The following is a 144,179-nucleotide window of genomic DNA, read 5'->3' on the forward strand; positions in this document are numbered from 1 at the left end:
CAGTCAGAGGGTTTTGTCTGCTCTGTCCTTTATTACTGTTTGCTGAATTTTCAGTCTTTGTCCCTGGAATTGCAATTTCCTCCTTCATCACTTTTGAAAACAAAATGTGTGTAGTGAAACTTTTTTACTGATGCTCTTCTATTGGCAACAATATTTCCCGGAATTTACTTTCTACCTTATTGCATTTATGTTATACAGTGCAAATTTTTATATTAGTGTAATGTTGTATTAATTTAACAGATCTCTAGAAGTCAAAGATATTTGTGGAGCTTTGACCTAATCAAAGTTGTAACATAATTTTAAATTGAGTGTTTGACAAGAGCTATTTTCCTAAAACCATGTTGACAAGAGTTTCCTACATTCCTGTCCTTTAAATCTTTTCAAGGTTGAATGATGAAAAATGGTATTTACTGATTTCAGAAGGAAGTAAAGAGAGAGAAGTTCACAGAAGGAGTTAAGTGGATGCTCTTCGTAGAGGAAGGAGTTCAAATGGCACTGATGGTTTAGAGTAGAGAAATATAACAATACTTATTTAGCAAACTCTATTTGGTCTTTTTGCTAACTGCAAGAAGGATTTATAAAGGGCAAAGGCACAGTGATGAGAGTTTTTTCTTTCAAGACTCTAAAGTAGATCAAAAAATCAGACCCAAGGCATTATCCAAAATTTTTCATACAAGTAAAGAAAGTGCTAAAGAAAAAAAAAGAAATTAGCAAACCCCAAGATTCTCATTACTATCCTCAAAGGCTGTGTTTGATAAATAATACAAATGTGCAACTGGGAAATAATGAACAAAATTTTATGTTCTGTGTGCTGGGTCTAATAATGAAAGCATGGGAGGCTGGGCCTATACATATTTGTGGGACTGTAAATATCAGTGACAGGAAAGCAGACGGACTGAAAGGAGCAAGCTTTACTGTGGTGATTGCCACATTCCCACCTTTAGGGCTGCGGAACCCACAGTGACAACCCTGAGCCCTCAGAAGCCCAGAGGTGTCACTTGCCCGGGCATCCAGAATCTGGCTAGACCACATCCCACTGTGCTATTCATGAATATCCCTTTCTTCAACTTCCTTGTCGTCTTTTTTTCTTTTCTTATCTGGTTGTTTATATCTTTAATGGAAGTCTGGTTCAGATGACTAAGCTTGAATCCTTTCCAATGTTATTCTAACTCTTTGGCCATAAAGGCAAGCTAAAGAAGAACTTTAAACAACCTGATGCTTGTATACATGTGTGTCTGATAAGGCTATGCATTCATCTGTCATTCTTCAGCAGCGTTTCACCAGAAACAGAGGCAGCATTTGTTATCTCCTGCTTTTATATGACTCTCTCTAGTTGGTGTTCAGGAAAGCCAGATCAGACTCCCAACAGAATAAAAAAGCAAGATGCCTCCCAGCTCACCTCTAAGTTTTTATCACCTTTCCAGCTCCTCTTGCCTCCATACACAGACAGGTACATGTAGTACATTTATACTCTGGACCAGTTAATACTCAGGAAGTGAACATGGATTATTTTTATTGAGAGCTCTCTGGCATGTTACCTGGGAGGTTGAAATACTTTTTCATAAATCTCAGACTCATGGAATGGTTTGGGTTTCAAGGGACCATTGAAGATTGTCCAGTCCAACCTCCCCTGCTGTGGGCAGTGATATCTTTTCCTGGACCAGATTACTTTAGGCACAATCCAACCTGGCCTTGAACACTCGTGATGGGGCATCCTCAGTCTCTCTAGGTAGCCTGTTGCAGTGTACACACTGTTCCACTTACTGTAAAAAATCAATTTCACTTAGAAGTCTATCAAGTTCTATTTTCCTTCACAACAGACCTGTGTCATACAGGACTTTTTGGCCTCTAAAATATTCCAGGAGGTAACCCTTCAGCTAAGTACTGTAGAATGAAGCTCTCTCAGATCCAGATATTTTCTGTCTCACGTGCACTAAGCTGGAGAATTTGGCAGGAGAAGTAGACTTCTATACAAAACGAAGTAAAAATCCATGGAAATGTGAGGAAGTTCCTTTCTGAGTGGGATTTTTCTGATGGGCCTCTGGTTCTGTAACATGACAGTCAAGGAAAAGGTACCTGTCTAAAGGCTTCACACTCCTCCTCTGATCAATCAGCTAGGCTTAAAATGATCTGCTAGGAAGGGCTTTCCTTCTCCACTCCAGTTCGGTCGCATCCTTCTCTAAAAAAGAACAGCAGACACCACCACTGTAAGAACCACCTATTGGAATCAATAAGGTTCATCACACAGCTCCCTCATGGGTATCATTATGGTTCACTGCTGTCATTCACTTGAAAATACAGCAAAAATCTCATTCTCAGTCCTCTTGTACTGCCAGGCAATTTTCTTTCTCTTTGTTCTCTAATGCAAAGTATTCAAACCACAATTGTCTGCCAGCCTTGAAAGTACCTGAGTCTGGAGGCAAGCAGTGAAAATGCTTCTGGGCATATCCACCTTGTACTGTAGTACATGTATCTTAGGATACCCTTTTTTTCACAGTCTATTGCCACAGCAAGCCCAGTAGTGCCAAGGAGGACAGGATGGCTCAGGCATGGTGCAGGTTCAAACTAATGTCCCCTAATAATTTGCCTCTGTAGAGATATCTGGCTGTACTCAGATGAGTAACCTTCCTTCAGATTCTACATCACACAGGTGCTCTCATCCTAGAGAGCCTTTGTAACGATTCAGAATAATAGACAATTGAAGAACTATATAACCAGACCTCAGAGAAACATGTTCAAAAGAGTTGCAGTGTAACTTAAAACAATATCAGTTTGTTGAAGAAGACCCAGCATATATTACATGTTTTCAAATTTCTGCTGGAGAGATTTAGAATCTCTTTAAAGGATATCAGAAATCCACTAGGGGCACATAACTTCATATCTGCTCTGTGCAGGGCGCGAAAATAGGCAGTATATGGAAGCTAACTCCCAAGTTCAGGTTCTTGGTAAAGCTCATCCTTTAAATTTAATTGGTGCTCTAGGGGAACATGAAGGCCAGAGTCAACTCTGAGGACTGAAGTAAGCAGCTTTTAGAGTTGACCTCCCTAACAATATGTGAAACCACTACTGTGATTTCAAAGTCTCATTAAGTATTAAATATAGGGCAAGCCAGAAGTGATTTTGCAGTAAATAAAAATGTTCATCCATTTAAATAATCAGACTGTAGTCTCATTACAGCTGTATTGCATGAAGCATTATTTGTAGAGAAGACTTCTTAATCATCCACTTCAGTCAAATTTATAGGGAAGCCAGCTTTAGTGAGTTAATTTCAAAGAATAACATGTTTGGTTTTGGATTATTCTTTCACAGCTGAAAAGAAAATCAAAGTGTTTTGAAAATTACTCTGAAAGAACAGAAAATTATAAACGACAGAGAGTGAATGACTAGTAACTGCCCATTTGCAAAACAGAGGAAAACAAGATTTGCAAAACATAGCCTGCCTCCAAATAAGAGAAACGGATGTACACATACAGCCCTCTGCCCCTCCTATCCCATAGGAATCAGACACGGAAAACTTTAGGCAACAAAACCTCAGACTTTCAGAACTTCCAGATGGAGTATTTTACCCAAAGAGTCTCTTGCCAGAGACAGTGTTGACATTGCTAATGAGAGATGGCAAACATCCTTTTAACTCTCTCTGTGATCTTCTGTGTTGCTGTAAACTATATACCTAATAATAGAGAAAATTAAGTCTTTGATGCTCTTACTGACTGGGGGGGGGGGGGTTGGGTGACTGATGTAGTATGTTAGATATTTTGACATTAATATGTGTAGATCTGTGGTCTTAAAAAGACATATTTTCATTTTCTAAACAGTGCAGGCCAGGGAGTGCCATCTGAACAAATTGGTATTGTTCTTCTGGCCACGGGCTCATCTGGGAGTTCATGAAATGGGTGTTGGCCTATGCCTAATGCCTGGTGCCTTTCTGTCATGCCACACCATGAAGAGCCTGGCTCTGTGCTTCAAAAGATTTCTTGTTAGGAAGTGGGAGCTGTCTGAAGGCTGGGCAAGCCTATGTTCCTCTGGCTCCCCTCTCAGGGTGAGGGCTCCAGCACGCAGCCGGCACCATGGGCCTGTGCTGAACGTGTTCTAGTTGATAGATATTTCCTTGTATTTATTGGAACAAACCGACCAGGCACAGTACTTGTGGTGAGGTTCAACAGCTTCTAAGCAGAGAGGGGTAATGCCTTCCTGAAGTCCTTTCCAATATGAATTTTTACATGATCTAATGAAATGATTGGCTAGTAGGTCCTAAAGGTATAATCTAATAAGGCTGCAGGAGGTAAATAGACTTCATGTGAATGTAGGTGGGCTGTGTAGGGTGATTGGGTGGGTGAAGATGAAAAGATGAGGAGTGTTAAAAGAGAGAAGCTGTTGTTGAGGCAGCAAGGGAGAAGTGAAAATAAAAGATGGGAGAACAACTTACCTCCAGAAGTTCAGTTAAAGGGTCCATGGTTTTACTAGAAACCATGGAAATCTACAAATGGAGCTGATGAAGTGATTAACTTTGGAAGAAAATTCCTGAAACAGAACCTGGTGGTTTTAGGATATAAGACAGTGTAAGAACTTGGGATGTCTTTTCTGCCATTGCTTAATTACTCATTAAAACATTAAGAAGAAGAAATGGATACAAGAATGGCTGTAGGTTTCTTTGTTTCTGGACATTCTATAATGTGGCAGTACATGGCAAAAGCTTTTCTTTTTCTCTTGGCTGAGAAGGGAACACGAGATTGCAAAGGGGAGAGCAACAAATTAAGCCATTCTGCTTCTCTGAGCTGGAGATCAAGCTTGTCACATCAGACTGCATTCTAAGACTCAGGATATTTTGTGTTTTCCTAAAGCTCCAGTTTCTAGAATTGAGAAGTGAGCCCTTACAATTTTAGTGAGCACCTAGAAAAAATAGAGGACATTTCAAGGTTTAGGGCCTAGAGAGCAAATTCTGCCAAACCCTCTGTTTCATAGTTTTTTCCTTTTTATTCCTTGCTCCTGGAGTAGTTGGTCAAACTGACCATCATAACTGCATTTTTACCTCCTGTGACACTAATGATGGAGTACACAGTTTGGACAAACTTGTGGTAAACATGGGACACCTTGTCTCCTGGTTTTAAGCTCTCTTTTTACCTGGTGACAGTGAGGAGCTGTGGGCACACATCTGTGCATTACTCTTCTAGGAATTTATCTCTGAGGAGAGAAGATGAGGAACATGACATGTCCCAGGTCTGAAGGGTCGATAGTGCAGCAACCTTCATGTACTGATTTCAGTGATGAATGTGTTTGACTTGAGTCATACAAAATCTGCTTTAAAAATTCATATTTCCTTTTTCCTCTTGCTCCCGGTGGCTCAGTGTACTTTTTGAAAAATGACTCACTTCTCTCCAGGACCACTTGATATTCAAACAGCTAAACTACTTCTTTTAACCAATGGTTTATTGAAAGATTTCCCCCTGGCCTTGCTAGCTCTTTTGGGCAAGCACCTTTTCTGCCTTGCCTTGCAGATGTATTTATGTCTCACATCAAAGAGCCCAAGCAAAAAAGTTTTGAGATAATTCTTGTCAAGAAGCAGAGGTGAACTTTAGGTTGACATCAAAGTTAGGCCAGGAAACAAAAGCCCTGGTGTGCAGAGGGTGACATGTCCTGGGCCAGCCCAAGCATGGTGTGGCTGTCTTTTCGTGCCAGTGTGCAGCAAAACCACCCAGATGAAGGATAGGCATGCTGATACAGTACAGCTGATGGCACTGGAGGGGGTGGGTATTTTGGCTTCTTTGGGTTATATTGTTGTCTTAAATAGATGCTTAGGCAATTTTTATATTTTAAACAATGACAGCTGGAGACAAAAAGCTGCTGTGATATGTCTGAGAGCTAGAGTGAAAAAGCTGTGATCACACAAAGAAAATTTTATACCTTGTTACTCCCCAGAACAGTTAGGAGTGGACAAGGTTTATGTTGATCACAAATATTCATAGATTTTGCTGTCTTTCCTGTAATACCACTATCTACATTTGCTTCTGGAAGATACTCTAGATGTGTGGCAGGGAAGTTAAATTTTAACTAAGCTCTTTCATGATATAGCTGTTCTCTTTCTCATTTATATCTTGAGTAAGTGTTGATAAATGTTCACATTTGCAGTAAAATTCAGAGGCAAAGACAGTTTCATCTTGGTTTTGCAGTGACCACATCTGAGCAGAGGCTATTAATATTGATCATCACAATCTAATTCAAAGCAGAAAGCCAAATGCAGGGATGTTAAGGCCTTGGGCAATTGTCATAATTTATTGTTAAGGAGAAAACTTTATGGTTAGCTGACTGGATTAAAAATCCCTAAGAGTTTTCCACAGGAAAGTTTCATTAAAGGCATGCAGTATAGTTAAATGTAGTTATACAACACTGCCTTCTCACATATATAGTTACGTGTATATTTATGTATCTGTAAAATCAAATTTCCTTGCTCCTGTTAAATGACATTTTACAAAATTTGAAAAAGAAAAAAATCTTTAAAATACCATCTAAATCTTCGTATCTCTTATGTTGTTTTTTTATATTATCTTCTGTTTCCTTCAGTTCAACCAAATTTTTTCTCCTCCCAAAAAATCCCCCAAACCAAATCCAGAAGGATGGGTTGACTTCACTCATTCCTGTCATCATGTCTTCATGGAAACATTTATCCAATCATAATCAGTTTTGCACCATGGCAATGTTTAACTCAGCTTGAGAAAGCCAGTTTATGCTCTCAAGCACCAGTCTGGTGCTGTGGGCTGGGGTGAGGCTTGCCTTGCTGCCTGGGTATATCTATTTGGTGCACTCAGCTGGCCTGAGAGACATGGGATGTCCCGGGAGAGGGAGCACAGGTTTCCCTCACACCACGTCCTGGAGCATGGCAGTGCTCAGCCTGGACTGTGGTGTGTGGAGGTGAGTTTTGTCAGGGCAATGCAAGCTGGAGCTGCCACCAGCCCAGTGAGCCCCAACCCTGTAAATGGTCTGTAAGAGGGGCACAGTGCTGCTCTTTGCTCCCTTCCTGAGGTGGCAAGGCATGTCTTGAAGGGCTTTGCTCATAGCTGGGGCATGCACAGGACCCCTCTTTGCGAGGATCAAGGATCTGTTTACGCATCATTGTGTGCTTGCTGAGGTAGAATGAGAGGTGTGACTTCTGCAGTTCAAGCAGGGGTGCCCAGGTTAAACATCAGCTTAGTGAGGAGCACAGCCAGAGCACTGGAGGCTGCAGTGGGGCTGTGGATGTGGCCAGAGAAGAGCTACATTAGTCCCTAGGCAGCAGCACTTGCCAGGTGGTCGTGTCCAGCTGTTCTTTGGGAAAGACACTTCACCTACAGGTGTATGTCCACAACAATTTAGGCAAGTGTTGATGGTGGCAAAATTAGACTCTTTGACTTGTTACAGGCTGGCAGAGCTACATTGCACACACATTTACAGGATGGGTCAGCCTACATGCTTAGAAATACTAAAAACCAGGCCTCACATGTCCTTTTCATAGATGCTAAGTCTCCATGGTTTGCAGACTGCAACTTGGACAAACTTCTTTTCAACATAAAGTTTTGTATATTTAAGCACAGACAGGAGTTTTTCTTGAAATGATAAATTTTGAACACATATCACCCTTGCCAGGCTGGTTTTTCCTATCTCTACCTTGTGTCTGAATTTTTTTCTCTACAAAGCCATGGAAAATTGTGGCATGGAGATAGCAATTTACCTGGATAAATTTTAATTTTTCTGTATGTAGCACTGCCAGCAGGTTAGATATAGGGTCCAAGGATCTGGCATCTTAAGTTTTATTCCCAGCCATGCAATGGAATTGTATTGGAATGTATTGTAATGGAATTAAGGCAAGTTGGTTTTGCCTTCATTTTGAATTTTTTCATTTTTTGTTGCATCGACAAGAACAGGATACAATCTCATAGAGTTTAATTAGTGTTTATAAAACATTTCTAGAAGTCATTCCATATGATAATCCTGTCTAATAGCCAGGCTCAGGGACTGCCAACCTTCTGTGTGCACAGCAGACACTCAGACAATGGTAGCAACCTGATAAATGGTCTGCTTGGTTTCCTTCTCTCCCTACCTCAGCCACCTGCATCAGCCTCCAGTTTCCTCTCTTGTGCTGATCATGTTAAAGCACTAGCCATATTGATTTTAAAGCAAATATAATTGATTTTAGAGTAAATCTCCTAGAGATTGCAGGAGAGATTCAGAGTCCATTCAAATGACTAGGGACCCCTGATATGCTTCGTTAGATCCACGGTGAGCAGGGGCAACATCTGCAACATAGTAATAACCAGATCAAGGCTCCTGCTATGTTAATAAAAAAGACCATGTTGAAAAGGGAATGCAGATGGACCTGATCCCACCCATTCACCAGCTTCTTTATTGCTTAGTAATTTGGGTGTATTTATTTTCTCATTACAGGCATGGGCGATATGGCTGATAGCTGTGTTGTGTGATATGATAGCTGTGTTTGTGTCACATTCTTGAATCTTAGATCCAAGTAAAATACCCAGTAGTTCTAATGAGGACAGAATTCAACTCCATTTGGAGAAATAAAATACTCTGGATAGCAAGGCTAGAATGTTCTTAGTAAAGGAATTTCCTGTAGTAAAAGCAAAACAAAACAAAAAAGACTCGAACAAAAACAATCATGGAGAAATGGCACAAAAAATTAAAGTATCTGGGTTTGTTATCAAAGAATGCAGATGTCTGGGTTTGTTTTCTTTGCATGCAGATAGCCCATAACAAAGCCCAACTACACATTGCTGGAATAACAGTGTCTACATCAGCCTCTGTGGAGAAACTTATAAACAGAGGAGAGTCATTGGGAAGTTTGGAAAAAACAACTATAACATTCAGCTCTTGTGGAGCATAGTGTGACTATGAATATGATCACATCTGTGGTGCAGCCATTCTTCACTGAAGCTAAAAAGTTCTCATAGTTTTAGGAAAAAAATAGAAAAGGGGCAGGAAACATATTTCCTTAAAATTTTAACATGTTCCTGTTCAATATTTCTGCAGGAGCACCACAATGGTAGGAACTTTAAAAGTGCAGGTACTTCACAGATTGTCTATTTATGCACCACAGACTCTCTAATATGGCTCTTCACATACAAACTAGTGTTTCCCAGAGCTGTTGGTAGCTGCAAAGTGTGGGTGTGAACTGGGTTGTTTCTAACAGGTTTTTAAAATTAGATTCTCTTTATACCTCTGGAGTTCAGAGCTAATTCTGACCTTTTAGGTTTCTTTATTCCTCTTAGCATTTTTCTGCATTGTTTTGACTTTATGTACTCCAAATTAATATTTCAACAAACTATGTTTCATCTAGGTGCTCCTAACCACTGGCCCTGTAAGCCACTCATGCCTCTAGACCCATACCTGGGAGCTGAGAGCATTGGTAGGGGTGTCTGGGCATGGCAGTGGCTCTTGGTGCCAGCTGTACTGCTCAGCACTGGACAATAGAGAGCAGGACCACACTTGGCCAAGGTCTCCCTGTTGTGCCATGTGCATGACCAGCCACACAGATGCAGTTTCACTGTGTCAGTGCTGCAGCAACCTCAGTGGAACAATGTTGCCTGCACCAGGCTGTGGTACAGTTCATATCAACCTCAGATCCTTGGCAATCAAAAAAAGATGGAGATCTTGGAGGCATCTAATGACTGTCCCACCCAGGAGTCAGTCTGCCTTATGGTTTCCTTGCATGGCAGCAATGCAGAAAATGGTGCATTCACAGTGATCCCAACTGAAGGGAGTGTCCTGCAGGTTGCTCTTGCAGCAGCCAGTGTTCAAAGCAACTCCTGGTCTTGAGGGCTACATGCCTTTCAAGGCAACTCAAAGGTTGGCAAGGCTCAGAGGTCTGATCCACTCCCTGACCTTATGACTCAGGCTTCACAGTTAACTTACTTGTCTTTGGGCTTGCCACTTGCTGTCAGGAGGCTAAAATTAGCATCCTTTCCCAGCAGATAGTTTACAGAATTTTTTTTGGCTGCAGACATGCTAATTAGGTCATCACTAGTGGAGCAAATCTTCTGATGAGGCTCTTAAATCACCTGTCAGCGAGCAGTTTGACATAAACAGGAGCTAACCAAAACCCAGACTGTAATTCTTTAGACTCAATTAGCTCCTAGAAAACTACAGGAGTCATTAGCAGGAAGAGCTCCCAGCTCTTAGCTAGCCCAGCAGGTGAGGAAATGGCCTTGGCTGGCAGACCAGCACAAGGGCACTGTGTGCAGGGCACAGCCTCCCGCTGGAATCCCCATCTTACCCCAAGCAGCACATGGATGCAGGCCCATAAAGAGGAATTGCTTAAAAGTTCAAAATGAATAATTCAGCTCTCCTTTGATTTGTTTTAACTACTGCGGAATGTGTGTCCTGCCACATTACTTCAACCTTGGAGTGAAGTACAAATAGATGTGATTCAGACTCTAAATATTTAAAGCCAGAATCTAATCTTAGATACATTGTGTGTGGTGTCATCTCAAAAATCTGCTAAAGAGAGACAATGATGGACAGCACGGATTGAAATTAAATTCAAGCTCTGTATTAAAAAACTTGCCCAGCTAGTTCACATGAATGATTAACCACAAAGAAACTTATGTCTGTCAGTGACAGCAGTGCTCAAATGTTCTTTGTTGTCACTGTTTTCATTAACTTTAGAATAGTCCAAAACGACCTCACAGGGAAAGGAACACCTCCCCTTTCTCCCTATTTTCTTAAAGACATGCAGCTAAACTATTAACTTTTCCCAGTTAAATGGCAAACAAAACCTTTCTAATCTTCATTTCACTGAAAAGAAAGACAAAATCATGACCTTAACTTAAATCAAAAGCTATAATAGCACTTGGACAGTTACAGGCTCTTACTATAGATAGGCAAGTCAAAGCAATCAGCATATGAATCTTCACATACAAGCAGCAAAGCCATAACTTGACACAGCTCTCTATCGAATATTATTGTGAGAGGAATAAGCACACCAAGGCATGACCCTATTAAATACCAAACCTGTAGTTCCAAAATAACACAAAACCTAGATGGATGATCTCATCTCCAGCAGTAATGTGCCAGAATACAAATAGAGGATTGTCACTGCTTCAAGTGCACAAGGAAACAAAATAAGGCCATGTTAAAATAAAGGGTGGAATATACATTGACAGCTGAGCAGAAGAACCTGCTGCTGCTGAAAATGATGGCAGTCTTTCTGTTCCCTCTGCTGGACATTAAGGCTTCATGATGGGATTATTGTCTATCATAACCATATAGCAGCCCCACAAGACAAACTTCAGTCCATTAAAAGAAGCAATGAGGCTAAACACCCACACCAAGCAAGTGAGCTGAGGGAATCTAGCTTCGTCTAAAGGTGAAATGATGTTAATATTGATGTCACTTTCTCATTTAGGGTTAGCATAGTGCAGCCACCAGTCCAGGATGGAGTGCTGAAGTCTTTAGGTGGAGTTCAGACCAACTGAGAAGGGCCATCAGATGAAAATGCACATCAGATGTGAATAGTAATGTATGTGTAGGGTACATTATTAATAAAACAAATGTGTTTTACCTTAGACAGATGGAAATGTTTTATGTTTCAGTAAGGTTGTCTGCTCTAGCACAAAAAAATCCACTTCTATAATTTTCCTCCCAGCTGAGCCTGGGAGGGTCTGAGTGCCCATGGGGCCCTTTGAGGATGAAAAGTGCACAATTAATCCAGGCAGTGATTGTTTCCTTCCTTGGGCTTTCAGAGGAATGTAGCATTGTAGTTCAGAAAGCACCACTGAAACACAAGGTGAAAACCCACACGAAGAAGGATCACATGAAGGAAGATGAGGAAAGCAGCCAGACTCATGATAATAGTATTCCAAATAACATCCTGGAGGCAGTTTTACAATTGTGAGCATTGCCATGGACCTTGATGTAGCTGCAGGAAACATGGATTTGGGTTTGTTTTAAATCCCATGGATTGGCGTCCAGGCTCTGAAACTAGCAAGTATGATCTCTTGCTGAATAGAAGCATAGCCACAGGAGAGAAAAGATTAAGGGTATCAAAGGAATACATTTTTTTCATTTCACTCCTTTCTTATTACAGTAGATTAAAAGAAAAAAGTGAGTTTTGTTCAACATTCAATTTTGAGGACAATTAAATAAGGCAAAAAAATGTTCCGAATTAGAGCACTGAATAAAGGATTTCAAAAACACAGTGTGGGGTTCATGGTGGGATTTTTATTTCCTTTTAAGATGAGCCATATACAGCTGTATGAGATCTATTGTCCTCTGTCCCACTGAAGAAATAGTTTCTTTCTGAAGCGTCCAATCTGTTAAGACACATAGGTTCTATAAAAGCTTAAAAAAGAAGGAAAGCACTCAAACTCTCTTCTGGTTCAAATGGCAATTATCTGAGAAGCAGCAAAGAAACAGGAATACATGGGTAAATGAAATAGCTTTTGATGGCCTGGCTATGAATGACAGTAGGATTTGTCCTTTTTGGTAATGACATACAGCAGCAAGCAGTATGCACTGGCAAGACAGAAGTCAGCCCTGACTGTCTGGTACAACACCAGTGATCTTTCACAGCATAGATGGTTATTACAAGCCTGCACAGGGGAAACCACTTTCTTCTCTAATGGATGGAGAAATTTTCCTTGATACTGAAGCAAAAGGAGACACCATTTAAAGAAAACAAAACCTTTGAAAACTTCCTTGTAACTGTGAGTCTGGAAAGTATCTTTTCCTTCTATTTTGCAGGAACTGTCAAACACCAAGAATTCCACCATCACTTTTGAGCCCCATCAAGACAAAGGCTAACAAAAGAGGGAGGCTAAAAGACCAACTATAGTTTACAAATCCACCTTTCAAACTCATCCTTCATCAGCTGAAGGAAGGTTTCTCAAAATTAAAAAACACAAATTAGGTATGTAGAGTCTGAGCAAAAAAAGAGACTGATCATTATAGCTTGTGTGCTGCTTTCATTCATTCTCCAGGGAATCCTGTGCTGCAGGCAGATCTGGCAAAACAGACAACTAAGAGAGGAGCTGTGTGTGATGGAGAACCTGGAATGCTTCAGGCACAGAGTTTGACTGTATTGAGCTTGGAGTGAGGGAGGAAAGAAAGTCACAAGGTGCTTACATTTCCAGTGCTTCAACTCTAGCGACTCCAAGTGCCAAATTTCAACTCCTCTGAGTGTAAAGTGGAATAACAGAGGACTCAAGTCAATGGTTGTTAGAAGAATGGCAGGTAGACATCCTCCTTCAAACCTCTGAAGCTGACTGTTTCACTGCTCTGAGCAGTATCTCTAGACAGAGATAAAAAGGAAAAAAAAAAAAAAAACCCAAACAATTTTCCCTGTAAGTTTTTTCTAAGAGAAGACTAGGGAAAAATCCTAAGCAATCTTTGCTCAAGATAAAATTCTTTAGAAAGGAACTCCTCAGAGAACTGTTACACCACATGCTTAAGTGCATATGGGAAACCTGTCTAGAAACATTATCAGCATAAACAGAGGTGTTGGAACTCTAGGAAGAATATAGAAGAGGGGTTTCCCAATCAGATTCAGAGATTGGGTTTTTTTAGGCCATGTAGGTACATATCATCAAGGGCACATTATGGCTGAAAATAGTTGTGTTACTAATGAGGCTGGAAAACTTGGAGTGATAAAGTACTGGCCACAGAAACTCATCAGTGCTGGCAAGTCCAGGACAGCTGAATTTCAAGCTCACAGCCATTTTATGTCTTTATGCAGCTGGCTAAAAATCCTCCCATGTTACAACAGTTTGTGAATTTGTGAATTCCAGTTCGAATTTCTGAATTCCCTGTATGGTTTTGTTTATAGTGATGGCTCTGTTTATTTTCAAAAGGTTACCAGAAAGGCCAGCTTTAGAGAGTGCATGTAAATACAGCTCAGACTCAGCAGGCTGAGAAATGTGTCCAACACAGCAGGGTGCAGAAGGGGGAGTATCAAGTAGGATGCAACAGACTGATCAGAGAAGTCATCTTCAGGAGACTTTATGAATGCCTCACATATGTGAGATAGCCAAGGTCCTCTCCACCCATAAGCACTTGCTTATAAATCTAGAGCATACAGAGAACAGCAAAAATATGGAGGAAGGTGTCAGAGGGAAACCTGGCAAAGGAATAGAGATTGAATTCTGGCAAGAGACAAAAAAACCCCCACTCATGTTCATTTGGGTGAGTTACTGCATATCAAACAAGCATGTGCAGGGACCTTGTCCCATCATAAGAGATCTCTACTTGCATGTTTGCTGATGAGGAGGCAAGCAAAACCTTAGAGAGACTGCTGTCAGCAATGGGATTCAGACCTGCTGGCAGTGGTCAAATGCCTCTACCAACTTCTGATCTAGATCTGCAAGATGTCCAAGCAAAGGAACTTTGCTCTCAGCTGCTGCTATGGAGTAAAGTGACTCCTGTTTGGCAGTGAGAGGGTTCTTACACTTTTAAGAAGTGCCCCTTAGAGGAGCTGCAGAAAGGGTGAAAAGGAGGGACACCCCTAGTGAGCTTGTGAGCTTTTTATCTTGTAGATGAACCACATGTCAGGAGCAGCAGAAACCAAACGAGGAGCATGAAGGTTTTAAGAATCAGATTGTTAAAATTTAATGGAAAATGAAGCAAAAAAACTAGGCCTGAACAAAACAGAGCACTAGAGTAGAAAAACAAGCACTGGAGGAGCTTAGCCAAAAGTGGAAATAATAAAATAAACAAGCTCAGTTCTTCAATCAAATTCCAACTTGTGCTTTCAGAGGACTTGAAGAAATTGAAGAACTGGCATTAAGTTTCTTTGTAGCTGCAGCTGCTCACAGTTATCTGCCTCTGTGTTCCCTGGCAGACAGCACTGCAGCACTGATAGCCTGCACATTTCCCAGGATGTCAGCAAAGGGTACCAAGAATGGCTAATGGATCCATCATGAACTCGCAAATGCCAGCAGACACATGCCAGTTGCCTCACAGGTAGGATCCAGCTAGAGCACCACTGCACCCCACAGCCACAGGCTGCAACTGCTCTGTGTCAAGTCACTGGTGATGGGGGACAACATATTATGTTCCCCCTGAAAGCCCTGCTTGCTCAAGCAGGGCTTTCTTATCTCTCTGGAGAGGTGCTGCTGAGCCTGTATTTTAATTGGCTTTCAGTTCCCAAGATTCATCAGGCAAGAACACCTCACTCTGGTATGTTGCACTATATCCTTGCTTCTCCAGAGTACTGTCATTTTTCAGAGCAAATGCCAATAAAAAGGGCATGATGTCAGGCATTCCATCTGCAGGATGTGCCGCGCTCCTCCGTTCCCAACCACAGACTGATGGACGCTGCTGCTCCATCACTCCCAGAGGGAGAATTACAAATCCTTTCAATACCCATCCCCCCAGTTTCAGTAAAGATCCACTGACACTTGGTGGAAAAAACAACATTGTATTTGATTTACAATTAACAGGATTTACAAATAATGAAAAAGAAACAGATTAGCCATGAAATTAGGATGCTTTTGTTGATGAAAGAATAACTGGCAAAGCACCTTCCTGTAGAAGTCATATAGCTCAATCCTAAACAATATAAAATAACTTACAGCCTAGGCAGGTTCAGGAATGATTATAGACAAATGCAAGAAGTCGAATACAAAACAAACAAAAAAACTGCTCACAGCCTACTGGGCAAGAAACCAGTTCTGGCGAGGCTTGTGATTTTCAGAAAAGGAAGGCAAGGCCTACTGACAAATGCTAGGAAATTTTCAACATGGGAGGAAAAAAAAATATCAACAGACAGTAAAAGTCAGTGTGTGCCAACCTACCAGGCAGGGAGAGCAGGCAGCAGACACTGCATTAGCTTGCTGAGAGTCAGCAGAGTCTGGGTGCTTGGCAGGACAATGAATGAAGGAGTACAGATGGCAGCAGTTCATTAAAATGCTACTTTACTGCCAAAAACTTGCAAGACAAAGAGAAGTAAAGTTCTCTGATGTGCAATACAGCAATTTAAGAAGACGTACCTAACTTTCTGATTTGCACGGAGCTTACCTATATTGTAAACACACACCTTCTGACAAGTTATTTCAATTTTCTTTGCTATGGATTATAGTGTGTATTCAATCAAATGCAGCATTCCAAGGCTCAAAACTGACCAAGTGGTTTTCAATAGACAGGTATAGGATTTTTCCAATATCATACTAGTATTTTACATCACAGATACAATAAAAACAAGTGATGGTATTTCTAGGACAGTTCCAAGATTCAAATAAAAAATCATCAGAACCATTCTAAAATAGGATATTATACATAATCAAATCATGTTAAACAGCACACTCTCGGCAAGCAGCTAATTACAAGCATTCTGCTGGTCATGTTTTTCACACAAAAGTCATTCAATAACACATAAATACTTATTTTTCTGATCTGCTTCTTTTTACAAAACCATTCATCAGATTCACAGAATTAGTACAAGTAAGGCACATTAGCATATATCATAAAACTCACAATAATAACAAAGAGTTTTAAAGTTTTAAGGACTAATTCCTTCTTCGCAGTGATTTCTGAACCGAACAAGACTTCATCAGTAGAACTCTCCTACACTGACATTACTCTTATTTCTCTCACAGCCAACTCTGGTGGGTGCAATACTGTGCATCACCATTGAGATAAATAATTAAATTTAAACCACATGTAGTAGCAAATCCCATTTTTAGATCTTGCAGAGAAATTGGACACTTTGTTCACTATGTTCATTATGAGCACAGATCAAGTTTTAGAGCTCTATGGAAGTCAATTTCCAGTTATCAAAATAAAAAGGGATATTGCATGTGTCTCTGAGTATGTTATTGTTTTCCTAGTACAAATATTGCTTAAGGTAGAAAGGATGCCATAGTATTGAATTTACTTGCATAATGAATCCTAAATGCTGATGTCTTAGATTCTACTAAATCAAATGAACTATAGGTTTTTCTTCTTCCACCCCCCACCCTGCTCCCAACCAAAGGACTCTCTTTCCCACAGAAGATTCATTTACACACAACACAGCTTTTAATTAGAAGCATAATTTACAGTAAAAATTCTTTACATTACACCTCTGCTATCAAAAAACCATGAAATCTTTCATTTAAAGTTGTAATTATACATTAAAAAATAGAACACTATTTCCTTAACAGGAAGAATGAATTTGAACATCTTTAGATCAGATTTCTTTATTGCGGCTTTTGAGTCAAAGGTCAGTCACTTTATTCTCTAGCGCAGCTGCTATTTGCTGTAAACGGAAGGCAAGCTGCATTTTTTGTGCAGCTGGATCCTCTTCAAGTGCATTTATAATCTGGAAGATATAAACACAGAAAGTTTAGAATAATTTAGCTTAAAATGTATGCCACAGATCCGAGACCAAGTGTTTGATACTACTTTGGTTGTAAAGAGTCTTTTGCATTCACTTGGTACCCAAGTCCATCTATTAGGCCCCATGTTCTATTTTTTCACAAAGACAGTAAAAATGATTGTCTCTGTTACTTAATCTAAGTTGCTGTAATGTTTCCCATTATGCTGGGATACAAGCAAATAATTAGGTAGTGCTTTATCTTGTAAAATATTACATTCCAACATGGAGCAGGCAGGGGAAGAATTTCCTTAGAGCTATTTAAGAAACAGTGCTTTTACTTACAGTGCACCCTACAAAGCTTAAGGGTCATTTACCATCAGTAATTATATCCCATCCCCATGAACTTTAGTTATAAGAAGCTCCTGGGTGGTCCATGCACAGGCATGTGGTAGGACAAGGCAAGGTCTCCTGTGTCTGTAGGCAATATGAGAAATAAAGCCAGCAGCTCCCTTTTGGCTCTTTCCATCAAGTGCCACGACTCTGGCCCAGCACAACATAGTTCAGGAAAGCAAAGAGCTCCTCAGAGGAGCCCCCAGTGTCCTACAGCCTCTGCTGTACAGAATATATATAAGAGGATATGACTATTAAGACACAAGGGATTTGAAAACAAGAGCCAGTAAAGGTCAGCTGTTATGAGAAGGCTTTTCTTCAAATAGAGTTTTTTAGGGCTTTCCAGATCAAATTCAAAAGGTTTTGAAAGGTTTTAATTCCACCATCCTTTAGGAAAACTCTCCCATCAGCTATTAGATTTGTCCATTAGAAAAATGTGTTACCTGACAAAACCATTCCTTTTCTAGAACCGGCTTTATTAATATAAGCCTGACAGTGTAATCAAGCAGAAACCTTTAGCAGTGTTTAAATACTATATAAACTTGCAACTACAAGGACTGGGAAAATGGACTTTGCCTGTCACTACCTGTGGTTCTTATTACTTCTTGACTATCACTGACAATGAAGATTAATGCAGTCAGAATCAATCTAGGCAATAATTTCACTTCAAAGCACGGGTATAATATTTGCATTTCTAACACTGGAGTAAATTTGTTTAGAAATAATTATTTTAATGAATTTGTTTTTAAAGTGTGAAAATATTTTTACAAGACAGACTTAATAAACACTTATTGCATTATTTAAACTGGGCCTAATTTAATTTTATATTGTTTCCTTAATTTAAACAATTATATCTAGCTGTAACTCCTCAAATATAGACTAAATAACTCATTATTATCTCTACTGGTGAATATATCCTTCATATAAATGTGGACAATTAGAATGTACCCACTCAGTCATTGTCAAGCCCTGCAGAGATGCAGAAGGTACAGCACATGCTGGGAACCACTGTGTCAGTAATAAAGATGAGGGCAGCTGCAAAATGTTCCAATTTATGCAAATTAAAACATTTTCATGGAAAATAAATAAGCTTGATTAATTTTACTGAATGGTTCTTGACAGATTATCTCCACAATTCTGAATTAGCAGCCTTTTCATCAGATGCACCTCATTGTCACACAGTGATGTACATGGAAGGGAAGAGCTGCAGCTACGTACTGGGGTGTGCTGGCTTGCCACTGGTGAATTCCCACAGGCTGGTGACTCTGCCTGAGGCGTGGATGAATCAGAGATTTACAGTTCATCTGTCACTCAGGGTCCCCGAGTGTTTTTGTAAGAGGTCAAACTACAGACACATTTGGGAAGGTGCTGAAAGCCAGCTTAGCACTGGGGATGAGGGGTGAGGGAATGCCATGGGGTTGGCTGGTTTACATTCCTCTGTCTGCTTCCCCCACTGACCATCATTGTAAGACTCAGGGTGATTTGATTTTCCCTGCGTGCATCTGTTTAAAAGCCGGGACAGGCTGGCTGCTCCTGTATAAAGCAGCTGCAGTGAAGGATGCGACTCACTGTCTTTAGTGCTAAATGTAAGTGAAAACATGAACTGTGCTGAGGTGCAAGACTCACCAAATAGAGCTCACATGTGCTGAGCTTCTTTTTGATTCTGCGTCTGTTCTTACTTGCTTTAATTTACAGAGTTTTCTGGAGGCATTCATTTCCATGGAAACCCTTGAATAAAAGTTTCCTTCTCTCTTTTTGTTTTCAGATTAAGTTTGGAGAACCATAGCCAAGCCCAGCCACTCTGGGATATTCTTTGTCCCCCTCTCCACAGGGTGTGAAAAACCGCAGAAACTTTTTACACTGAAGCTGTGAGCCTGCTTTTGAATCAGGCTACATTCAACACTTACTCTACTTTGGTTTACCTTAGGCAGGCACTTGGCATGGCAAAACGGGGATGGTACCGTCCATAGAAGTTTAAAGAGCATTTTAACTAATAAAAAGGACATGCCTCCAATTCCTACAAGCAAAACAAGTTTAATGGATTGTTCCTAATAAAAAAGCACACTGTCTTGAAACCTGATATAACTCTGATGACTTTTTGCTTGGTGACACTCTTGTATACTTATTAGGGTGATAGAAGCAAAGAGAAATGATTTAAATATCTATTTCTCTTTCAGATCTTGTTAAACTACCCATTAAACTATCCCTACCAAAACCAGATAGCTGTAATGTTCATTTACAAGGACATTCTTTTGACCAGTATTATTGCCAAGCAGGGTATATAACTGCAACTGAACTCTTTTCAGCATTGGTTTTACCTGATTATTCAGAGAAATCCAGAAGTCACTCCTTTAGACTAATGCTAGCCTTCATAACCTTTTACCATTGATATTAAAGCATTAAAAAAAAGCCATAACTTACCTCATCATAGTATTTGTTAGTGTACTGGTAGAGTTGGTGCAGAGCCACAAGCGTGTTTAAGGAATCGGTATGTGCCTGTTAACACAAGCAGGCAGCAAACATGTCAAAATAGGATCATACACAGCTGAAAGTTATGCACATGCACAATTATTGGGTACAATTGACAATATTTCCAAATGAAAGCTCTGTGTTTAACTTTTGTTAAATGACACTTGGGGCAGAGAAAAGAAGTGAGAAAACATTTGTTTGGTGATTTTTAGATAAAGACTTTCCCTCTGGTATTTTTCCAGCCTGCCCACAACTCTTAACATTGGAGGTGGAAGATATTTTGAACTCTGAATATCAAACCACAGACTACAACTCAAACATCTGTTAACAGCATGGGTGTGAAAAGCTAAAGCATTTACTCAGTACAATCTACATATTGTTGAGATATTAAGCATTGGTTCTGACACAGTCATCATGGGTGTTGGAAATCCTTTCTCCAGCTCTTTTTTCATCCTGGTAATTATTCACACCCCACTGCAGCAAAGGTGTAACTCATCAATATCATCAGCACATGTACATTTGGAAAAGCCACCAATATAGATTCACGGGGGGGGGGGGGGGGGAGGGGTGGGTGTGTGATGAGAAGAGAGAGAGTGAAAATACTTCAAATAAAGCAGGAAATAACCCTTCCATTACCTCATCTTCCCCCTGCCCCCACACATATGACTTAGTGAATGTGTTCTACCTGTCTGAACAGATGTTCTTCATTCAAATGTGTAGGATTCAAGTCTCTAGCTACGCCTTTAGTCTTTTAAGTTAGTTAAGAAAATGAAGAATTGCAAAATATTGCTACAGGCATAAATGATTACCCAAAGGATAAAGCAGCAGAGAAACATCCATCTTCCCTTGCTCTATAAAAGTCACTTTTAGAGCTGGTCAAAATTTGCAGTGTTCAATCACTCCTTCCATAATAATTTTTATCATAATTTATAATGAAAATAGGAAGGAAGACCACATCCTGCTGATGTTAAAACATTACATTGAATTTACTTTTAATCACCAAGTGCTCTAATTTTATATACATCTCAATTTATGCAATAAATATAGTGAACTGTAAAATGAAATGTCACTGCAGATGAGTTTTGTAGTGAATGACTGAAAATAGAAATGCTCTCATGAGGATGTTGATCTGCAAAATGTTAGGTCCTAAGGGCACTGAAGTAAACAAACCGCAAAAAATTCCCCAAACATCCTCCTTACGCTAGAACTCTTCAACTAAATTAAGCAAATGAGCAAACCAGGCAGTAACTACACTGCCTTCTTGCTCAGGCTAAACAATATCTTTAAGACTGGTGAGGGACTCTCCTGATTCCCCCAGTTAAACAGAATGCTTCAAAGGCAAGAGCCTGCTCGAGCTGAGCTGAGCTGCAAAGCAGACAGGCTCTTTCAAGACTGAAACAGGTTTTGTAATGACTTTGCTCCACCCATCTCCAACCTAAGTCCCAGACAGCAACCACCCCGCTCTGCTCTTCTCCACGTGAGGTAACCCAAATAACCTACAATGCAAAAACTGTCACTGAGCAAGCACATGATGACCTTCTCACATGTAGCATAAAGCAGAAGTATTGCCCCTGTATAGACAGTTCTAAAATATGCTATACTTAATGTTCCTGCCTCTTCTTTAATTTCTGGAATCTAATTTTTGCTGTGGTAGCACTGTGAATTCAGTCACTACTCATTATCAGTATGATCAATGTTAAAAATCCTCCATATGCTGTGGAGAGAAAGCAGAGTTCAAGAGTGCTATAATTTTTCCACAATGGATGTAAAAAATCCAAACACCGTGCTCTATTCCCTGCACAACTCAGATAAATTAGTGACAATAAGGATTCTTGATTCCATTCAATAATCAACATTTCAAAGGTCTAACAGGCATGACTACAATGAACCAGAGTATTTCAGAGATTCATGAAATAACTAATCTGATATTTGCACATATAAAAAACCCGATTTGTTGAGACAGAAAGAGAAGACAACAAAAACTACTGCTACACTTGGCTCCAATTTCACAACAAGAAAATGGATTATATTTTTACCCTAGAAATCTCTGCTAGATGGGTATTCATGTCTTGGTCACTCACTGGCACCATCTGACGAATACCTTTGTAGTAACTGCAAGAGATTATAAAAGATTTTCAGTTAGGTAAAAAAAAAAGCTGTGTCTATCTGGTAATTCTGCCTTTGTTTTAAACATGCTTCCTTACTAACACAGTAGATACTCTACCACAACAGCCCAATGATTCCTTCAGTAATCCTGTCTTCCAACATTAGTACTTTTTCAGTAGAGGCAAATCACATCTGATTGTACAGGAACATATCACAGGAAAAAAAAATCTATAATTGCAGATAATTATTATTTTAGGTCTTAAAAATGGCAAGAGTTTTGTTCTGCAGCAGATCTTCCATGATATTAACAGAATTTCCAATTTGTAAATGAGTAAAGTCAGAGATAGAATAGAAGAAAAATGTTTCTGAAAATGTTTTCAGGATTTGGTCTCTAATGAGCTATTGAAATGCAGCATTTGTTAGACAGATCGTGTGGGAAGCAACTATGACTGCAGAAAACAGCACTATATTTTCTCCTGAATAAATCTATTAATCTGTCTATACAGACAAGAATACACACTGGGTCGTAATGGAGCTCCATTTCAACTCTGCCAGTGCCACCACCAAGGGGATCTTTAAACATTTGTGTGTAAAATTTTTAATATTTGATGGCTGACTTTGGCTATATCAACATTCCCTTTTCCTCTTACACAGGCTTAAAATCCTAACAACTGAATAACCATGGAAAGAGTTGATAATACTTACTCTTCCACCATTTTCTTATAGTTAGAGATTTCTTTTGCATAAAGTAATTTATTACTTGGAGAATCCTGAAAAATTTAGAATACAGAAAAAATGTAGTTATTTATGAACATTTCTAGGAAGCAAAAGAAAGTAAAGAATGTAAGACCAAGCCTTTATATTCACATACACTTGCTGTTTGTGGATATTAACATTGGGATACTTATTAACATAGGTGGGATTATTTCATAAAAAGATGACTTTTACACATGGCATTACTTCTGAGTTTTATAAATGTATCAATGCAAGGTGATAATAAATTATTGGTGGACCTGAAATAATCAGTTCTTTTTATGCTTTTAATAAAAGTAGTTGATATTTTCTCAATTTTCAAAACTATCAATTGATACTATTGTATCAGTACTGTAGACTGCACAGAAATACTGAGAGTTCACCAACCTGTTAAGTGGTGAAATGTTAACTTCATTATAAAACTAAAAAGAAATGATCAAGGCTGTATCTCCTCAGAGAATGAGTGTTGTCTGTGAGGATGCCCTTTGTCTTGTCAGGCATGAGCATAGTCAGGATGTAGAATGCAAATCACTTACTCTGCTTAATTTGTGCTCTGTTCTTGTGCAAGCATCCATGAAAGTCTGTGCAATGACTGACAAGGAAGCATCCACTACTTCATGAACATGAACATCAAAGATGAAATGGGGATTTTTCAGTATGTTTACCCAGAATCTCAGAGGCAGGCTGCAAAGCAAGGAAAAAGATAAATAATAATTTTTAAACAATAAATATTCTACAACAAGAAAAACACATGAAATTAAGTATGGACTTTGAATTTTGATTGCTTCACAACAGTGATATTTCATTTTATATTTCAACTTTTATACAGGCTTGTCTGGGTTCCATGCCTGAAAACCAACTCTTTACATCTCTCAGAAAAACTCATATGAGAAAGATCTTGAGAGCCCCAAAAGAGCAAGGAAGGATGTATGTATGGTCAGAGAAACTATCAAGTAGTATGTATTAGATTTTGTCATTTGACAGGTAGGGAAATTTAGTCTCATTTGCCTCTTGCCTTCCTCTTCTCTGAGGAAAGCCAAAAAGTAAACCATGGTAAATCTGTCAGTGACAATCCCACAGGTAAATTGGTTCCATTTTCTGCCACTTCTAGGCTTACAGGGAATCTTTTTCATCACACAAACATATTATCTCAATTAAAATTATTCTGAGGCTTATAAATGAAATTTAATTTGACTTATGGTAAGAGCCCTAGTATATACCTGGGAATTATACTCTTATTCCTCTGCAATACAAGTATGACTGTTCATACTGTACCTGTTTGTTTTCCAGATGTGAATGGTATCTTCATCCTTGATGTCATGTTTTTCTGCTTGCTCATCAAGAAAGTCAAAAAAGTACTTCACAGCTGGTGGTACCACATGGTTTGAGTTGAGCACACTATGAAAGAAGTCATCTACAAATTGCTGAAGTGTCCCCTAAAAGCAAATTTAAAAAAATCAGTTACATTTGTGTTAGAAACTGAACTCAGCATCTTTCATTCCTATGGACTTAATCCAGTTGCTGTCACTGATGGCCTTTATCCTGAGTGTTAAGAGTGACAAAAAACCAACAATTTCTTAGAGCAGTGACTTTGTAAACTGCCAACACAGTGAAGACCTTCTAGAGCATAGTTTTTTTGTTCTGGAGTCAAAAGTTGTGACTTTACCAGAGATCCTATGGCTTGCACAGAAAGATGTCCCTTCTGCTTGACAGAAGAATCAGAAATTGGTTGCTACATTTCCCCTTCAGGGTCATTGTGCACACATAATAATTTTTAGCCACTTTTTAATGATTTTGCAGCTTCCCACATCCAGTTTCTCTGACACCAGAACTCTGCACTTTTTAGAAAGAGACTGAGAAGAAGTACTGAGAGGAAGAAGCGAGCATTTAGCCTTTTTGTTTAAGGGCAAGCACATGGGCCTTATCAAACACCCAGTCTGACTCAGCTTCATGAGATCCACGGAGCCCAAGGAGCGAAGTGTCCAGAAGGGCTGTGCTCTTGGATTCTAGCATCTGCCTGGATTTTAGAAATGGCAGTCTCAGAGACTGTCCCCTTGTTTTAGAGAGGACCCTGTTGAGGCCACATAGAGTTAATCCCCAGTCAGCTGATTTCCCCTAAAGGCACTTTTGAGGGGCTGTGTCCTCTTTCCAACCACGACTCCAGCTCACAGCCCCCAAACAGGGGAGGGACCCAGGACCCAGGCAAGGAACTCTAAGACATTCTACTGTCAGCCAGAACACACAAGTCTCAGCATTGAAGGGGTAATTGTAGTTGTGATCTCACTAACACTTCACCAACATTTTATGAGTCAGTAAAGCTCCAGACTGGTAATAATCATCAAATGGCTACTGGAAATACAAAACAGTGGCTTTATTAACAGAAAAAAGGGATGCAAGCATCTTTTTAGCTCTTTATCCTGAGTCTATGTAATCTCTCTGAAGACTTTCCTTCATATGAACTTCCACGCTTGGACAAGTAGCCTTAGCTGGAATCAGACTGACTTCATTTTCACAAAAAGAGCCTAGCTTTGTGGTCATTAAACACATTATTCTAAATTCTTTCTCCAAGGAGAAATGTTTCAAAAAAATTATTTTGTTCATTATCAGTTTTGCAGTGTAGGCACTAAAAATACTTTAAAAGGACTATTTTTATTTGGAAACTTTATTTTGGGTTTTACTGTAACACAGATCACATACAAGAATAGGGAAGTATAAGGCTCTGTGGGAGTTTATAAAGCATTCAGTTCAAAAGAAAACCCAACAAAGTATTATCTAAACAGGTGGCACAGAGCAGAATATCCATCTTTGTCTTGCAAGGAAAATCCTTATTTAATGATCACGTAATCACGGTTCTCAGCTTTGATCAGGAGTTGTACTTTATCTCTTTCCCAACAATGTTCCTCAGGGCATATTAATCATTTGAAGCCTCGAACACCAGTTTGTATGTACATGACACATATTCCAAATCACAGCCGAACTCATGACTAATATTTGCATTTATTTCCTCAGTTGTATCTCAAAATCTGTAGAAGTAAGGTGTAACTATAGCACTTTTGAGCCTTACCTTCACAGAAAGAAGTCTGGTCAGGTAGATTTCTGTAATAGCTTTGGTCCTCTCTTTTTCTTTCACACTGCCCCTCTTTGATTTACCTTCATCCATTTCATCCACTGGCCGGACTAGATGCCAGACCTTATTTTCATCTTCCAGGAGTGCATGCCCTACAAACAGTAAATGCAAAAATTATAAAAAACACCCAACCCCAAAACAGCAACACAAAAATAATCCTATAAATATATACACATTACTTATCCTTAACATACTTTGTCCTCTTGCCAAGGGGACCTAGATTACTCCGTTACTTTTCAACATATACTACTCAAATACTAAATGTTCAGTGGCACAAAGCTGAAAAAGCTTGTTTTTGTCAAGACCAAATGGAGAGGAAAGAATCACATAATAGGAAAACTCCTATTTGGTCATTGTCCTGGTTCAAGCCAGGATGGAGATAACTTTTGCAGTAGCCAGTCGCGGTCATGGACATGGGGACATGGAGGTTGTTCTCTATCACCTCATGTCATTGTCACAGGTGGGGAGAAGGGAATCTCCTCTGGGGAGAAGGGGTTCTTTCCAGTGGAGTAATGCCAGTTTCAAGCTGGAGGGAGCAGTGGGAGTAGCATGACAGAGGGAGCAGTGAGGTACTGTAATATAGCAATAACATTTCTTTTTTTGTATCCACTGTCATTAGTTTTGTTTTCTCATCTTGTTGCTGTTTCCATTAAATGGTTGTGGTCTCAACCCATGATTTTTTACCTTTTGTGTCTCCCATTGTCCTCTCCATCCCAATACAGGAGAGGGGCAGGTGGAAGGGGAAGTGAGCCGGCAGTGCATGGCGTGGAGTGGTAGAAGACTAAATTGGAGAATACCATTCCTAGATCATGACAGTCGTGTAAATGTAGTATGTGTATGTTTTGAGGTTCACACAATCAAATTCTTTACTTCTTTGTGAATTCTCAAAGGCATGATCAAGTTAGAGAATCTTAGCTAGGTCTGACCCCATAGCCACCACAGAAATGCCAATTGTAGCCTACTCTTGGTACAATTTTATTTTAGGTAACACCATTTCAATTCACACCTTTACCCCAGTTGCTGAGGTCAAAGTGTGGCACCTCACTCCAAACCTTCCTTTTATCAGTATTTGATAAGCACCACTTGACTTTGTAGCTGACTGGAGGAAAAATACACCCCTTCACTGAGATAACATGAACTCCAGCAGCCAGAGGTAATGACTGAAGCAAATTCATATCCATTATAATAAAATTTAAGTCAGTATGTAGTCTAAACTAGATGGAGAGACTCACATCAAGTTTGTTACAGTAAAGCAGAAACAGGAGTAAGCACTTGGATGATAATGAGACCTGGTCTGGTTACAGTGCCTCACTGTGCTACCTGGGCCTTGGACATGCACCCGTCCCGGGGCTTGGATCACACAGAGGATAAAAGCAGTTTTGCATTTCAGCATCAACATTATTGTTAAGACAAACTCCATGCCTAAGGATCTTCTGTTACAGACAGTTCTTAAAGAGATGATACAATTGTTTTAAATTGCCATTAATATTCTTTGAAAAGGGTTTCTGTGTCACTTTCAAATCTCCTGGTTTTGTTTGTTCTTCCTTTAATTCCCAAACTTTTCCATTAGAAGTTATTGAATCAGTACATTTAAAATCATTGACATCTTAAAAATATGGAAGTTAGTTTTCCCATAAAAATTGTGATTCAGCCCCACTGTACAAATTATTTTGCATTCTGCTAAGTTTTATGCCCCAATATACACATCTAACATAACTGAATCCCATTTACAGCATATCAGTTTTTATATTTTATATTTTACAAAATATCAGTTTTTAACTTTGCATTAACTTTGACTATAATAGTTTATTAACTAAGTTCCTCAATAGCAACACTGAATTTCCCAGCTTGCATGTACATTCAATATTTTACATCACAGGGGAAAACAACTTTCAAGAGTAATCTGGATAAGCCAACACTTTTGCTTGAATCTACTTTATCTATTCTCATGAAAAGTATTAGTTATGCAGTCTTCTGGGACATTTGCTTTTTTTAACAAGGTAGGGAAGAAACATAAATCCCACGTTAAATCACATTGTCCTTTGAGAGTCCTTAATTCAACTTGGAAGTTCACGTGAATGAAGCCAGAAAAAATAAAAGCTATCACTTCATTTTGAAGCAGTTGTGATTTCACAATAGATTCTATTCATAGCAGTCATCTTCCAATAAAGTAAAAACCACTGCTGGGCATAAAGTATGGAATTTCTTTTGCAATCCATGTTATTTACTTTTGGAAATTAAGAGATCAAATCATGCAGTTAGACCAGAAACTACATTCTAGCCTTATGTCAGTTGTTTGGTACACTCCTGCTTCCTCTTTTGAATCAAAGGAATTTATTCTCTCTTTGCCCTCGTGATGGTATAAGGGCCAATGTAACTTTGGACAGAAGAGGACACAGCTGAAGGGTTTTGTGTTGACATTGCCGGCTCTTATACGCAGCTGAGTTTGTTCCATGTTTGTTTATCAACAGCAGAATTGGCTACTAGTGGAATAGTAATTATTTCATAAGAAAGTAAGGACTAAGAGACTACAGCTCAACCAGATGCACTTCTGCAACCTGAAGATCTCACTTGATTGTTATAAATAGCAAGAAGAAAGAGGAAGAGAAATTCAGAACATGGACCAACAAAACATGTTAGCAGTATGGTTGCTAAGAGAAAATAACAGCTCTATGAGATAACATTTTCCTCAATGGGAAAGCAGGAAATGAAGAACATAAAAGATAGGGGGGAAATACCTCCTTATTATCTCCTTATCCACAGTAAGAATCAAGCTGTAAGCAGGAAGAGGATTGTGTCCAGGGCGCCAAATGCTTCACCCTGAGCTCTTTGTCTTGGCCCTTGGGCATTCTTTGGATATTTATCCAATATAAAATAAGGATTGAGGTGTTGGGGGGAGAGTTAATAGCAAAAATAGACCATGCTGACTAATTACAGTTGTAACATCAGGCAATTTAAACATCAGGCATTGCAGCTCCTTTCTCCCTGTGTGACCTGCAGCAAATTATCTTCCTTCCAGGCTCCCCTACCCCATGAATACTGCTCCATGGAGATGAAGGAAGGACAGTCCTAACAGATCTGCTAATTAGTACTTCCAATCTGCAACCCTGTGTTTGTTTTTATTCAGAATTAAAAAAGGAAAAAAACCCAACAAAACAAAAAACCCTAATATCAAATATCAGGAAAAACCACCCAAAATGTGTTGTTTTGGTTTATAGTTCAGTACAGAAATACTAGCATGAAATCACTGGAACCATTCTCCTTCTTGATACATATTAGTAACTACATTTATTGTCTCCAGAAGCAAAAGATGCTGCATTTAATTTGTCACAATCTTCAGTTTCCAGTGTCTTCCTGTTAGAAGCTCTGAATAAAAGCAGCATAGAAGCAATGCCAGGTTTTAGAGCAACATCTCTGAACATGGTTTTACAGTTTTGGTCGGTGCAAAGCCTCCTACTTTGGCTGACAGTCAATGGCTTCAGCTGACACTTCTCAATGCAAAAGGTGCAAGTTAATGAGACTGAGTAAAAGGAAATCCACTTCGTCACAAGCCTCATTCATAGTCAGGATAGGATTTCTGTTTATTCAAACCCTGTAAATCCCTGTGCCATATAAATACGTATGTGTGGGAGGGGAAGCCTCTGATCCTCTCTGCTCTCTTTTATAGTGTCTCACAAATCATGGTCACAGCAGGCTCTCACTTTGTATCAGCTTAGTAACATTTTATAGCTTTCCAACACAACAAGTTGGCACCAGATAGCTCTGAGGACCTTACAATGCTAAAGAAAACAGGGTGGCTTGGCATCCCTGTCATCCCAAATTTGTACACTACCACGGTGCAAGACAGCTATGGAGAAGAAAAACAGTAGAAGTGGTTTGCACTTGGTACTTTGGGATCTGATTCTCTGCAGACTTTTCTCTCTTATACAAGAGCCCTTGTGTGACAGCACCATCCCCAGAAGTCTGCTTTTCCTTCACAATTTAATATGCCAAACAGATAACTAAGGAATTCACCTTGGAGTACAGATCATGCAAAACAGGTCTTGTTCAAAGAGCTTCATCATACTGAATCATATTGAATTATATAATTGCAGAGGCGGAAAGGCAAAAATCCTAACCCAAAAAAAAAAAAAAGAAACACGTGATCTGGTCCTCTACTTCCTGCTGCAAGAGTAGAGAGGTGAGGAGGATGAAGATTGGCAGTCCAGAACAGAAGGCTGACCACTCTTCTATATTAAGAAAGCAAAGCAAGTTAAGGACACCACCAGGCTTCATTCACAGTCCACTCGACTTCTTTAGAGGTGAGTTGACTATAGCCCCAGCCACCAGTGAAACCAAACTAAACAGGGACTGGGAATCAGCACCTCGCCTGGCTGCACTCCACTGCCTTTGACATTAAACTGGATGGCTTTCTAAGTTAACATGCTGGGTTGGCACCTGCTGTGACAGAACAGCCACTGCTTGGCCAGCTATGCCAGGCACTTGGAGTAAAAGGGTGAGGATAGCAGCAGCAGTGTAGACATGACCACCAGAAGACTTCTTTCTGGGGAAAAAGTTTCAAAAGAAAGAATCCAGGAGAACAGAGTAAAAAGTAAACAGTAAGTAATTCTGTCCATCTTAATTTCCTGTCCAGCACTCAAAACAAATGAAAGTCTGAACCTTTCTGCTAAATAGCCATATGTGTCAGAATTATCAGCTGAGACCCATTTTATTGAAAAATGTACATTTCTGGCATATTATTTCCAACCTGTTTAACTGCCCAGCCCTGGAAACATATTAAATCTAAGATCAGTAAATCTGTTTAAAGGAATGAAACTATTAGGTGAAGTAATGGTCTTTGCAGTCAGTGCTAGACAGAAAAGCATATCAAATGAATTCATGGGAGGAAGAATGATCTCAACAATTATTGTTCCATAAATCTAACTTCTACCTCATGTAAAATAAATGAATATAAGGATAAAAAAACCCAGAGAAACTGAACATCTGAAGTCAGTAAAGGAAATACATGTGACAAAGAACATATATTCACAAGTAAATACTGCAATAAAAATCTGAGTGCATTCAAGGCTGTAATGGATATTGTGTCTCAAGATATTTTGAAATACAGAAATTTGGTCTAGACAGAACACTAACATGTAAAACTAAAAGCTTTTAAGATGGGTTGCAAGCTAACAGGTTGGCTTCCGTGAAGTCCAGCATACGGTAGCAGATATATGAGCACGTATACAGCAAACGAGAATTATGCAGCAAATGCATTAGTGATGTGAGAGAGAAAAAACATTACAAAGAAATTCCTGACACTCACTTTCATAGGATTGAAAACACCAAAAAGAGCAAAGGAATTGTGAAAAAATGGTGCATCTGAAGAGACAAAATTGATGGAGCAATCAAAGCCAACTAAAAAGCCTGGGGAAAAAACAAGTTAGCATAGCTGGTGAAACATCACTCAGAAGGAAGGGAGACACAAAATCAGAAGGTACAGAGATGAGATTGCAAGGCAACACAGTTGTAAGAAATGCTACAAAAAATTACATCAGGTTCTTTATGTCACAGAGAGGGGAGCTAGTCTCCACTGTGGTTCATCTAGAACACTGCATTTAATTCTCAGTCTAACAAGAAGTGAAATAAATTTGAAGAGGAACATGAGTAAAGGCTGAAGAAAGGAGAAAAAGAGAAGCTCTGGGAAGATGAAATGTACAGTTTGACTATAGATGTAGTGCGATTAAAAAAACAAAATAAGGAAGAAAATATTTAATAAGAGTGCTTTCTATTAAGTTGGGGTATGGACTCACAGCATTTATGGTTAAAATCCTTGGGTTTAAGACTTTTATAATGAGGGCAAAGAGAACCCTTGCAAGTGTAGAGTGGGTAACACACAACAGATAAACCCTAAATAGTCTAGTGGGGAATATCTAGCCCCATGGAAGTGCTTGACACGCAAAATGAAAATGGCAGCATCACTCTGTAGGTTTTGACTTCTAGTCATCTTGGGAGGTAGGGAAGCCACAAGATACTTACTTTCCCCTGGGACATCTTGCTGATTATCCTCTGGCTGCTGGGAAATGCCCATTTTTGACAAGATGAGAGTGGCGCCATCTCGGACCTTTGAAAATACAAACACAGAGATAGTCTTCGAAAGAACCATGTGCTACTGAACTTCTTTCTTAAACTATAAACAGGCATTTCTGTAATTGGTTGCAGAGAATCTATGACAAATGCTAACCTTCCAAGGTTTCTTGGGCAACTGGCTCTGCAATTCAGAACAGACTCCCTCCCACTCTGTAAGATCTCCCATCAACACCTCCTCTGAGATTATAGAAATAATAGGAGCATCTTCGAGGCCTAAGTGGTTCCTCAGCCTGGTGTGGGTGCCAGGGTTTACCATGAAAATAGTTTATCATGAAGAATCAGACATGTCCATTTTCTTAGGGGAAACTAACCAACTTATCTCTTTTCCTATCAAGATTAACTTATTAGAAAGCAATAAATAGCATAAAAAGGAAAGATAAGGGGATTTTAAGTGCTTGATAGAGTGCACAGTATGAAACCTAAAACAGACAGTACAACATCATCATCTGCTCTCCTGATTGGGCTTTTGAACAAACCAGACCAACTCAAAATCTATTTAACAGCACAGCAAAGACAATTCTCAGGGGTAGGAAGTGGTGGAGAAAAGAAAAGATTAATATGAGGCCTAGCAAAAAGCTGAATGCTCAAAATGTAATTTGGATTTGGATACTTTAGTGTTGAGGAAATGAAGGTGCTGGCATTTAGGTTTTGTGTTTTTGTATAAAATGCTTAGGCAGACTATCTAGACACAGCCTTTCACAGTTCAAACCTTTTACTGACTAGACCCAGACCTGTGTTTTTCTTTTGATTCTTTATCATAGAATCATAGAATGGTTTGGGTTGGAAGGGATCTTCAGGATTTTCAACTCCCCTGCCATGGGCCGGGACACCTTCCACTGGACCAGGTTTCTCAGAGCCTGGCTTCAAACACTGCCAGGGATGGGGTATCCACAACTTTTCTGGGCAACCTGTATGTAGCACTGAAATTTCTCTATAAACAAATGAAGATTTTATTTATAACAAGAAAACAGATAACACGTGTGAACAACATTTTTGAAACACCTTACATTATAATGCATTAGTGTGTTGATACGTCTCCATCTGCCATCTCTTTGGGATGTTAAATCCAAGTCTGAGAGAGTCTGCGCAGTAGAACCTGGACGCCATTCTAAGAAGTAATTAAAGTGAAAAAAACAGTTAACCATGTGCAAAAATAACTATTCCAAGAATGTTTTACAGACCCACTGACACACTGTGGAACATCAAAAGAAATAATATAGCACATGGCTCAGTGTGTGTTTTTTATTGCTTAATCGTTTGGTCTTTATTGCAGAAGTTTGCATGAGCTATTCCTAATCACGCGTATGACTTCTGATTATCTTCCATAAAAACTTAAATTCCTTCTCATGGAATTCCATAAATATATATAATAAGATATGCTATCAGTCCAAAACAGAGTAGGATTTCATGGAATAGAAAAGACATTTTAATGGGATTTACTAGGACTTTCTGAAATGCAAGAATTCTATCTTCTACTTTCAGATTAATGGAGTAATGAAAATATTGAAAAAAGTATCAATTGGAGCTTTTATTCTGAGTTTATTAGGCCTTTTAAGAAATGCCATTTCTTCTTTTTTCATCAAGAAGAGACAGCTATTTTGAAAGCCTTTATGGAGGATGATTTTCAGAGACTAAGTGGTACATCATCTCTTAAAAGTGCAGTTCCTGTAAGTTATAATTCTTCTGAATAACCATGATAAAGGCAACTAAAATCAGTACCAGTTTCTGAAATTGCATCATTACTTCTCTATCAGTTAATTATCCATGCTGTCATTATCACATTAATTAGTACCTGAGATACTGACTCTGTCAGACATGAATTCATTTGTGACAATAGTCATTAACAGGCTCTTGCAATGCTGATGACAGTATACTAAAACTTCGGGAGTCAAGAAAAACTAACTCTGTAAGAAAACATTAATTTTTAAGGCATATTCAGATTGCTGCAAAATGCTGTATTTTTGCATTCAGCTGAACATGAATCAGCTTTTTGAAAAAAAAACAAACAAAAAAACCCACCAAAAACCAAACAACAAACCAAACCATAACCAAGCAATAAAATCCTCTTATAAACATTTTTTTCAGAAAATACAAAGTCACACAAGAGGCCTCACCTGTTCAATATAGCATCACAAGTAACTACGTACCAAGAACTACACTGTCAGCTTTTGGCCACTGGGAACACGGCAGATTTCGATAGACTTGGTCTATTATCTTTTCCTTCACTTGTGATATGGTATCACAGTTCAGCACTTTCACTGGTATGGAATCATTTCCTCCCTCCTGCACATATACATTAACTGTCTGTGAAGAAAGGAATGTACAGGGTTATTAAGGCAAATCAGTGCTGAGTTACTTCTGAATCTGTTTTTCTGGGTGATTTAAATGCAAACAGTATATGAAATTCACCATGCAATGATTATTGCACAGCAACACATATTTGCAGTGAGAGTATGGATTATTTGAGGGATTATTTGAAGAATCTTTTGCTGTTATGCAGCCAACCAGCTATCATAAATTCCAGTTAATTTCTCCCACTATGACAAGACAGAAAAGATACAGAATAGATTTAGTCATGTCTAATATGCTAATATTATTAAGTCTTGGGAGTTTATTAAAGAGAAACACACAAGAAAAAAGTAGTTGGATCACTGACTCCTTACATGCTTCACATTTAACCTGATAATTCTAAACATAAAAAAGGTCAAGTATTGCAGTGTCCAAATTTAATGAGTTCCCAATAATCCTTTGAACTGTACTTTGTTGAACTCCTAGAATATTATATGCTTTTGTCTTCCTTTATGCTTTCACATGGCTGTGGCTTTAAAGATGAGCAGACTACTTTTGTACATATGGTAATTTAACATGGTTCAGCTGATGAGCAGTGAGTTGTACAGCTCTCCAAACTTTACCTTGTGTTACCAGCTGTTCATTAAATACACACACACACACACACATATGTATGTACATATAAAACTAATTTCTATAATCTCATGTGTTTGAAAACCTCATTTGCTGCCTATTGTTGCCATAATAACTCTAATAGCTCCAGGGAATACACCTAAGTAGCTTATGCTAGTTCTAAAATATTACTGTTTTAGTATTGAGATGGTGTTTTTTAATGTTAATGGGAATTTCTTGAAAGCCTGTACTTTGCTAAATTTAGAGTGATTTTTTCTTTGAAAGTAGCTTTGCTGTGTAAGTATCAGTTTCAATAGCAAATAGACAAAAGCAAATAAGATAACCATGGCCAGAGTATCTCCCCAGAAAGAAAAAAAAAACAAAAAAACAAACCCAAATTGATACTATAAAAAGCCTCTTTCTTTCACTAGGTGAATCAGTACTACAGCTCAGGGCCCTTGTGGATCTTTTGCCAGTCAGGTAACTTAGGAGGCCAGGCACATGTGAAGCACTGCAGCTCCCAGATCCATGTGGTCCTGCCAAATATAATGCCTGAATTTATCACATCAGACCTCAGAAATAAACTTGCATAGCTGGTATTTTGAAACAGTGAAGAAAAGCTATGCCATACGGCAGTCAAATTAAACATGATTGCACTGTCCCTTGATAGAACACTCAAACTAATAATGAGATTTCACCTTCCTTTTCCTATTAGCTTTATGGTAATTAGACATGATTTTGCTGCTGGTTCAGTCTGCAGCATGTCAGTGTAACCAGTGATGCAAAACAGATTCATCTTTTAAATAAGAACAATTAGAGAGCAGACAAAGGCTCTGTGCTGCACTTACCTACCTTGTCTCACTTTCAGGCAGAAGTAAAGGAATTAACTCATGCTTTAACCTACATTGGTGCACAAATGCTCCCCAACTGTTCAGCGCTACCACAACATCATTATCGTGCCAAAGATCCCAAAAAATAACGGCAATAGTACCCCCTCCATAATCTTTTAGCATACATATGTACATATATACATACATCTCATCAACTTCCATGCATGCACATACATAAAATATTTGTTCAGTGGGAAATCTGTAAGTCTGGACCAAATACTGCTACTGTACAATGTTAGAATATTTAATATCTAGCTAATGTGCATGTTGTGCCCACATCTGATTGCATACATGAATTTTCTGCCTTCACACTGATTTATTTAGCTGAATTGCAGGTTTTTGGGGTTTTTTTTTGTTTAAATGAAAAGAAACAGACTGAATAAAGAATTATTGCCATTAAGAGTTACACGATGTACAGTGCAAATAAATTTTGCTTTCCATGCACAACAGAAATTATAGCCAGCATTATCAATCAGTGTTTTCAGTGGATGGCAATTATAAAGATGGTAACTCAACTAATCCCCAAAATATCCACTGAAATTAAAATTTCTTCTTGCCCAACACATTGTTCATCCAGGCATTCTAGGCCACAGTTTGGTGACTCCATGTGTGCAAATCCTACAGTACTCTTCTCCCATCAGTATCCTTTCAGAATACATAAAATGGTGATTTTTTTTTTTCCCCCCAACCTGGGACTTAATAAACCTTTTTAAAATTTTCTTTTCTATGCTGCATATATCATATATCACTGCATCTTTCTCAGTTGAAGACAGCTACAAATGACTCCTAATATGTCAATAAAAAAGAAGTTAGAAAGGGAAAAAAAATCATGAATTGGTTCCTGAAGGCCAGTCTGTGCATCTTTGATATTCTCTACACTGTACCCTGGAGAAAACCAGCAAGACTGTCAGAAAGAGTAAAACTAGGTTTTACACTCCCTGAAGAGCTAAAGAGTGGGCTTCTTGAGTTTTTCCAAAAGGACAGTGAATCTTTGGAGTATGTTTGAAAAGTGGTGAAAATTTCTGACAGTGAACAGGATTAAGTTAAAGTAGAAGTCATAATAGAAAAGAACTGGATCATGGCACTGGTGATCAGATACAGGGGAGGTTGAGTTCAGAGGGGGAATTCCCTTGACAGGAATGTCCATTTCATACCACTTGAAGCAATTAACACAGGTCTCCAGTACTGGCTGTGGAGGCACTGTAGGGAATTATTTCCCTAAGAGGAAATAAATAACTTTCAGTGCCAGCTGGGCTGCCCATGTTTAGGAGATTTTGACTCACACGGAAGAAAACGTAGAAAGATGTTCATAAAATGCTCTGGAGACTGCAGAGCCATCTCACAGGACTGCAGAGGAGCACAAGGTTGGTATACTAATAAAATGATCTCTAAATAATGTTCAATATGCTGATTAGCAGCAATCACAAGAGAGAAAACCTGAAATTCAGGCATAATGGTAGTGCAAGAATTCTGCAAAAATCAATTGCCAATGAACTTAGATGGGAAAAGGGGAGGAGTCAAATATTCTGAGCACTTTTCAGAGTGACTGAAAATTATGAAAGGGATTTATTGGCAGGATTTCAATTTTGTTTTAGAAGATACTTTATAATTCTATTGTCCTGCTTGAACACTTGTTTTGGTCAAACTACTGACAATCCTTCCCATGACCAGAATTTCTATGCAGTTCACAGTAGACTAGAAAACTGTGTACAGACTTAACACTATAGGAATTAATTTTAAAATAAAAAATGTTTTTGTAATCTATTAATCATGCTTTGCTTACCAACTGTGTGTACTCTACATCATCTCCCAGTAAGCCTGTGTCATTCAGTGTATACTTTGCTTTCTTCAGTATGGCGTCCACTGGGCCTTTTTCTACCTGGTGTTTGATAGCCTTGAACAATTTATAAAGAGGCTCCCCAGCATTGTCCTACGTAAAGGAAAGGAAATTAATAATAAGCAAATAAATAATAAATAAAATAATTAATAAATAAAGAAAATATCAATATACTTGAATAATAATACAAGCAAAATAATAAAGCATAAAGCAAATAATGTGTGAATAATAATGTGTGAATAGTAATGTGTGAATAATAATGTGTGAATAATAATGTGTGAATAATAATGTGTGAATAGTAATAAAGCAAAATCAAAAGATGTACTCAGTGAAGCTTTTTAATGTGTTACTGATTAAAAAAACCCCACAGCCAACAGACTTCAACTCTTACCTTGAGGTACTGATATAAACAAATAGACATCCAGTTAGACAACATTCTCTCAACAACTGTTTCAGATCTGAAAAAAAAACAACCCCAAATATAGTAAGGCCACTTAATGACAAGGTTTTATTTAAAAAAAAACCAAACAAACAAACAACACTGCTTGTTTGAAATATAATATTTTTACATGCTTAACTGCATTCAGCCTCCTAATGCAATGATTTCCCTGTAGAGTCTTGAAAGCATATACTTGCTTTAGGATAAGTGCTTTGTATTGCTCCTCATTCCTGAGTAGGTACCTTCATCTCACTGCTGAAAAGCACATGTCCTTTATTCAAAATCTTAAATTGGATCTTTGCTGTGAGAGCTAAAAAATTAACCCAGTTGTGCAGTTACTGGGAAACAACCTACAGATTACAAAGCTACAACATACACAGAGCAAGGTCTATTGAAATTCGTTGGGATTAACAGCTGGGTTAAGACACTAGAGCAAGCCCTCAGTGAATGCACAATGAAGCTGTTTATGTGTGCTCATTATGGAGGTGATGTGTGGTACAAAGGCTAGATAATTTGGAATAAAGTTAGATTAAAAAGTAAATGAAATGTTCAGTGTGGTATTTCTAAGTAAGATAGGTGTTTCTACACTTCAGTATTTGAATAAGCAGTCCCATCCAGCATCCTGCCACTGCCTTCCACGGTTGCTCCTCCTGTGCTTGTCTTGCTAATATGCTTGGACCAAGCTATCTCTGACTTTACAGATAGCCAGCATTTCACCACAGTCACTCTGCAAAAGAAACACTTTTACAGAAAGCCAGAGACATACAGAAAATATGACAATCATTCAAACCTTCTTAGCATCAGCTTTGGGTTTTTGGCCACAACATACTGCTCCATCAGTTCTAAGAACAGCGTCCTCATGATGTCAGTGTAGTATTCCAGTTTTCCATGTAAAGCAACAGTCAGTAAAGATGCAAAGTACACTTTAGCTCGAGCAGAAAACTCCCTTTGGTTTTCCAGCGTGTGAATAAACTGAAAAAGAAAACAAATGTAAAATTGAGTCAGACGACAGGTTTCTAAAGAACCTCAACACTTGCCTGCACTAAGAAGACAAGCAATACCTTTTTAATATGAATTCTCCTAAGTGCTGAATAAAAAAAGTTTTCAAAAGTTTAAAATAATTTCTTAAAAAAAAAATGTTGCCTAAATTTTGGTTTTAGATACACCGTGTACTGGATGGGCCTAAGGAATGCTTATATGCTTAATGAAAACCTCATCTAAAAAGGATACTTTAATTAAATGCAAAAATAGTGTTCTGTGACATTTTTAAAAGAGAAAATCAACTACCCTCTCCCCAAATTCCCAGTCCTTTCACATCAAATTACAAAGACATTAATGTAAGTACACCTGTAAATGTGCTCTCATCTGCCATAAACTCTAATTCTACCATTAACTAGCTCAGCACTGGATTCTCATTAAAAAAAAAAGATAGAAGCCTAAATCTATATTTAGGTGTCTGACAATGAGCTTCAGTTTTTGAGAGTGAGCAATTATAAGTCTCTTCAGAGCAGCTGTGAGCACTCATTAGTCTTGATGAATAGCCCACTTGAGGAGCCTCTACCTTCATAGGGGCAGAGATTCTGGTGTGAGATGGCTGTCTGCAGGTGACTCCTGTGAGGAGCTAGGATGGAACCAGCACTCTCTGATCTCATTTCTTAAAAGGCTAAACCAAGCTTGTAACACCAGCTTTCACGCCAGATTGGGAAATACCTGCTTTTTACAGCCACTGCAATGTTGATTAACTCCATATTACATGACCTGGCACAAAAATATGAGATCTAACTGGAAGCTCTGGCTCTGATGCCACACATCTGCAGTTATTACTGTGAAATCAGAACCATATGAAAATCACTTATTTTTATTAATTTTGGTTGTTCCGTTGTGCTTGCAAACCTGCTGTCTTGCACACATATACACAGGTATGCCTAGCTAAGAGACAAGGTGAGTCTACTTCAGTACTCACGTTAATGAGAAATGATTTGCTGTTGAGGAGGTTGGAGAACTGGTACAAAGCCTGCTCCACGGTCTGGCGCCTGGCCTCAGGAATATCCAGCTTTCCTGTAATCATCACATCTTTTTCTCCATCTTTGGAGGGCAGGAAGAAGACTCTGTCCGTGTATGTTTTGTAGTCTAGTACTGGAATTCCAGCTTCATTGATATCATTTGTCTGATCTTCCATCTCTATCATTAGATCTGCAATATGCAATGCAGTTTAATGGTTCAGTTTAAAAATTCTGCAGGCAATACAAGCTCCTTGAGTGCCTTGTAATAGTGAAAATGCAGCTCAGCAGCAAAAACTTCATTTAATCTCACATTTTCTCTTGCTATTTTTAACAATCATCCTATTAACCATAAACACAGTTAATCCTATGGTGACATGAGGATAACTGCCTTTAACATTGATGGTTCCCTTGTTGTTTCCTATCTGTAAAAGGGCCTTTATGGCATCTGAGTTCATATAGATGAAAGCAGGATTATAGTATAGAACTAGAAAAATATATTGCAATGTTTTTTGTTTTGGTCTGGTTTTATTTTTCTATTTTACCAATTCATATTCTATATCCTCTGAGTCTAGTTAGTACAGAAAGTTCTTTTAAAAACACACCAATCCAAGAAAGAGAGGTTTAAAGTGTAAAGCAAGCTAATTTAATAGGAAGGAAGGGGATGGCAGAAAGGAAGGTTAAATGGTTCACTGAAATTGATGGAAATGTTTCCGTGGGACTCAAAAGCCTGAAGTTTTTAACAGGGACAAATTAGAGAATTATGCCTTGGAGCAGCTTCTTTAGCTGAAGGCTTTCCAATTACCCAATATTGCTGATTGATTGGAATACCATGTTAATTAATATAGCAACCTATTGTCTCAGGCGTTTTATTGCTCTCACTCATTCACTTGCCTCTTTGTTTTATAGCATTCATCAAAGCTGAGGGACAAAGAATCTTCTGGTTTAGTACTTCCTTCCTGCTGTCCCTTTCCTTGGCTGTGTATTTTAGAGAGTTTGCACTTTGTGCTGTTGACATTACAGTTTCACAGTACAGAACCAGAATGTCTTCTGACTTCAGTGTTTCATTTTAGTCAAGGTGGATGTAGTTGAGGAACTGGATTGCTCCTTGCATTCTACTCCTCCAGTGTTTGTACTTTGTAGAGCAGAGAGGAAACTTTCAACCCAACAGGTAGTAGGAATGTGTAACTTTCTACTCTTGCCTCAGCAAGAGAAAGGTACTTTCTCCTTTCAGAAATAGGTGTGAAGTGCCCTGGGAGAGGTAGAGAGAGGGAGGGAGAACCTTGACAGTTCATCTCAACAGTTCAAAATGCAGCTTGAAATGAAATCCCATATGGGACTGATTCAAACATTTACTTCTACTTGGTGTCCAGAACCTGGAAGGAGTTTGTTTTCCAGAGAAAGCAAGCTGATACAAGTAAAGAGCATCCTGTCCCAGAAATGCCAGAAAAAACAAGACTGAGGGAGGCTTCCAGCATGGTTGAAATCTTTTGAGATACCCTGAGCTTCTTAAGTTAATGTCAAACTCTAACCTGAAATTACTGCTTTATTCAATCTTGCTTTTTAGCCATTGTCAATATGAAATAGTGTTTTCTCTTCAGCAATAAAATATGTGGGTATTTTTAAAAATAGATATTATTTCAACATGACCCAACAGCAAGTATAATTCAGATAATGAGGTGACATTTCATTGTAATCATTTAGGCCAATATTTGCAAAGTTTGCACTCAGATGCCTAATTTAAGCATTGCAATGAGTAGTTCAACATGTAAAAATGCTGAGCCTTCACACATCCTGCCTTTCCTGGGATGATGCCTCTACATTTACACAGAACAATTAGCTGGCTCCTCTAATCAAGCTTAAGATTTTCCCACACAGGGTACAGGGTGAACAGGGTAAAATGCTATTTCTTTCCTTTGAGCTTATCAAATTATCCTTTTGTATGCTGACGGCTGCAAATAAATTTTGCAGCTCTGAAAACAGTTTTAATGTGCATACATTGCACACAGTCATTGTGCTAAATATTAAGTGCACTTTTAGAACTTATAAAACATTCTTATCTTTGTGTTGATGACCAATCACATTAATGCCTATAAGTAACCCCAGTCTCAGTTAGTTTCTACTCCCAGTTTCTAACTCTTTTCTACCCTTAGATTAAAATAATCCATTTGTTTTAATAACTTCAGCTGCCTATTTTATTTTGCTTACTTCTCTCATACAACATAGCAAAATATCTGCTCTACGTCAATGTCAGTAATGAAGATTACTAAGATGTATTGATTATTTTTTTCCCAGAAGACAGTTTCAGTGAGCTAGCACCATTCCTCCAGCATGGCTTGATTGATGAAGAGGACCCACAACAATGAAAATATCTATAATACCTGTGAACTCCTTCTTGCACCGGTCTCTGACACTCTCCTCCAGGCCTTCAAGTTGTGATTTAATTTTTTCATATTCTCGTTCTGCTTGTTGGCTCTTGCGTCTTTATGGAACAGAAGTAAGATTTAAAAGAAGTTACAAAATGCAAAAGTAAATAATTTGCAACACTCTGAGAGGGAAGCCCAAGGACTGGAAGAAACTTTCATGGCTTTGATTTTTTAAAATACAGCAGAGAGAGAATGGAGGAAAAAAACAGCAACAGTGGCCGAAATCTTCATTCCATGTAACACAGCTTGGCACTATCACGGGCTGGTTGCTTCAAAGCAGACTTGGGCCAGTAATTTAAAATCCAGTAAGAAGTAGCTCCCAATGCTTTCAGTCATATATCAAGTACAGAAACTTATTTTGTGTGCACTGAACAAGGATTGCTTGCAACATGTCCTGTACTGTCTCTAAGCCAAACTCAGAAGGTTTGATGGAGGTTCACAAGAACTGTACGGCTCATGTTTCAGCTGTATTGATATGTACCATAAGAGTGAAATCCACCCCTTCCTGAGGGACAGTATGAGGCCCCCATTACTGACCTTAAAATTGGACTAAGTAGGTTTTAAGTTAAATACAGACATATATTCTGGCCTTTTATGAAGCGTGAATTCCAACATTAATCATGAAGTTTGGGTGTGGGTAAATTAGCTGGAAAAATGAAAATGAATCCTTAGTCAGAACCATCCAGCTCAGACTACAGTGCTGACTGAGGCAGCATAAATGTTGATGGGCATTTATACAGAATAAGTTATCTCCCTCACAAGTGCCACTTAAGCTGCCATTTCAAAAGGGCATATGTGCAACTCAGTCTGCACTTGTTTACTTGGGAAGCCTGGGACCAATTGTGTTTATATATAAAGGAAGGACTGGGCTGACTGACACCAAGGAATTTGGCATGCGTGAGAGGAATAAATTGGCGCTCATACATATTTCCAGCTGTAACTTTTTCTTAACTCTCCAGCTCATAAAAAAGATGAAGAGAGTTTCTGTAATCCAAGCTGAAAACAATCAGGTAGTACCTTGAAAGCTTTAGGGAAACAAAAGCACCTAATGAGAAGAACTTACCTGTAACAGATGATAGAAATGCCAATGATTACTATCATAGGAATAAGTACCAGTGGCAAAATAAGATTCAGGGGAATATCAGTCACACGGTTATCGTATTCCACCCGTCCAAGGATCCATTCCCGGAGTCCAAATTTTACCTAGTTAGATAAAAACAGACATTTGTCTCATCAAGTGCAAATGTAAGGTGGTCCACTTCTCAGTTGCACTCTAAATTCTTAGTAATTGTCACAAGTGATTTTCTAGATCAAAATGCCAAACAAAGGAAATACTTCTGGATATTTTAAACTGAATCTGGGTCACTAGCACTTTATTCCATGAAGTAATTTAATTTTGCTCAGCTGAGGAATAAAAATCCCCAGTCTGTCTGGCTAGAGTTCTACATTTCTATATAATGAAGGTGGAAGGCATTTGGCAGCCTCGAGACTGCTCTTTACATGTGACATCTTTAATGCACTAGGCAGAAGCTGGAGGAAGAAAGAACCACAGAGAGTTTCTTCACGGTACTACAACTTTGGAGAACAAATTACTTCAGTCAAGAGGCATTGTAACAGTGTTATTGATACACAAAACTAAATTCTACAGAAAAGGTAACCTACAATGAATTCAGGAAGGTTATTGATGGTATCTCTCTTCTGCCGTTTCTTTGGCTGAGGCTGTACTTCTGGTGGCTCACAATATAAGTCCGTTTCAGTTAGAGTTTTTATATTGCAAGGCTCATCGCCCACAAAAGCCTGGGCCTCATCTATCGTCATGGCTTTGTTCAGGTTACTGCCCTAGACAGAAAATAAAAGGCTGAGTTATCATCGCAAAGTCTTGGGGGACAAGAAATCCCGAGTTGCAACTTTCCATTTGGATCACTTTCCACAGCAGATATGATTTGCATTGCAGCCTACAGAACAGCAGAGTGATTGGGAATTATGTGATTCCTCTCCCTCCCTTCCTGGTGCGAGATGAGATGTCCCTTCCAGTTCCTGGGAGGTTTATTGGGAGAGTGCATTTCCAAATGCAAATGCCGGACCCAGCAGGAGGGGGCATCCTCAGCAAACTCGAAGTACGGCTAAAAAGATAGGAACTCTGAGAAGGGGTGGGGGGGAGGAAAGGGGAGCTGTCAATGTTCATTGTGTAGCAGAGGTAAGGGACTCTACCAAGAATTTGGGGCTTTGAGAAAGGAATGAAAAATTCCATACATTTTTCAAGGACAAAATGAGCAAGCATCAACTTTTGACAAGTTTACCTTTGCATTAATAAGTTTGTTCACTTGTTTTTTGATGCCATCTGTGAAGTTTTCAAAAGTTGGGTCTGCAACATAGGCAAAGGAGTGGGTCTCATTTTTTACAACCAATTTATAATGATCCATTAGAATAACAGTGGTAATGTTATAGTTTTCTGGGTCTTCCAGTATTGGTGGGGAAGAAAAAACCACCGTGGTTTCATTAAGTCTTGTAACAACCTTTCCATAAAACTGCAAGAAACAAGACAAGAAGAAGAACAAGCACATTTTAGAGTCAGATTCCTTTCTGCGTGTAACTGTTGATAACTTTAGACCATAGAAATAAAACCACTGAATTTATATCTTCTCCATACAGCAGAAAGACCATAGTATGAAGTATTTGTGAAAAAGAAAATGAAATAAATTTGCTGCTGGGAATAAATCATCGATTCACTATATTCTAGCAGTTGCCCACAGAAGAAGCTTGGGCTATGGATCAATTTCCATTGCCTCCAATTTCTATGGCTCTTTACCACTGGACTGACACCATCAAATTCGCCTGAGATTGGGAAGTTAACATGTCACCCTTAATCCTGATCATGTTCTATACCTTTGAGTAGCTTGGGTTGATTCTTTCCTGCTTACACCATATAATATCTCATTGAACTTCAATACAATTATTAAGTGAAATTTTGGAATAAAATTCAACAGTTGTCACTCAGCTACTCAAGGTAACAATTCAGTTCACCCATCCTCCATCCCCAATTCAACAAATGTTTTTACCCTGACACTTTCAGTCATTCAGTAACATCAACCACAGGCAACAACACTAATAGGAACCCTCAATATTTATTCTATCACCACCTCTGTTTCTCACTTCATTACTCAGTGCAACTTGATAGCTTCTCCTCAACATTTCTGGTATTGTCGTGTAAGTGAAAGCAAACCAAAACATTAGAAAAGCTGAGTAGTCTGCAAAGTCTTAATGGAGAATGTGTGCTATGGGTAATGCCAACCTTGGCTAACAGGTTGAATATACATGAGAGGAGGTGTAAGAAATGTTGATAAACACTGCCAAGAATGCTAAATACACTTCTAGGTTGTCCTGTGATTCAAGATTATCAAGTTAATTACTTTTTGAAGTTTATAGCCTAAAAAATGCAGGCAGTTTTCCTCTTAAAAAGTCTTTAGTGTAGGGTTCTAATGGATCTCAAACTAGTTGGTTTGGAATCCTCTAAAAGTTGAATCATACATATAATACAAAAACATGCACATTCCCAACTCTTTACGGATCGCAAGACAGTCTTACACTGAAGAGCCAGCCTTAGAAGGAGTCCTATAATGCTGTTATTGGAAGATCACTTTTAGGTCTAAATCATGTATTTAAATTGTGATCTTCAGTAGAAGAGGGGAAAATTGAGACTACTTGTAATGACAGTTCCTCTTAACAGGAGATGCAAGAAGGCTTTTTTTTTAATGTTACTTTTCACAGCATTTTGTGACCTACTGCAGGTGGAATAAGCATGAAGCAAGGAAGAAAAGAAGACTTTGTTCATTGAGACCTGAGGAAATAAAAGACACTGATTGTGCAAAGCTGAGTAGTCTGCATTGTCTAGATTTAGATCCTGCTTCAGGCAAATTGCTAATGCTTGCAGGGGGAGAAGAAGGAGAAAGATAAAGATAAAACAAACACTTCCAAATTCTGAAATACATCTTTTATCCTTATCCATATTGAATGAAATTAATTTTAAAGCAAAAGACTGCAAAGTACAAGTGAATGTAAGGCAAGATGGTAGGAAAGTCAAGACCTTCTTCCACAGGAAAACCCTGAACTGATTGAGAAATCTGTTCAAACCTTATTTCAGTCCAAGCCCAGTGAAGTTCAGTGGGAAAGTTTATATGCAGTTTTTGAACAGATTATATGGTGCACATCCAGGATTATGCCTTTGTGGGAAAAGAAAGAAAATTACCGTTTTTTGATTCATCCTCCCTCCTTCTGGACGCTCTGCATATACCACCAATGAGAAAGTTTGGATGAGCTCGAAACCGGTTCCAGTTACTGTGATATTTCTCCCTCCACTGTAAGGCAGAATTAAAAATGAAGTCAAGTCATTGGCAGACTACCACAGCTACACACTGTTTCATCCTGCACTCTATTGCTTCTACTGAAAAAACCCTATGTAAAATGCTTATATGACAATTAGATATCCCACAAAAAGGACTTCTGTTAAAGTTATTGATAGTGAAAGCATTTAAAAGATCAATGTCAACCTAAAACTCTATTTAAAACAGCAGATTTGAAAAAAATTAGAAATTGCTTTGCTAGGATTTTTGGCTGTACACCAATGCCAATCTTTGCATGCTTGGCTTCTCCAATGTTACTATTAAAATAATTCTGCCTAAAATACACACATAGAGACTAATATGAGAGTATATTTTCCACAGGTCTGTAGGGACCTTGTTTCTCTATTCCCTTTTATTTGCAGCACTTTGTTTAAAAAATAATACATTCACATAAGAAGAAGAATGAATGCAAGTTGCCAGTGGGAATTAAAGTCATTGAAGTGACATGGATTTAGAGGGATAGTAAACCTCAAAGAAATCCATAAAAATAGGCTTTGGTTTATATAGAAAAAAACCAAAAACATAATTTAAATTCCATGGGGTAAGTCACTATTGATATACCAATGAAAAATTCCTGGCCCCAGTCACCCAAACAAAAATGAAAAGGAAACATTAAAAAGAAATCCTATTTTATACACGTGATTGATCAATATTCAAGGAGACAGGTACTAATATCTCCAAGAGAAGTCCCGGCAAAATTTATTTGTAATGTTCTGTTTGTTAGGTTATGATGTTACACTTTTTACATTGACCTTTGAAAAGGGATGAAAATTTAGAAGTGAACAAAATACTTTCAAACATCAATTGCAGTTAAGACCACAAACCCTATGTACCTAAATATGTGCATTGATAGAGGAGTTTATTTCAAACAATTCTATATTTAATATTTTAATTACATACTACACATACTTTAAGCCAGTTCTGAAAAAATTACGACAAACATTTCATTACCTGCTGAAGCTATTTACTGGCAGGAATTTGGTGACGGTGGGATTCTCACTGTACGTAAACTGCTGTGGTACAGTAATTCTCGTGCCCCCATAGTTCATTATGACTGAAACAGGTTCAACCTTGTTATTACGTCCTGTAATGCAGATGATCTCGTCTCCAAATTCAGTACTAGATTGGAGAAGAAAAAGAAGAGGAAACATCTTCTGTTATTAACATTACGGAGTTCTATATTCTTTTACTGCATACTCCAGAACAACAAAACTGGGGCTTTATTTTTGCTGGGCACCAAGGAGTTATGAGAGGAGATAGCACTTCCATCAGATCACTCAAGCTTTTTAAAAACAGAGATATAGGATATAACAATGAACAGTGTACCAACACAGGAACAATGCAATGTCAGCACACTCAGAGTCCTTCTTTTTTTTTTGAGAAAAGACAAGGGCAGCAATTAATAAAAGGAAAAAGAATGGAGAAGAACAATCCATGGGAGACTAGAAAATTAATATTTTATACAGAACCACTGAGGACATGCTGAGTGAAAGCATGGGTGGGTTTTAAACAGCCAGTCTAGCAGAGAAAGCCAAAAGTGGAGAAATCTTTGGACATCTAAATTCTCCCACTTAAGGTGTTTTTATAGCTGCTCCTTCCACTGAAGCCTCCAAGCAAGTTTCTGTCTGAATGTTACATGCAGAACTCCATTGCATGGGAGGAGTCACAAAGATATAGACAACTGATTTGTTTAATTTATGAAGGGCAGAAAAGGTTGGTGCTTTTTTAGGATACAGCTCTATATTGTTAGCTACTCAGGCTACGTACACATTGCAAGGCTGGCTACCGACTGAAACTTGAACATCCTTCTTGGAACCAGTGGCTAGATTTCTACCAGAGATGGTAAGTCTGGTTCCACCTGCTTGTGGACCACTTTCAGGTGTTATTTGAGAAGGATGAGGTTCCTGCAAAGAGAAGATGGTCAGGCTAAGTGAGAAAATTAAAATAAAATTTATATCAGTATTATTTAGTTTAACAGGTAATGAAAGTTTAATATGACCACCTGAAAAAGAATAAAATTAGACCAATGACAGACAAATCTTCTAAAATAAAACAAAATCCTTTACTATTCATGTTGAAAGAAGTAACAGATAATGTGAAGGCACTTTTTTCCTTTATTGTATTTTATGAGGCTTTTTACAAGTTTCAATTCCCTATCACAAAATGTAGAGTTAGCTGCCATTACGTTTGTCAGAGCTTCCTGTTGGACTTCCTGGTTTCATGCTCATTTTAAGATTTCTCTCTTCTTTATGGCTGAGTCTAACTTTATCTTTCTTTACCCTTTCCTATATTTTGTGTCAGTTACAGGAGACAAAGAACAAGGTTTTCAAAACTTGCACTAAACAGAAAGAATATAAAGATTCCCTTTATCTCATCAGGCTCTCGGTAACTGTGGTAAAACTGTTAACCTATTCTTGAGCAATAAACTTGTAAAGAAAGAAAATCAGAGAATGCTCAGATTGTCTTAATATGCCTAGAACCTTGGAGTGGGTTCCTTAAAACCAATTAAATCAAGCAGACACACTTCAAATTGGTATAAAATTGTTTTATATTTGAATTTCTCAAGAAGTTCCCTCCTTTTGTTCTCAATTCAGTCTTTGTTTCAATGATTGTATTCTGGGAGCTCCAACAAATACCGTAAATTTACAGTGAGGGCTTTTCATGAGCAGGGTGATTTAATTACTTTGTCGCTAAGTAGTTTCTGCTTCCAGTTGAGAAAAGTATCCTTATTCAGGACCACAGGGATGCTGCTGAATCAAGAGGATGACCGAAGCCCAGTAAGCTGCGTGATGTGGGCCACCAGCTGGCTCTGGGTGACACTGCCTGCTGACCCCACGCCTCCCCACGCCTGCAGACGTGCCACAGCCCCTGTGCCATGGGGCCACAGCTGCTGTGCCCTGGGCAGGCAGCACCGTGCCCTGGGCAGGCAGCACTGTGCCCTGGGCAGGCAGCACCATGTCCTGGGTAGGCAGCACCATGTCCTGGGCAGGCAGCACTGTGCCCTGGGTCAGCAGCACCATGTCCTGGGTAGGCAGCACCATGTCCTGGGTAGGCAGCTGCCATGGGCTTTGCACACAGAGACAGGATGCCAGGTCTAAGTGTGTGGCTGGTGCATTAGGCTGGGGCATTGCTATGAGGGAACCTGATCCTGTGTTTTCTGAAGCATACTAGATCAAGACCTGAAGGGAGGCTGTGAATGCCTTTTCTGATGTGCAACTGTACTGCTTCACCATATTAAAACACAGGTTTTTCTTAAACGAGTAGATAAAAGTAATAAGCTTGTTTCACAAACTCATGTCTGTAAATGACAGCTGTTCTCCTCCTCTTGTATAATCTTGCTAAAGTGGTTGACTGATAATGAAGTGCAGGCTTGGGGCTATTTCATATGAAGCACATGGAAATAAAGAAAGAGGGAAGAAATTTGAAAACTTCTCTTGCTGATGAGGGTTTCCTTGATCACACAGCACTCATCTTCCACTTGAAGGAGAAAAAGCCCTTCTCAGAGATAGAGAGCAACACACCCACCTCTTCCTAGTCATGCAGCAATCCCCCCTCTCATGTTGTGGTTTTGCTCAGGCACAGACCATCTCTGTGACAGCTTACAGCTATAAAACCAAGGGCCCACAAATTGCAGGGGGGAAGGGACTGATATACTGCATTTCGGTTCAAAGCTCGTCATCATCAACAGGTTTTTAACAAGCAGCGGGAATCCATAAAAATGCATCCAGCTGACTTCATGGTTATTTTACAAATTTGTTTTATTGAAGTTCAGATGTAGAAGCATGGAGAACTCCTACGTGCTCTGCTTTTTTTATACTTTCATGTCTAAGCAACTTCCCTCTGAAGGAATGCATCATGGTTCAGCACACTTCACAAATCCACAATGACAACTGTAATTTGCTCTCGAGTCATTGAGCTTTAGGAATATGCTTTAACTAATTGGGTGTCAATTGCTTTTCTTCCCCGAGAGAAATCTGTTTGTAAACCCTTCACTCCTCAAGAGTGAGCATATGACTGCTCTCATGCACTAACCTTTGATTTAGCTTTAATTTAATACATCAATCAGGTTACAAGATTTCATATAGGGAAGTCACTCAAAGTAATTTTAAAGCATTTTAAAAGCTCATTTAGGTCTATATAAACCTGTCTGTGCATCCTCAGATTTGGATTTAATTGATTGCTGATTTAAACAAGATTGAAACAAGACACACCAGGGTAAATGCAAAGTTTTAGGGGGTCAGTTTTAAAAATCACATTTGAAGTTTAAATTAGAATAAGTCTAGATGCACACTTTATAGGAAAAACTAATTTGTGCTTCTTTACAATAGAATTTTGCTGCTAAAAAGATTACAATCAGAACTGTAGATGAAATACACAGTTAATAAATAGTTTATAGAAATGGGTCAAATGCTTTAAGTATGGCCATATCACATGGACAGAAAACCATACCTTTTATTAAGTTCAAATTAAATCCTAATTGCTATAAACTGGTAACCATGCTGGACTTCAGTATTATCCACAGTAGTGATTATCCTAAGCATAGCATGCTTAGGATAGCTTTCAGATTAAAGTATTCCTCAAGAACCACTAAAGAAGCACTATAGACAAATTCTTTCTCTCTGAACCTCTGAAAAAACCTGTAGCCTTTTCCCTAAATACTACCTCCACTGGAAGGCTATGCTCTATGGACAGGCTTAGGAAGAAAATGAACAAGAAACCACATAAAGCAAGCCTTTAAACATAGACTAAGGAAACAAAGAAAGAAAAAAATGTTTCTGCAGCATCTCACGCACTATTCTCTGTAACCTCAGCATAACAAATGAAAGGAAGCTTGCTAGGAACTTCAGCAGGACAGCCATATTCCTTTCTCTTAGCAAAAGTGGGAAATAATTGCCTGGTTACAACTCTGTTGGGTTGTCTGGCAGGTCCCTTTGGCCAGGCTCAGCTGTCTCTGTTGCCAACAATCAGTAAATGCAGAGTGAGCCACAAACTTGAAGTTGAACTACTCAGCATCATTGTCTTTGGGGGACCTGTAAGTGGTTACATGCATTTGTCTCCTAGGAATAGGGAAGTAGGAGGTAACCAGCTAGCAAAGTTATCTCTGAAAAACACAGCTGTAAGGGGAAAGTGAAAGAAGTATCTGTTGTTTTCCACAGAAACCGTGGGGGTTTTCTTTGTTTCTTTTTTCTTGGTAAGACTCCACCTCTTTGAAAGGTCAATTCAAAGCTCAGCTACACCAGACAGTAGAACTCACCACCCACCCTGCATGCAGCCATTGTTCAGACACATCTGAGCTGCACTTGAGGCTGAATGGAAAACTCTGGCCAAGAGCCACTCTGCTAACTAACACAGGGAGCAGCCAAAGAGAAGGTGGAATGGTTATGGCTGACCCTTTTTTTGTCTTTAATTGCTGACCTTGCAGCTGTCCTTCAAAGGACACTTTTAAAGGTGCTTAATTCAAAATATTCATATTTAATATATTTAAAGTAATTCTGCAAATGCCAGGAGCTCTCCAGGGAATAAACACTGTGGATGCCTTATAAAGATGATCTAATAAGGAGAAGCTGAATGATGCTTTGTGTGCAGAGGAATTCTTCAGAATGACTACTAACACTTTGTTACTGTAAACTTGGAAGGAATATTATTTGATTAATTTTAACTTGCTATTTTCTGTTTCATATTTTCCCTCTTTCCCTTCCTCTTAAGGACCTTCCAGAAAAAATAAGCAGCTGAAATAAATTATTAAGAATTTTAACAATTTTAATAATAATTTTATTGCAAAGCCAATGTTCTATGAATAAGTTTTATTGCTCTAAAATATTCATGGATGGCTCAAAGAACAAAGCTCCATTGGCCCACCTGGCAGTCTTCTTAAGAGTACCAATAAAGAAAAAAAGTAGGGTCATGCAAATGCCCAACCAGAAAGCATTTTTCAAAAATGCAATAGGTAGATAGGATCAGGAGGAGAACGATACTTTAATGAATGCCAAGTTAATTTGAAAGAGTGCCATCAGTGGTGATACAAGACTTCAAGAAGAACTGTGCTGCCTAAGGAGAAGGTGGCCCCTTCCCGTGGTACTCACCAGTCAGACACACACATACAGACCCTTGGAAGGTGCCAGGTCTAGTCTTATCTTACAGAGCCTTATCTTATGCAGCCTGGCAAAGCTGCACCTGACCCACAGCTCTGTGTTGCTTACCAAAGTCCTACATGAGATTCCTTCTTCTTGCAGAGGAAAACATAGGGCAGACAGTAAATCCATCAGTGCAAACCTTGTTCGAGGGATAATAAAAATGCTGCTTTTACCAAGAGCCCTTCAAATTGAACTCAACCCGAATGTTCAGCTCTTACAAATGGGACTGATAAGTCTCCAACCTCAAGTGCTGCAGTATCAGTGATGCTATTTTTTCCAAATCCCCTCAAGGATTTCTACTCTCCTTCTTTCTGCCCTTCTGTCATTTCAGTCTCTGAATCAGAAGTACACCTGCTGTCATGATAAATACCTTGCTTTCTTTTTCAGCCCTCTGCACCTTGAGATCATTGTTGGTTCTGTCAGAAGACACCCAGGGGAACTCACACTTTCTGTAACATCACTGTAACATCACACTGCAGTGCTCAGTACAATTATGATGTTAAACAGAACATTTGATAACGTGTCTTGTATGGAATTTGTAGCAGTCCTGTAATAATTCTTCTGGAAAACATCAGCCCTTGTGAGGACTTGGAAATACATAATTTCTCATGGACACAGGAAAATTTAAACAACCCTGCAAATGATTATTTAACCCTTGTTTTATAATTTCTTTAAGTGTAGAAAATAATTAAAATATATTTCAGTATTTTTCTTATTTTGCTTGAAATGGAGGAATGTTTTTTCAGGTCTATAGTTTTTTGTCACCAGGAAAATATTGTTCATGTCTTCAAGGTAGTTTAATGTTTGAGCATAAATATTTTCTGCAATAACAGGCTACCTCATCATGAGGGCTTTTTGATAGTCTAGTTTGAAAAAGCCTGTTCAAATGTCTGTCAGCTGTTCAGTGGCCTGGTTTTTGAAGAGTCTGGTAAGCCATCTCCCAGCAGAGGGACTTTGTGCCACCAGGACTCCCCACTGCCTTTCATTCTCACGATCATGCCCTGTGTTTGTAGAAAGTGGATTTGCAGTTTTGATAACATCTGTGCAAATCCACAGCCATGTTGTTGAAAATAAAATTCAGTGCAGTAGTTCAGTTGGGAGTGATCTTCAATCATCATTTATTCCAACTTGTTACCAGGTGCAACTTGCTCCTACTGCATGATTTATCTTGAAAAAATTATTTGATCTAAACAGGATTTCTTGCCTGTAGGTCTGACCAGAATGTAGCCTGTTTGCAATGGGAAATTTGAGCACTTTACATACTTTACACATAAATCTTCCTTAAATCCTACCTAGATGTAATAATGTTGAGCTGAAGTTCTCAAAGTCCACTTGCAACCCAACTTTTCCATCTTGTACCAGATTGCTGGGTAAGTATTCCTGAACTGATAAGTAGTTTTCCGAATGCTTTGATAATTACAAGGCTATTATCCTTGTTGGAAAGATAATGATGCCATAAATAGTTTAACTCTTGTGCTTCTACACCTGTGGTTACTACCTATCCTGTTGCTATGGTTTACCTGAAAGCAGTTGTTATCTGCTCCAAGCAGTGAGACAACAACACTTGTACATTGCTTTTGGCACCTAAAGTTCAAATAATGTGAGCATGCTTAGTAGCAAATTCATTTATTCTCTTTGTAATAACAGTGCAATACCTGATGTGGCATTTGCATTCCTGTGTGCCACTGTCTCATCCTTGCTTCTAAAGCACAGAAGTACTGGGAAAAAACCCAAAGACAAATATTGACAAAAAAGCTCCAACTGGCCCAAGTATATATATGACTTCACATTCAGGCCATTTTCCAGTGTCCTGTTTTCATCATCACGGCCAGGAATCTCTGCTTGCTTTGTTTGTATCATTTGCCCCTTACTTAAAAAACAGTTCACCGAAGTGCAGATATATTTTTCATTGTAGTTTCATGCTTTCTGTGTGCTAGAGGGTAAATTATCTCCATGTCTGTTCCACTTATAATCACATTTAGACATGAACTTGCTTATTAGCAGTGTACATGGCTGCTGCTTTTACATAGCTACTGCGGATGCTCTGAGCATTTAGCTCTTAAATTTTTCATCCTGTTTATTAATCTAGAATGAACTTTTAAATCTTTAATATTTTATGAGTAGCAATTAGTCTTTTTGCACAGTTAGGAAGGTGATATCTTATTTCTTCAATTTTTTTTGCTTCTCTTTTAGTAAAAAAACACCATTTTTAGTTTGAAAATTCTCTGAGAGAGCTCCTAGCATTTTAGATCTCTATGATCTGCTGGTGTCAAATCAAAGCCCATCTTTTACCTGGCTAGCAGTGGGGGTTTTTCTTTCTTTTTTTTTTTTTTTTTTCTTCAGAATAGTCTTTGCAATTAAAGATATGGAGGTATACAAGAGAACCATTTTCCCCAGCCTCTTTTTCGCTCACCCATCTTGCATCTTGGATTGGACTTTCCAGACTGACTAATGTTTTTTTCACTCATTTTGTTTGCTCTGCAGCTTTCCTGGTTTGCACTGTCATGTCCAGCCAACTCACTTCTGGTCCCTTGCACACTATCCAAGAACAAGAGGAGTGCATACCCATGAAGCATCACCAAAGTTCTGCATGTCTCCTTTATCCATTTCTCTGTTTTTCCATTTGTCTGCCATTAAGCACAACCAACCTCAACTATATAAAGTTTCCTTTTCCCAGAATAATTCCTGGACATGACTCTGTAAATAAGGGATACTGTCTACTATGGTATCCATCTGTGGTAAGCAGTTTCTAGCCCATGAACTACACCACTGAGATAAAACTGGTTGCCCTTTATCCTTCACTAATGCAGAAAATCAAAGAGGGAAACAATGAACCACCAAGGAGGCTACTGGTGGATCACAAGAGGGGCTGAAAATTCAAGAACAGTTGGACAGCAACAGAGGAGGGGAGCCTAACAGAGATGCACAGAAACTTTGGCATGAAGTCTATGCTTCAGAGGGGGATGCTGGAAAAAACACAACTGTGCCAGATCACAAGCAGAGAGACAATTGGGAAGGGAAAAAGAGGATGGTGTCAGAGTATGTCCCCGTGATGCTGAGAGATGCCAGCTGCAGCACAAGGGGAAGCCAGCAACAGATGGAGGTGTTCAAATGGACATGATGGGCAGCAAATGGCAAAGCTACCTAAACTCCCTTCTGTTGGCTCCTGTAGACACTGACCTCCATTTGGGGGTTTGCCTTTGATGCAAGTGCACTTTTTCACAAGTAGGAATGGGCTCTTGTGCTTCCACACAAGCAAAGAACAGGGATGCTCTTTCCAAGACCTGATGACAGTGCACACAGATGTAGGTAAGATTTTCACAAATGTACAGGCCATGTTGTTGCTTTGCCTTTGTCGTATCCATCTTTCCTTTACAAGTAACTCTTCCCTCTCCTCCTCCAGGTTCCAGCAGCAGTAAGTTCTGGCTCTTGAAGATGTAATTTTTCACCAAAATTTTCTGCCTCACACTGAAAGCCAAATTATTCTGCCAACTCTTGAATATTATGCAAACAAAAATAAAAGGCATAGCCCATGAAGTGCTGTAGACACCAGCCAACTTCTTGGAAGTCAAAATGTCATTTCATGGACTATAAAGGTAACCACAGGAGCTAAATTAAACCTCTGAATGGGGAACTCAAGCCATTAGGATCTTTCTTTCCCCATCAACTTCCCTCCTTTCTCAGACTCAAGGGAGCCTGTTTCTTGTTTCTTCAGACAAGCCACCCACTCACAGGATACTCAACCAGAGAATTTCCACTGTGCATTCTTGGCAGTCTGATGTTCACCGCAGTGGCTGACCTGACCCACTGGCTCACCTCGTCACAGCATCCATAACACAAGTAATTTCCTGGGTTTCTGCAACAGCAGAGAGATGAGCTGAATCCTGCCTTTCTGGGGCCGCTTTGTCCAAACCATGTAAGCTGATCAAAAGCTTCCCAGCACTCAGGTGCCCAGGCAGATTATTTGCCTGACAATGCACATTGTGTGTTAGCTGCTGTGGATGAGACACTTAAGCAAAGGGCTGGTATGTTAAACAACTTATTATTTGGACTGAAAGCAGCATCTTTTTATCATGATGCAGACACCACATGATTTTCTGAAAAGACCACAGAGCTTTTCTGACAGGCTTGATGGAGAAATGGAAGCCTGCCTGACTGGAAAGTCTGCACTATCATACATCCAGTGTTTACTGGCAAATCTCGAGCAGAATCATGAGTACTGGATGGTGGGGCATGTATTTAAATGCATGGCTCAGATGACAGAGAGTTAAGACTAATAATATCCACATGAATAAGGGCCAACTTCACTAAAACTCTCAGCTATCCAGGAGTTCTCCTGTCCCCCATGCAGACTGACACACAAACAAGATGTACTTCAGGACTAAAATAACCTCTGGAAGCAATTCCAGACTTCTGCAGATGTGTGGTTTATCAGCATCAATCATAGTGGCAAAAAGCATGTAATTTTCCCCACAAAAAAACACCCAAAGCCCGCAGTTACAGTGCAAAATGAATGTATTGAGGTAACATCTAAGGAAGAAAAATCCAGGAATGAGCTGAAACCCTCCATGAAAACTTGAAGCACTGGTCTGGTGAGAACTCCCAGTGCCATTGCTTCAAACATCAAGAAGCAAAGCAGAGGATGGATGCAGGTAAGAGGAAAATGCCAAGTTTGGGAGTAGATTAAGGTGGAAGAGTGCACCCTGTTGAACATAACTGTGCTTTATATTTCACATTCAAACTTCCAGTATAGTGAATAGTGATGTTCATGTTTGTTTTCAGGTCAGGGTCTAATTTATCCTCCTTCCTCCTTTTGGTTATTCAGCTCATTTAGGTAAACAGACATCCTGGTTTACAAGAAGTCATTTTTTTCCAATCCAGTTCCTAAACTGCCTTCAGCATTTCAGAAATGTATTACACTTTTGCAGAGTTCTACTTCTAATTTCACCATCTAAGATTAATTTGAGCTTTCTGAAACTATACAGTCATTTTAACCTGCACAGCCTAAACCTCACAAAATTGTTCTGGCAAACAAATGCTGGAGATGCCAGAACCAGCTGCAAGCTCTTGTCCTGGCACCTTGAGCCTAAAGAAGAGGTGTTCTGAGAAAAGAATCAGCACTTGTATGGGATCAGCAAATCTGGGCCATACACCTTGGAAAAGCTTAACTCATTCCTTTGAGTCTGCTTCTCACTGCCATAGTAACATGCAAATCAGATAAAGTTAACAACAAATGAAAAAGCAGGACTGGCCTTTAGCCATGTTACTGCTCCACCTGTTCAGAGACCAACCAAGCTGTCAGTGCTCCAGATGTACCACATAGCTGGATATGAAAATTTAGCAGAAGTTCATTTCTATTTCTCTAAACAGGAGAATGGTTATTGCCTGAGCCTGCTTATTGTGAAACAATAGAAATGTCACAAGAGGAGGACTGGGTTATCAGAATTTAATTTCACTGAGACTGTACTTGAACTGAACTCAGGCTGGATAGAGAAATTGTGGTGGGTAGGGAGACATAAAGCTTTCTACTCTCGTTGTGCAGCAAATACAGGTATTTACTGTACAACACAGACACTCATGGACCAAGGCATTTTTGTTCAGAAATAATTTTAAATTGAAACCACGGCTTCCCTTTTAACTGGATTTTTGACCCATTTCATGAAGGTCTTGCACATTTGTCTGTTCTGAAATGCTCTGTGTTGGCAGACAGGAAAGAAGCATGAGTCTGATCCCCAAGTTGTTCTGACTATTGATTCCCATCAATCCACCTTTAAAAATAAATCACACCAAGAGTATCAACAAGAGACAAACATAGTACTACTTACAGAATCACAGAATGGTTTGGCATGGAAGGGACCTTCAATGCTCACCTAGTCTCCCACACCCATGCCATGAGCAGGGATACCTTTCCCTAGATCAGGTTGCTCAAATCCCCACCCAACCTGGCTTAACAGTTCCAATAATGGTGGAGGTACAGCTTTTCTGGGCAATCTCTTATAGTGACTCACCACTCTCATCATATAAAAAATTCTTTCTTTTATCAATCTACTTGGTAAGTGCTTTTGGTGGTAGATACTAATCACATATAAAAGCTGAGACAGTGGGGTGTATGGTGATACCTCTGGTGTACACAGACACACCAGCATGAGCATCTCCAGTGTCTCCTTGTGCACTTCTGCCCTGTAATGCCACACACTGCATTTAGAACAGTCACTCTTAAAGATGAAGCTATTCTGCTTCAAGTGGTCAGAGCTCAGAGTGAAAACAGTAGTAGTTACCAGCAGAAGGGCAGCCATTCCATGAGCCAAAGAAACAGTGAAATACATGAGAGAAAATCTATTTTAGGAGGGCACTTGGAAAGAAGATTATTTTCTTTCCTTTGTATATACTGAGTAGGAGAGGTTTTACACAAAGCATAGATTTTGCACGTCTGCTGAAAGAAGTCACCAAAGAACAGTCTGAAAAAAGCAGTGAAACAAGACTGCAGCTTTTAAGCCAATATTAGTTGATGTAACTGTCTGCTCTGATTGTCTGTTCTCATGCCAAAGCATTCATGCCACACTTGTAGAGGTGTGCATCAGTGTGACACCCTGTACTATCTTCAGTCCTGCTACAGTCCAATGTTGTCTTCATTTTCTTGTGGAATTAAGAGAAATGAAACTAGAAGCCAATATCACCAGTTTCAAGGTGTGAATTGTATTACTTTTAGATGCTTTCCATATTGTAAATAGGGTCCACATGGAAAGATTTTTGCAGTAAATAAAAATGCTCTTTATCAACAGTTGGCTTAGGCATCTGATTTTTCAGTAACTCCAATGCAGGCAGAGACACACTGACACATAGAGACTGACACACAGGGAGTCTTGGACTTGCAGGAAAACATCCAACTAGTTGATGCTTGTGCACAGCTACTTTGCTAGCACCTCATTGATAGGCAATTAAGAATCACTCCTTGAAGTGGCCAAAAGCAGTGGCTCCTCTCAGGTGGGCAGAACAGGGAATCACACCTAAACAAGTCCAAAGACAGGCTTCAAAGCATACGTGGGTCAGGTACCATTTCAACCCAGTCCATAATAACTTTGCGTGCTTTCCACGAAAATCACAGGAAAATCTTTATACACAGAAGGGGTGGAGAACTGGTGCAAAACACACTCAATAGATTAATGTCAAAATCTCATGTAGGTCTTGCTGTCATAGTCTCTGTACTAGAGACCACAGTATACACATGGGCTATTATATCATTGTTCCCTGGTTAAGATCATAACCTACATTTCCACAAAGGAACAAATGACATATTCAAGCAAAAAGGTTTTTTGCAAGCAGTTGTTTTTTTTGAGAGAGGAGGTATGTACTTGGAAATTACAGAAAACCCACTTCTAGCCTGTTCTGTGAAAACATTAATATCCTCTTCTCAGTTAAATGGCATTCTTGACTTATTCCAATATTTACTGCTGACTTCTTTCCTTCTCACAAGACATCAAGAATTAATGAGACAGAAGTTTAAGTAAGGGAGAAGATAAAAGCCTAACATACAAGTTATGTTTTATAGTTTTATAGTTTATAGGGGTATTTTTAAGCATCAGTATGGGAACTGATATTATTTAAACCTCTCAACTATCATATGACCTTATAAAATTTGAAGACCTCATAGATACAGATAAAGCTACTTGCTGTGCTAAAACCACAGGCTAGACCAGCTATAATCTAGGAGCATGTTTAGAGCAAAGCAATTAACACAGAAATGAAATTCTCTTTCACAGTCACACTGAAAACAAAGCATGTAAGTAATATTAACACACATCACGCTGTCTGTGGCTCTGCATGTCATACTTTTGAATGAAATAAATTATTAAAGAAATTAATGTACCTTCATTACTTATTCTTCAGTTGCTCTGCATCCATTCTTCTAATTAGGAAAATTGCCTAGACTAAATATCATGATTAAAATAGTGCACCATGTGTCTAGAGAATACCTAATTTTTTTGCAGTGCAGACTTTTTTATTTAATAGTGATATTTAAGAGATATTATGTCACTAGTCAATAAGTTTATTCCAGTTGCTTTTTCACCACATCTTTTTAACTTGGATGGTGAACAACATCATCTTATTTTGAGACTCTCAGTCTATTGATCAGAATTGATTTTTGGTACACCTTTTGTACATAGAAATACTGCAATTAAGTGTTTTCTAATATTTTTCAATGACAGTGGTATTGGTGAAACAGTAAGACAAACATAACCAATTCTGTTCTTAACTTTATGTCATACACAAAGTATAAAGCAGGTCTCTGAAAAAAATGCACTTACCTGGTATGTAAACAAAACTTCACTAGGTGATTTACCTAGTTTTCCATTGATCTTAACTTCAATTTGACCTTGTTGTAATTCATTCATTGGTCCAACTTGACACACAATCCTAAAAAGAGAGAATGTAAGCTTATCTGTCAGAAGTAACAGCTGCAATACCAATACAATGTATGTGAGCTACCACACACACTGCCAGCAAGAGCACCAACTTTGCTTTATCCTATACCACGTAATCCAGCACTGCCACAGATTCCCAGAGAAACCACCCAAGAACAGCCTGCTGGTCTATCTGAAAGTTTTGGTACAACTGAAACCTGAGCACTGTACCCAGCAATGTATACAGCTACTTTAGCAATCTGTTAGTAGACGTGCCTTCTCCAGAAGACTCATATTCAGCCCAAAAGTAAGTTGAACCTCTAGAAACCAACACAAAATTTATATTGGACTTCGTGATGTTAAAAAAACCCAAACCTACAAATAACCCCCCACCTCCTTGATGCAAACACCCAAACATCAGCTATCTTAAAATTTTGTGTGTTTTTACTGCTGATAATTTTGTTGTGCATCTTGCTACCTTTCAGCTTCAAACCGCTGCCTTTTCACACCCACAATCAAAATCCCTTCAGAATAACTGTTGTCTGAAAATAAATTCACAGATAACACATACAAAATCAGAGGTCAAGGAACACTGGCCAAGGAAATGCTGCCTTAGAACTAACACTGCTGCTGAGGGATAGCTAGGATGTTTAAATTTTTATTTCAGACAGGTAAACCACAGAACGAAAGCATGAAAAGGCAATAAGGATTGGACACGTTTGAAAACTGGGATAAATGGTTAATGGAGAGCTGATAATACAATTAGATAAGGAGGTATATAGTGCTCACAGCCTACTCAGACAGTTTCATATAGGCCACACCCTGAGGATCACTGCTCATTTCTGTCACTCTTTCCCTGCAGGATTATTGCTATTCTTCCTTAAGCAGGGCATGGCTGCTTAAAGAAACCCAAAGCAGCAAAAACACCCTCAATGACTCCAAATTACTGGGTATAATGTACTTAAATGGGAACTTATAATAAAAGGATTGTCAAGTCCCTCTGCAGATCACTCCAGACTTTTTTTTTCCCGGGTACTGGCAAATGGACAAAATTCTCTGAATTCTTGCATGTCCTGGCATGTGTATGGCTGCCTGAGCCTGTTCCTCATCATCTCTCTACTGTATTCTTGGAAGTTGTATCTTCATGTCAGGCAGAAACAGGAAACAGTGCCTTTGGAGGAATTTTTACCATATGTCAAGCTAGGGAAAACAGTCGGGGGCCGGGGCCGGGGGGAAACATCGTAGCAGGGATTTTAATTGGAAAAGTTCCCTCCCCTCCACAGCGCTGGCATTGCCTCCCTTCCCCCACATTACTAATGGAAAACTACAAAGAATGACTTCTCCAAGGCCAACAATTAAATCACCACAGAGCCAGAAAACACCCTTAAGTGTCTTAAATCTTGCTGTGCGTGGGAGCCACTGTCTCCTAAAAAGACTAGCTTTTAACTGCAGAAGGATAGGGGAGCAAGACAAGGCACCTTTTATAATTTTTAAAATTTAATTTTATATTTAAAAGGCAATAATAAATCAAAAGAGCACAGGAAGACAAATACAGAAAATTAAAAATACCCATTTGGAGATTTTTGACAACTTCTTTTTTAAGGCTTTCTTAGTTGGGAACATCCTTCAAAACCCACTAATTTGTTGATAAATGACATGATGTAAGTCGCATTTGTTCTCACCCATTACTACACTGCCAGAACTTAGGAAACCAGTAATGTTGCTATGATACAAGGAACCAGTGATCTCCAGTTCTGGCTCCCTTCCATGTATTTAAAAATATCAAAAAGCTTTAGAAAAACTAAAGAGGATGGGGAAATTCTTGTAAGGCCAAGTTGCAATTCAGTGCAGCTTTTGCAAACACTGAAAATAGGGAATGGGAAAAGATGATTGATTGGAAGTACATGTAAATGAGGCAGTGATGGCAATAAAATTGGGAAACAGTAAGAAATAAACAGCTATTATTTACCTTCTTCAGTTCCTTCAGGCCTGGAAAACTTCTAAATGCCTGATCTACACACTGACTAAAGTTAAATATTTTTCAAAAGCTAAAAAAAAATCACTTGCGTATCTTCAAAGTCACTTTCAAAACATGCCACAGGAATAGCAAAAAGTTACTTTGTTACACTTTAAATTGCAGGAAGGGAAAGAAAGCCAAGGTTTCAATTGCAGATTTCAAAAGTGAATGAAAGAAAAATCACGCTGCTTAAAATGTGTAATTACTCTTAATATTACTATTGAACCTTCCTGCTATGCTTTTCACCAGCTAATATCGAAAGGGTATTACCCTCTTGAAATTAGAAGCTTGATATGATCTGTAGTAAACACCTAGATACCTACCTAGAAGAATTTAGGCTTTCTGTTTTAATTTTTGGCACTGCTTAAGAGTGTCACAAGAAATCTGCAAAACATCTACCAACCTGCTTAAGCAATTCAACATCCATGGACTTGTTGGCTTTGAGATGAAACTTAGTCATCTACAGCTAAACCTAAGTTCTGCGCTCCCTCCCTGTCCCCAGGCAAGAAACTCTGTGGCTGGACTACACATCTCTAAGCTTCCTCTTGTTTTGCCTACTTCCCCATAAATCTTGTATGGCTGGCTTCACTGTGGATCAGATTTAGCAAAGTTTTAACTACTAGATGCACATATAGAATGCCTTTAACTTAAAAACAAATAGTCTTGATATATGTACAGTAATAGTTTATGAAAGCTTTTCAATCCAGTAAGGAGAAAACTTCAATCATGAGCAGGATGCTAGTACACCATTGTAAATTTGTTGCTGCATTACAATCTACAGCAATTTTAAATAAAGTGTCAGACATGTTACTATGAAATACTGCAGGTATATCATAGCAATAGTTCTTCAAATGGTAACCTTTTGTAACCACAAGAAGATCATCTTTCCTTGAAAATGCGCAGAGGTTCCTTTTTTTCTTCTAAAATATTGTGAAAAGCATCCATCAATTACCTTGTGGAAACAGAGTAGAACTCCTCTTTAAAAAGACATTCCTTGTCTGCCACTGTTATATTTTTTACATCTTCTGCCTTTATTCCCAAATTAGATCCCATTATGGTCAAAAGAATTCCACCACTTAGTGGTCCAGTTTTTGGCTCAATCTGTGTTTGCATAAGGGACAGGAGAAAAAAAAAGCAAAATTAAATACTGCAGTGACTATGTTGCTCTTCCATATTATTTAAAACTACTTTGACTTACCAACATTCGAAATGCAGATGTTTTTTGTAGGACAAACAAAAAAACATGCTATGCAACTTTTTAATGTTAATTAATCATCTGTTAGCTCAGAACTAGTATTCAACAGCTGAAGATTTCATGTCTCCTCTGGCTGAATGTTATGTACAAAACTCTTGCCTGGTATTATTCAGTTAAGTTTGCTTCCTCCACGAAAGTACTGTGATTTTGAAAAGCAAACGGATTGCACTCTTCTCATAATCCTTCCACGGAGATTTTCCAACATTTTGTTGCTGTGATTTTAACCCTTTAGGTTCACCATGCTCCATCCTAGCACACAGTGCTGCCCTATATAGTGTCTTCAAAAGTTCCTGCAGTTCCTTGATTTTCCTTATTGCATCTCATCATGGTAGGGTGCTGCAGCATGGGCTGATGTTAATTGAGTAATTTGCAAATAAAATTAAGACAGACAAGATTGTGCAGTTGCAGTGGACTGTTCAGACTGAAATATGGCCCTAACAAGCACCTCAATTCAGAATATTTGCTGGGAGGTTAACCTGCTTTCCTACATAATGCTTGGACCACCTCAGCAAGACCTTTTCAGGTCTCCAGCTTTGGAGGGCTGCAAGTTTGCCATCAAGAAGAGTGGGGCTGCACTTCAGTGCCTGCTCCATGATAATCAGTCTCTCAGGTCTAAGCAAGTCTGAGCACAGCAACGGGGCTGCCTCCGCTGGCTGCCTAACCCACTGGCTGCCCATTTGCACTCAACCCATAAACAAACTAGCTGAAAAATTACTCAGTTCTTTGTCTAGCTGTTCAAATGTTATGTTTATATTTAAGGTTAACTTAATGTCTGAAGACCTAATATATTTTAGTATCTTTTTTTAAATCCACAATAAGGGGAAAGAGTATTCCAGGTCAAAACACATTTTTTCTTAATTTTTCTTTTCCTTTTTTCTCAAATCATGTTTACCTGGGCACAGATATTACATAAGTATTCTTCTCCAGACATTCTGTTGAGCTTTTAGGGTATTTACCTTCCTTGGCAGACTTTAACTGTTTAACAGCCATTTCTTCTGAGATTTACCCTCATGGCCAAGCTTCCCCAGTGTACTGCAGGTCTGCCAGTAGGCACACTGCACCTCTAACTGCTCAGTCTCCAGGGATGTAGTGTCTCTACCAGTCAGAGCCACAGGTTTCAGACACAGTTCCTACTGAGTGAAACATCCCTGTTACAACAGTCAACCTCTGTCATACAGTCACCACACTCTGTGATGGCTTGGGATGTGTTCTCATCAAACAGTGTGTCTGAGTTTCGAAGTAATGATACCAGTGCTGCAGCAATGTAGATTTGCCCAGTGGAAGCATGTACCACTCTTTTCCCAACAATGATGCCCACAAAAGCAGCATTTGGCTTGTTTCTGAGGAGGACATGGATTAATGACTTTCTTTGCCTGATGAACCCTCAATGTGGACAACAATCTTCCCTGAGTGAATGCTCCAACTGCAGAGCAAGTCACGTGCACATTTGGCCTCTCTGAGTTCTTACATTCAGCTCCTACAGCCTTGGGTGTGATGCTGGTGTAGACTGAAAAATATCACTGACACATGGAAAACATTTTGTGATGCAGAAACAATCTGCTCCTTTATTAAATATTATTTAAAAGTCTAGCTTGAAGCCTGTAAATGAACCTATTATGTACTTGTAGTTCCAGGAGCAGTGAACCTCTCTTACAGACTAATTTCAGGTAGAAAGGACTTCATGAGAGAAAAAAATTCATGCTAAGAATGCATCAATGCAATCAAATGCCATGTTTTAAGCATGCACTGCTACCCTGGCTTCCGATACAGCGAGGACAGGGCTTGAAAAACAAGGAGGCTCAAAGACTCCATTCAGTCTCTTATTTTGAGTCTTTACAAATCTCTCACACACATCACTACTGACATTATTTCCTTTCAGCTATTTCAGAAGCTTACTTAACACCCTAGGAAAAAAAACCTGCCTTTCAGTATGAACTTGCTTGGCTGCTTTCTCCTGAAAAATATTACACTGGTAGGGAGAGGAAAAAAGCAATCTTACGTGAGTGATTTCTGGAGGAGGACACGTGTCCGTGGGGGGAGCATGACAGAGTTTTTCATAAACGCACTTGCTGGGCTTGCCATCTTCTTCACACCAGACACACTTATATTCAGGCCGGGCAGCAAGGCACAAGCTGCAGTCACTTCGTCCATAGGAGCAGTTGTACAGAGTCACTGAAAGATGAATGGTAAACATGCTTAGACATTTCTCTCTGTTTCAAGGATATTCAGTGTCCTTTAGGAAGGAAAACTAACCCTCTGTATAAAGTTCAGTGGAGTCGCGTGAGTAATATGTACAGTCTGTACTTAACCCCTGAGTGGTGCTGAGAGAAAATTTTATTTTTCCTCTCTGGAAAAGCCTGACATTTATCCATGTGCAGAGTATGACTACTCTGCAAATATATTTTTGTCACTCAGGCGCTGTCAAAACATTCAAGTACAAAGTCCTTACTTTGACTAACCTCAACAATACATACAACTGTTTAAAGATTAAATCAAAAATCAGGTCCTCCTGGAGCATCCCGAGTCAGATATGGAAGGTATAGACTCTGCATAGGTGTCAGCAGGGGTGGACATCAGCTGGCATGGGACCTCTGTCAGTTGCAGAATTAAAGGAAGAGAGCTGCCTTTGTAGGCTGTTTCCAGGACCTTTGGGACTTTCCATAACCATCACTCATGCCTGAACCAAATAGGAAGTTAACACTTAATAAAATGTTAACCTTTGTTCAAGTTAATTCCTCTGCATTTCTTCATTCTTATCAGTTTTCTTGCTTTTGTTTTCCCTTTTGTCTTGACCTGTCATCCTAATGCACACCTTATTCCTTCTGCAGTGGGGTTTAGTTCTAACTTTTCTGAGCCAAGAAATCAAGTCTGATAGTCATACCTCTATTACTGATGAAGCTGAGACCAACTGTCCCAGACACTAAGCTTGTTTTGGCCCCTATCACTCTCTAGCATGATGCACAGTCACTGAATGAAACTAATTTTCCCAGATAGATGCAAAGCCTTGAGACATATCCTGGTGGTTCAACACCATACAGAGAGCCTGGGCTTGTGAAAGAACATATGGAGATCCACTTGAGAACAAGCTCAGAAGAAAACAGACTGAAAAGATGCCACACATATCGCTAGGGAAAGTGTGCAAATTGCCCAGATTACCCAGCCTGTGAGTGCTGTGCCTCCCTGGGCAGGTAAGATGATTATTGTAAAGAGGAAAACATCTTGCTGCCTGCTTTTGTGCTCTTTGTTTTCCCTGCTTCTCTCTACTCTTTGCTGCTCTGTATTTCTGGCCACACAGCCTCTCACCCTCTGCCACTGAGGCTCTGGCATTTTTGAGTCTTGTAAATCAACTTAATTTACCAGAACAGCAGAAAGCTTTTTAGGTTTCCTCCTGTGCTCTTTCAAGAGTTAAATGTGCTTACAGATGGGAATGGGGTATACAAGACAGAGACTTAATATCTTCCCCATCCCTTCATTAAGTCTCAAGAAACAGTAGCCTTAGTGACATTGGATTTTTTTCAAACGAGGTTCATACTTAAAGATGTAGGAAATAAAGGAAAATAAACAGATGTGGACAACAGTAAATCCTTTTGAGATGAATATAGTAAAGGCCATTTAAAAAGTCTATTTAAAACAAGCTTTTACCCTCAGAGGAGCAAGACTCTACAAAGGACGCTGGCAAAACCACCCTCCAGTCAGTAACATTTCAATACACTTGGTATCTGCCTAGATACCAGCAGCAGCAGTAGCTTCTGAAATCTAGTTCCAAGAGACTACCGTGTCAGATTTCTAGTGTAATGATAAGTAAAATGAGAATGCTAGTTTTCCATTTTTTTTCAGCAGTGGTCTTATTCCCCTGCTAAGCATGAAAAATATTGCAAATGCCCAAATCTTGTCTAGCCTCTGCCACTTGCAGGAGAACATATAATCCCATACAGGCACTTTTTCTCTGAATTCTGTATGTTTAAAACCCTCAGCATTCCATTTCACAGCTTTAAGATAATAACAGGTTTCTTTCTTTCCCTTAAAATGAAGAGTTAATGTAATGATGAAGCCTGATTTTAACCCTTTCTTACCTCTAGTCAGCATATCCACTTGATTTCAATTTGCTTCTACAAGCACAAAATCAGCTGAAGCAACATTAGAGGTGCATGCAAAACTGAAGGACTTTGGCTTTTGTAAAAATGAATCAATGAGAAAGACCATCCATTTGATTCAAACTCTATCTTGAACTTCCAAGGAATTGATGAGCACAAAGCAGGAGTAGGAGTTTATGAAGCATCATTTGCTTCATAAACTGAGCACATTAATATGGAAGGCACTGAGCAACAAACATAAACCAATTAATATTTCCTGCAGTTTGTGTGTCAGTTATCCACTCTGCATGTTGGATGTAGGCATAGTGCTGGGGAAAAGCACCAGACTGACAGCCCATATATGCTGCTGTTTGCTTTGTGGACAGGGGCAAGGAAAAGTTTCCTCTCTGCGAATCGCTTTTATAGGAACCAGATTGCCTTCTTATTCCAGCACTCTGAAAAATTGCTACTCCGCAGACACTTAAATAGCAAATATTGTTGAGAAAATCCTGCCCTTGACTTCCTAAACCTCGCATTTCCCACCCAGATGACCAGGAATGTGTTTACTGAATTGCTTTATCATTCTTCATTGGCTGGACAGGGATTCTTATTCCAGCCCTCAGTAAACAATGTCAGCACTGCAAAGTCTTGATGTCCCTCACATCCAGTTGCATAAATGCAATGAAAGAAGCCACTGCCTTAAAGCATTAACCACTCCCCTTGCTCACTGAACAGCTCATTATATGTACCAGCAGCAAGCTACTCATTAGATTCAGACTCTTACTCACCACCTTGAGATACCAGCTGTGATATCATCGATAGAAAGGACAAAGGATAAAAGGGATATATTGGATTTCACACTGTTCAGAACCCCTGATGGCTTGAGATGTAAAAATGCTATCATAACTTAGTATTCACTAAGTGTCATACAAAGAAAGAGTTCTTTCACTGGCAGGTTCAAAGGTGCTTCTCAGCAGCAGCCATAAACTCAAAGCCAATTCTTTTCAAGATGCATAAAAACACATTATGCTCTGGATTTCATATGGCAAGGGAGTCTGAAAGTCAGAAAGAATTTGGATTTTTAAAAATCCCTTTTATACTAAAAAGAGACATCTGCAGATAATTTTTCAATTCCTCTCTTGGAAGTGTTCTCTATTTCAATTTGAATGATAACAATTCTTTAATAATTTAGCTACTTTTTTGTTTTGGTTTTAATGTTTTTCCCTGACCTGGAAAAAAGAACTTGGGAATATTTGGTCAATATTCTGCAATTTTAAACATGACAGCCTCTGGAATGGAAATTAAGACAGTGTGAGATTGTAATATGACCTCCCTGTAACATTCATGCCAGGTCCTCTTTTAAGTCTTCTAACACTGCGCACAGAACCATAAGGAAAATCTTCTAAAAACTTAGTCCATGCTGCCAATATGAAAGCGAATAAATTTAAATATTGTACAGTTGGAAAAATATGGTCTGAAGATTTATTCTGCAGAGGAAATTACTTGGGGTACTTGCATGATGTACCTGACGTACCATCAGGATTATTCCTGATGTTGACCCATCATGGAAGTACCAAGAGGTTTGCCTTGTAGTTTTTACAATATTCTGCCTTAAATGTCAGCCCAAAGAGGTTCCAGCTCCTAGATACTGCTCCATTGATTTTAAAGGAGTTTTCTTACCTCAGCTCAAGACTAGGCCTACAGACAAAATTGCTTCATTATCGCATATTGAAAAGAAATGAAATTTATATTCATAAAGAGATTTTAATCAGAGATCAAGTTTTTGTGCTGTAATTTAAATTTATTTTTATTAGAAATAAATTAATAGAATAATGAGCTGGAAACACACTGAATGTTTCCGTGTTTTCTTGATTGCCAGCTGACATAGAGACTGCAGAACTTGTCTGAACTGAGACATAGCTAAGAGATGAGATTTCAGGTGAAGCTCATAGGAGTGGCTGTGACAAGGATCCTCTTTCTGCTGTTTGATGAGGAAAGTTCATTGAGGAAAGGAAAAGATCATTGAAAGAAAAAAATCAAAATACTTAAGTATTTAATTTTTATACTTAAATATGAACTGGGAAGCTTTGCTGTTAGGCTTGCACTTCAGAGCAAAAGCAATCTTGAAAATGACAGAATCATAAAATCAAAATACTTTGGGTTGGAAGAGACCTTTAAAGGTCACCTAATCCAAATCTCTGCGATGAGCAGGGACATCTTCAACTAGATCAAGTGATTTTTGACATTGTCCTGTGTACAGCTAGGAGGTGGGACTGGTGATCCTTGTGGTCCTTTCCAACTCAGGATATTCTGTAATTCTGTGATTCTACACAGAGGCCCACCAAGCCTGAACCTCAGTGTTTCCAGGCATGGGGCATCTACCATCTCTCTGGTATCCACAACACAGCCCTTTTTAGTCACTGTGAAGAAAATCAACTCTACCCCAGCTGAAACAAGCACAGCAACCTGTGCCAGTGTTTCACAAGCCTCACTGTAGAAAAACTTCTTCCTTATATCTAGTCTAAATCTACCCTCTTTCAGTGTAAAAACATTACCCTTTGTTCTATCACAACAGTCCCTGCAAAAAACTCCTCCTTTTTGTAGGTGACCTTTTAGTACTGAACAATTGCAATAAGGTCTCCCTGGAACCTCCTCTTCTCCAGGCTGAACAGCCCCAGCTCTCTCAGCCTTTCCTCACAGGAGAGGTGCTCCAGCCCTCAGGTCATCTTTGTGGCCCTTCCTACTCTGTACTGGCCCATGTCCTTCTTATGTGGCAGGCCCAGGGCTGGGTGCAGCACTCCAAATGGGATGTCATGAGAGTGGAGTAGGGAGAGAACCCCCTCCCTCGCCCTGCTGGCCGCGCTGCTTTTGATCCAGCCCAGGATATGACTGGCTTTCTGGGCTGCACCCACGCACTGCTGGGTCCAGCTTTTCACACCCTGCAGGACTGCTCTCAATCCTGTCATATTCCAGCTTGTATTTGTGTTTGCAGGACACTGCACCTGGCCTTGTTGGTCCTCATGAGGATTGCACAGGCCCACCTCTCGTGCCCATCAAAGTCCTCCTGGATGACATCCCTCCTCTCCAGCATGTCAGCTGCACCACACAGTTTGGTGTCTCTGGCAAACTTGCTGACAACACAGATGTTTAATACATTAATTTAATATAAATAACTTTTGATCTGTCAGATTTGTTTCACCTGAACCAGTAAAAAATATAAACATTCTTATTAACAAGACACCAAATTATGAAGGAATAGATTTCTGCTCACTGTAATTAATCTCCCTTTAATCCCATATTTCATACTTACCCATCAGTTTGCTGTCAATCTTGACCTTATCTGTTTTTATGGATAAGTTAAGTTGTAGGGTCTCATTTGCACTATAGGAGAACTAAAAAAGATGACATAGTAGAGATATTTATACCTTCATTTGGCAAGATTAATTTCATGCATTTTCTATGATTCTCAGTAATCAGACCTGTGAAGGCTTTAGAAACTCTCCCAAGCCTTATGGCCTTTTTTCATTTTGGGCAGATACATTTATAGAAGAATGTTTTAATGAACCTAATCCTTCACAATCAGAATTTTCAAGTACCAAGGGACAGCAATATCTGAATACTCGCTTTTCATTAATTTAATTTACATTTGGTTATAAGTATCAAAGCAGCAAAAGTGCTGTTCAGAGGCAGTAAGTATAGCTGCTGACCCTGCTGAGTTCTCCCTTCCCACACCATCTGGCCCCATTACTTCTGTGGGCACAGCAGACTCACACCACATGGAGGGGAAATCTCTTGCATCTTTTACAGTGCAACCTCCTCATTTTACAGCCAAATCACAAGGTTCACATGCTCCAAGACATGAGCTTCTGCTCATCCTGAAAGAGCAGCAATGACAATTGTTGGGAAACAAGAAGAACAAATAAAAATACAGACGCTTGGTAAAGCAAATGCTTTGTGCTAGGCACAGATGATACATAAATGCTCATTAATTCTCAGAACTAGTTAGTGAGCCTGTAAGACATAAAGTCAGCATAACATTTGTGAGTCAAACCTGGAGCTTAGAGAACAGACTATTTTTAAAATATGATATCCTTTCTTAGTAAAACAAGCAAAGAGTGAAGGAAGCATAACTAGTAGGTAGCCAAGCAGCAGCATATTGTTACCATTCTCACCGTTCCCATTTTTACAGATACAAAATGGGAAAGATAATGAATCGGAATGTGGAAAGGGAGAGCACTGAAATTCTTGCATTTTATCCTCAATGATTTCACTAGATTGCATAAAAAATGAATAATAAAACAGTAGTGGTCTAAAATTCCTCCAGAGACAGTTCAATAATTCCATGGGTTACACAGGTAGAGAAATCAAGGAGAAAGTTTGAGGGCTTTGAGGGGAGACTTCAGGAGCTCTGAGCCAAAACTGTAGCCTTTGACTACTACTGCCAAAGGAGAATCTCCATCTGAGGTGACTTTCTTTTCTGAGGGAGACACATATTACCTGTATAATTCTGTGGGTACGGGAACAGTTTAGAAGAAGAACTGAGTATATTTGGTAGGTGAATCATATTTTCACATTTACCTCTTTACTCACGAATGAAAATTTTCCTTCCTCTGACTCATCAACAGAAGCTTCAAATTCAAATTGGCTGTTTCCAACTATAAATTTTTTACCCTAAGGACAAGAAAATTTCAGTTTAGAATTTGTATACCATCACCATGCATAGTAAAATATCACCAGGCGATATCCTGTTCAGCACTGGAAATAATCAAAACCAAACAGAGAGGGCTAACTGGTTACAGTCATCTTCTAAAGCAATGGCAGTGAGAAGCTGAGCCAGAGCAATCCGTGACTTTGCTGCACTCCTCCAACATTCATTCATGGTAGGCACAACAAGAAGTTCAAGGAAAGCAAGATCATATATAGTGCTCTGTTTTAGGGAGCAGTAAGAAAAAGCCAAGAGATGTGAACACTGGATGGCTTCACACATCAGATGTGTTGTTAACAGAACTGTGTGAGTTCTGCCCTTAAAGGTTTTCTCTGTAGGGATTCTGGGCAGGGCATCACTGCAAGAGTTGCATGGGAAACTGGAATGACTATTTCTCAGCTCTTGCTGCCTTTCTTCTGCCTTACCATGACTTACCATGACAGTCTTTGATGGCAACACTACTTTAAGGGTATCCTACCTCCTAGACATCTTCTTCCCCTCTCTTCTCCCTAGATCTTAAATCTACTGATTCCTGTCTTAAGTGTATAGCACATACTGACCTTCATTGCACTGACAAAACTCTCAGCCTGGCTGTTCTGTAATTAAGCAAAGAACTTAGCTGGCTAAAATCCTCATCCCATGACATTGTTTCTGTGCTGGGTCATTCCCTTGCCCGTAGGACAGACATGCAAACAGCTTTTCCAGAAGAATATTAGAAAGAAGTGAGTAGCATGGATATTTTCAGACAGTAATGTTGCTAAAGACTTACGAAATCACAACTCATTTGGGGGCAAGACAACATCCACCTTTACAGAATCACAAAATTATTTAGGTTGGAAGGGATCTTCAAAGACCATCTAGTCCAACAATCATCACATAGGCAGGGACATCTTTCCCTAGACCAGGTTGTTCAAAGCCCCATACAACCTGGCCTTGAACATTTCTAGGGATGGAATGGATGGTTGCACAAGTTCCTTGGGAAACCTGTTCCAGTCTCTCACCACCCTCATTGCAAAAGATTTCTTCCTTATCTCTCTACCCTCTTTCACTTTAAAAAATGTTGCCCATTTTTCTGAGCCTACAGGCCCTGGTAAAATGTTTCTTCCCATCTTTCTTATAAGCCCCCTTTATGTATTGAAAGTACACAAAAATGTCTCTCAGGAGCCTTCTCCAGGCTGAACTATCTCAATTCTGTTTGTTTTTCTTCATAGGAGAAGAATATCAGCTCTTGCCCTCTCTGATCATTTCCATGTCTCTTCTCTCGGACCCATTCCAAGAGGTCCAAATCCTTCTTGTACTGGGAACCCCAGAGCTGGATGCTATATTCCAGTTGAAGTTTCAGGAGAGTAGACTGGAAGATAGAGTGGACAGGAAGATAGATCACCTCCCTTGACCTGCTGGCCACACTTCTTTTGATGCAGCCCAGGATACTGTTGGTTTTTTGGGCTGCAAGTGCACATTGCTAGCTCACATCTGATGTTTCATTCTCAAGTCCTTCTCCACAGGGCTACTCTCAATCCATTCACCCCCTCTCAATCTATTCAACCCCCACTCTGCATTGACTCAGGTGCAGGACCTTCTCAGTGGCCTTGCTGAACTTTTGAAAACTTCACTAGTCCCTTGAAGAAGAACTAGTCCCTTGTTTTAACCAGACCCATCTGAGTCTTCGAGTGCACACAGCAAAAAAATAATGGTTACTCAATTCCTCTTTTCTGCTCCAAAGGTTAAATACATTGTCTCCTGCTATCATGTAAGACTCGTGTATGAGCATCTTGAACTTTTTATTTGTAGTTACTTCTTCAATGCTGGAATCCCAGGTAACTCCTGGGTCACTAGTTTATCTAAATAATGAAGAGGAAAGCTTTCCTACTGCACCTTCACTGTGATAGTCTGGGCAGTGGACATGAGCCCACCAAGGTTTAGGGCTGAGGAGGACAACATGTTTTAACCAGATAAAGGACCTGACTCCAGGCTCTGGGAAGTTAGTTATAGAAGAAAACAAACCTTTTACTTCTTCCTTATAGGAAGCTACATATAGAAAATAAGCTACTGACAGAGCTCTGAAAAGCCTTGTCTGAAAATTTACAGCCCATTCTGCCTTACGAAAAACACCTATATAGTCCAAGTTTTAAACACCTCCTTACAAATAGTTTTTATAGGAATTCTGCCTTGTTTTCCTTGCCCCACATATTTAAATAAAACATGTTTTTCCAAAATGTTCAGATTCTGCCTCTCCTGTGTAAGGCTTTCCCACATGCTTAATAGCAGGCTTTGGGAGAGGAGGAGAGCTTTGATGGGTGTGACAGCTGACACCTGGAGTGCATTGAAATCAGGAGTTTCTATACCAGGCTCCTGAGCAGAAGGCAACAGAGTTCACAGTCAGTAGTTTTGGTACAAGAGATGTCTAGCAAACACTAAGAAGCAAGTTACACATCAGACACACATGACAAAGACAAATCCAAATGGGAAATTACTTTTAATGAAAATCTTTGGCGGGCTAATAAGGTTATCTTGATGCCGGTACATCTGTCTCTCCTATTGTGCCAATCTTTCAAGGACTCAGCTGGAGAATGCCTCTCAGAAATTGCATGCAATATGGCTGATCAGTACTAAACTTCCCTCCCTCTGCCTGTCCTGGATGGGGCTATTCCCAGAAGAATGACGACAGCTTGGATTCATCTCTCCTTCCGACTGAAATTCTTCCAGAGGAAGGAGTGGCAGAAGAACAGTCAACAGCTCCTCCTCTTTTAGGCTATTTCCCTCCAGTGGAAGCTATCATGATGAAACTTATTCTTTGTACTTTAAGCATTTACAAGTTAAGGGGAGCATACAAAATATGTGGAGCTCATACTTCCACCCTCAGAGGAAGTATACAGTTTCTGTACTTCCAGTCTAGAAATAATTCTTGATATAGTTCTGCAACAGCAGTTTTTTAAGCCATTTACCTTTCCTACTCACTAAGTGAGCCCTTCAAGGTTCATCTCCACGTAGAGATGAAGATGCTTATAGGCACAATGCTGGATAATGCACTTAGTCACCCATGGCAAGGCCGGGTGTGCAATACCCCTTTAAGTAAAGCACAGATTGAAACAAGATAATAGAACCAGTAGTTCAAAGTGACATCACATTAATTTTCTGCTTTTCCTAAGCAAGAATTTAGGAAGGAAAATGGGAGGAAAATGGATATACCAATGTCTGAACCAATGAAGACCTTAAATGTGCTCATAGCTGCATGACTGCTAGCTTCAAAGATGCTGCAATGCCCAGCATATCCTGTGGCAAAATTGTTCCACATGAGAAGCCAAATACTATTTAGCATTTGGGCTGTGGGCCAACTCCTACGAAATATCCATCCATGGCTTCTCTTGAGCCACCCTGTTTTCCATGAAATGTTTACTGAAGGCTGAGTGTAAATTATGCCCTTTATTCAAATGAAGTTTCAGTCATCAAAGTTACTGCTTCAGATAGCATGACCCCACAGCCATGAGTGCCTGTATGATTACAACTATTTCATGCCTTATTTGTCTGTTATCACATATATTAAAGGCCTGTGTATACAGCTGTAGTCACTGTGTTGGTCTATTGAAGTTTTGTCACTAAAGGCATTCTTGTTTTGGCTTAAAAATGCACCTCTGTACCAGGATATATGGAGTTGATCCCATGACAGAGATGACATTTTCACATTGCTCCCACCCAAAAAAAATTTCTTTGATATCATTTGACACTCACTGGTCTCCAGCATCTTTCCAGTTTTGGGACTATGCATTCACCTTGACTTCATACAGAGACTTGAACTCCTTGTAAGCCTTCCTAGTTCCAAGTTAAATAAATACATTCTGTAGGCAAACTGTTAAACATTGCTACCCATGACAAAGCATTCAATCCACACGATGTGTCTTTGCATTTGTTAAATGCAACCGATATCTCACAGAATTAAAAAAAAACCCAGCAGGCCTTTTCTCCATTCCCTTTTTGTTACTAGTAGTTTAGAAAGATTAAAGAGCTTATTCATAGAATAATAAACTAGAGGAAGTAGTTTTTTCATTCCTGCTGCTCTTTCTCCTTGGAGGACAAGGGCCTACTAGAAGTCAAATTCAGCACATCTAGATTATGCATCTGCCCTGAATTTCACTAGAGAGAGAAAGGGCTTTTCCAATTATATCAAGGGAGCAGGAAACAATTTTCCTCTTGAGCAGAAAAACAGCTCTTCACAATGTTAAACAAAAGAAATATGAGTATAATCTCTAGAACACTTTTCAATTCTTAGCAAGGAAAGCTGTAGGTTTAGGCGAGGTGTTGAATGCCGCATGTTGCACACAGCCAGACAACCTACCAGGGACCAGTTCTGGCATCTTGGAGAACAGAGCAAATTTGCCACATTAGCATTTTACTGTCTGCATATATTTTAAGGTCTTAAACCAAAAAAGTTTCTTTTTTAACATACGTTTTTATAGCACAGTTTTTCATATATGTCTTTAGTAATGACACATCATTGTCTTCACTGAGTGCTTACAGGTTGCTTTTTGCTCTTCTCTGAATAGCCTTCTTACATTGCTACTCTTCAGGCCTGTTGACCCTTTCCCATCCCTTGGCAGGAGTAGCAAAGGTGATAGAAGGAATTTAGAAGCTATACAGTACTTCAATTTAAAAAAGGAAAAAAAAAAACCTCAATAAGAAGTGCCTTCTTTCCCTTGATAGATGGCCAGTAGTTAAAGCAATCGATGCACTCCCCAGTGCACCTATCATCAATTCACATTTACACAAAGACAACACAGAAACAAAGAATAGAAACTGATAGCAATACTTGAGCTATCACCTAAAAACAGTTTTTAAGCTTCATTTTTATCCAACTAACAATAACATTTCATGCATTGTCTAGACTATAAAGCAATTAAAACCCTGGGGTCTATCTGACTTAGAAGTTTTGTAATTTATTTTCTGGGAGCAAGCACTAAGAAAGAGAAGCCTTTGCTATGGGTAAGAAAATACCTGATCTGGTTTGATGATCACACACACATAGACACACACAAAAGCAAAAGATTATTTTATCCAAACTAAGAAACTTTTAATATCTGAGTGCATTTTGTGTTTGAAAGGTGAAAACTGAATTAAGCACACAGAGTGATGTCATTCTAGAACAACAGCAACAGAACCCACCAAGTATTTAATTGGAAGAAGATGTGAAACATTCATAATTCCTACATCTCTTCTCATTTCATCACAAGAAAAATAATTGCTCAGTGTTTTAATAGGTCCAACTGACCTATTTCTTTAAAAATGCCCCCTCCATTTTAGTAGTTAGAGTATTTTCTCCAGCTTTGATTCTCTCTTGGTGATGACTCTACCACAGTAACCAATCTTATATCAAACTTGAACGTGTAGCTCTTTTATTTCTTTAAATTAAAAACAAGATCTCCAAGGCACATGAACGAATGCTTTAGTTTAGAGGTATGGATGCAGTTTGAGAGACATTCAAATGACAGCTAGCTTTGAATTAATCTGCTTACCTGATAATAATCTAGATGTTTTCCTTCAAAATACACAGTTGTTTGGTACTCCATAGGTATTATTGAAGGGTCAGGGTTTAGAAACTGTGGGCATTCTTCTTCCTGGGGAAAGAAACATTTTATATGTTATTACAAATAAAAAGTCTTATCACAACCAGCTCCAATGGCCTTTGGACAATAGAATGATTGTTCTGAAGAACTTCATGCTTAAAATACAGTGACAGATTTGATTACACCCTTTCAAATTAGACATGCTAAAAATGACTGCAGCATATGTCAAAGCTGTGGGTGATTATCTCTCCCTGCCTTGAAATCTTGTTCCTCCCATTGAAGCAAATAGTAAAAGGAACAGAAATATCCTTTCAGGAGTTATTCAGTCTCATTGCCCCGCCTCAATCACACCCTTAAATTCCCACCCCCGCACTGTCACAAAAAAAACCCCCACCTTACACTTCTGGAGTTAAGTTTAGAATAATTTTCAAATCTCTAATTCAACCAACTGATATGAGAGATCCAGCTAACAAAATACTGAAGTGTTCTAATAAAAAACCTGATAACCTTATTTTTAAACATTACCATATTTTGTTTAATCACATCTTGTACTGAAGAGGACTCTTCACAGATATGTCTCTTCCAGTCCCACTGGCAATTCCATCTATTGCTTGCACAGGAATAGCATCTACAAATATAATATGGTATTCATGACAAATTGTCAGGCTTTTCCCCCACTAACAAGAAAAATAAATGAAATTCCATATGTAGTCATGGAGGGTAGATCAGTCTGTTAGAGTGTCCTTACCACAGTAAGCTCAGAACTTCATAAGAACAGTTCAAGAGCCCCAAAAATATATTTTATCCCTTAAATAAATATTTTAGCAAGGATCAGAAAACCACAGAATTTGCAAAAACTTTGAGATCAAGCCTGAGAGGACTAGAAGTGATTTTGATCAACCTTCATACATGAGAATGAACAAAGGGCTTGAGCTGGCTGCACCTGCCCTATTTGAATGCACTGCAACCCAAAGCACCAAACTACTGTTGTTACAGGGAACAAGCAGGCACACAGATGTCCATGTTGCTCACCTGCAGACACATTAGCAGCTACAGAAATGGCAACATGATGAAGTGGCCTTAATTATATGTGCCATGAATATTTCTATTCCATGCTTTATGCTGCTGGCTCACCAGGTGCCCTTCAACCATTTTCAAACTCCAGTAAAATGTAAGAAAAAGGATTTGGACACTGGCAAATTTTGAGTGCCAAAGGCTTAATTATGAAATGATTGAGTAATTCAGGTGCCAGTTACCTAAGAGAGCAAGCTACAGGATCTAAACACTTAAGAAGCTGAAATACTTACGGCTGATTTTCAATAAGATTCATTGCTTCTTCACAGTCATAAAAAGGGTAAGTATGCGATGCAAAAAAAATCTTGTTCTTTTCAAAGGTTAACTGAAGTGGAACTGAAACATGATCTATCAGAAAAGAAAAAAAAAAATATCCAAGTGGTTGTTGAATTCTTCAGCACTTGAGCTGAATGATACAGTGATAAGATTTATTATTTTACAGGACATAAGCAAATATTTAACTATGCTGACACTCTGGATCACATGACTTTAAGTGTGTAAGTTCTGTTTTTTCTTTTTAAGCTTTACAAAATTTTTAAGCACACGGTTCTCAGGAAAAAAGCAGAGAGAAAAAATGGAAGAAGCAAAATTAAAGAATAGCTTTGTTTTACAGAAGTGTTTTTCAGTGGTGCTATCATTGTGCTAGAACTTTAAAGAGTCTAGCAGAACAAGGAAAACTGAGTAAGGACATAAGTGAACACAGATGAAAACTGGCACAAGAACAGTCATTTTAAATAAAACGTTTTCTTAAATATGAATATGTCTGCACGTAAAATTACATCTTTCATTTGTGAATTAAAAATGATGTTATGTGAATTCAAGCAAGTGATCTTTGTGGTTAATGCCCAACAGTGCCTGCAGTAGTTACCACAGGCACTAGTGAGTTTCAGTTTGCCATACACGATTTCTCCACAAATGTACTTCTTGTCCAGATTACTACTAAAGAGTGAAATTGTTTGAAATACCTTTTGCAGAAATCATTAAGCCCTTATGACAAGCTATTTCACAAGCTATTGAGCAATTTCAAACTCTGCTTTCCTTGAACAGGTTCTTGGAAGGCCATCAGCTGCTTGGCTGGAAGTTATCTCTGCTTGCACTGGATCCTCTTGAATATTTCGGACTTACAGGACTGAGAGGGGATTTCCTAACAACAGGACTGAGAAAGGGCATCCTTCCTAGAAATTCCTTTTAGAATCAACCAACCACAATCAAAATAATCCAGACTTTTCCAACATCATCAACAGGGCTTCTTAACAGTAACCATGTGGCTCAGGACTGCCAGGAACATACAAATACCGTGCATACAAATATCTTAGGGGCAGGTGTCAAAAGGATGGGGGCCAGACTCTGTTCAGACAGAACAAGGAGTAAAGGCAACAAACTGAGACACAGGAGGGTCCATCTGAATAGAAAGACAAACATCTTTGCTTTGAGGATGGCAGAGCACTGGAACAGGCTGCCCAGAGAGGTTGTGAAGTCTCCTTCTCTGGAGACATTCAAAACCCACCTGGATGAGATGCTGTGCAATCTGCTTTAGGTGAACCTGCTTTAGCAGATGGTTACACTAGGTAACCTCCCCAGGTCCCTTCCACCCCAAAAACTTCCATGGTTCTGTGAATGCTTGTAGCTGCCTACCTTCTCCTGGAGTCTGCTGAGTTTCTGAGCACCCTAATAGCACTTTTAAACATCCTTTCAGATGTACAACCAACTCAGATAGTCACATTATTTCTAAATTCCTTGTTTACTCTAATGCTTTCTCTGACAGGCTTCTAGTCTTGCACCTAATGCTGGATGACATCAAGATAATCACATTTATCAATCCCACTGCTTTATGTCCTGCTTTGCAAAATATTTAGGGAACGTGAATTGGCCCTAAATAGCAGAGTGCTGCTTTAACACTTACCAGAATGTGATACCATGACATACCTCAGCTAGTGTAAAATCCAGTAATGAGATTTTAATGTAATTAGTCCCTCTGCAACTAAAATTACATTTTTACCTGTTTCAGCCTTAAGAGAATTGAAACTTATATTAAAAAAATGCTTCCAAGTACCACTTTGACAGTTCATGACTGTTATAATACATATAAAAGACTTATCCTCAGGGGTATTTCTGCAAACTGTAAAAGCACATGTTTTTTTGCTTGTAATTTCTCCTCAGATTTTTAAACTTGATACATAATAAGCAGTGTTGTGTAACGAGTTTCATTCCATGTGTTTATGCATCAAGATGTATGAATTAAAGCTTGAACAAAGCACTGTCTAGGAAATTGCACAGAATTATGGCTGGCAACAGACCTTAGGCCTATAATCAGTGGTTCAGAACAATGATGCAGTCTTTAATTATATGATGAAGTATTTTTCCATCAGGCTTACGGCTGCAGAAGTTGGAGGACACACAGAAGAAGAGGCAGAAGGCTGGATGCTAGAAACGATAGCCTTGTAACACAAACCAGAAAAAAAGCCACTGAAGTACTGTTGACTGGATTAAAACTAAATCAGACATGATTTCCTTCATAGCTGAAGCAGGTATAAATCTCTTCTGTCCCCACAAGTCAGAGTGACACAGAATAGCACCTCTCTGACTCCATGTCTATGTCTCTACCAAGCTACTGTTTTCAGGTTCCCAGCAGAAACACTGGGAATGCTACAGCTTGTAAATTTTTCTCAACAGAAAAAGTTTGAGCAAATTGATAGTTCAGCAATAGACTGTTTGGGGAAAAGGACTGGAAGAGGAAAAAAGCCCACCTTGTAGGCACCTCATATAAGAGCATAACATTAGAAACAGCAGTCTATGTTCTTTTCTCTTACTATCCATGTAGTGCAGCAATATTTCTTTACCTTGATGTTTTGGTGTTGGAGGAATTATATCAGGAGGATCACAGATAATAACCCCATCTTTCAACTGAGCAGAATGCACTGTTTCACCAAAGGTACAGCAAATCTTGTCACTCTCAGTCAAAGTTGGCAGTGGACTTACAGTCAGTTCCACCTGGAAAAAAATATTAAAAGGGTTAAGTATTTGGAACATATGAGCTAAGACCCAGTAAGACTTGGAAAATTTCATTTTCAAAGGTGATATTTTGGTTAGCATCACAGAACCTGGCTCTCCTTTTTAGATTTTACTGCTTCCCATCCGGTAATCTTTTCTCCTTGAACCTCTACCCATTTTTCTAGGCTGGGTCTTTGTTGAATTAGATTGATAAAAAAACCTCTTGTCCTGTCAATGCAGTAGATCAGAACAAAATTGTCTGTACAGACACATCCAAAACCTTTTATTCTCGTCCTCAGCATACAGTTTAGCAACAGTAAACAGAGTGGTTAACACTTAAACCCTGACAACATTACTTAATATTACATTAACCTTAGGTGTTCTTAGTGAATAATGAAATCAGAGCTGGGTAGGCTGGAAATGGTGAAGTTTGAAAGGGATGAACAGAAAAGCGGCTTCCTCAAGATTCTATGCAAATGCAAAAAAATCCACTACTGAAAAAGGATTTCTGAGTGGTGGTGAGATCTTAGCTTCCTTAAAGAAAGAAAGCACTTGAGAAACTAAAAGCAAAATAAGATGGGAAAACTTAACAAGGAAAGAGAAAACGATTCAGCTGAAATTTGGGATGCTGTTTGTGGCTTAATGTTTCAAGTGTGTTAATTATAAAATTTAACTTTTTCCTTTCTGTATTGCAGTAGAAAGACAATTATCCCTTTCTCATTGAAACCAGTTATGCTCTACTAATATTTTTATTCAACACAGAAATGGCCCTAACACCATGCTGTTTACATCATTTAGAAATGGAATTGAAGTGGCTTGAAAGAAAGTTTCCTTATTTCTGATTAAGAGGAAATAAAAACCGTTTTATTGATTTTATTTGCTGAATACCCCTGGGAAGCACTCAGTCTGCATTGGCATGCTCCACATGGAATTAGAGCAAGCTATGACACCCTGATCACACTCCAAAAACTCAGTTTTGCAGTTTTGTTGCCACAGAGTCATTTTGCATGCTGAATTTACCTTCTCCATGTTCCCAGACAGACTTCACTGTGCAGGCAAATCCACTGCTGGTTTTAAGGCAACAGCTTATGGCTTCACTGCTTACTTAAGTTCATGCTCAAGTAAGCTGAAAGGGCAGCGTGAAATCTCCCCTACCAATTACTTGTTATGGGCTATACAACACTGTGCAACACTTTTATAATATTCAGGTAAGTGTGAGTGCTTTACCATCCATACTAGTGCATCACTTTGGTTTACAGAGGTCAAAAACTCTATCTGCAAGAACAGCAGGCAAGAAAGTGCACTGTGAAAAATGACAGAGACTGAGATACAAAAACAGACTCCTATTCCTAGTCCCCACTGTGCATAAAGAAATGCAGATACTAATCTTTCTGGTAGCCACATCAATGTGCTTAAAGAATATTTAGGGAAAGCATTTTCCTGTTATACCTTAGCAGGAGCTCTGCGACTCATATTTAGAGGGTCTGCACTAATGATAGTCACACATGTGCCACTTGGACTCCACAGCCAGTGGTTCTCCATATCAGCTGATCCACAGTCTGCCTTCTTTGTGCACCTGAAAAAAAAAGGAACAAAACCCAAAGTAGTATCAGCTGGACTCTGCTTTCTCTGAACTACACAACAAATTCCTGATTAGAGACTGAAATTACAACACAAGATGACTATAGATTTGCTTTAATATTGACTAGTGGAATTGCTATTAGAGAATTTTTCACAGAGTAAGTGGTGTAATTACAATTGATGGCTTGACATGTCAGAAGCAAGTGCCTATACTATTTTGGACAGCACCTTGAATTAAGCAACCCAAATCCATACAGAGGCAGTGACAGCACAGGAACCATGGAGCAGTGGAGCCATCTGAAATCAAGCTGAAAATCTTCATTGCAATATAAAACAACATCCTGAATGAGAGGGCACAGACTTTTTTTTTTCCTGCAAGTCAGGTGGCAGACACCTATGTGTTGCCACTGATAAGACACAACACTCAAGAGAACTAGATGCAACAGCAAAGTATTTCTGGGGCATACAAGCTTGTGGAGAACTTCTGTGTAACCCCACCCCTAGAAATGCTGTTTTGTACGGAAAGGTTTCATTACCTCCTGCCACAACTAAGACCTCTCCCTGCCAAGGCACCGTTACAACTATGGGAAGACAAGAGCAGTTGTGCAGCCTTACAAAAAAGTCTGGAAGATTTTCCCAGCTCAAGTACAGGAAGAAATGCTGCAGTACAGAAGCTGCATGTAGCTACAAAAGCTTGTTGAAGTGGGGACAGTCTCGTGTATTCTTTCCATTCTGTGCAAGGTTTAAGAGAAAATGCTGTAGGATCTATCTGTCTGCTGTAGCAGAAAGTTGTCTATGAACTCATCAGGGGCTTTAACACAGTGCAGCTGTTGCACAGCTCTGTCAAACCTCCTTTGAACAAATAATTTACATACAGAGTCAACATTCACATAACATATCCCTAAACACACTACTAAGTGCTGTGTGTGATCATGAGACAGAACTGAAACTGAGAAATGAAGCACATTTTTTCTCCCCTTTGGAAATAAATAAATGTGAAAATTCATGTTTGCCTGTTCTGAGAAACCATTAAAATTTTGAGATATTGAGGTCAGCGGTCATATCAGAAACCTGAAGGGAAATCTAAGGAAAATTGCCTTTTTTATGATATATGCCAAAACCTTCAACTCCCGACAGCCCAGGAGGAGTTTGAGGTTACATTCCAAATTCTCAGGTTTCACCCACAGCAACTGAAACCCCAGGCTGAAAGAGTTACAGTATATTACATAAACCCACACAGACCACATAAGTTTCTCTGCAGTGCTCCATATTATGCTACATCAGGCTGATAGGTAACCTAATGCGATAGTTCACATCTTCAGGCAGGAAACAAGAAGCCTGAAATTCATCTGCATATTATAATTAAACAGCCCCTTTGTTCCAACAGCAAGAAGTTAGAATCACGAATTCCCAACCACTCATGCCAAGGGGTTAATTAACTTAGTAGTCAAAAAGAGAACTGCAGGACTGCTCTTCCCTCTCGGCACTCCAATCAATGCAGAGTGTAAAGAAGAGACATTCCAGGGCTGTTCAGTGCTGTCCTAGTTTACATGTGCTTGAATATTCATTCGGTGAAGCTCTGCAGACAGTCAGCAAAATGCTGCTTTCTGCTCTCCTACAGGCAGGTGAGGGTTCCCTGTGGCTACACATCTTGCTAGATGATGTTTATGTAAAAGCAGCATTTGAGCTATACACTTAATTTTAGACATGGAACAGTTTTTTCTTTTATGTTCTTTTTTACACTTTCCTGATGCACTTAAAATATATGCTATAGTTTCTGAATTTGAAATAGAGAACATTTTTTTTTTATTTTCTGGGTGAACATGTGACTGTACAGTTGAAAGAGTGATAAAGCATATAGTTAGAAGAAGTATAATCATTCTCAGGATCAGCAGAAAAGTATATATTTTCCCAAACTAATAAAATCTGAAGAAGTGAACAGGGACTTTTTTTGTGTACACAGAATATTGACATCAGTGTCAGTGAGACAAAATTAAATGACTGTCAGGAGGGTAAGGCTGAGCACCAAGAGCTGGGATCACCATGCCAAGCACCAAGCAGTCACTCGGAGCACACATCAAAACTCGAGCAGTTGCAGTGGCACACCTGGAGCACTCACCTGCCCTCCCTCACGCACCAGCCGCAGTACGGATCCCTCGCTTGGGCACACTTCTCACAGTCCGAGTATTTGTGGCAGTCCTGCACAGGTAATCGGTACACCTGGAAAAGCAAAGGCAAGGCAAACCTAACAACTGAAGATGGGCATAAGGAGATGGAAACATTTGTGGACTTAGCTGTACAGTGTCATAGCCTGTGGCAGTTGTATTATTATACTCAGAGATCAGCCTGATTTTAGTAAAATACATATAAAATCAGTCTGTTCTTTTCCCCCTTAACAAAGTCTAAATTCATACACTTTTTTCTGCTTCTTTTCCCCACTCCACTATTATCCAATCTGTCTTCAAAGTAATGTAGGACATTGTTATAATCAAGAATTATGAGTAAGTCTTACAAAAATTGAGCTCTTCAGTTCCTCCAGTTATATTACTTGTGGAAATCAACACCTCAGGACAGAAACTGCATCAGTGATTCTCTAAATTAAAGAAGCAGCTACTGCAGGGTGGATACATTCAAATAGCTAACTTGGTACTGACTAGATAATTTTTAAAAGAGAATATTCTCCCCTCCCTATCATTACCATGGAGGTGAAATTGTTTGGAAATGCACTTCCAGCCAGAAGGCATTTCAGAAAGTCTGTAAGCGTGAGAGAGCCGGGGCGCTTTGGGTTACTGCACTTCCCCATGCATAACCTTCCACCATGGAATACATTCACTAAATAAAATGGAAATAATTATGACAGGAAGCAGCAGGGAAAAGAACATCAACTCATGTATCATTCTCCCAGGAAATATACAGCTTCTGGTTTTGATATCCTTTAGAGATAAAATAGAATAAACAGAGAATAAACAACCTTTTCTTTGGTGCACAGAAAGAAGAGCCATTCCTTTTAGCTATGCTGCTGCAATGATGCAAGAAGAAAACAGGACCTACATCTTCAAATTTATGACTGCATTTTGCTTTTAAAGAGCACAAAAAGTATAGAAACAAACTCTGAGATGTAGGCTTTTTATTGTCTCATTTTAATATACGCCAGTCTCTTCTCACTGGCAATTATGAATTTACTTTAACAGTCTGAGTTTGGCATTTTCTTCATATTCAGAGAGTTAAAGAAAATGAGTCAGTTAAGGCAAATATCAATATTGTGCAATTTCCTTGCATTTATTAATACAGGGTTTACCTTTTCAGCATTCTCTTCCACTAACTAGTACTCAGAATTAATTTAATATCCAGTGAATGATTTTTCTTTTTAGTGACAAAATATTTGTTTCACAATTCTGGCAGGCATGAACAAGCCATAGAGATCACCGTCTCTGCAAGTTTTGTGTGACCTTAATGACAAAAACACCCACAAAACCAAACCTGAAAAATCAGCTTTTTTTGACAGCCAATTTCAAAATGCAAATAAATTAATTTTAGAGCTTTCCAAGTTGGCTCTCTAAATCAAAAAGTTTTAAAAACTAAAACAAGCAAACAAGCTTGATCATGGTAAATGACTGCCACAGACTTCTGCTTTACTCCAAGTACATTAAGTACTTTAAGGAATCTGGGTTCCTACCAGTGATGTACACTTCTAATGAAGCAGCATGAGCAGCACAGGGATGCTAAGCTGCTTTCCAAGTCCCACAAGAAGGTGCAAAGCGTTTCTCCTGCTCTCTGTTCAAGCTTTAGGAGGAGAGGAGATTGACCGCCAAAATGCAGAAATGCTGAAAGCATTTGCTCAAAACCCCCCACTACTATTGGCACCACAGCAGAAGTTGGGAGAAAAGAGGGGAGAAAGGTTAAACAGGAAAGGAAGGGTTTGATTCTCACTATGGATCTTAACATCTGTATTGTTTTTCCCTGTGTTCCTCTTGATCCGATTTCATTTTAAAGAAACCCTCACCTACCACAAAACCACTTCCACTTTGTTCAAGAGCTCACAGAGCCCAAGCAATTAATTTCTAAATGCTGGGGCAGTCTGCATCTGCCAGGTAGCTTAGCAGCATGCATGTGTGTCAACGCAGCCACTTGTCCTTTGTTGTTGTCCTTTAACCATTAAAACTCACAAATCAGGGTTCTGATATCTCTATTCCCATAATCCAGAGCCATGCCTAATCCAGAAGTGCATTTCATCATTTATTCTTCCCCCCTTGGTTAAGTCACTTGATTTCTCCCAGCTCCAAAGGCCTCTATTCTCTTCCTGTCTATCTGCTTCTAAAAGTGGGTGGGACTGCTCACTGTAATTAACTCCTGGATATGACAGTAATGCAATGCCATTACAGAGCTCCCAACTTTAGCTATTCATATTTAAGCTAAACAGGTTTTGTAAAAGAAAACTATTATTCACATTATTCAGAAACTGCAGTGTCTACGAGAGCTGCTTGGAAAAAGATTTAAGTAAAATCCTTTCTTCAGCAGAAATTTACTGCATTCTAAATTTAAATGTTTTGTAGTGATTGAATTTTTATTTTTTTTGCAGGTTCTCTGAAAAAAAAGTTGTCTGCTGTCTTTCTAAATTCTACCATTTCAAGCTGACTGTCACCAGAAAGCTTGTCTTCCTTCAAGGTTGCTGCTATCCCTTACACTGCTCAGCAGCACACAAAGTAGCTTGGTGCAGACCTCAGGGCTTTTACATAATGTGCCAGCTTCTCAAATGGGGGCCCAGGCCACCCAGAGTTTTGTGGACAATGTTGAAGCTTGGACCTGTGTTCCAAACCTGAACAGAAGCCAAATGAGAATTATCAACAACTCAAACAAAAAAAGAAGAGGAAAAAAAAAAAAGAAAAAAAAGTAACGTCTCTTACACATACTGTCATATTATTAAATGTCATGTTATTAAATGTTTTATCAGTTGTCTTCCTGGCATTTTTTCCAATGTTATTTCTAGCCTAAAAACCTTCAGCTAGGCTATGACATTCCTGCAGCAGGAATTTATAAATTTATATTAACCCTTTTATAAAACGGTCAGAAAACATTCTTCTTGCACTGTCTTCCCAAATACTCTCCTTTCATGGCCCCTCATTCTCCCTGTGTTAGTGGTGCAGAGCATTTCCCATGTTGCATTCCATGTCACTGGCAGGGCTGCAGATGGTCACAGCCTGTCACCCATCTTGTCCTGGAGAGCTGCTGAGCAAAGTGTTTGAGGCTGGCAGCTCCAGCCTCCACAAAGAAAAGTGTCAGAAGATGGTTACCTCTAGGGATGGAGAGAAATCTGGCATCCCTCTCATTTCCTACTTGCTTTTCTTCCTCCCTTTTTATACGGACCTCCATTGTGCCTTCACCTTACAGCAAAAAGAAGGGGTCTAGAAGAGATTGCTCGTGCCTTTCCTAGTGAAGTTGGACTTTTCCTGCTGTACTCAGTTCTAGCAGAAGCTTGAATGGAAGTGTTTCCCAAACATATATTTCCCTCCATTGCTTCTTAGTTTTTGACACTAAGACGCACAACAACTACTGGTAGCTTTACAGATGTGTCAGTGGGAGCACATCAGCCACCAGCATCCTGAGTCCTGAAGTGCCCCTGAAAAGATCCAATGGCAGCTACAGCACCTACTGGCACCCCACGCATCCCACACTGAACACTAGGGCTGCCTGACCCTGAGGCGTGCTGGTGCCAAACATCTCCATCCTTCTCACAGACCCTGTATGACAGCTCCAGAGGGGAACTCACTTTCCATTCCCAGTCCCTAAGCATCACAGATATGACAGCTCTCTGAGTCGCAACAAGTCCATCATCTTGGACTTGAGAAAGGTCTTCATAGATACAGAGTAGGGGGAGTCCCATGAAATGGGGCAATTTCCAGGAACAACTGGAAAACGTATAAATCCCAGGTTAAGTTGCAGAGAAAGTGAAAGAGGCCGAGTCCTTAATGCAAGCAGGACACATTACCTTGTCTGTGGTCATCACATACAGATTTTCTTGCTTTTGATCGAGGACCAGATCCTTCTTTACGTGTTTGTTTCGTTCAATAGTAAGAGAGCTGTACTCAGTTGCAGTGGATGACAGGAACACCTATTTTGTGGAAGGAAAAAAAAAATGGTGGATAATGTTGTCTTTTCCTCCACAAATATAATTATATCTGGCTATTGCTGTAAAAGACAATAAAAATGTTTCGAAAAATATATTAAGAACAAAAGGCGAATCTTCAGGAAAGACATTGAGGTGCTGGAGAATATTCAGAGAAGGTCAATGGAGCTGGTGAAGGGTCTGGAGTAAATGTCTGATGAGAAGCAGCTGAGGGGGTTCAGCCTGGAGAAATAGAGGCTCAGGGGAGACCTTAGTACCATCAACAACTAACAAAAAGGAGGTTGTAGTGAGGTGACGGGTGGTCTCTTCTCACAATTAACAAGCAAGAGGGAGAGGGGAAAAGGCCTCAATTTGTGCCAGGGGAGGTCCTGATTAGATACTGGGAAATATTTTTTCACCGGAAGGTTTGTTGAGCGCTGGAACAGGCTGCCCAGGCAACTGGTTAACTGCAGATATTTAAAAGACCTATAGAGGTGTCACTTAGGGACACAGACTCATCGAATCACTAAGGTTGGCAAATAGCTCCAAGATCACAGAGTCCAACCACTAGCACCACCATGTTCACCACTAAATCATGTCTCTAAGCACCACATCCACATGACTCACTACGCAGTTTAGTGGGACTTGGCAGTGCTAGGTTTAAGGCTGGACACGGCCATCACTCTCCTTCAAGCAAAATAATATGTTTGGTGTTGCAGTCTTGATATTTTAACGCCACAAACATATCAAGCCTTGAGCACCACACAACCAGAATTTATCAGAGCTTCAGCCTGGGCTTTATATTGCCGCCTCTGTTCACTGAATGGCCAGTATGACTATATAATGAAAAGTTGCTCCTAAACCAGTATGAGCTTGAATAGAGATAAGGCTAAAGCTGTTGTTATATTACCTAAGGCTGTTTATATAAAGCTCTCGGTAGGTATGTAATCCTTCAGGAGAAGTGTCATTCAGGCAATGCTAATTCAATCTGTGTATCAGATAGCTGAGGTATGTCAGAAATAATGCGTTTTTTCTTTGAGATGAAAAATACCAAGCTCCAAGAGAATTTGCTCCTAGTATGAGATCTTACAAATCCCATTTTGACTTTTAGTTCATAACCTTTTAAATACCTTCCAGTCTTTAAATCCAGTTTGTTACCTTAAGAATTTTACCATCTGACGTTCCCAGAAAGGCCACGGTGTGTCCGTTCTCCACAGCCACAGTGACAGCTGTGAGATTCATCCCTTCTTTTTGCAGTACTGGCTTCTCTATAACACCATTCCTGCTTCCCAAAAGATACGGCAAGTGTTCGGAGCCACAGGGGAAATTTTTGCTTGCATTCTAATAAGGAATAGCAACACAGAGTGATGTTAAACATTCAGATCACTAATTCCTAACTAAGAATGAAGTGCAGCCCTAGTACTAGACAATATAACACCCCTCAGACACTGAAGAGTAGGAAGAGACAAAAGGGTTGTCTGGGCATTTGCCCCCAGCCAACAGGCAGTAAATCAGACAGCAGCCTGCTAATTGAGAGTTGCTTCCATGCTTTCACTTTCCAGGAGACACAGGGAGAATTTTTTTTTTTGTTTCTGTTTCATTATAGCAGCAGTTTAAAAATTAGCCAGTTGGTTTAATTAAAATTAACATGTCATAGAGGCCGGTTTAACCAACTTCACCTTGAAGACTGTTTTTTTTAATTGCTGTTCTGTTTCTTACTTTGCTGCAACCCATAAAAAAGCAACTCCCTGGCAACTTTCTCATGAACTTCAACACATTCCCTCTTCACTATGCTTTAATCCTGAGCTACAGCAAGAGCTACCAGAAGGAAGTTCATTCACACCTTGCCTTTCCTGCCATATTTGGTAACAAAACCATCTTTCTGATCTGAAATCCACATGCTCTTTTTGTCAGAAGCCACGGCTACTTGTCACATTCAGGATTTCTGTGTTTGATGCTCACCCCATATGCAGGGTACTGCAACAAGTAACACTGGTGGTTTGAAGCAAAATGTGTAATTTTGACTCAGTCAGCACTACTGACTTACTGTGTGGGAGATGGCTTCAGTCTCACAAGATGAAGGATATAGGTCAATACCAAAACAAGCTATTTCCATGCCCCATCTCTTCAGCTGTTCACTCCTCTCCCTGGACTATAGCACATCACTTCTCACGTTATGCTCAAACAGCTGTTTATGCAAGTGTGTACCTTTCTTGGGCTGGGAAATTAAGACATCCTCCTAAAAGCTGGCTGAGTTATTTTTAAGATGATTTGATTTCTCAACCCCGTTTAGAGTTGGCTGCAGTAATGAATGAGTGGTATGCACAAGTGGGGCTTGGAAATAGAGTGATGTGGGCAAAACAATCATAAAGCCAATAGAGATGCTGAAAATTGCCTCTTAGATACAGTCATAGATTGAAGAACAGTAACTGAACCAGTACCCTTCAAAAACCTTATAGCCAAGGTAATGACAGGCCATAAAAAGATGGCTATTGTGCTATACCAGTATTTTGAACCACATCAAAATATGAACACCACCTGAATACAAGAAATCTGGGTATTTCAGTTGTCTAACAATACAAACACAAGGGAGAAAAAAATGTTGAGTTACAGATACCATCTAAAAGATTCTTATTACTATTTTAGAGCATTGCAAATACATTGACTGAAACTAGAATTGTCTACAGCGATCACCCAGAAGCTGATAATGGATGCAAAAAATCCTTGCATTTGACTCAGTAACTCCCATAACAGAAGGAACCCTTTAAAAGAAATGCATTTAAGAAAGCAACATTATCTTTGAGAAAACATAAAATCCTTTTTAAGAGTCTCAAAATTTTGTCATTTCTTAGTTGACTTGGTCCACAAGCCCCCCAGCCACATCACATTTCTATAGTGAATCCATCTACTGGGTTTTCAGTCATCTTAATATAGTTTAGCTCAAGCCACCCTAAAACGTGTAGTTGTATATTTTCCACAAACTCTAACACAGATTCTAAAACTAATATTTATATTATTCATATTACCAGTCCATGTAATGCACACGGGTTTTCTGCAGAAAAAAGTTTGTAAAATGAGCTGGTATTCTTTTTAGTGTAGCAATCATTCCGGTTTTTTTCCATCTTTTCATTGATCTGCCGCAAGGAAAACACACACATGGCAGATTTTAAAGAGTTGTCATCTTTGTTTACTTTGCTGAAGAGTGCAAGAAGAACTTTGTCATCTGAGGGAGAATCTGCAGGTTGTCCCTGCTGAGCCATGCTCTCAGCCAGTTCTTTTCCAGGGGTAGTGACAAAAGCAGAATGACAGTGGTCATAGGTACCTTCATCATCTTTGCAACCCAAGTCCATTTCAAAGTAGGAATAATAATGGGCATCATCTTTGCACAGACGTGCAATCAGTGTGCGGTTGTTGACAGGTTGTTTCTCTTGTTGATTAAAAATAAAATAAACATAATTTTTATCCTCAAAAACTGCCACAAATTGTTGTGTGCTTGATGAGTGATAAGCTGACTTAACAGCTGCTGAGTCTGTGTACATTTCAAAAATGTCTTTCCCATCCCTGGCGTAAAGCTGCCGAGTGCTGATTATGATCCCATTGTCATTTGGTCCATTCCCTTTCCCAACAAACAGCACTTGGTCATTATTCAAGGAAGTGATTAGTCCAACAGTTGACACATTCTCATCATTGCTTGCTACAAAGGACTTTTCTCCACTACTGTCTACGTAATACTTCTCATCACTAATGTTTTGTAGATCTCTGATGGCACAGATTCCCTTAAAAAGGCTTCCACATACCACAGTTGTATTATCTGCCTTGTTCAGCAACAGTAATTTGTTATAATTGTCAGTCAGTACAGCCTCTTTACACTGATTTTCATCAATGGGAGGTGTGCATTTTTTGTTGTCCTTTCTTGGACCTGTTTCTACAGATCTTATTACTTCCAGGTTTTCTGTAAGCTGATACAGCGCATTTACCACTCCCAAATAGATTATCCCAGTGTCATTATCCACTGTCAGATGATTTAGCTCTGTAGTACTCTGAAAAAATTTCAGTTCCTCATTTCTGGATAAGGTGACACAAAAACAGCTCAAAATGGTCAGTGTCCAGATCCATAAAGCCATTTCTATGTAGTACCTGAAATGGGAAAGAAAATAATAATATGAAACATATAGAAAAATACAATTAACACAAAACTGAGAAATGTGGAAGTTTTTAATGACTTAAATACACTTATCCTTGTGCAGGTGTAGACAGCATGAAGATTATGGAAAGCCTCAAATCCTGTTAATTGCCTAGCAATTTAATCTGTTGGGGAAGGACTTAACAAGGTCATATGTTTAAATGATGATCATATAACCAATTAGATAATCAATTACATGCTAAAGCACAACGAGAACAGCCAATTTGAAACAACATGGAGTGACAAAATACGGTAATGCTTGTCCAGACAGCATCATGCTGTGTCAATTACTTGCTGCTGAAATTTAAAAAATAATTTGGAGAATCCCAGTTTCAGGAAGCTCCTCCTTAAGAGGTGGGGGAGAGTTTACACAAAAGTAAAATTTGAAACATTTGGTATTATGGGCTTTCCCCAGAAGGAAAAAACCTTCCACTGGGTACAACCAAGTCTAGATCTGGCTGCTTATTTTTGGGAGGGCGTTACAGTAATCCTTCATCAATGTGGAACCAGAAGATGGCATACCTCTTAGACCAATTGCCTGTTACAATTTGGTATGCATTAAGGTCCAACACTTCATTCACTAGAGCACTGCAACTTAATAGTTTCAAATCTGTCTTAAGAACATCACTTAAAATTTTTTTGGGATTATGATTGTTACCTTTTTTTTTAATCCCTTTCAGAACTGTTAGTTCCCAAGCAGATTGCCTGGCTGTTTGGAATTAGAGAAAGACCTTCTGAAACTTGTAAACAGAGGTCTACTTTTAATCTGAAGAGTTAAATGAGGAGGCTCAGCTGGCTTCCTAAGACCTAAACATTTTGTTAATGTTTTCTCAAACTGTTTAGTTCTGAGAGCAGAAAACAAAAGGTGACATGCTTAGACACATTGATATTAGGGGGAAAAGATGAAAGCTGATTGGAGTAAGATCAAATATTATCCACCATATTTTCATTTTCAAAGACAGCCATGGGATTCTTTAATCTGATGAGGAAAGAACCTGTAAATTTACAGGGAATTTGAAGTGAAATCTGAAAATATCTGGAGTCTAAATAGGAAGCACACAATTAAAAACACAGGAAAGACAAGAGAAACGTTTAACAAATCTAACAGGTGACAGTCTCATAGAAGGAGTAAAAGAGCATGAAATACCAAAACCAGAAACAGAAAAAAAAAAAAAATTAAAAATAACAGTAAAGGAACCATGCTCTTTTGTCACCTCTTCTGTTTTGGCAAGAGCAATGGACTCTGGTGGGATGTGAAAGAGAATGGCTGATTCATCATTTATACTGGGTAACTAGGACTAAATGTTAACAAGCTGGATGTAAAAGTTTGAACAGGGAAGGAAGGACTTTTGCTGTGAGCATCAGCCATCTGTGAGCTTCCTAAACCACCTCAGCACTGCCAGCAATTCATAAAGACAATGCCTGTCCTCCAGTACTTGAGCATGTTTTACTCCTCTGTGGAGAAGGTGCATGTGCAATGGTGAGAACAACTGTCCTAAAATCAGAGTGAATGGAATTTCTAAATCCCCCAAAACCTACTAAATGTAACTCAGGATAAATAATACTCTAACTTCAATCTTGTTTTGCTGAAACTTCTATCATACACCAAACTGAGTAGCTAGCTATAAAATGATGGCAAAGACAAGAGAGCACATCACTGACAGCACAAGATGGACTTTCTAATGATAGATTGAGTTCCTATGACAGTGACCCAGAAAAGGCTGTGAGTTATAACCTGTTTTCCAGAAACACAGACTTTAGCACACACTTTGCAATCTAATGAAGTGTTGGATCTCTTTACAACAACATTTGACCTATTCTAAGGAACCCAGAATTCTTCTGCATTCTTGTCTTCTTTTTTACTCTTCCCAAGGACTTGAATTTTCCAGCTTTGATCCCACCTTACTTCTCCATTGTTAAATGATATGTGATAATGCTTATCATCTAGTTTCAAATATTATCCCTTACAGTTATCTGCAATGAAATAATAAAATATCTTGACACAGTACTGCAGTGTTGTTTCATATCAGTTTTATCATTCTATTATCTATTGTACAAGGATCAAATGTAGAATTGAGATTAATTTGTTCCTGCTTTTCTCACAAGGTAATTATTTTTAGATTATTATAATCTCTGCTCTAAGTCAGAGAAAACCCCATAAATAGCTCTAATTACAAAATATGCCTTAAATGAATAGAAAATAATTCATTGTACTTTAATTTCTGTACTCAGTTCACCTCCATGTTCCTCTATATCAGTGGATTGAAAACCCCCATTTTGTCCATTGGTGGCACCCAGGACACAAAGGCTGCATTTGCAATACTTTGTCCCAGTAGAACAAAGAGTCTTGCAGGTCCATGCCAGAGCCAGAATTAAAGAAAAATTACATTTTGCATGTCTAAACAAGTCTCTTTGAGGAGCAATTAATTCTCTGTATAAAAATGGGTAATGCTTCCTCCTTATTTTCTGCCTTGCTTACTTATAACATTTTTTACTTTAATTATTTAGAACTTCATGTGCTCTCCATAAATAATGTCTTATCTTTGCTTGTTTATTAGTGTGTTTCTGTTTTTTACTCTCTACCACTCCTGTCTCATGCCAACCCTCATCAGATTAGCTCAGATCTCTATGCAAGGTAACAGTTCATCCTTCTCTGTACTCATTAGCTTCACTTTCCATCCTCTTGCCAAAGCAAATAGTAAACAAAAATTAAATACACGATGAAGAGATTCAGAATTAAACTCTCATTCACTTACCAAATAGCAGTCTTAAGAAAATTTAAAAAGCAAATAGAATTAAATTAGATGAACTACAACCACAGGCCACTTTCACCTGATTTTAACTTAATTGGGAAGAAGCAGCTGGAAGAATCCTTCTATGACCAGCTGGCGTGATAAGAATGACACTGCTGCTATTAACACAGATGCTGTACTGAATTAGATGCTCTGGGAATGTATCAAGAAACATCTCCTGCTGTGAAAAAACTTCCGTTTTGAATGGAAAAGTTGCAGAAACACATGAGAAAAGGTGTAAGAAGCATAGGCTGCAGCATGGAATCCATGATGTTCTGCACAGGAAATGTATTTCTAATGGCTTAATCACATACTGTATTTACACACAGGCCTGGGTAGCTTGCTCTAAGTCATGCCCTGGTCCTGAGAGCTGTCACACACCCCCCATCCTCATTTTTCACTTAAAGCCCTTAGCAGACTTGCGATAAAAGAAGACCAATGGAGCATTTGCCCACATCATTATTTTTTTCCTTTCTCTCAGTTTTGTCTCCATCCGGCTCTTGTCCCCGCTACTGCTTCCTACAAGAAATATGAAACTCTAGAAGTGACGTGCAGGAAACACAGGGCACCCAGGAGAACACTTCATACAGGGGAACTGCCATAAAGTGACATCATGTTGGAATTACACAACTACCAGAGCTCTGCCCCACAGAGATCAATTTTAAAGTTAGTACTCATAACTTTGTATCTTTCTACTCATGCAAGACCAATAACCTTAAATAACACACAATTCTTCAAAAGGCATGCAGAAAAAAGGAACATCTGTATTCTACAAGCAAAAAGTTAGCTTCAAATTGACTTCACATTAGTATAAGTAACCCTAAGAATTAACACTAGCACCATGCTGACATGGACTTGGCAGGTGTTCTCCTCCTTCAGTGTAAAATCATCTGCTGTGCCTGAATACAGGAACCTTCAACTTTTCAGCCATTCCCTGCCATTTTAGTCTTTGAGACATCTTTAGCTTTATACTAATTAATTTCATCATAATCACATATATACTTAATTAAACCCTCCTACGTCCTCTCATCCAGTCAAAATCTTTTACTTGAAATTCAGGTCTGGAGGCAAGCATTTCTGTCAAGCAAGGCAGGTACTGATATGCTTTAACAGCAAGAGATGCAGAAAGCTGTGGTTCTCTCAGCAAAATTTTCCCTAATCAGACGGACTCCAAAAGACGTAAAAGACACTTAAATTCGAAAAAAAAAGGTAAAAAAACCTAAAAAAATGTGACATAAAAAAGGTAAAATCCAAATAATGCACTCCAATGGCATAGTTATTTGGGGAAAGATTAATGAAAATTATCTTATCTCTCATTTTGAGTAACTTTTTAGTTTTTATTAAGTATGCCAGAGGTTGAAAAGAATTGAGCTTTCAGTTTTGGGCTCAAAGGAAGTCAAAATAGAAACTGAAGATTGTGCAAGAAGCAGGGGATAAGCAGATTTTCAGTCTGGATTTAAAAGCTTCTGCAAGAATTGTAGGTAAAAGTGAACTCTTCCCCACTTACAACTTCTATTTCCTGAAACAAATGAGCAATGGAGCTTGCTTCAGAGAATGAATCACCTGAAACACCACTTCAGGATTCAATCCCATTTCCCAAGAGCATGGCAACATACTAGAAAGATTTTGGACAGAGAGGAACAAGTTTGTTGGTGTACAATGCCACACATCCAAAACTGGTAGAGCCAGTGAGAACAGTGATCACTGTGGTGGTGGTGTCCACCCCTGTAGTTGTGACACTCTGCACTTAGCAGATGGGACCTGTGGGTCAGAAAACTGTGGGAGGTCAATGCTCTTGAAAATGAGAAACCAATTCTAACTTCACTAGATGTTGTGACAGCCTGTACTGCTCAAAGGAGTGATTTTCCTTCCCTTTCACTTCTCAGAACACAATTTGCTAAGATATACAGGCCATCTTCATATGGAACAAAAAATCCCATCAGGTCAAACTGCCTGTAAACTGGTAACATATGGACAAATGCTTTAATACTGTTTCTATTCCTGGTGTGGAAGACATAAGTTTTGCTTATTTTCACAAGACAAATTTTTAAATATTTTCTTTATTTTTTGTTTTTTTAGTAATTGTCAATAAAAGATTTCTTTTTAAAAAATATGTGTAATAGTCATATTGACATGGATCTTCTGTTACAAGGACTAGTTGAAAATTATGGATTTGCCAAGGAAATAATGAATGCTATGCCCTCAGTCCCTGTGCATTCTGTTGGTGTTTTCCTACAGACCCTGGGGAAACAAATGGAAGACACATGGAAACACAAATTCAGGTTACTGAAAGCTAGGGTTTCTTATATCACGAATAAGCTGTGGTGCACACCAAATCACTCTGTCACTCCACTTCTTGGCTAAACAGGATGAGAAAAATATGATGAAAGGATAAGGGGTTGAGATAAGGACAGGGAGATATCACTCATCAATTACTGTCACAGGTAAAACAGCTGCGACTTAGGGAAATTATTTTAATTTGTTGCCAATTAAAATCAGAGTATGATAATGAGAATTGAAACCAAATTTTAAAAAACCTTTTCCCCACACCCTCCCTGTTTCCTGAGCTCAACTTTATTCCCAAGTTCTCTACTTTCTAACTGCAAGCAGTGTAGAGCTGCTGTTGGATGTGGGGGAAGCTTCCAGCAGCCTCTCACAGAACACACCTTTGTAGTCCCTATTACCAAACCCTTGCTATGCAAACCCAAAATACCTATGCCACAGTTTCATCTGTCAAGAATGAGTTGTACTTTGGTTTGAAGAGGAGTAAATCTGTACCTTGTGCCGATACCATCAGCAGAAGCCAGCAGTGTCTGGGGGAGGAGAGTATGCAGTACATGCTTCCCCTGGGAAAGGAGCACGAGCAAGATGTTTCCATCATTCTGGAGACTCTCATCTTGCAGAAGATCTGAGATAGCAGCAGCAAAAAGAGCTGCCTGAGACAGCCCATGAACCCAAGTGGACACTGTGGCATCCCACAGCCTGGTTAGCTGGAAGCTCAAGGGCAAAGGGATATATTTGAAAGGATGAGGAAATTTTGTATGAGCAAGATGATCCAAATGGAATTTTAAGGACTTTTTTGACTTTTGCTTACATCCCTACCAATCTTCACACAAGTTAAAAAGATGAGTTTTGGGAATCTGTACCACTAATCGTTTACCAAAGATCACCAAATCTTTCTCATGCCTCACAGGCTTCAAAGGGGTGGGGAGGTGATTAAAGAGGGTATCTCACCCAGTTCTAGTATCCCTGGCAACTACAGTGAAACAGTATTGCTGCATACCAACAAGTCAAACAGAGATGTTTTCTTGTCCCACCTTAAAAAAAAGGTTTCTTCAGGCATTGCAGTTGAATAAACAGCTGAGGAACACAACTGCCTTTTACAGTAGGTTCTATACCCATCAACATCCCATACCTATGACAAGGACTCTCATGAACTTGGTTCAATATTGGCAGGATTGAGTCAAAAGTTTAAGAGAGGCAAACAGCTAGAAAATTCAGAGTTCATATTAATAATTATGTTATTAGCTTCAAGCTAAATTAATAACACTATTAGTAGTCTGAATCAAAACCTTTCATCCGTGCACACCTGAATTTTAAAGTATTTAATATTCTGATCCAGATCCAAATTCAGAACAAGAAGGAGCCATGTGAGCCTTAATTTTTCAACTAGGAGTCACTCAAAAGAGCCTTAACAAAAGGCAAGGAGACTCAGAAAATGCATATTTAAAAAATTTTGCTATTGCATTCCAATACTGTCCTGTTAGACACTTCCAATAATGTCCTGTTCTAAAACATCAGCAGGTAAACCAAAAAGAAGAGTAGCACTTTGCAGATTTAAATGCACTCTTCAGAGACTCTAATGAATTCCGTTCATTTCAGTCAGACCTGGCAATGTTTTGATTTAGAAAATCTTTTACACTATAGATTCTGCCATAGTCTAAAGACAGGTTTTTTGGCTGGTCTTAGGAATCAAAATAAAATTTCTTTCAAGTGAAAATATTTCCAAGATTTTACAGTGCCAAGCAGCTTTAAAAAAAGTCAATAAAAACAGCTGCTGTGGAGAGACCTCATTCAACAGCATTCATCACCAGCATTTACAGATTATAAACCACTCTGAGACTAGGTTATTTTATGCCACAAAGGTCTCTTCAAATCCTACTTTTTATTATGAAGACAAGTGTTCATATTGTCATCCCAAATCAGAGGGTTTCACATTCACATTCCAGCCCCACTGATGCAGGCAGGAGCACACACAGAGAAGAGAAACTCTGCAGAAGCAGACCTGCATTCAGGACTTCCAGGACCACACCTTCCATTCAGTTTGTGCCTCTACATTCATCCTTCCATCTTTTCTCCATTCTCTCAGTAGCAATGAAGCACTCATTTTAATGAGGCCTTGCTTTCTCAAGTGTTACAAAGATGTAGCTGATCTGCAAGAAAAGCAGCTGAGTGATAGCAGGCAGCTGACTCGTCAGGAATCTGAACCCACAGAATCTCCTCTTTGACTTGCTTTGTGATTTTGTTGAAGCCATGAGATCTCCTAATGAGCAAAAATTAAGATTTTATTTTTATCTACAATCTCATTGAGCACTAATCCCAATAATTCCCTATGGACTAACACCCAGCTGAATCAGACTGCAGTCAGCACAGGGCCACAGGCCACTCCAGACACTCCCAAAGTTACTTACACTTTTATGCTACCTGATCCTGCAAATGGCCAAATCTAATTTGGCCACAAGTGTAAACACCCACAGCAGCTGCCTGAGCATCAATGGGGGATGACTTCCTGCAGCAACTGCTATGCAAGGCAGCCACAGAAGCCCAGCAGAAAGCAGAGATGTCTCATGCACACTCACTAGCTCCATGTAAGCCATAAGTTATTTTATGCCTTCTGCAATCCAGGAAAAAAAACCCCAAAAAAACAACAACTTTCCTTTTAGCTGGTGAACCTGCAGAAAATGAGTCTGGAGTACAAGAAGGAAAGCCCAGGAAGTTAGGATAGTGCTGATTTGCTGGCTTTCCTTGCACTAATAAGGGTATTACAGCACAAGGAAAAAAATCCATTTATACTGATAGTAAAAGGAGACTCTGTGTCACCAGCTCCATGCTACAACAACGAATTGCTTGTTTTCAGTGCTATAAGGTCATCTTCAAGGACTGGCTTTGGACTTCCCCTGGAAGAAGCCAGAAAGGAGGCGGATTTTCTTCCAGCATGGGGGCATCTGAGCATGACCATGTGGAAACAAACACAAAGTATTCTGGCTCCTTCCTTGCCAGAACCAGTTCTTCCTTGTAATTAACCTTATAATTAACCATTTATCACATGCACAAAGAAATATCCAAGTCAAAAGGACACTTCCAGCATGCGTGAATTCAAATTGGATGTTCACAGGCAGGCAACTGTTCTCAGTGTCCTCCTCGAAGCAGAAGCACTGAACCAATGTCCAGTGTAGCCCCAGCCTTCTGCAGCAGCACCAGCTCCGTGTCAGCAGCTTGAACCTGCATGTGCCCCTTGCTGACCTGAGCACAGCCAGAGGAGAGTTGCAAAGAGCCAAGGATTTCCTTGCTAAGATGCGATTGTACAGAACAGCACACAGACATTTAAAGCTATGCAGAATTTTGGCACGAGGCAGAGCCAACATTTTTGTCTTCTTGTTATATTACAGTGTTATAGGGCTTAATAGAAGAATCATGTATAAGCTGCAATGATAATGCTATATGAAACTGATCCTATAAATCAGTGGGGTAAATCAATTTTAACCCATAAATTAATGAAATGCAAATATGGTGAGTAATTAATTGAGCCCCATGCAAAAAAAATCCTTTCCTTTCAATTCTGCCTCTCACTTGGTAGTGTGTCTGCTGTGTGATTCCCTGTCTCATTACCATGCTGTCTTCTTATTCTTCTGTTTATTTTGTTTTGGTGTTTGGGTTTAAGAGCTTCCTTCATTCCTAATTTTCCCGTATTTATCTGTCTGTGCCAGTGATTTATTCAGGACTACTGAGACATGGGACAAAAGCTCTATGAAAATGGGAAGCTATTGAATACACTCAGTAGAGCACTACAATATACATTGTACTCAGACAGCTGATAATGCAAGCCACAAAGAAAGAAGGGTAGATGGGGAAAACTCTTGAAACTGAAGAGTTTATTGATTGTCAGGAGCTAAGAAACATAAATGAGGAAGAGAGAATTTTCCTGGCTTCTGCTACTGGAGATAAATCACAGGTGTTTATCTGTTTTGTCTTTCTTGAAATTTAAACTTTCATTTTGACCATTTGTATCCTCACGTTGGTGTTGCTTATTTTGATTGCTCTGAGATTAAAGTAAGGTCTTTTTTCTCTCCGTCTTTCAAATTAATGTTCATGACAGCTTTTTAAAAGCCCTTCTATTTTTCTTGCTTTACACATCTTTTCTCATCTTCTTACAGCTCCTCCTCCCCCCACCTTCTTATTTCCTTTTTGCTTAGGCACAGCCTCCAAGTTTTCCTCTCTTACAGTTGCTGCTACAACAGCCTGAATACTCTTGTGTAAAGTCTCAGATGACAAAGTAGCAGGTAGATGAAAAAAATTGGGGAAAAATAAAGGAACAGGAACCTCAGGTGATTTTCAGGTCTCAGTGGTGACTTCAGATATACTCACTGCCTTATTGACTTCCTATCTCTTTTCAAATCTCACCTGGAAACACCTCTTTTGTTTCTTGGCTGCTTTTTCCTTCTCTTTTGTTTCCTACTGCTTTCTCAGAAGCAAGAAAAACTTGTGAAACATGCTTAACTTGGTGGCACATGCTGATATTCTCCATACTCAATGTTTACCCCAGCGTGGGGAGAGGGAGGAACTGAATGTACAGAAGAGATGGTGCTGGATGAACTGGAGCCCTGCCTCAGGGAGACATGAAGAGGCACTGGCACTTGATGCAGAGGGAGCCACCCAGCAGAAACAACAAACTGGGGAAGCTGCTTCTGCTCACAGACAGGTAATTCCTGCAGCTGAGCATGGAGCTGGGAGAAGATGGGGAGACACAGGACAACAGGGCAGAAACAGCATGGAGAAGCAGAGGCACAGCAAGAAAGGGCATATGGTAAATATTTAGTAAGGCTTTTAGGAGGAGATGACTAGTATAGAATCCACAAGAAATATGCTTGCAGGAAATTGAACTTGCTAAAATAAGCACCATACACAGTATAAAGGGTTAAGGACAAATATAGAGCAGGCTCTATGTTCCAAGTCCCATATCATTGCCCTTATTCATTTATCTATTGTGGCTTTTGGCTGCCACAAGCAAAAAAAAGGTAACTGCAGCATTTTCACTTGTGTTTAGCTTTCCCTGGTGTTTTGGTGTTGTTATTGTTGTTGTTTTGTTTTTGCCTTAATAAACACACAAGGCTCATCTAAATGAATGCAGTATCCCTGGGTCTAAAAGCATAATGCTGACTTGAGCTGATCCAATCTGCCTGGACAGACACTGTGTGCACTTCTCTGTTTCTATCCGTTGTATTTCACTCCAAACATATATAGCTAGTTAACCACTAATTTACACGAACCTGACAGTAGCACCTCCCTGTCCCTATCTACTTAAGGGCCTGTCAGCAAAATAATTATAAAATCCCCTTTTTATGGATGCATAACACTGTCATAAAATATGTTTTCCTTGTTTCAGAAGTATCCAACACAGGAACACTTATTTCAAAAAAGAAGCATGACACAGGGTATGATTAAAATGTATTGCTGCCTATTTCACACCAGCCTCTGCCTAACCCCTCCAAAACAGAGTCCTTCCTTTAAAAGTACAAGTCATCAGCCATGCTGCACTACAATCTCCACAGAACAGTTCTAACAGACGTGCGACAAACATGAATAAAATCAGCCCATCACCACAGGTAGGCTCAGAACTCACTCCAGTTCAACTTGCCAGCTGGGACAGGATCTGTCATGTCCTGTGTTGAGTGCTCTAGGAGGATGTAGGTGATGCATAAACTTACTGAGAATCATAGAATGGTTTTAGATGGAAAAGACTTTTAAAGATCATCTAGTCCAACTTCCCTGCTCTGCACAGGGACACCTTGCAATAGACCAGGCTGCTCAAAACCCCTTCCAACCTGGCCTTGAACTCTTCCACAGATAGGATATCCACAACTTCTCTGCGTAACCTATTGCTATTTCTCACCAGCCCCATCATGAAGAATTTAATTCTTATGTCTAATCTAAATCTATCCTTGTTCAGTTTAAAGACATTGCCCCTTATCCTGTCACTAGAGGTTCTGGTAAAAAGCCACTCAATTTTTCTTATGAGTCCTCATTAAGCACTGAACAGGCTTCCCCACTCCTACAGAGTGCAATTTTTACTTGGAAATATTGCTGCCCAATAAGTGTACATACATGTATGAACTTTTCCACCCTGAAAATATCATAAATCTAAGTCTCACAATTTGTCTGTATAATTACTGGTCCCAGATTTACAATTTTCTCTTGTTTCCTTAAAGGCTTTTGAGAACCACAAGTCATGCTTCTAAAGATCAGAGGATGCAATTTGAGATGCATGGAAGTAAATAGTAACAGACAAGCAGATGGGCCCTTCCACTCCTACCATTAACAATCCACTGATTGGAGGATTTATTTATCTGCTTGCTGATTGTATGATCAGACTATTCTAAAACACTATTTTTACCTAAAATAATTGCAAGATTCAGAAATACATATTTAAAAAGAAAAAGGAAAGGAAAAAAACCCTCTTGTTTGTGCTGTACATAGAACATCTGGTTTCAGTTTCCTAACACTCAGAGCTGACTCTTCCTAAGAACTGGTAACTCTAAACCCTTTGCCCTTGACTGAGGAGCTGGGCTAACCATCCTCGAATAAAAAGCAGCAATTTCCAAAGTTCTGGCAGCACAGTGCATCTTAACCTATTGTTTAAAATAGATGCTGCCAAAGCTTCCCTGTGAAAAAAACCCCACATGACAAAAGATGCAAACCCATAAGTAAAGCCATACAAACTCTTGCTACTTTCTTAGCACAGGAGCTGCAGGACAAGTTGGGCATGGCATTTGCTTCACACAAAGTCCTGCCTATGGTGACCTCACTTCCAGACCCCGCTGTGTTTTGATGTTTGAATAAATGCAAAAGTATGCCTCGTGAAACAGCCAATGCTGAAAAATGGAAAAGAGATCTCCACCAAAACTGTTGCTGCAGAGCACAGTGGAATTCTCATTGTAACAAGATTAGTTTCTTCTACGTGTTTGTAGTAGGATGGAGAAGTCTCTGCACGGCTGCTCAGCAGCTGGTGGGAACATTTTTCTCACTGCTAAGTGCATTTGGATACAGGAGTTAGCAGAGCCAATAAGGGCGAGCTACACTACAGGAGAGGAAGAGAGAGCAGTGTAAATCCTCCTCCTTGCATGACCAGTTTCGTCCCACAAGATTAATTATTCAGGCAGCCTCCAAAGAATTCTGTTGGGCAGCTTTCATCATGCATCTTCTGAGCTCTTAGGCTAAATGTTTCTTTTACAGCACCCAGTGATGTGGTTAAAAGGTCTCAGCCAAGTATATTTTACAATGTTTGCTTTGTACATTCGGTACTTTGGTATATATATATTTCAAACTTGAATTTGCAGTAGCTGCTCCACGTATTTAGAAATCTTGTACAGTAGATAAACTCTAAATTCAAACACAGCTTACACTTTCTGTTGGAGAATATATTCTAGGAAAGTCTTCAAACACAATCACCATATAATCACCATATATAAACACTTTCAGCTGTTTAAAAGCAAATAAGATTAAAATTTATAGGGGTATATTAAGGCATAAAGTTTATTGTGCTGATGTGTAAGGATAATAGGAAATATGCCTGAGAGCATGATGTCATTGAAAACAAAACCTGCATTCCTGCCCAAACAACTGAAGGGCAGTCAGAATTCCAGTATTTAATATAAATGTTCTGAAACAATTATTTGGATAGTCTTATTTCCAAGGAACCAGAATGAATAGCTCAGTTGTTCCAGGAACACTTCCAAATTTATGTATGGTGTGTCAGGAAAGAACAAATTATCATTGCAATAGCTGAAAACTGCAAATTTTTGTTTGGGCTGCATATTTCACAAGAGAAGTCCATCTATAGGCTCAAGTGAAAAGGAACAATTTTATGGGCTAGTTTATCCTGTAAAATATTCTCCCTAATCCTTGTAAAAATATACTTCATGCTAATCCTTCTGCCTGAAAGCATTTTTGCAGATAACTTAGAACATTTCTATCACATTTTATTAGCTTTAAGCTGATCTAACTTACCTGGTTTTCATCAGGTTTATTAGGATCTGTCTAGATATCAGATTTTTATAGTTGATCTCGTCTTACATGAAATGCCCAAACTGGTATATTTTAATTTCCCAAGTGGACATCTGTCTTCATCTGTGTCTTGTAAAGTGCTAAGTACCTTCCTGGCCCTTAATTAATTAGAAGCAACGACCTATGCATCAGGTAGTAATAGCATCCAATTAATGGAAATGTATAATGTAAAGTATTATCAGTCACATCACAGCAGAGAGGTATTTGCCTGTTTGTACTGCATGCCCTGGATAGGCTGTACCAGCGATCTCCAGCCACCACAGAGTGCTAGCACAACATTAAATTCCTCTAAGCCCAGGCTTTCCAATGTGAATTTCTAAAGACACTTGGAAGCCAGTACTCTGTGCACTTATGACTGCCATTGGAAGCATTGTTATGTCCAAGCTTTAAACATGCCTACCATGGAGCTCATGGCTGTAGAATAACCATGGCAGCTCCCTGAAGGCTAGGTTCTGTGAGGTTCTGAGAGGTTAGAACCTGCTGGGCACAGGAAAACTTTTAAGCACCAGAAACTTCCTTTTGCCCTTCAAAAGAAGACAAAAGAAAAGAAAAAAACCAAAACAACAACAACAACAGAAAAAAACAAAAAAACTCCAAACCAACCAAACAAAAATACAACAACAAAAAACAACAACAAAAAAAAAAAAAAAACCAAAAAAACAAAAAAACAATCTGTAAGCCTGCCTGAAAGGACAGAAATCCCCTTTCTACAGTTTTGGCTGCACGTTTTACAGAGCCTGTGGAGTCACACCAGAGGAAGCTTCACTCTAAGGCATAAATGACTTGTATATGCTACTATATATGCTACTATGTGCTTTACAGATGATTTTTTAAATAAAATCTACCATCAAATAACTATGCAACATATCACATGGGAAACAACAGAAGTTGCACAAGAACATCTGAACACAAATTTCTCACTAGCTTTCTGCAGTACTTGGATGATGACATAAAGAAAAGCCAGTAGGAAACTTAACCTCTACTAGTCTCACATTTGTTTGATGGGTAGGCATGAACTGCAATGGCAGAGAGATTAAGAAATTATTTAGTAAAGTACTGGAATGTAAGGATATCTGAGATTATGAGGATAATTATTCGAGTATCTCTGAAATATGTGTTTGCTTGCTCTGAGAAGTCAAGTAACAGCAACTCACCAAGAGCTAGAGCAAGAAGGCTACTGCACCATGAAGCTGATCTACAGTCTCCAGGCAGAGTACTGGAGTACAGTGATTTTATTCCTTCACAAAGGATGTGAGACACGTGAGTGAAAAATGTTACATAAAATGACAACTCATCTCATGGCAAGTTCCAAAAAAAAAAAAACAAGCACCCAGAGAGCTCCAGTGCATTGCCAAAATCAACTGCAGTATTACACTTTCCTTGAAGTTTTGGGTAAATATCTTCAGGTAGAAAAATCACAAGCATTTCAGACAGGAATGTGTCCTTCCACTTAGCTTTCAAACTAGAGTGTCTATAAAGGAGACCCAATCTCCTTTGGCTCCTCCCTGCTTACAGCAACTAGAAGATCTGAAGTCCACCACCACCTCCAGCTCTCCCACTTTACAGGGAGGAAGATGGAGCCAGGACTCTGCCTCTTGTTCTGGTCTCCATCACCACAAGGGTTTACAACAGCAGCCTCTTGGCTTCAGGTCTAACCATACAAGGCCATTACAAAGGGCATGCAAAAGCACTACTTCCATGCTTTTAGAAAGAACTATGGCTGTGCAGTAGGGAAAATTAGACCACACTGCTCAGCATATGGCCAGCCATCCTACCCTTCCTGCTAACTTGGTGTTTGAAAGCACCCTCTGTCAACAAAATGACAAGAAATTCTTATACAGTTTCACACACTGATTTTATGAAAGCACTGATCTACCACCTCTAGAAATAAAATCCCTAACATTTTTTTGCCTCAACGTTCATAGATTTGCACTGTTTTTCCTATGGTGTGATGCATTACAGCCTGTCAAAGTATAATTAGATGAGCATGCCTGCTGAAGTTTCAACTTTACCTATACTTATTTGACTCATCTCTTTTTAAAATAAGATTTTGAAATAAGGCACTTAAATACTTTAAAGCCAACACTTAACATTTAGATTTGTTTAGACTGAATATAAATATTTATTTAGACATAGTTAAGCTAATGTCAAATGAGTATTCAACTAAATTGATATAATCATTCAGCAGCATTAAATCAACTTGGGAATTCAGAAAAGCCTTTGAAAAGTAAAGCATTAAAAGTGCACAAAAATTTGCAGTAAAGAATGAAATGAGAACATGGTAAATGTAAGCAATTTACTTTTTAGCTCTCTAGAGAAACTGTCCCAACCTCTGGGACATCCCACAGCCCCATACAACCACCCAGAGGACAGAGCTATAGGGAAACTGTCTACAGAGTTGAATGGGGAAAAGAATTGCCTGTGTTGGGTGCATCTGTTACTTGTTTGAAATAATTGACCCCTGACGCTAAAATTAGTAACACTGGTGGGATTCAAATACTCCAGATATTTATGAAGCCCCTCTCACTAGAAAGTAAAGAATTTAAACTGTCCTCACTTGCACTGTACAGTGCCTTCAGCAAGAGAGGCAGTGGTTTAATATTAAAGGACTGTAAGTATTCAAACTGAGGAGGTTGTAATACAAAGAGCAAAGGAAGGTCACCGTGCTCATCCTCACTAGTATGTACAGCATTCTCACTGCCAAAGGAATAGCTAGGAGAGGGGGATGGATCCCTACCTCCATACACAAAATGAAAAAAACAAACCATCAAGACAGCTACACCACTTATTTCAGAGACCAGTGCTCCATCTGAACACACCTGGACAAAACAGATCAGTCTCCATTAGGTGGTTAAACAAACATCTACCCCCTCAGAAACAGCTGCTCAGACAGATTGGTGTTTGCTTTTTTGACAAAGTTCCTCAACTTGTAATGTCTTTCTCATTTCCTTCCTGTCCAGGACCACTGACAAAGCAGTCTATCACAGCTAGACAGCTGATTTCACTGGCACCAGAAACACTGAAGTCTCAATCCAACATGTGCAGCCTTGGTCCCTTTTGCACAGCAAGCACAGTTCACAGAGCTTGAGGAAATGCATTCGGTGTCTTATGGATGACACAAATATAACATTTTATTAAGGTCTGTATTAGCCTCTAAGCAGAAGCATGAGAGAAAAAAAACCCTCTTCTTGAAAGACGCCAACCACCTTTGTCTAGATGAATCAATGGTCCTTTACCCTCTCCATCACTGCATCCATATGGAATGGCCATAAACCTGTTGTAGATACATGAGGAGAAACTTAATTTCTAGTACAAGTCAGGACTCTCTTATATATTGTGGAGTCCTGAAACAACGTTCATACAGTATTCCCACAGTGATCTAATTTAATTTCATTAATAATGCTTTCATTAATAATGCTTTATTTCAACTTACTGGAACCGCTACTTGATTTATGAAGTCCTCTGCAAGCTTCAGAGTGATTTGCACAAAATCACTATGATCTGTGCTGGATGAGTTGGGTGACATAATACCTATTGTCCTAGCATCACCAACCCTATCCAACACGTCTTTTGACACACGACCTTGTCCAATTAAATAAACAGAACAATTTAGATAGGCAGAAGGCAATTATTAGGGTTGGATGCTGGCCAGCTAACTGAAGCTGGAGTATCATTTGTTAAAAAAAAACTTTAGGTCGTTTAGCAAATGTAATGACTGGAAGCTTTCAAGAACCATTCTGGACTGTACTACATCCAGCTATGAAACAACCAAATGTATGGTGCTCCCTTCATACCAGAGCAGGTGATATTTGTGAGGTCTTGTGCATGACTGCTTCATTCAGAAATATGCCTGGAAATAAATAGCTTTCTAACCTGTTCCTTTCTATCCCTAGCTGTCTATATGCTAGCTGGACCTTAGTTATTTGAACAACAAATAGGAAAATAAGGAATCAGGACTGTGCTACTTTCACAACTTCTTTCTCATACTGGGGAATTGTCAAATACCATTTCTTATGGAAGGATTTCAGCTGTTTATCACCATCCTTAAGTTATTTGTCAGGGCTTCTAGTCTTTTAATGGAAGATAGAGTAATAAGAAAGAGGACAGTGTATAATAGCATGATAACATAAAACTAAGTCACTTCTTAATTGGTGCATGACCATTAGTAGCAAAACGATATTCCTGCATGGTAAAGCCTTGATAACAGAACCCAATAAAGAGCAGAGGGAAGAAAAAGGTCTTGGCTCTTCTGTGAAATGCTGGATACTTATGTCTCTATTTAAATTGTAAGTATTTCTTTTTGTGTATTTTAACTAACCTTTTTTTCTGTATAAACACGAGATCTATCACATGGTCATTTCCCACTGAGGTTCTCAAGCAAGTATGTGCCAGTGCTTCCCTATCCCAGCCACCCAAAGGACTTCACTGTGAAAAAACCATGACCTCTTCCCGAGAGAACAGGATGCAGCAAGAATGAATGAAATGTTTGTAAGGCCCTCATCCTATCTGAGCACCCTTTCAAATCCCAGCCACCAGTTGGCCCTACACTGATCTTTTTGTTCCTGGCATGTCTGAAAAGGTCTGAGTATTAGTTTGGCCTACTCTGGTAAGTCACTCCTCAAAAGCCTTTTTAAGCCTGCCTAATTGCATTGAAACTTTTATACTAAACCAGTACTAAAAATCTCTTCTAATGCTTTTTATTTTGGACAGCATGCCAGCTTTATGAAATCATTGGAAGGTCTGGGTTGGAAGGGAGCTTTAAAATCACCTAGTCCATCTCTTCTGCCATGGGTAGAGACATCATCCAACAGACCATACTGCTCAAAGCCTCATTCAACATGGTCTAGAATGCTTCCAGGGATGGGGGATCCACAGCTCCTCTGGGCAACCTGTTGCAGTCTCACCACTCAGAAAAATATGTCTTTTTCATATATCCAATCTAAACCTACCTTCTTTCACTCTGAAACTGTTTTCCCTTGTCCTGTCACTACAGGCTGTGATAAAATGTCTTTCATTGTCTTTCTTATGATCCCCCTTTATATACTGGAAGGCTGCTATAAGGTGGCCCTGGAGCCTTCTCTCCTTCAGGCTGAAGTTTATCAGCCTGTCTTTCCAGCAGAGGTGTTCCAGTCCTCTGACCATTTCTGTGACCCTCCTCTGGACCTGTTCTAATGGATCCAAGTCTTTCTGTACTGGAGACCCCAGAGCTGGACACAGAACTCCAGGTAAGCTGCATTTTGAATGCTGTTTCCTTGTTTCCAATAATCTTCCTGACCCAGAGCACAGCTCCGCCTGTCTTTCCCACCCCTGGCCATTCAAAAAACCACTCACTGACCCTATGCTTTCAGTCTTCAGCTCCCTCCAACTGGATTCTAACTCACTTAACTCTCCGTGCCCCCTCTAATGACCTTTTTCCTTGTACACTTGAGCTCAAACATGTAAGATTTTTCATTTTTGTACCCCATGCTGTGGAAAGAAAATGGCAAAGAAAAGCTAGAAGCTGTTGCAGCCCTGGCTTCAGCTGTGCTGAACAGTGCTGGCCTTCGCTCTGTCCCTGGGCTATGCACCTTCAGAAAACCACTATTTTTATCTTGTGATAAGACCCAAGGGCCCAAGTGGAATCCAGAACACAGACAGACACAGCCCAAGGTCAATGTGTAGGCAAACCCAGCTTGCTCATGACTGACTAGCAAATGCCAAGTCCCTTGTCCCTTTTGAAACACCCCTCAGCACAAGCCTTCCCCAAACACACAATCCATTTACATGCCGTTTAATAACACCCCAGTATAAATCAACAGCTACCACAAGAAAGTATCCAGTTTTGTTCCTGAAATGATTCTGGTAAAGTTCTTTTTTCCCCACTCAGCAATGATGTTGACTAATTAAAGAGAAGCTAGCTTCCTGTTTGAAGGAATGGCCCTTCCATGTCCATTGGCACACCTCAATGTTAATGGTATTTAAGCCATGCAGGCATCATTAAGATTTGAGATTCCATGCAATTAAACATTGATACAAGAGGAAAATTATCCTTTTAGCAGATTACTAACAGCACACTGGCTTCTGTTGTCCACATGGGATCTTGAAAATTGACTGTCTGCATGGAGCTTAACATTTTATACTACTGCAGAAATGGAGAAGAATTAGGAAACAATTATTGATAAGTATGAAACTGTGGCACCATAAAAGCCCCATGTGTAAGACCAATCTAAGGAGAAAGAAATTTAAAAACCCACCAGCTTTCATTTTTCCATTTTTTTTCCCTGTTAGCACAGCTGGAAATGAATTCCCTGCTGTTTCATATTTCCTATACTGATTAAAAGTGTTGCCTACTGTATCATTCTCTTCAAGGCCTGGATTTTCTAGGTAAAAGCTTCGTTAGAAAAAACAGGGCTGAGGTAGTGAAATAGGGCTGAATTGAAGAATTCTTATGCAATATGAGCAGTAAAGTGTATTTTTCCCAATAACATTTTATGCATGGCAGAAATTGCTTTTCCACATCAAAGTCAGGACACATTCAAATAATGAGCTAGTGCAAGAACCTCAAGGATAATGCATTTACATTTTTTAGGAACAAACAGACTTGCAACAGGCAATAATACTGGTTATTAATCTTGGTTTTCACCAAAACATGTTCTTCTGGGAAAGGTTCTGAAGACCTTTTTGACCTTCTTTTTCTGCCCTCAGGAACTGACAGAATCAAATATTGCACACGTTGAGAGAGCTATTCATATCAGCACAGGAAAGGAATCAGAAGCTTCTCTGAGCTAAAGATCTCACTTTCTCATCTATGAGAAACTTTAAAGTATCCATAGTATCACCATTATTCTAAGAATTGTGTTTTAGACATGAAAATAGCCCACTGTTTTTCTACTAGCTTTTTTTCTGCCTCGTTGAGGTAAGCAGTAAATAACTGTGCCATTAGCTTGCACAAAAATGTAAGCAATCTAATTTTAGTGAGAATGGCAAAGGAAGATAAGTACACTGGGTTCGATTAATGCTGATGCAAGAAGTTGTAGTAGGAAGTCAGCATTTCTTAAAACTTTGTTCATACTGAGACTCCGCGACCTCCCAGTTGTTTTATCCTGTTTACATTAAATATTCTGGCAGAGTGGTGACCCACACAACCTCCACATTTTCCTCTTAGAGTTACACTTAAAGACAGGGCTCAGGTACAAGATTTCTTTACTTATAGCATCCCTGTCAACTGCATTTGGTGTTCAACGGTTGTTTAGAACCACATCATCCCTAATAAGTACTTTTTTTAACATTGTTTGAAAAAGTCTTATCTTGATGAAATGCTGGGAATGTGATTCTTCAAAAATGCACAAATATGCTTTTCTGTCCTGTTTTTTAAAATATTACATTTAAATAGACAAACAGGAAATTAAAGTAACCCTTGAACTTTCTCTTTAGTCAGTCTTAAAGGCTGCTGGACTCAGTCACCACTTACAGAAATGTTTCAACACCTCTTGATCTGCTGAAGCTTTGCTCACTATAAATGGATTAAAACATATGGCATAATTTAAAATATTACTGATTCTTTCAGAGTTTATTTAATTAATTTCCTTCAGAAAGAAACTGGTCAATTTAATATTAACAGTTACATGTTAAAAAAAGCCATTCCTAGGCCTATAATAACAAAAAATTAAAATAGCACTCCTAAGGTGTATTTGTCATTACCAGAGTGCCATTCTCATAGCTTCTGACTATGTATGCCATTAGTTTTCTCTTTTGTTTCCCTCCTAATACACCAAAAATCTGGATTTCACAGAAATGATCTATTTTCACCTATTGATCTATTGTCAGCACTCAGTGACTTTGCTCTTTTTCTCAAGCTCAAGCCTGTCTGGGGAGCACAGACTAAACATTATTATACTTATCTCCAGTGGAAACATAATCCAGATTCCAAGCACTTGAACACAGCAGTGGGGATCTCCACACTTAGATGCCAGGGCCACCTACATTCAAAAGGTAACACATGCCCTTGGCTGGTGGGAGTGGAGCAGAGGAGCATGTGGATAGTGCTGTGCTGCTTGCACCGTAGCTCTGTAGTGGGAACATTTGTTTTAGGAATTGGGAAATTTTGATTCAGACTGTTAAAAGCATCTGCATCTACCTCTGATGCTTTGCTATCAGATGCCTTAGCCTGAAGTGCAGGTCTTTGATTCATATCTGTAAAAGAAGCACTTCTACATCTATAGGAACAGACTGAAGGAAAGAAACCTGACTTCTAGGGCACTGAACTGCGTGGGCACCTGGGCTCCTGGAGCAGGACCACCTTGTGCATTATCCCCAGCGATGAACAGAAAATGTGTAACCCATTTTCAGAGTGGGTGTATGAACTCCCCTCAGTTTAACATTGGTACTGACCTCTATGCATCCACAAATGGGACTGGAAGACCCCTAGAAAGAAAGGTTTTAAATACATTTTTCTCCTCAACATTCCTTGCCAACTCTTTTGGGTATCCCTGCTCTGCATTCTGCTTATTCATGAGTTTTTGTTCTCATGGGCTCAGTGCTCCCCATGCAATAACTTGAACTGTAGGCTGCTGATCACACCTGAATTAGTCACTGGTCCGAGCATTACAAAGCCACATCCTTCTGGCCTTGATGCTGGGATATGGTGTACTTCTTACTTCAGTAATACAAAACATAACTCCAATGTCACACTTACACTGTCAGAATACAACCTACAGCTGCTAATTCTTGACTTGGAAGGCAATAAACTTTTGTCCAGTTATTTCCCACTGCTTGAGAAAAGCCTTTCTCTCCTAACCACTGCCATGAAACACTCATCTATAAAATAATTCTTCCTTGAATGTTTGGTTTGTTGTTTATTTTTTTTTCCTGAAAAAGGATTTGGAAACAGCAGGGATATGAACTCTCTCCTCTTTCAAATTCTGGATTATAATATTTATTACACATTTATCAAAACAACCATCTTTTATCAAGATAACAACTTTGCCTTTGCAATGGCTCCCACATTAGTCCTGACTGAGAATGTGGAGAGCTAAGACCTAAGAGCCCAGTACTAGAATTAAATGGAATAATAAAAGAAGATCTTCAAGTCTGCTAAGGCAAATATCAGCAGTAGGCTCTGAAAATGCTGGATGTTAGTGCTGTACATCAGCAAACAATATCCAGAATTCCTCAATTTACATATGAAACATTTTTAATAGGCACTGTACAAGCAGCTCTCAGACACTGACTCCTTCCCTCTGACTCCTGAGTAAGTCTGCAAGTCCACAGATCATCAGAGCTCTCGCAGGGATACAGCAGCAAATCCTGGCGCCTGCAGTGTGCATTTTTCAGAGTGTTGCTATGGTGATCTCCAGTATGCTTATCCCCTGAGAGCTCAGCTCAAAATTCAGAGGGAACCAAAGCAGCACAAAGAAATGATACCCAAGCAAAAGAAACAGGGATATTATGTGTAATTAGCACATAAGCATTATTTCATAGGGAAGATTTCAGAAAAAAGTTATTCTTAGAACTAAGTGGTCTTTAGGAAAGACGTGCAGTTTTCATAGCCCAAATTCTAAACCAATAACCATGAAATAAACCTAAGAATTTCTAACCCTGTCTCTGTGTAAGGATCACTGTTTGGCACTGGGTAAATCCTCAACCTCGGTACTGCAAAAATCCAGATTCTTAGAGTCAGGACAGAGGAAAAGGGGCTATTAAGCAGATAAAAAGAGACAGATTAATAATGTAGCACTGTAGACCAGCAACAGATCACTATATAACCAGAATGCAACATTTACTTTTTAGAACATTACATTTCCCTATCTTATGAAAAGAGTTAATCCAACAATTTGTAAGTATCGGAGCAATTTATTTTTTTGCCAATTTCTTTACATCATCTGTCAGTCCTTATGGCAGTTCTTCTCTCTTACTCCACTTTCAACAAAAGGCAACTACATTTGTGCAAACAAGAAAGCAACACTCATGTCAAGTAGTGCAGGATCTCAATATATAGCTGACAAACCTGTTGGATAGTCTTTCACTCCTACCTTACAAAAGTCCTATGTTATAGGGGCCATAGACATAACAATAAACCATCAAGAGACACCGAAATTAAAAATCTGGGCCATGTCAGATATATCACAGTCCAGAAAAAATATTAAATGAGAATCAATCAATGCTTTGTCGTTAATGTAGCATGTTTCAGTCAGAGCTTGCTATCAGATTTCACCAGACCTGTTTGTGCCTAAATGATCTTGGAGATTAGTTAATCCCACATAGTTTGATGCTCAGCCACTTGTGTATGGCAGTTTCTTTCCCCCATATTATACTCTTTTTGTTTTTATGTGGGTTTCTTAGTCCTGTTACAATGGACTTTGTTTGTCCTCTCCACATCATCATCTATTAGATCCAGAATACTTAATCTCATTATGAAAAGATGCCTCCTTCTGAATAAGCATGGAATTTTTCAGTCAGATCTGCTTTACTTTCCACAAAACCTTCCACAACCTGGGGTGGTACAACACTAATCACTTCAGAGCTTTGCTCCATTCCCTCTCACCAAGTCTGGTGTGCAGTTTGTTGCTTATGACCATGGGCAGCACTTGATCCTCTGCCTCTGTACTAATGCCTGATGTTCATCACTGTGGAAGGTGACCTGGTGACAGGATGTTTGTGGAAGTTTGGTTTCTTCAGCATATTCAGGTTCTCACAATCCCATTGATAATGGACATAGTGCAGAGTAAACTACCCAAATATCCATTTGTATGATGCACAAATGTTTATTCAATATATGTTCATCTCCTCCCTTGTAGCCCTAATTCTCCTTTGCTATGCAGTCATTGAGTGAATTCCCTGTGCTTTCCTAGGCTATAACCTACCTGGTTTTCAAGTAACTACAGGTCCAACAACTGTTGACTGGAGGAAGGGCTGACGGAAAGATCCAGCTACAATCTTTGGTATTTATCATTTTATCTTTAGTTCCTCTTCCAAAGGGTGCTGACACTTGCCTTGAGCAGCCTCCTTGTATTTTAAGCTTTCTTGATCCCTTTTTAACAGTGGTTCAAGCATTTATTTCTGGCATACATTGGTATTTCTGCTCAATTGCAGGGAAAGAACTTGAACTTTAACAAGTTCCCTACAAAATCACTGATTGCAGTAGATATAATACTATGGTTCTTACCTTGATCCCTTCAGGGAAGAGGTTTTATTTACCATGAATAAAGATAGAGACTGACAAGCAGACTTCAAATTGAAGCAAAAGCTGGAAAATCTCAGATTATTTGTGGAACCAGCATTTAACATCTTAACATACTCTTTATTTAGATATTATACTGCATATTTTACCCCATAATGAAAGCAAACTTGTTGTGAACAAAATCATCAAGATCATTCACTGACAGACAAGAATTTAAATAAAATTTGCTCTTATGAGATCAATTTGTACTAATTTTCATCTCTTAGATGCTTATTCCTTTTCCAGGGCTCGAGAATGGAATTACAACGACTCCAGAAAATGTAGTTGTATGCTGTAATGTGCATACGCTTTGGGAATTTACTTAAAATGCTCACTTTACTTACTGTAACAGCATGCACTCTACCACCCACTATTTGTATGACAATATTTTACAAGGATACTGCAAATCTTTAAAGCATGGGACAAATTAAGCACACAGGAGCTGTCAAATATTTACATTGCCCAAGAATGTTAGATGTATTAGATTAATGCCAAAGATGATAAATGCTGTTCAACTTCAGTAAAGGAGTTGGCAGAGCAAGACAAGAAGCATCAGTGTGGAGATTCTTGCTTCAAAATCATATGTTGTAAAACACTGAATGTGCCCCCTCCTCCCCCCCCTCCCCCACTTGCCTTTCCTCTCCCCTGCTAGTCAGCAATTGGAGTCACAAGGCAGACTCCTGTCACCTGCTTAACATATGCATAAGGAAGATGCCAAACACCTCACCTGGAAAACCTTTTTTCCTTACTCTCCCACATGGTCAGTTTCAGTTTATCTAGTGAATATGAAAGTAAGCTGCTTGCCCCTCTCTCTACAGGTTGTCCTGCCACTCATTTAAATGAAAAATCTTGGGTGAATGCTATACTTTGCACTGCATCTGAGCAGAACAGTTGATATCTAGCTCATCACTAGAGAGAATCTATGTCACCTCTAAGCACAGTAATTCCTTACTCTGAAAGGTAAATCTGGGCTTTGCGCTGGTAGTGGCCTGCCAAAGGTGGTGAGAAGACACTCATGGAGCTGTTACAGCAGGAATAACCCATTTTTCCAATTCTGGCCAGTTTGGTTTTCACCTCCTGCTTAGGCTTGAGTTTTGGTTGCAGCCATACTCATAGCATTGATGTAAGTACCAGGGTGGACTGGTACCTAAGAAAGTGGGTATAAACATATCCTGACACAATTTAGTAGGTTTACTGCAACTGAAGTAAAAGCTCTTCCTGTCAGCTTGTCAAAGACAACAGACAGATTTGCAGGGAGAAAATGTCATCTCTGTTCATTCTTCTTTCATGAGAAATAAACACCTGCTTTTGTATAAGATTACTATTTTCAGGATACCTCATTTATTTACAATAATGTTAGCACAGTCAATTTTGCTCAAGTTGTGCAAAATAGATATATTTGGAACATTTTCTTTTATATATATATTTTTTGTTGTTGTTGTTTCCGTTCCACATCTACATCATTTAGTTGTTCTTTTCCTTCTGGTCTTATATATACTTCAAAGACATATTTTCAAAGAACATTTTCTCTCAGCATAGCTTGTCCCTGAGCTGTGAGTTTTGCTCACATATACCTCCCTCAGGAGAGATAACTTCTTTGCATAATGCTCCTTTAGGCAAAATCTGTAATCATGCAAACAGGTAGAACATTCCCATGTGGGGCAGCTCAAGCAGGAAGCATACACATCCTGCAAAGCAAGGTCAGGGCAGCGCCACAAATATTTACACCCCAGATAAAATCCATATCCTGCAGATTGGACCACTGTAAACAAGTGCTATCCAATACATCTTCCAAGGCAATCAGCTAAAGAATTCACATATGGATGGATGGCCTGATTCACGCAAGGGTATGAAAAGCTTGCAATGCAATGAATCAGCTCAAGTGACCACATTTCTTTCCTAGAACCATCCCAGCCTTAGAACAGGATCTTCTTGGCTTTGCAGCCAAGAGCTTTCTACAGTCATTCAGTTTCTGAATATTTCTGATGCACTGGCAACCAATGCCACTGCAGAGCTGGGACCAAATTTTCCCAGAGTCTTCTGTAAAGAATAATATAGCTCATGTGTTCTAAAGATGTTGGCTGTAAGAAGTGCAGGAGGACTTGAGGAATCTGCTCACCTGAAATCACCTGTACTGTATGTTTCTGCTTGTTAAAATGGAAATGATATTGTGACCCTTTTTTCTTCTCTGAGTACAGACAAACATCCAGTAGCCTATGATTTTTGGGTGTAAACTGAGGCAAAAAGAAAAAGAAAAAAAAGAAAATCCCCCAAACCTCAAGCACTAAAAAACATGCTTCTTAAAAAACATGGTAGGTCCATTAATTGTCTGGAAATTTCCAGATCCATTTTTAAGAAAATTATCTGTGTACAAACAAAAATTGCAATGTGTCACAAAGAGGTAAATTCCCAGGAACTGTAATTTGATTTGATTCAGTTAACTAGTTACAAATTAAAGTCATGCAATTTTAAGGAAAACTAGCAAAGATAAACAAGACTTTTGTTTACAAAGTCAGTCGCTTACTGACTGACAATGAGAAACTTCACCTAAGTGTAGATATTTTTACATCTTGAGATTATTCCATGACATTGTCCTGTCAGTTTGATCAAATTGAGTGCTGCAGTAACACTGCACCAGAATATTGCCTAATTGTCCAAAGGAATGCTTATTTTTGAAATACAATGTCTTTTGCACTACATGAATTGAATCAAATACAGTTGAGGCTTGCCTTGAATTTAGCCCAAAAAATTATTAGGCAAATAAGTTGTCTTGGTATTTAATTGTTAGTTTTATCCTTGTTAAATCCCTTAATTAAATATAATATTAAATATAACATTAATTAAAGATTATTATGAACGATCAAGTAATATGTTTAAATGCTTTAAAGGAGGGAGAAAAATAAAACAAGAACACAAGCTAAGCTTATTAATAGATTTCATATAAATTAAAAATTTAAAATTAAAAAAGTAACATCATGAATGCACAGGCCATTTTTCATATTTGCTAGCAGAAGAGTAACAGCAAAGGTTAAGAGCAGTGGAGATGGTGTATTCTGTACAAAACAGTGCATTAACCAAATAATTTACATTTAGCAAAGTCACAGACCAGTTTACCTAAGACAACTGCTTAAACAACATCACTGCTATGACAAACTGAGAGGATGCACTGCAGGAGTGGAGCAGAAGTCCCATACTATGAAGGGACCTGTAACACACCTGCAGCTAGGCTGCCCTGGCACCAAGCCCAGGGGGATCAGCAGCATGAAGATTTCAAAGAAGCCCTGGTCTATAAGCCAGGTGGAAGAGTGAAAAACCCTGTGTAGGGAGCTGGGAGCAGCAGGGGCTGCCCCTCCAGTGGGCAAGACAGAAGGCAGCTGAGGTGAAGGAGTGGCACTACCCTGCCTCCCCCAAGGAGTTCTCAAAGCCCTGCTCCCTGGATTCTGTAGGCTCAGAGTGCTTCTCAAAAATTAATTAGACATGAAATGAACAGGGCCTCCTAAAAACTGTTTATTTATTGGTAATTGCACAGTTCCTATAGGCATAGCATTCAGAGGCTTCCCTGTACAGAGAAGCAAACAGCAGCAAGATCACCAGCAAGAAGAGCAGCGGGATAGGGCAGTTATCTGTTCCTGTTCACACTGGTATTGTTCACACTGGTTATTGTTCACTCACCTGAAATTAAGAAGTGAGGTGAGGAAGCTGATTTCACCTACTCAAATTCAACAGTCCCATAAAAGGGCTTACTTTGTCCAGGAATCAAAGGTTTATGGAGACAAAGCCAATGTAGCATCTGAGAATGACACTAAAAATTATACTCAAGCTGCACAGTCAATGCTAAAGTCAATGCTGAAAACTGATTTGCAACAGCTCCTTCTAAGTCTGTTATGCATTTCCTTTTCTAAGCAGGGACAATTCTCAATTTTTGTTGCCAGACACAACAAGAAACTTGATGCCAATATTCTCACTTCTTTGAGAGTATAGAATAATAACCCAACTGGGTAACTTAGCCTCCTAACTCTAAAATACCACGGGCTCACACACTGATTTGAGAGAGTTGCATTACCTCCCATTCCCATTGCACACTAGGAGAAGGAAGAAACCTGTTATAGTGTGGGTGATAACCATGCAGTTATATTCACCAACCTTTACAGTAAGAAAAGGACAACAGTTAAGGCTGGTACCTTTGACAGAAATTTTTCAATGAATCTCTTCTTTGCATCCCCCCAAAACTTCAGATTTGTCTTTAATACAACAAAGAATTGATGTGAAACCCTATTTTACTGCACCTGGATTTTCTACTTGGCTTTTCTAGACTTGGGTAAACTGTATTTTGTCTTCTCTTGATCTCCCCAGGATGCAGCAGCCCTTGCCAAAAATAATTTTCCTTCACAATTCCCTTGCAGAGGTTTGTACCGTTTTAATGCTGTAGCATCACATATCCTTTTAATCCCTGCCTACACATTTTAACATTTCAAACACATGATTATTTATAAGCAAAATGCCACCAGGGCTTTGGTGAGGTAAAGTGGTTTAGTGGGGACTGAAACTGGGGAAGGGGGGGAGGGGAGGGTGAGTCATCATGTGGTGTTTTTAATCCATCACTCCTCCTCTATTGGGCTTTGTAATTAGGAGTAGCATTTACTTACTTTGAGCAGGGCCAAGACAGCAAACAAGTTCTCTGAATCTGAAAGACAAACATTTCCAACTCCTAATTCAGCCATGCATGCTTGCTCCAGGCTGTTCAATCCCTTGAGACCCCTTTTTGTAACCTAGCCTTTAAGTGCCAACTCATCGATGGCCTTTGGCTGGGGTTTTGTGCATTCCCACCTGCTCCTGCAAGCGGGAGAACAGACTGGGATGGAGTGACGCCATCCTTAAGTTTCGTGTTGCATTCAGGGCTGGGCATTGCCACACCAAATGGAGCAAACAGGTTACAAAAACTGTTTGCATAGACAAAGCAAGGCACTTGACAATCACCACCACTCCAACTAAAACACCATTTGGAAACAAGTTGCACTGCACACTAAAGGGGAGACAGCACTTGTTCAAAATCTCCTCTCCCTTTCAGTCGTTGCTCAATAGAGCGGCAAAAAATTTGTCCTCCAGCCCAATTATACCACTCTGCTGATGCTGTAACAAAAGGAGAGAGATCCATGACAGAAATAACAAGATAACCTGCATCTCTAATGGATGCAACAGCAGGAGGTAGAACAATTAATTTCTATCACACCATTTTTCTTTCCACTTCAAGCACCCTCTCCCTCTAACAACTCCTTCTATAGATATCTCCTGAAAAAAAAAAAAAATCTTTGAAGACTGATTCTCCCAAGACTACCTATACCTCATACTTTTTTCAGTTCCACTAAGAAACAACTCTGCCTTAAGGTATGAGAGCTGGGCAGTGCAGGGGCCTGAACCCATCCTGGGAATTAACGTGTAGGTTCCAGCTCTAGGCTTTTTAGGGCTGCTTAAGTTTGGAAAAAGTCTTTTAAGTGTGGATGCCTCAGGTTCAGCTGCCATACATACCCATGTTTCTGCACCAAAATAGTTATGCTCAGTTTCAAAAGAGTGAGTACTCTGGAGTACTAAGCATAAATTAGGACAACTAAGAATATGAAGAACCTTTGAGAATTAGACTACTTATTTCAGTAAATTAACTAGGTAGCAACCGTGAAAATGCTGATGTTAGACAGTATTTAGCTTCCTGGGCTATAAATGGATATAATTTTTACTTACCTGACAGGTGTGTCATGAGAATTAACTAATATTGACACTTTGATCTTTAAAATGCTTTGCCAAGTATTAATCAAGGAAGGATCATTTTGCATTTAAAATACCAAGTATTGTGAAGTTGAATTTGTCTCCATCCTTCTCCTAAAATGGTAAAGAATCTACTGTTTGTTTTTTGACGTATTTCCCAGGAGATCATTTCAGAGAAACATGAGAAAGGAAGACTGACATGCGGGTCTGTGTTTCAAGGAGGATGAATGAATACCTCTAAATAAATAACAGTGTTTTGCTGCAAGAATCTTTTCTCCTTTGCGTCTTCTAGCCAAACCTGTAGACTTGGTCAAGTGTCACTGGATTAGGGAGAAAGGTCATTCATACCCTCCAATAAACCACATTTCTATAACTAATCTACAAGTTTTTTTTTAGAAGACAAGTCTCAAAGTGAAGTATGAGAAGTACATAACATGTTTCAAATATTCAACTCTGCAACTACTAGTAAAGTGTGGCCCCACTTCTCTATAGAGGAAAGGTGCCAACATATGGGCAAAACTCTATTACAGTTCACCTGCAGCTAGTGATATGAAATATGTACAAAGCTGTACAATGCTTTTGTTAGATGGGTCACCATGCAGGCTTCTGCTAGAGAAAAATGGAGAGCCTGTGGAGCCAGCTCTCACCTTGTGACCCCGTGCTCAGTAAGGACAGGATAAGGGTAGGACTTCTAACATGGGCGCTCTCATTGCAAAGATCTAGCAGCAAAGGCATGACATTTGGCCTTTGCATGACCTAGTGAATATAAACTCACATTAGAGGGAAATAAAAGATTGTATTTGATAGCATGTGAGAAAACAACATAAATAAATCTCCAAATAAGCTGCTCTACACACCCTGGAGAAATAATTATGCAGGGCTTTCCTGTGGTTCTTATTGCTGGTGGTTACAGCCTGACCTGGTGTCACAGGCTACTCATACTGGTAGTGCAGAGATGTCATCTCTCCTGGAGCTGAAGTATTCTCCTTAAAGTTAGCCAAGCAACACAGGGAAGATGGAGGGAAAGAAACAAAGACAGGACAAAGGTACTGGAAGAGACGCCAGAAATCACATACATGAAGACAGATGAAGACATGTGTAGTGCTTTTGCAAGCCCTTTAGGGTCTCAGTGTGACAGTGGCAGAAATTCTGTAGGAACATTTTGCAAAGTCACGTTCTTGCCCACTGCCCAAGGCATGCAGAAGATATGGAACAATTTTTACCCATTTTGGTCACTTAAGCCTCTTCGATCTAAAGATGTGTCTTAGAGGTGATTCTGGAGACTTACGTCTGATTGATTGTAATGTACAGAATTAAAGTTCCTTATGTGACTCCTTCATGATAGTCTCTATAATGGGAGACTTCTTGTTTCTCTGCCTCATTTCATGCACAGCATAGACATTACTTAGTGAATTAGTAACTCCTAAACTTTTATTTTTCTTCTTAATATCAAGTGTGCCTCTATGCTTTATTTACCTCATCCAGATGTTGCTAAGAATTGTTTATAGCATTCACAACAAGAATGTGAGCCAATGAGAGACAAGCTCTTAGAAAGGATAGTTAATTTTACAATAGCTAGCTGGATCCTGAAACTAAGGTGGACATTTTTGAGATGGACACTAATTTTGAGAAAATATTTTATAATCCTAGAAGTCTAGAAGTGTCTCCATAGACATTCCAGGAAGATCCTGCCTACCAGTTAGCAGAGCTTAGTGACAGCACATGACATGATGTGGTCCTCACCCTTCACAAGGCTGTTTGAATCAGGCTATTTAAGATGCCAGTGCACACATTTTACATAAGAAATACTGCTGAGAACAGTGGAAAACCACTCAGTGCTACATTAAGAACCACTTCCTGGGATCGCAGACTACAAAATGTGCTGCGAGAACCTAATTTTGGTATCTAATCAGGACTGAGTGTTCTTTCCCTCATCCTGTGTACTCTCTTACCTGTGCTCTACTTGATGGTGCCTGCTCCTGATTCCCTAAGGTACACATCTCCCTTCCTCCTCTTTGCAGTCACTGCCCCAAGATTATTTTGATGTGTCACCAGCATAATTCAACACAATTGTCTTTTCATTATCTCCAGCAGTCCATTTAATGTTTTGCCTAGCCTTTCCTCATTTTTGAGTGGAACAAAACGCTCACTCTCTCCATTTCTTTTCACCACTTCATGGCGTAAAGAAACACAGCAAGCCAACATTTCACTGATTTATTCAGCATTCCAGCTCCGTCTTTCATCTCTTTGAAAAGTCAGTCAAGAATTTCTTTGGAAGAGAATGAGGAAGAGCAAGTTTATTTCACCTTCTGGCTTTGGGTAAACCAAAAGCCAAAATTCTACCAGTTATTCTGCCAAACTATTACAATGTATTCAAGCTCAAGCATCAAATTTAATTTTCAATTTTGACTAAACCAAAACTTTTAATAAATATTTCTAGATGTGTTACACATCAAAATGGATGATTATAAGAGCAGGTGCTGGATTTCACAGATATCAGGACTCTACCTCCAGTCTGTGAGTGGCTGCAGGTAAAGCCACTGCTCCTTTTGGTTCCAATGAGGTTCTCCGATCCCACCCTTCATCTCTGCTGTCTTTGTACATGAGAATATCTCCATAGCCACTTTTAGATACAAAACTGAAAGTGCATATGAAAAGGTATTTTCTCCTCTCCACAAAGAATTGTTAATTTTGTAATAATGCAAAAATCCCAGCCAATGTGAGGCCAATTAATTTTTGAAAATGATTGATGTTTAGAAGGATAAATCTCTAATTTTAATGTCTGGTACCTGTAAGAGCTAGATCAAAAAAAGGTTTACATTTAGGAGCTCAGATTACATTTGCAGAAAAATCAAAATATCAAAAAAATAACATATACTAGAGATATTTATTTTTACATGAAGGACAAAATGCTAGCATCCATCTCTTCAGCAGGATGTGTTTATTCCTCTGCCAGATCAGCTAATAATCATACTGCCAATATTATACTCCTCAACTTCCTGCAATACAACTCTACTTCATGTCTTTTAGTTGTTGCCACATACATACACACATGAATTTACATTTTAACTGGGCAGATATCTCTTATAGTTCAACTGGCACTCAAATGGTGCTCTCCTGCTAAACAGACCCTTAAAAACTACAAGAAGAAACCAACAATATTCCGCTTATTTCACAAAAAAATGGGAACTAAAGATAACCCTTCCCAAGTTTCCCAGAAGTAACAGTTGAAGATTGAGTGGTGAGAAAAATGTGAAAGCAACTGACAAAAAACTTTTACGTGTGCAAACTTGGCACTCACATGGGATAGTTCAAGAAGTGTCACTAGCCTGAGCAGGGTCATTTGAAATGTATTTTTAGGATGCTGAAGCAACTAAAGTGATTGGTTCCAGTAAATTACTTCAAATTGCATTGTTCTGCTCCACACACATCAAAAGTTTTTAAAGGACTTGATTTTATAGTTTATAAGCCTAAATACATTTCAAACTGGGCCAGATACTACTAATGGAAAGAATCAATGCACAGCCTAATCTGTAAATATTTTACTTAATGTACAATGTCGTTAAATCTGAGGTTCTTAATTTCAAGCAATCCTACATCACTAGATCACTCTATATAAACCAGACAGCACTTTGCAATGCTACAAGCAGCTCCTGCAGTTTTCAGTACTGTTGGTCAGCCAGTAATTATTGAAGACAAGTTTATAAAACATGAAAGGCTAGAATTACAACTGTCCCAGCTTGTTAGACATTTAAGACATAATCACTGTCCTCTTTAACATCTAAGTCATTAGTTCTATACTTAATTCAGCATTTGGAAAGGCTTAGTTGACTGCTTCCAAGCTCATCAGTCAGGCTCTGGGAAAAGGAAGGTGAGATCGTGGGAAAAATGTTATATGAAAAAACACTGGAAAGAACCCGTGGTAGCTAGAAGTTCATGACTATTGCTGCCCTGCACATCAGAACCACTCAAAGTCTCCTGGGGAATGACTTGCAGAGATACAGATTTGCCTCCTCATACACAAATATATACATACAAATACACATGTGCAGGTACACAGGGGATTCACATTGTATGAAATACAGATAAGGAAGGCAATTACTTTAAGAAAAATAATGGCGTACTCACTAGCAAGGTAAGAGTTTCAAGAGGTTCTAGAAAATGAACCAAAGCTCTTATTGTTAGAGAACTATTGACTCCAGGTTTGAAAAAGTGACCTCAAGTGAGCAATGATGCACTTAGCCTGGAACTTGTAGCTGCTGTATTTCACTCTAAATTGAATTGCCAATCCACAGTGCAATCTTTTTCTACTATAATCTCACATCTTCGGGGCAAGTATACAAAAAATACTATATACAGGCTGCATTATTCCAAGTTAGACTGAATTCCTCTGGAAATGGAAAATATGTCCGCATTACTGAATTTAAGAATCCCTGTGGATATTTGTATGGGAGTAGTGGGGTTTTTTTAATCTTTTTAAGGGTGCTTAGTGGCAACTTCATGTTGTCATTTTTCCTGCAAATAGTTCTTAAGCATGCAAGTGACTAATAGCACGTGGCCCCATTGAAAGCATTTAGGTATATTAGCCTATAGACCTATATAATAGATATTCTGTACCACACATACACATGCACAATGATCAGATCCTGCATTCTCGCCATAATAAATGTGGCTGCCAATTTATAGTATCACCAATATCAATGGGTTGCAAACATCAATAATTGATACATGCTGTGAAATACTTACATTCACTTTTCAGCTAAGTCTTCTTCACTATAATCAAGTTATTTTCCAGGACAGTTTAATCTTCTTACTAAATAAAAGAAGGCAACAATTAAGAATATATTCATATGCATAAAACTATGTTCAATCACATTAAATTTATTAACTTTAAAATATTGATTTAAAATCATCTATAGTGTAATATAAACTTGTAATTTGTTTCTATATAGTCAGCTTTATTACATTTTAAATACAATTTTATCACACTATAATTTTCCATCCTGAAGCTAAATGGGGCAATGTTCTGTATTTCAATAGCTGCTTGAATAATAAATCAGATGGACAGTTGCTCACAGATGTACAACTAATTACCAATGAACTGAGAGCTAAACTGATCCCAAAAGAATGCCTAGCATTACAGATTGTATGACTTGGTACTTCTATAGCTGGAGCTTGAACATGCTCTGACCAGTTGCAGTACTTGGCACCTCCCCTGACCAAACATTTAAGAATGGAAGAGCAGCAATATCTGTCCCTTTAGGGAAGGATAAAATGCCATCAGATATTTTTCAACATCACCGTATATGCTGAAAAGTGATAAAAAGGGTTCATGTAGATTGTTCAACATAAATGTGAAGATGACAACCATCTTCACAAAAATATCCCAGGCAATAGACATAATGAGTATTGTATGCCTCAACTTGTTCCTCACACACAGTTAATTCTCAGTTGCTTTTAGCAAAGCATGCAATGCACAAACAGTTTGCAGCACAAACCAATGCATGTACTAAAAGTCCACCACATGGCAGTTCCCACATAAGAGAGCCCAAACACCTGGCAAAATCCACCACCTTTTCTTCAAAGCCATCTCATCTCAGCTGAACATGACTTTTAGACTCACATAACACTGACTTTCAGGGAAGTAAGACACAAACATCAGCAAGACCTTTATTTTCCCTTCGTGTTTCTTGAGGCTGCCAAGTCCTAAACCAAACTTATTTTGCTAATATTCCAGGGGATTTAATTCCCTGTATTCATACTATATGAACACAGTATAGTTCATATAGTTTATAAAGCATAGTTCATATCTAGTTGCTTCAGGAAGATGTTCTATAAGACTATGTATATGCATCTCTTTCAGGGAAAAGCTGTATGAGGGAACAACCCTCATTAGGTACAGGATGAACATGGATGCTCAGCAAAATTGTGAGATGAGGCATATGGGAGAAAAGCTGGGTTACATATTTAGACCACAGCTGGATGATACAGCCTAACTGGAGAGCGTAGGATTGGACTGAGGAAGGTTGTAGGAGGGAAGTGTAAATAAAGCAGCCAAGCCAACAGACAAACAGACAAAAAAATTAGACTGTAGGATGAAGGTAAAGGGCAGATTTCTTTCTATGTCTTACCAACAACAGGAAACACAGATCTGGTGTAACTTAAATATGTAAAGGAAAACAAAATTCAGAAGTAAAAGGAAGAACAAAGGAACGTGAACCATTATCATCCTGTTGACAGCCAAGAAGGAAGGAGGTGGAGACAGTCAGCAAGGAAACAAGACTTGATCCTGCTGAGAAGTTTGCTTTATATACCCATGTTTTCTCTTTCCTTACGAGCATTTTTGCAAGCATTGCTGAACAGTAATTTAGGCACGTCTTGCACAGTTGGTTCACCTCCCAGCTTTGCAGATGCCAGAACTGAGGTGCATGGAAATTAGTATTTGGCTGAGCCTGGAAAAGCAATCAAATGCAGCCAACCCCAGCTGTTACGTCCAGCCAGCTATACCCCCAATAATAAAGGTATTAATAAAGGTGTATCTTTTGCTAAAAATATCAGAAATGTGCTTGTTGAGAAAACTGGTTCAGCCATAACCCAAGACCTGGCACAAAGTCATCTAACTACTTATGTGGCACTTCTCACATGCATACACCAGGCATTTCAGTCTGTAATTCAGCTGTGCCAGAGAATGATGCTACCAAGTTGTATTCAATTTTCTGCGTTATAAAATTGGAAGCCTTTTTCATAAGAGGCTTGGGACACAAGCCAGAAATCTCACTCACTGTTTCCCTATGTATTCAGACTGAGTCATCAGATTTTCCAGGTTTCTCCACTCAAATGGCACACTGCTTTGGATGGACACAGGTGGTACCATCTGCCACAAGGCTTCTTTGGCTTGTTTGGTTTTGTTTCTTCCTTCTACCTCCTGCTCACAGCACAACAGCTCTTTTTCAGTATCTTATACTGGATCTGGTCTTTCATGGCATGAATTTGTCCAGCTGGCCAGCCAAAATGGACTGCTTGAACTAAAGAAACATCAACACATACTGCTATCAGAGGTCCTCTAACAGCTGGAGCCACTTGCAGATGGACCTGAAGCAAAAAGTACAGGGAAATTGTTCTCTAAAGATGACAGAAATGATGAGCACAACAGATCAAGTGGGTAGGGGGATGGTCACATAACCTAACTGCAGTCTAACAAGGCTAATATTCCCATTTCTTCTCTCTTCACTGGCTTGACAGAAAGAGTCCTGCCATGGATTGCCTTGTGGATTAGGAATCAATCTTCCCTGAACTGCTTTTTGGAGAGGCTCTCCTCTCCCCTCCATACTGCAGAGGACAGCAAGAAATTAGACTGCTTTTAGCACTTATCCTGTCTCAATCTAAACTAGTTTAACTGCTCCCACCTATCACATGATACAACTTCTGCCTTTCAAATTGAAATACACATTGAGGGGGAAAGGATGAAGACCACCTTTTATGGTAAATGACCCAGTAGAAATAAGACAACTGTGAACAGCCTCCCCATCCTGCAAATGCCCTCTCTGTCATGAGGCAACTGAACCTCTGTATTCAGGATCAAGGTCTCAGATGCCATAATTTCAAATAGATGATAAACTCGGGCTGATAGATTGTGTTCAACTACAAAATTTTGCAAGTAGGTAACATGATGCCCTGTCACTGCAACTGCCAGGGAGATAATGGCTTCTGAAAGCAGCAAGGAACAAAGTGTGACCCTTGTTCTGCAGTGCCTAAAGCTGATGCTGCTCTAAGTACGAGTAAGAACATATTGAGGGTTTTTTTTTTTTAATGTTTGCTTCTAAAGCTAAAAACAGATCATAAACCACATTTCTTTGAGGAAGGATTTTGTTTGTTTGTGAAAAAGGGCAAGCACTGGGTCAGGGATCGAAAGTTGTGCTATCCGGTTCCCAGACACAAACTTTATTCCCCTGAGCCCTCAACTATATGTAACATATGGAGCAGATACTTTTCATATAGACCTTTACATGCCTGTGAAACTTTTATCAGGCTGTAGACCTAACAAGCACAGTGCCCTTGATAGGATGGAGCACATACTGCTTTGTGAGCTCAAGTTTGAGAATGGATCTTTACATTTCAGTGTTGGGAACGTGACATTACAGCATGGAGACCATGCTCATATGGAAACAGGAAATAGAATTTAATATTAAAAACTTTCGAGTAATATCAGATGTCAACCTAATACTCTAAACATTGCAGTGTATTTACACCTCTAATTAACTCGGCATCACACAATATCTGGCCAATGCATTATCCTCCCTCACCTTTGATTCTTTAGCTTACATGACTCTTGGTCATCTCTTTTTTTGCCCTCTCCACCTCCTTGACCACAGACATCAGATCCCACTTCTAGCACATGAGCTCTTGAGTTTTATTACTGACTTCCTTTCTCCTCTGCTTGGCTTACTGCTATTCTCTTGGCTAGCTCTACACAGCACTTTTTCAGAATGTGAGGACAACCACTTTTTTTTTCCCTCCTTTTATTTTGGGAGCAAATGGAGCCAAGGCCAGCCACCATGACACACCACCTCCATGCAAGGGACCTATTTCTGCAACCTGGTTGTCTCTCAGCAATGCAAGATGCTCCCCATGTAGTGAGCATTACCTAGCACAAGGCTCAGGAGACAGACCAGCATTACACAGCAGAACAATCTTTACTCTTAGTTTTCCAGGAACTCAACATAATCCTGGCACAGCCAAATTTTTAAATTACCCAGTGTCCTGGTTTCATCCAGGACAGAGACAATTTTTTTGCAGTAGCTGTGAGGGGACAGAGCTTGGAGCTGTGTGGATATGTCTAGGTTATTATTCTATACCATCCACATAATCCATGGCATGGGTGGGAGATGGGGGGGAGGGGTGTTGGAAATAAGGGACTTTTATTCTAGGAAGAAAAATTTGGCTTTGGGTCACACAGAAGAGTGGCAGGTTGGCCACTGTTCATTTTCTCAGGGTTGCACCACCTCATGTTGGTTGGTGAGCATTTATTTCCATACAAATTACCCTCTTTTTGTATACTTTCGCTACTAATATTTTTGCTCTAACTGTTCATTTTCCTATCTCACTGCTTTTTCCAGTAAATTGTTTCTTATCTTAACCTGTAATTTTCCCCCTTTTTTTGGTCTCCAATTCTCAACTCCACCCCTGGAGCGGGAAGGGGAAAGAAAGCAGGATGAGCAAGGGAGTGGTTGGTTTGGGAAGAGTCTTGGCGGTATGGGGGGGGGCACATATTTGGGCTACTTAATTTCTAAACTGTGACACCCAGAATTCAAAATTAACCAAAGTTTACAAGTTCAGTTTCCCCTTCACTTTCCTACTCCTTCGAAGTCCTAAAATAGTATTACTGTTTCCCTCAGTTCTCAATTCTCATATAGTCCTCCTTTTCTTTGATCCTTTGGCCTCTGTGGGACAGGGAAGAGGCAAAGAAACATATGGGAAAACAAAGCAGACTGCCATCTGTGTTTGTGCTGACCCTAAAAACCAATATAAATACAGACCAGTTAGACTAGTTTGCATTTGCCAGCAGTTTCCAAAGTACTGAAGTAGCCCAATCATTTCAAAATACCAGTAAGCATTTCACTGACAAGAATTATTAGGAATCCTGTGTTACTCCGGTGTTATGCAGACTTATAGGTAGCTTTGTGCTTGCCATGAAATATTCCATAGCTGCTACTTTGGCTTAAAACAACCCCAGCAACACCAACCATCCCCACTTTGCAACACAGTTGTTAACTGCTAACTGAAGAACACAAAAATTCACCAAAATCGTTCTACAGCCATTACTGTTCAATCAAGGTAAATGGTGCAACATCCAAGAATACTGCTCCAGAGCCTCACACCTCAAAAAATAAAATCAGTATCTGTTATATGACATTCTCCCTTTCATCTTCATGTCACTGAAGGCATTCCACAGGCAGTTTTGTTTCTGACAGCACTGATTTTCAATCAATCTCCTCTCGCCTGGATTTGAAATAGGATACTACATGAAATTGGATCCTGGTAGCCTCAAACATGTCCAGGCTTGCACAGGAGGTTAAACAAAAAGAAAAGGAAGGGTTTTTTTTAAACACAGGGTGCTAGCAAAACTGATTTTAAAGTGCCACTTCATTTCTCTCAACTGGAAGTAATATATTACCTCTCTAAAGTATTTTATACTAAGTTCTTGAAATTCTTTATTTATACAATGCCATTGGTGCTCCCCTTAGAAACACACATTTTAATAGTCACACAAAGTGATACAAACCACTAAAGTAAATAAGACTACTTTAAAATTGGCTTCACTACCTTTTCCCATATATCTGCCAAGCTAGGGACCAGTCCTTCAGTTCCTTTAATCATGTACTCAGTACTCACACAAGAATTTGAAGGTTTACTCCCTGAAGTACAGAATACAGCCTGCTTTATTGGGAAAAGGAGGAGGCATGACAGTGTGAGTGTGAAAAAGGAGAGAAAAAAAAAGTGAAGCGTAGGAAAGTAAAAAGGAGCGAAGATTGTTAAATGGGGAATGAGGTATGGATAAGAGAGTAAAAGACATAAGGAGAGAGCAGCAAATAATGGTGAAGAAAACAAGAGGAAAGGCATAAAAATTTAAAAAGCTTATCCTGAGCACTGTAGGGCTTTAAATGCATTTGTATGACATTGAACAGAGAAGAAACTACAGGAAGACTTGGAGAGATGAGAATTAAAAATAAAATGTATTTAAAAATGAAAAATCACCCAAAATTCACTCCTTTGTCATCCTGAACTGAGATGTCCATTCCTCTGAAGGGAGGTATGAAAGGATGTGAGGACTACTGGCACGGTGAGCCAGGCAAGCCTCACCTGAGACCAGCTGGATGCATCAGTGACGTTTCCAGGTCTTCTTTGATAGTGACTGGCTTTTCCCATGATAGCCCATTGCACCGCAAATTTCATTCTTTTGTTTGTTTCCAAAAGTGGAAAAAGGAACCACTACAAAGCCTGGTTAGAAGCTTGAGTATAATTTCATTTTCCCCACTGAGAAATGTATAAAAATCACAACCTTCTCATTAATACAACAGTGGCCTGGCTGCACCTCTTGCTGAACAGATCAGAAAGCATCTCAGCAATCCAATATTATAACACCAGGAATATCTCATTTGTCCATCAAATCCAATGAACAAGGTGAATCTCAGCCTAATTAAAAGCACTATAAGAACACTTTCCTCTTTCAAATCAGACAGAAGGGCTCTTCTCATTTTCAGTGCCGCTCAGAGAACCAGGCTGATTCCCTCCCCACTCTCCCTGGCTTTCTTTGTGACCTGTCTTCCTAATCTGGAATCCCTCAGAGCTGGGAACTGCACCCCCTGACTTGCTTCCCATCATCTGCACTGATTTATGTTAGCAAGCCAGGGCTGCTGGCCGCCTGCACTAGTTTCTAGTTCACTAGAAAGATACATACGTTGGCACTTTTTTAAAAAAGCAACCATCCCAAGCAACAATAGGAGCTGGCTCGGGCAGATACTGTCCTATCTTGCAGAACAAGTCACAGCAGGTTCTGTAATCACCGGCTCTGCAAACACTGATTTCCCCGCACCCCCTCCACGGGACCTTAACCTGCCCGGTGCTCCCCAGCAGAGGACGCACACACCTGGAAGCGCTGCCAGGGCATGGCAAAACCCCTGCTGATCTCCGTGCTCAACCAACTTCAGCTCTTCCCTTACTAACAACCAACTTTTTAAACTTCCTTGTTTGTTTGTTTGTTTGTTTGTTTGTTTGTTTCATTTTTTGGTTGCATTTCTTCCCCCCTTTATAAAACTTCTCTCTTTCATGCTTACATGGGGTATGAGCTACAGAAGTAAGTGCTTGTTCAGTTCAAGCACTTTTTTTTTTTTCTACCAGCAGAGCAAACCGCGTTTGGATGCACACGAAGGGAAAGGCAATATTTATAAAGGAAGTTCCCACACCTCCTCTTCAAACAAATCACTTCTGGCTGGTTTTGCAATTACAGACCTAATGTAAAAAGGGGGTGGAAGAATAAAAAAACATTGGGTGTACTATTTCCTTTTAAAGTCACTTGCTTCTGAAAATCAAGCTTCCAGAGAGGAAGGAGTTAAGCACTCAGGACAAACTGTCAAGTTTTCAGTAACTAACTTACTCTTCCTGTAGGCCTGGAGGAAATCCACAGCTGCCACAAATATTCCTTGCTCATTTCAATACTACTCCTTGTGAAATGGATTTTAATGGCCAAGCAAATCCATCCAAACCACAGATGTAATTAGTCACTGAAACCGGCTCCACAGAAGGCAGGGAAGTGCCCTGTGCCCTGTCTTGGGGCAGATGCCCTGCTACAGGCTGGCAGGGTGGCAGTGATTCCAGGACACCTCATCCTTGGCACGGCGTACAGCGCTGCTGCTGACAGCACAGATCCTGCTCACTGCGAGGGCAGCAGGGCTCATAACAGACCAAGTGCAGCAGGTGATGGACAGGGAGCCAGGAGCTTCCTGCAGCCAGGACAGCAGCTGCCTGTGCTGCCACTGACCAGTGCACACCAGCCTAGGACCTCTGCAGGGCAATGCTGCGTCCATCTGGAAGCATTTGTTCTTGCCCTCTTTTCAACACATGCCCTGCTCCCTGGGTTATAAAGCTCTGCCACCCCAAACCCACTTGTTTGTAGTGCTACAGCGTTAAAAACCTCCATCCACGAGCTAACCGTATGTGAGAAGCCAATTTCCCTCTACACAGAGTGGCTAAAGTCTGCAACACTAGCATAAGAAGTAAAGATTTTTCTGACAATTCACAATAAATCAGCTTTCCTATTTGAATTGACATACCTTAATTTCTTCTGCAGTGAGTCAAACTACTTAGTCTACCCGAAAGGTTGCTAGTTCCCTGGTACTGAAATCTGTATTAGCTTCACACCCAGTGAAGGAAAAATAAAGTTTTCCCGAAACTCTTATCCAAAGCGTGGGAGGATGGAAAATAAGATCAACATACCTTACTGAAAATAGTTCTTGAGATAAAAGATACGATTACTCTGGCACTAACCTCCCTGTCTTTCCCTCCCCTTCTCAGTCACAGTGAGGTGCAAGTGCCTTAGGAAACTCCCTGTCCCTACTACGAACTTTTTTCATGCTTAATCTTAAGTTAGAACACAATTGGATTTGGACTTGATTAACCTTTCATGTAAAAAATTCCCACACCTTTGAGTTACTAATTTCATTTGATAACAGCTGCAGAAAACTAGCTCCATATTTTTGAAGTTAAATCACTACCAAATTCTGTTTTCTGGTGCCAGCTGCTCAGAATAGGGCTAAAAAGCTTTCCAAAACAATTATATTTAAAGTACTATTTAATACCACTTGGAATATTATGACTAAAATCAATTAGTTTATGCAAAGGTATCTACAAACCTGAAACACTGTATCAGTGAAAGAGATTCTTTAGTTGATGAATAATTAACACAGCTTTTCATTTGTTTCACTTCATATGCCAAGTAGCACAAAAGGAAAGTCATTAATGTGAGTGGATCACAAAGGTAACAACAGTGATCATTACACATTTATAGCCACTAAACTGTTAAGTGAAAAGTTTGCAGGACCAAAAATACTTCTGCAATATCGCATCCAGAACAAACTAAAATACAGTTTTGACCATCTGGATGAAACAACAAGGAAAAACAGAGCTGCCTCCTCAGCTTTTTTTGCTGTAGGTAAGCAGGAAGATCAGTCATCAGCTGTAAGAAGTTAGGTCCACTGAAACCTCTGTCTTCAGACCTGCAAGATTCACAAAAGTGGCTTCCCATTTCTGCAAGCAAAACACCATGGTTTGGCCGATTACCTCCACATTTTTGCCATGAAGGCATGTGATTTTATAGCCACACACATACTGCTGCTTCTCAGACACCAAGGGAAGCATTTTTTTTAGTCTGACGTGCTCCAGGTTTCTTGGCAAAGCACGACTTTTCTTTAAAAAAGTGGGTTTTGGTAAACAGTGTGCAGATTTCCTGGGGATTACCAGAGCTACATACCTCTTGTTAAAATATGCTCCAGTGACATGAGATGATGTAAACGGAGGAACAGCATAAATAATGAATTGCTGCAAAACTAAAAGCTTAGCATATGTTAATTTACAAGATTTTACAACTTGATTATTCAGGTAGGAATCAGCAAATAGTTACCATTATGCCAGTGGTGTGACACTACTCCGCTTTCATCCTACTTAATCATTCATCTCCAGATAAACCTTTACACCATTTAAAAACAAAAAAAAAAAGGATTTGTACATGTTTGGTTTTATTTTCAAAATTACTCCGAGTATCTCTCCAGAGAAATGTCAGAGATTAAAAAAGTATCTCAGTGGGAGAACACTGATTTCTGTTTGAATGACGTAGGGGTTTGATCAAAGAGCTTCCTGCGTGCCCTGTTAACAGCTCCTCTGTGTGAGGAGATATTTTCACACTGTGCACGCACTAACTTTGCAACATTTCTTCTCCAAACAGGAGGCTCACCTGCTTCCCTCAAGACACAGCATACACTCTCCTTTCTCATTAGATTACTCTTGCTGCCCTTTTTTTGTGCTTTTCCCCATAGCCTCCTTTATATCCCATCAGCTGAAAACAGCCAGCAACATTAGACTTGAACTTCCTACCACCTGACATAAGCAGACTCAAAAATCTAGACAAAACAAGCTGTCCCATTTCTGCCTTATCTGTGCACTGATTTCAGAATCTAAAACCCTCCTGCTCACAAATGAGAAATGATGTGGCTTCCTTCATGATATACGATGCAACTTTCTCCAAACAAAGCTTATCCTACTGTGACGCAAAGCCTGCCTTGCCTGGGACTGTCTTGTACATGGAAAAAAAAATCCGTAAGACTCATCTTCACCTGCCTCTTAGTGTACTGGAAATGAAAGATTTTCCATTCTGTATATGACCTGCTTTCCTTGCTGCACCTCTCCTTACTGGGTCAAAACTTTTACACCCCCCCTAATTCCATGCCTGCAACCAATATGCACTGCCACCAAGCCGTTAGCACATACTTTTCATATCTTTCAAACAGATGGGAGTGTGGGGATGAATTATGCTTGGTTTCACAGTTAGCCCAAACCCAGGCACAGTGTTATTACCATAGACAAAAGAGCCCACAGATCTGCTTCATTTGGCCATAAATGTTTGCTCCATCTTTGCATTGATAATGTACTTCATGGACAAGGCTGTGGCTTAAATATTTCACAGACCAGGAAGACTTTCTAAGAAGCAGCACTAGCTCACTCCACATACAGGGAAAAATGATCTTTTGGCTGCAAAAATGCCCTCCATCCTGCTGCGTTTGGGCCCCTGTGGCTGCAGAGCTGCATGGAGGATGTGTAAACTGAAAGTGATGTTAGAAGGGCAATGCCATGGTCTTACTGGCACAAACCTTTTTTTACCCTGTGCTGAAAGAGCTCTTGACATGTTATGGTCTGGAATATACCTGCATTGTGCCTGTGGCCATAAACTGGCCAGTTTTGATTTCTGGGTCTCAGCAATAGCCAAGTAACTATAAACAAATTGTTTTGCCTCCACTTACAGAGTATTATAATAAATGAGATCCTGGGTGAATGTGATGATTTCCCCCTCTCTGTAAAGAAGTTGCAGTTTTTCTCAGTATTTCCTCTCTGCAGAAATACTGTGCTAAGAAACCTACACTTGCACTGTAGGACTCCATGGCAAAGATGTCTCTAATTGGCATGCCTATCTGCCCATCTCACCCAACAAAAAAAAGCATTAATCCACATCTTCAAGAATTCAATAGTCATTTAAGCAGAAGGTCAGGTACCTAATGGGCTGTCAAGTTCAGGCTGTCTATCCCTCTGTCTTCCTGGCTCCCCAAGTTCCCAAACCTGAGGTTCCTCAGAAGCTAGGTACTTTGTTTTCCTGCCAGAGCACTATGAAGTCTAAAGCACAGGTGACTTCTTTGCAAATTTATGTTGGGATGACATGGTTTGGCTTCACTGAAAGAGAGAGGGGGGCAAAAAGCAGCCAGAAAAAGGTAGACAGCAAGGCCAGAGAAATATACTAAGGATACTGTTTACACAGAATACATAGATAGATACATAGAATACATAGAATATGAATATACATATATACATAGACTATATATATATTAATGTAGATACAATATACACTAATATGTTTAGTAGTACTGAAGGTAGAGAGCATGACTGTACACATTTCCCAGGTTTTTGCAGTGCCATGAGTTATGGAGTGAGTCTGAAAACTACAGTCTGGAATTCAGAAAGATTGCTACAGCTCCCAGAAATTTCCAGGAGGTACACAAAGAGCAGGGAGCCCCTTCCAGATTCGCTGGGACACAGCCCACTGCACATACTTGCTTTTGAACAGCCTCACAAAACCAAAACATTTTTTTCCAAACAGATCACAGGTCACGTAAGCTTCCCAAGGGATATATTGGTTACAGATGTTTTCATGTAATAAAATATTCCACTCAACTGCAGTATTTCTAACTGATAATGCTAAAACTAAATTACCCTTGTCTAATGGTTATGTCCCCAATGTACTCCTTACCATGGTAAACACTGGCTCATTTGTTACCATTTAGCCACATTTTTTTTAATATGTGCATGCCACTAATATAATGTATTTCAAGTTTGCAAGAACTGCTTTAACTTTTCAATAATGTATACTTAAAATTCACCTTTTTTGCATATTTCTAGAATAAATTATACCTCTAAGTTTCAGCATTATCATATAAATTTGAATTTAAAAGTTATCTCATTCTTTAAACATAAGTGAGTCTAATAATTTTCCAAGATTTAATTCTTGAACTTGGAGTATTTAAGAAAAATCACTCTATTGTCTGAATGGTATAGTACTAATAATGAAACATTCAATGTGGTGTCGTCCTGGCAGAGTTGTTAGGAAAGGTTGTGATGGTATCTAAAATAATTGAGTAGTTAAAAAAAAAAATAAAAGGAAAAGGGGAGGAGGAGATAATTGTTGCTATTCAAAATGTGCTTACAATATAGCACTAATAGGGATGGTTATGAAGAAGAAAAAAAAATTTGAAAAGGAAATTTAAGTAGTCTTTGACCATAACAAGGAGTCTCCCTCAAAAAAAGGGAAGCTCATGCAGTTATATGGGACTACACCTCTGTGAAAACTTCCACCTTGGCATTTTTATGTAAAAGTTCAGATTGTTAGACTTGAGATATCCATTCATCATTGCTCTCCTTTTTGGATCATCAAGATACTTATACTTGGATTTCAAATACAGACATTCAAACAATGGAACAAAGTGACTCTTGATGTCCTATAACTGTTCTATGTTGCCACTACACAGACAAAGTCAGCCTAGTCTAATTGCATTTCAGTAACACTGGAAACAGCATGGGCAGAGTATTCTCTGTGGAGGGAGACATAAGACACTTAGAGCTATTGGTGTTATATCAGAAGTAGAACCTGTTTATTTTTAAGAAAATGTGTGAGTTAGTAAAAATTGGAAGTAGGCTGTCTAGATTTGATTAAAGAAAAAGAATTCTACTTCAAATTTCATAATGCCATGATCCAGGTATTCACTACTTTCATGTTAATGTTCTGTGTTTAGTAAAATAGTGTACACTTTCTGAGCTAAATGTAGTCACCAACCTTGATAAGTAATTTTTGCAGTTATCCAATTCAAATATATGCTTGTGCTCGATAAAGAAAAGCATCACTTTGTACAGTGGTCAGAAGCATTCCTTAATGATGGGCAATAGGGGGGAAATATGGGAGCAATTCCCTCCATTCCTCCATCCCAACTGAAAGAATAATTCAATCTGCAGCAAATCACTTGAGGAAAAATTTAATTCAGATTAATGGAGATGCTTTCTAAACACAACATAGCTGAACCTGACCTGAATACAGTGCTTGGAAGAGGAGGACTTTGTTTTAGTTCCAAGCAACACGCCAAGAAAACTACTCAGCTGACATTTTTACCAGAGTCCTGCTTATCTGCCTATCACTCTACTTCTCATCATCATATTTGATTAAGTGTGAATTTATTCTGAGGCTGATGCAGTAATTAAGATTGCTCCCATGTACAGGAGGCAACAATTGTTCTCTGATGGCACCGGCATTTGGGAGGGAGGTTGCGCAGCACATGAAATGCAAAGCAACAGCCCTGTTCTGTGGCTCAAGATAACAACCACGATAGGAACAAAGCAATGCTTTGTGACAAGTCATTTGCTTTCTGAAAAAAAGTATGATCCAGTTTTTCTAAGCAGATGCTCTCACACCGAAAACAGAAGCCTGATCTGATGATATTTGAATTTTTAAACTGATTTAACAGTTTTTAGGGTGGTATGACTAAACAGCAGTAAGAGCAGTGATTTTTGTGCAGTAGAGACTTGAAAACACTGAGTCTTGGAAACTCAAATACTCCTTTCCTCTTCCCTTAAAGAGCTTTTAGCATGGTAATCTGGCCTAATGGGAAAAGGACTAGCTTTCTGGAATGAAAACCTGGATGCAGAAGTGGACCTGATCTGCCAGCACTGCCCCCAGGTGCTATGTTCCTGTTGAGCAGCAGAAGGCTGCCCATCGAGCACTGGCTATCACAGTACCTTCCATCAGCTCCCCTCTTCCCTTGTAATTTGTGCTGTCTGCTACAAAAAACCTCAGCTAGGTGCCATTACTCCCTAGGCAGAAAATCTCTATTTATTAATTATGTGAGTAGCAGGAAAGAGCACGAAGAAAACAACCTAGAAGCTCATCTATGGGAGGGGATGTGAGCAAAGCAAAAACTCGAGAGGTTCTGTCACTCCTGGCTCACATATGGACATAGAACTTGCAGAGTGAAAAGCTATTATTTTAAATCCATTTTTTGGGCATGTT

General features: G+C 39.3%; 1 protein-coding gene across 2 annotated transcripts; it reads right to left on the minus strand.

Annotated features, from left to right (window-relative positions):
* Positions 1–17,173: 17,173 nt before the first annotated feature.
* Positions 17,174–95,165, minus strand: PLXNB2 (plexin B2). 2 transcript variants are annotated; one of them, XM_062491029.1, is made up of 35 exons: positions 94,062–95,165; positions 92,194–92,376; positions 90,919–91,041; positions 87,052–87,152; positions 84,801–84,927; positions 83,201–83,351; positions 80,594–80,708; positions 79,812–79,914; positions 79,236–79,337; positions 73,602–73,694; positions 72,334–72,415; positions 66,950–67,122; positions 64,648–64,796; positions 61,583–61,691; positions 48,910–49,046; positions 48,094–48,261; positions 46,989–47,097; positions 45,043–45,270; positions 44,405–44,581; positions 43,806–43,945; positions 42,698–42,798; positions 40,280–40,509; positions 39,107–39,288; positions 38,269–38,335; positions 37,824–37,970; positions 34,397–34,553; positions 33,257–33,357; positions 32,139–32,223; positions 26,058–26,212; positions 24,269–24,429; positions 23,530–23,677; positions 22,946–23,010; positions 22,171–22,246; positions 20,087–20,161; positions 17,174–17,278 (listed from the first exon to the last, which is right to left on the minus strand). In XM_062491029.1, exons 1-35 carry the CDS (start codon positions 95,157–95,159, stop codon positions 17,174–17,176), a joined length of 5,523 nt encoding a protein of 1,840 aa, XP_062347013.1. In that variant the 5' UTR covers positions 95,160–95,165. The 2 variants fall into 2 exon arrangements, with proteins under 2 accessions (XP_062347013.1, XP_062347012.1); XM_062491028.1 differs by lacking the exon at positions 73,602–73,694 and having other exon boundaries at positions 94,062–95,159.
* Positions 95,166–144,179: the final 49,014 nt, after the last annotated feature.

The sequence above is a fragment of the Cinclus cinclus genome, chromosome 4 (assembly GCF_963662255.1).
Source record: "Cinclus cinclus chromosome 4, bCinCin1.1, whole genome shotgun sequence".
Classification (NCBI taxonomy): domain Eukaryota; kingdom Metazoa; phylum Chordata; class Aves; order Passeriformes; family Cinclidae; genus Cinclus; species Cinclus cinclus.

What these genes read in the sequence shown, in the direction of transcription:
- PLXNB2 (XM_062491029.1), bottom strand. Translation starts at nt 95,159, where the DNA reads ATGGCTTTATGGATCTGGACACTGACCATTTTGAGCTGTTTTTGTGTC. An exon ending in ATGTGATGACCACAGACAAG is followed by an intron (nt 87,153 to 90,918) that starts GTAATGTGTCCT and finishes TTGCTTTTCCAG; the next exon opens with GTGTACCGATTACCTGTGCA. An exon ending in TCCAACACCAAAACATCAAG is followed by an intron (nt 80,709 to 83,200) that starts GTAAAGAAATAT and finishes CTTTTCTGATAG; the next exon opens with ATCATGTTTCAGTTCCACTT.